The sequence below is a fragment of the Phaethon aethereus genome (genome assembly GCF_964289735.1).
Source record: "Phaethon aethereus genome assembly, chromosome: 8".
Lineage (NCBI taxonomy): Eukaryota > Metazoa > Chordata > Aves > Phaethontiformes > Phaethontidae > Phaethon > Phaethon aethereus.
Window position 1 is genome coordinate 3104189 of NC_138584.1, and position 144179 is coordinate 3248367.

The following is a 144179-nucleotide window of genomic DNA, read 5'->3' on the forward strand; positions in this document are numbered from 1 at the left end:
CCAAAGAATTTTATGGGGTGCCTGTGCCTACAAATGCTGGAAGTAATTAGAACTCAACTCTACAACTCCAAAAAGCTGTTACTTTGTTGGTGTTCAGCAAAGATGTAAAAATGAACATGCTAAAAAAGCAAAACAACATGGTCCTAAAAACAAATATCCAAAAAAATTGGGTTCCTCACAAGTACCGTTGTTTGCAGTTAGGTACATTGTCATTGTGCATCCACTTATGCTTTTGGAAAAGTCTTCCTGGCTACACTACCTGCACAGATTTCAGACTGGTATAAGAACTGGATCATGGAAGAACTTTGTGAAACTCACATAGACTCTTACAGTATTTTCCTTTTTTTAGTATGCATTTCAGAGAAGGTTGTCTTAAGATTTATGCATGTATTGCATTCATTGCAGCAAGACATCAAGTTAACATGTGCATAAGTCTTTGCATTATTACAGCCTAACAGAAAGTGATACTTACTGCCATATGTTTTCTGGTGTGTGTATCTGCCATAGAATTAGATGGGTTCGTTAAAGAGCCCATTTAAAAGCACATCACTTTCCATTAAACCCTTTAACTGCTTTGATTATCACAGAAGTTGCAACTGTTTCATCCTTACTAAATTCTTGAGAACTTGTTCATGAGAGCATTTTAATAGGAGTTGACAAACTGTGAAGATTTCAAAGGTATTCTAAGCATTAGATTATTTACATCGTTAAGAACACTGTGCTCAGACAGTGAAATTAATTTGAAATGGCTTGTCCTAAATTTTTTTTCCAGGTTGTAAAGAGATTTTGCTACTGGGTTTAACAATATCAAGCTGGTGAAGAACAAAATACCACAAGATTTGTAGAACAATCCGTAAACCACATATAGAATAAAAGTTCAGGGAATTAGATCAATATGAAATAAAGGAATTATAATGCAAAGAATAAAGTGAAAAAACCTGCCAAAAATAGTGATGTTGCTACCAGCCAGCAAGTCCAGATACGTCATTGTATTTTTCTGTATAAAGCATCTTTGTAAACTATTATTTGACTACTTTTGCCAGCTAGAGGTAGGGCTGGGAAGAATCTGAGAAGGTGCAGTCTCACACTCAAAACTGGATAAACTTCACCTAGCATTTGATATTGAAAGTCTGCAGAAGCACGCCATAATATCAAATACATTTTAAAATTGTCCCCCTCTCACTAAGAAGAGCATACCAGAGCTCTTTTACAGTGAGAGCGTCACCTCGAGCAGCAGTGGTCCTGGAGCTATCATTTCCACTGAGTTCCTTCAGGCACTACCTCTCCAAGCCACAAGAAACTCCTCACGATCAGCTCATCCCTTGCCTTTGACAGGAGCAAGGCACGACAGATCAATAGCGGCAAGGGACTCCTCTTCCCTTAAGCAGCAAGGACTGAGGGACTGTGCATGTTCCGGCTGACTGCAAGGATCAACAGGGTCTGTCTTGGCCTTATTTCTGGGAGAGGCAGGTATTCTTGGCTCTCAGGTGCTGCTGAGATTGTAACTACATTCCTCAACGCTTCAGCTGCTGACTGGCCTTGTAACAGGAATAACAGACCTTTGTTTCAAGACCTCAGTGGTCTTGACATGGCAGTTTCCCAGAAAATCAGCTGCAAACTCATTTTTTCCTGGTGTTACGTATTACAGATTTCATGGACGTGGAAAGGAGAGTAGTTCCTTTGCCTTTACAGCATCTTTTTAGTCCTTGAAAACTTGTGTTCTTCCTTTGGTCTCCTTTTCCTTAAGCAAAACAATCCTCCTGCTTTCAGAGTGCCTCATAAACCTTATTTTCCATATCCCTGATTGCTCTCATCACTCGCCTCTGGACTGTTTGCCTTGGTCTACCTCGTTCTTGAAATGCATATTTCAAGCACTGAAAACTGAACATCTCTTTTGACTTAAGGCCTTGCCAAAGGCAAAAGCTTCTTCCCTGAGACCACTAAGCAAGTTTTTGCTGGGGGAAAAAGAGACTCAGGCCTTGGGAGTTACAACGAAGGAAAAGGAAGTTATCATCATTCCTGCAAGTGACAGAATGACAAAAGAAGAAACACTAATACTGCTTTTCAGTTTCAGATTTCTATGATTAATCGTAAGTGTGTGAACATATTTTCAGTAACTTGAAGGCATCTCATTAATTATCCATCACAAAGCATGTGTAATTGCAGATAGCATAGCTCTGTTTCACATATTCTGTGTTACACAACTATTATTATGGTGACCCCAAACTGCTACAACAAGATATTTAGCACTAATTTCAGGCCAAATGTAAAAAAGATGTTAAGATTCCTAAAGATGCAGATTCAAATCACTCAAATTATTAAAGCTAATTAAATTCAGCGTGCATATACAAGTATGATCTTGTAAATAGCTGTAATGAAAAATATTATTCATTAGGTTTGGAATTATTACATCAATAACGTCAAAAAGAATAGCCAAGTCTCAGGAGTTATTACAAAAGCAATACAGCATGAAACAGAAAATAACATTATGCCATTACATACAGCCATGGTTCTTTCCCACCGAGTACTCCATGAAGCTTTGGTGAAACACAAAACATTAAAAGTGGAAAAGGTTCATAAGACATCAACGAGGATGATCAAATGTATGAAACAACTTCCACATGAGGAATGATTGAGTGGCAACTCTACAGCACAGAAAAGATTAGACTTAAAGAGGATATTTTACATGTTTATATACTCTTGAATAGCCTGGAGGAGGTGAGTAAGAATAACTATTCATCTCATGCACCAGTTCTTGCGCTGGAAGAGAAAGTGAAGCTGGCAGAAGTCAGGTTCAGAGCAAACCAAGGTTGTTGGTCCTTACCAAAGCACTTCAGTTCTCTTTCAAAAGAATGTAAATTTTGTGCATCCACAGCATCCTTTGGTGGAGTTGTACAGGTCAACCACAAGCTGTGTAAACAAACAGCTAAGGGTCCTTTTGTGTTTTGGCTGTGGAGTTCTACTCAATCACACCTCACATGGATGTTGTTCTATAACTTTGCTGCCCTTTCCATTTCTTGCCTTTTTCCACTTTTAATAAGCGAAAAACTCACATGAGATCACAAGACAACTGGACAAGTGCTTAGTAAAGAGCTGCAGTTGCGATAACAAAATTGAAAAATCCCATCAGGCTTGCCTGAAAATGGCTGGGGGATGGGAGAGCACATGGTGGTAGACAGGAGGAAGGGAGGGAGAGGGAAAGGTATGATATATACTTACCTTATTTTTACTTTTTTCTTGTCATTCATCCACTTCTGGCCAATATCGGCGTCAAAGTAGTGGGCCACGCAATATCTTGGTCCGAATCAGCATGTCCGTTCTCATGATGGCTAAAATCAGAGTGAAATTTTAAAAAATAAACAAACTTTATTGTACTTTTACCCTCAAAACTATATAGCATTTACTGTTCTGTCTTGAGCTGATATGCTTGGAGCATCATGCTTAGTGGTAGCTAGTAATTAATAACTAGTAATTGGTAAACAATTAGTGATAGCATTGGGAATCTTTCTGTACAGTTTATGATTTATCAAGATGTTTTGTGAAGATACATTCTCATGATTTAGTTTTCCAGGACAATCTTTTCCTTCAGGACTCCTGTAAGTTTGCTGTGATGACTCCTTCCTGTTATTTATTCTTCATGCTAAGGGCACAGCTGTTTTGTGAGAACAATTGACCAGACTGATGGATTATCATCAAAATCCAAACAAAAGGGGATGGATGGCTTCAACCTTTCACACAGTTTTAATGTTATTAGACAAACTGCCCATAAACTGATCTAAAAGACGCAAAGCAAGTCGCTCCAGGTTTCGGGGTATGTCCGATATTTTGACACACTGATGTTGTTAACAGACAACTTACTCCCTATCTTTCATAAGGCAAAGGCAGAAATGTGTGATTTTGTGTTGTGAAAAAGCTGATAAGCACACACAGATGCTTCCTGCTTGATATTGCCAAGGATCGAAAGATCAGTATCAACAGTAAGACCTGACATTGGCAAACAACCTCTTTTATCTTTGCTGATATTTTGATTCCTTTGATCCTCTTATTTCAAATCTGGATCCAAAAATTCCCAATTTATCTTTATTTTAGGCTCCACTGTGAAAAAACAATCTTTTGAGATCCATGAAACTTCCGAGCAGGGATGAAACAACGTATTCTGAAAATATTTGTTCAAACCCAGCAGCATTTAGAGGGCAAGAACAGAACTACTGTCCATGCCAGCATTTTTAAGGAAATTTTGGTTCCCTTTTGTAGCCATATAGGCTCAAAGCATGTTGAATTTTACTGCCTCTAGTAATAAACTGGTTCATTGCAAGTACCAGATCTTAGGACTCTCCTGTTTAGATTTACTCTGCCATTTTCATATCAAGAATTTCCACATTCAAAGGAGAAGTGTGAACCACTGCTTCAGTGTTTTTCTATCAGAAAATCAAACACTTTTGCTCAGTTCTTACATTTGCAAAGCCATTTACTGCATTAGCTTACATGCCAGTGTGCTGCATTTATAAATTCCTTTGCATGGCAATATTTGGGGAGCAGCAGGATGACAACTTTCCATAGACAAATCAGCTCTCTATAATCAGGAAGCTAGTAAAACCCGGCCGTGGAACAACAACATAAGCTGCGTAAGTACTTGATAAACAAATAAGAGAATTTCTAGATTTAAAAAGGAAACAACAGATCAAAGCGGCTGAAAAATGTATTTACTGAATGCCCATTGGAAACTTCCTTCCTGTGAGACTGCACGCGGAGTCACCACCAGCCATCTACAGTGAGCCAATTGCCATTATACACAAGTCAGTGGTGGCAGCATGCACCTCATAAAACAGAGGCTGTAAATTAAATTCTTACAAGGTCTCATCAGATTTCTTTATTTATAAGGAGACTGAAACAAGTGAGCCAAGCTTAAACCCATCAGAAGCAAGACCTTATTTCTAGTATAAACATCAGTGGGGTGACATCACAGCGGAAAGACTTCACCACAAATCCAATTTACGTTGTCTGATCTACTCCAGAGACAAACACTTCTAATTCCTGGAGAGGTAACCTCAAAGCAGTTTATGAGGCTGATCACCTTGTCTTTGTAGGCCAGCCCATCTTTACTAACCCCAAGAGCTGTGATACTAACCTTATCTGTAAATTTGGGTCACTTGTATTTTGTCTTTGTGATTACACACACTTCATTTATTCCGCTTCATGGAAAAACAAAGCGTGCACAGAGACCAACAGCACCCCTCTCAAAGGAGGGAAGTAGGAAAGGGTTGCTGAGAACAGCAGAGGAAAAGAGCGATTTACCTGTAAAGATCATTCAGTAATGAAGCAATGGAATAATGTTGTCTGGCAACAGAAGAGACATTAGCAGGAAAATAGATTGTATGGTATAGTATTTTTTCACAGAATGCACAATCTTTTACACAGTCTTTCTATGCAAGTGTTGCGCATTACTATAATAAATTTAAAAGTTTAACGTTGGATTTTTTTCTGAGCTGCAAACACAATATTTTGCCACACCGTTTATTTAAACTACTGTAATCAAAACTGTCACTTGCTGTGGCCAGACGCTTAGGAAACACAGCAGTTCCCAAAAGTCTGCAGACAGGTTTATTTTTCCTTTGACTACACCGACAGTATTTCCTTTTAGCCCTGTCATACTGCTCTTTCCAGCAGATGGTTTGCTGGTTCCTATTCTAGCTAAGAAGGATTTAACCAGCTTGAATTAATCCTTACAGTTGTCATCAACTAAGTGTTAATGCTCTGACATTGATCTAATCCTTCGGGATGTCTTTCCTCTCTGCCCCCGCCATGCCTTTTGGAAGGGGAGGTAGGAGAACACTTGTGACAGTGAACAATGCAACGCTGAGCCCCATTTCATCAACAAGGTTACGGGCATCCACCAGGCACTGCCTGGATAATCTAACCAGGTACATCCATAAGGTAGACACAAATGACTGGCAAAGAGCTTTTCTTTGCATAGGAAAATGCAGTAATTTAAGTGATTATACGTGAAGCAGAAGGCAATACATATGTAAAATTTTGGTTTGTCACTTCTTAGTTTACTTAGGCTATTTTGTGTCTTTCACATGGTCCATTTTTTTTTCCTCTTTTGGTATATTCCCTTTTCAACTTTCAAAACAAGAATCTCTTCTAAAATAGCTTTAGCTCTCTTTTCTTTTCTTCTAGAGTCCGTATTTCCTATTCTACTTCTGAGATTATGAACCCAATACACCTGAATGTTCTTAATCTCTCTGCATTTAGAACAACTCTTGGAATTTGGGTCATTAGCATATCACTAATCTCTGGGAACTAATTATAAAGTGCATGCTCAATTTACACTGACCTTTTCACCACGTGATTCAGAATCCAACGAAACGAATGACTTTTCGCTTCCCACTGTCCCTTGGGGAAGGCAGGACTACTAGGTGTTTCCAGTAAATACAGGTATCATCTGGCGGGCATTTAGCATTCTGTAAGAGATGGTAACGTTTGTCACTTGTTTATCAAGAGAAGCTAATATTCAGGGGAAAAAAGATTAGACTAGAAGAAGCATTTTTGCTGCTGGTGGAGCCCCTCTATGGTAAACCTTGCCTCCAGAAAACATTTTAGCTCCTTCTGCAGAGCGCAGCATTTTTGCTACAGATACCAATCTGGGAAGCATCTATATATAAGCAGGATGATTATTCAGGGGCAACGTTCCTGCTGTCCTTGCAGGAAAGCTACACATAACAGTGAAATTATTTGGACTACTATGTTTATATTGGAAACAGTTTTCTGGAGGAGTGATTTTAAACCACATAGCATCAGATCTGCTTAACTGCGACAAAATCTTTTCATCAAAAATGGATGGTCTGCCACCCCCAGATTTGAAAGCAGCTGTATTTGAAATTTTTTGCAAATGCTTTGACTGATAGGCTTATAATCTTCCATAGGTAAATTGTCTCAACAGCAACCAGACAACCTGCCAGCTTTAGTAAACTAAACATGAAGTAATTTAGCAGAATTTAGACTGTGATCTCACATCCACTGAATTTAATAACCATTCACAAGTATGAAATTAGTACTTGTAGATGTTTGCAGGATGAGGTTTTTAAATAAACATTTCCAGGTACTGAATGAACAATTTCAAAAGAAAATGTAAGCCTTCTCTGGTTATGGCTGGGATCCAGAAAGAATCATTCACATTTCCAATTTTAACTTTTCTGTCAGTTGGTTTTTTACTTTTTGCATTAGCATTTTAAGGAGCATAACAAAAGTATTTTTACAATAGGAGACATGTATATTTATTCTACTTTCCTGCAACGTTTTCAAGAAGCAAAGGAATTTTTGCTCAGGTTTTCTAACACTAATCTTCAAGTAGCAACAGGTCACGCAGGACTTCTGTCCAAAAGTGAAGCAGGTGAAAACGTGTTGGTATAATGAAAACTTTAGCAAGACTGCAGCTGTTATGACCAGCTTCCAGTATTCTAGGGTTTAGGTTATATTTGTATTTCTATACATAGATGATTTCCAAAGTCCTCTCCTATCCCTCCACATGTTTATACACGTTGTATATTCCTTCTTTGTTGTATGCCCTACTTTAGCTGGACCACTTTTCTTCCCTACTGCAATGCCTGGGCTCTGGCTTCTCATTCCTTCCAGAAAGGAGAAGACAAACAAATACAACTTTTCAATCCATTGCTGTGAATTATGGCTCCTGAACTTATACAGCATAGTTAATTTTAAGCATATTTTTGAACACGGATACTAGAAGATAAAAAAGTAATGCAATTACAAATTGGGGGAAGGTTTAGTGTGCTAGGATAGCTTTTATTATCCATTACACAGAAATCGGTTGTGTACTTTTAGCTCAGACTGACTTTTTTCTTCCTGCTGCTCTATTCCAAATAATACCTTATAGTGTAAAGATCCTCAATGAACGGAGGTTAGTCTGAGACCAATTTCAGTGGGCTTTGGATCGGGCTGGAACTGTTAAGACTGAACATTTTTAGTTCTGAAATCCCTTTTTTCTCCCTCACGTAATAGAAAGTTTGCTTAAAGTCAGGAATAGGCTTTCCTATCTCGGTTTTTGCTTTCAAGGGCCTTTTGTTAGTGAGCAGAAGCTCAGGCAGGCTTTGCAAGGGTCCTGGCTCAGCAAAGCATGGCTGCATGACTGATTTTCAGCGCCTAAGTAGGCCTAGTTTAAGTGAAATGATTATTCACACCGTTACGGCTACGTCTGTGGTGTCTGCGCGAGACATACAAATGTGTGAGTCGCAAACACCGCCTTTCCTCTCATGTTACTGTGCCTTTTTTCCTAAAAGTTGAAAATATAAATTGAAAAATTAAAAGGACAATTGGGGTTTTGCTCTGCCCTCCAATTTTCATCCCTCCTCCTGCTAATGGAGACACGAATGGCTGTTGCAGCTCTGCCTCTTCTCACACACCTGCAGCAAGAAACATGGTTTGGCTCGAGCTACATGAGCTCTCACAAAAGAAGCCAAACAACTATGATTACTTTACCCAAAATTAAACGACAAGCTGTTCTTGGGTGGGGGGTTGCCAGAAACCTCAGCTCTGGCATCACTCCCCAGCGCTGCAACCCCCATGCAGCAGTGAAACCCACCTCCCCATGGCCACCACGGTTTTGCATTTCCATCATCTGCACTGCAGATTTGCCCCAAATTTGCCTCGCCTTGGCTACCTGGGCATGCAGCTGTCCCTCCATTACATACCTGCTTTCCTCGGGCGTCCGTGTCTGCCACAACCGGTGAGCCATCAGACTTGGTCCCCTGAGCAGCCAAAATGGCTCCTGCCAGGCTGTGCCCTGAGGTGGGGATAGGCCGAGGCTCAGGACAACATGGATGCCACAGGGGCTGTGGGGAAACAGCCCTGGGCAAAAAGGAGGGATGGCACTGTGTTGCAGCCAGTGCTGGGGGAGGAAGAAGCTCTGCCATTGTGCAGACTCTGAAGGGTGCTAAAAATGAATGAGAAAAAAAATATCTGGTGTCCTGCGGGGAGCAACCAGAGGCTGCGGCCTGAAGGAAGATGAAGACAGCCTTTATGTTTTAAAATGGCACGTTTCAGGTGCCCTTTCTAACCCAAATCTCCTCGCAGGCTGAGGAGGAAAAACCCCTTTGGGAGGCCCCCCACCAGCGCCACGAGGGCGGCCGGCATTGCCGCCTCGCCGCAGCAGGGCTGGCCGCCTGCGCGGGGGCCCCAGTGCCGCAGGGGCTCTACCCCGGCGTCGCGTGATGGAGAACAAGCTCCTCCAGAGAAGGGAAACCGCGGCATCAAGGCAGCTGGGCGAAGGACTCGCACTCTGGATATGGTTAAAAACACCAGCATTTTGCTCAGAGGAAGAGGCAGGTCCTCGTGAGAAGCTGAGTTTTACAGCAAAGCAGACATGCTTCAGGCCACCCCGTCTGCCGAGTTTTAATTAACGATACCTTCCTTCCACGTTTGCATGAGAGCGATGTGCTGAGCGAGTGTCGCGTTAGCAGTTCCTGGGAGGGGAGCTGCCTGCACAGCCACCGTACAGACACAGCGAAGCGACTGACAGAGAAGGCTGCTCTGCTCCCCTCGGTCTCCGCGCCATGGGACTCCCTCAATGTCAACAGTAGGGACAGTTCTACCTAATCTATAATTAAAAGCATTTCCAGTTCTTAACAGTTGTTCAACAGATATGATTAGTTACCTACTACCTCTAGTTTAATCATCCATAATGTCAATCGCTGTCAACTTATTTTATTCATGTGAATATGCTTATGCAGCTACTCACTGTACCTTCTGCCACCGAGTTCGCCCTGCGTCCATTAAGTATTGTAAGCCTATAAATAAAAACTGAACAGTAGCAAATAATCACATTGCAAATAATCACAAGAATTGGTGCTCCATCAAAGTTATTTCCTCCAGCGCTGCAGAAAGCCTGGGCCAAACAGCTCGAGTCTTCGTGGCAATTGCTTTGTCTGACAAAATGGTGTTGACCTACTGATTGATGTATGGTGATCTAACATTTATGGTTTCTCCAAGGCGGTGATGGAAATAGCATTTCCCTTCAGGAGGATTACCCTTTGATGGTAATGCCCCATCTCCTTAGATTGAGTTCCTAACACTTGCTTCTCTCTGCTGTGCTCCAGAGGTTGAGTAGACTCACTTCGGTTGTGTACAGTACATGTACTTGCAAATGCTTTCAAGTTATGACCATGATTCTTATCCCCTAAAGACTGCTAATTAAAAAAATCTACTCATTAACGTTGCAGCATTATTTTGCATGATGTCAATGATTACCTCTGCTATTACTCGGGACATCATCTTGTGTAAACCTGTGTCCCACAATTAATAAGATAGTAACTCCTGGTCACGAAACAGAGCCAACAATTGTTTTACTCACATTCTTCACTGAATTTAAGCCCTGACATGTACACCTGCTCATGTTAAATACCACTATGGTTATGGTCTTTTATTCAAATTCAGTATAAATGTATATTATTTTAACCAAACACAGAGATCTGGCTAGAACACGTAGTAACTAAGATTCTTGGTCTTGTTGTAACCTGTAACGATCACCATACTTTTCAACAGTCTGGTTTAATGTTTGCTTTTATGAGTATTTTCCCTTCTGCTCACTAGTTAAAACAGAGAGTTCAGATATTCACTCTAAAATAGAGGGGGTGCACGTTGCTCTACATGCTGCCCCATCTTCTGTGGCGAGATGCAAGAAAGGGGACAAAAGAGCACACGTGCAGGATTGTACAGAGAGGAAAAAAGCACACGCATGGAAAAAGATATGCCCTTGTGCTGCAGCCTCCCCACTCAAGCAGCCTCGGACAGAAAGCAGAAGAAAAGACTTCACAGAGCTGTTTGCTTCCCTGCAGGGGGGACAAAGATAAAAGCAAAAAGGAGCAGTGGAGCTATTTCTGCACTGATGAGAGTCAAAGCCTGTTCCTCTCAAGTGTCCCTCATAGGAGGAAGATTTGCAGAAGATTAGAGATAGCAGATGTCTTCTCCGTTAAAACCACCGAGCTGATCTTTACATACTGATTTAATGGACACTAGCATAAAGGAAACAGAAATTCTACACCCTATATCGTAACCCCTCTGCCTGAGATATCCTTGTGCCTGGAGTAGCTGGCAGAGCTCCAGGGCAGCACAGCACACCCTACCCTTCTGTTCAAAATAAATCCAGTGGGCTCAAGGAATACTGTTTGATTTAGACACTGTCCCGGGCCTCTGTCCTTTCTCACCCCACTAAGGCTTCAAATAGCCTCACAACCTCCGTGTCTGGTCGAGTTGGTAAGTCCCACGTGGCTCTGGGCTAACCAGCTACCCACAGGACCAGAGCTACCAAAACCCCTTTTTAGAAGTCCTCAGACAAAAAAAATCACAGGTAAATTAAAATGTATGTTTATTCCACATCCCACTGCAGGTACTAACAGGAAATTGCAAATTTATTGTGGTGAAATGTCCTGTAACTTAGGCATGTCAGATACCTGGTTTTATCAAGTTCACAACAGGCTTTTACATCCATGGCTTTATTACAGGAATCTAGAGCTCTGCTTTCAAAGGAAATAGCTTTAGGCTGCATCACGTTATATCTCCATATGGTGATAGTTATAAAAACCTTTTCTTAGGCATATCCAGGAAAACTCAGAGTTGCTGTCAAGGCTGACAAAACAGTCTGCTTTATCTCCTTAGTGGATGAACAGACTAAAATAGCCTTTTTCTCACAGAATGCTAATACAGTTCTGTTTCTATATATAAGCCTGTGGATTTATTGCAAATCTACTGATAAAACTAGCACTACAATAACTTCTGCAGACTACTTAGTGATTTTTTTCCCCTTTAAAAAATTTGAATATACTCCTAGTACTTCTCATTTTAAATCTTTTTTAAAGTTGCTTTAGGAAAACAACTTTTTTTCAGTGCACTCTGACATTTCCTAATTTGACAAGCACCTCAGAACACAGACATGAACTGAACAATGCTAATTCATGTCTTTGGGCTAAATCTGTCAGCTAGAGAAGTGAAAGTAAAGTTCTATATATGCCTTAACATATGAGATGTCTATCTAATAATATCGTGCCCAAATCAATTGCTAGCTTTGTTGGCAGCAGCAATTTCTAACCCTGCCTGGCCACCATTTAAACTGGTGACCAGCTTTCAGAGAACTGCATACCACTGCCAGTCACATGAGTTATGCCGGCTCCCAAACACCTTCCCGTCCTTTATGGCTTTGCCTCAAGCATTAGTAAATCTTCCTTTAGACACATATTCTGCATCCTGTTAAATAGCTGATGGTATGCCAGCACCCTTCTCCTCACCTATTTCCAGTTCCCCAAACAAACCTTTATGCAAATCTTTTTTAGTAACCTTGACTTGATTTTAACGGTCCTTTCCGACCTAAATGATTCTATGAAGAAAAACAGAAAAGGGAGTTAGCTATGATAAGCTTTCAGCAGTTTTTCTTCGACTTTCTTCTTCCAAATTTCTTCTTTCTCTCTGCTGTAGCTACTGGCAGGTGGATGCAAGTTCAAGATCTGATGTAATTCTGACAATAGACCACACCTTTCCGTGGAAAGTTTCTAAGGTGTGGTAACAATTACTGTGTCTTGCGCTTAGAGGGATGGGTAAATAGGTAAAACGCAGCTGGATTGGTAAGTGCTATTATATAATGCACCCAGCTTGAGCTCCAATTATCTAGTAATGCAATATTGTTTTCTTAAAGTTCTTCTGAGTAAGCTTTTTTCTGGAGCACGTTAGATCAAGATAGGCTTTAAATGTGAGAATCTTGCTATTCACACTATTCAGCAACCTTTTTCCATTTCCTGGTAATTAGTAAATGCTGGCCTAGATACGCCAGAGCTAGAGCAGAACAAAGGCAAAAGAAGCCTTGGATAAAGCCAGAGTGGGGGTACTGTGCCGTGTTTTCTATCTCGACAACTTGTTTATATTGTTCCTTTCTTTTTGACTTTGTCATGTGGGTTTTAGCCATTGTGGTTTGGGTTGTTGTTTTTTTTTTTAATGACATAATTTGTCCTAAATACAGAAGATCATAAAATGATATCACATTCGCAGGCGGGTGTGCTGGCCATCACCTCTACATGCTTACACCAGATGTAAGTCTGCACAGAAAAACCTTGGCTAGCCAGACATCTGAAGCAGATCTTGAAACTCTGGAGGAGGTGGGGTCGATGTTTGCATGTCAGATCTGGTGTAGTGACACTTGCATTCTCCTTTGTTACTCATGCACTGACTACCTAGAAATCAATTTTAATGCAGCTAATTATACTGCTGTTCAGCTCTAATATTTTGCTTTTCATGCTCCTGTACCTTGCTCACCATCATTTACTAAGGTGATGTTGTTTTTTAGGAAGGGCAGTTTAAAAACTGTCACAGAAACTGAAGCTGAGCTATCCAGGAAAGTGCAAGATGTTCCCTTCCCTAAAAACATCAAGCAGAATAAAAATGAACAGATCTGGTGGCACAGTTTGCATTTCCCATTATTATTTGCACTGTCTGCATATTGGAGATGGCAAGGGAAAATAAGTCCGCTCTGAAATCTCTTTTCGTTGTTCTTGAATAGTCTAGTTTTTCCATATATCCAAACCTCTCATTATTCAGACAGACACTCCTACTATTTTCACCTCCTTCATTTATCCATGATAGCATGATTGAGTACATTTCTCCCTTACCATGCAAGTAGGTGTTATAATTTATGCTTTGTTTTCTTAAATAACCTCCTACGACAGACTCCTTGTCTTCAAAACACAATCTCCACTGCACTTTTTTTTTTTTTCACAGGCATCAGGTTAGGTACCATTCACGTTGTCATTTCTCTCACCCCAGAAGAGAGGCAGCCCCAGCAGAACTGAGCAGTACTTACTCAGGACTTACTAAGAGCCATCTGTCAGCCACAACCTTGATGTAAGAAGCTGATTGAGGGGCCACGGAGAGAAAGGAAGAGTTCAGTCTTCAAACCTCTTCAATCCTTGGCCTTTCGACTGAAACTTTCAGGAGCAGAAATACTTGTCTGTCTGGAATAGAACAGAAATCACATTTCTACCTGCCCAGCACACGCCAACCTGAATGGGAACTGATAAATTTACAGACGTGAGTAATAAAATCTCAGCCTTCAAACCAATGATTCTTTACCATCAAACATTACGTTTTCAACTACTGAATAGAATTACATCGTCGTGTTTTGCACTCATCTGCCCATAGCAATTTCAGGTTGTAAATACTAGTGCTGATCTATGACTTTGCTGTCCTACAAGCCAAAACAACAGAAATCTTCCATGATCCAGTACAAGAATTTCCAAACCAGCTAAAAAATAGGTACCTGTCTAGATGAAAAAAAGTATTACGTTACTTCAGAGAAAAATAATTACTTGACAGACACCACTGAAATAAAGCAGAGTAACTACAGGAGGACTAGTACACTGTACTTATTATTGGATACACACTTCTCGATTGGATCTGCTATTTTCCAAATACATGGATAGTATTTACATTACAGATTAATTATACTTGAAGTGAAAACATTCTGAAAACTTTGTCACTAGGTAAATATCTTATGCTAAATGTTTAAGTTAAATTTCAAACTTTTTTGTCCAGTTATATTTCATCACATCCTATTGGGCAATGTTTTTCTATTAAACGTCTTTCTGAATTGGTTTTGCTCTGCTTCATTATTCTTAATCTCTAGAGGAAGTTCACAGGATAGGGATTTATCAGGTTTCTCCAAATAAAAATGCCTCTTCTAAACTCTGCCGTCATAACAGTCACGAGGTCTCCCAGCCCAGTTAATGAACATATTGTAAGAAACAAATAAAACATTGTACTTAGAAGCTTATGAACTTCTAAACTTATGAGCACAGAGAGGCAAAGCTAATCACAGGCTATTTGAATTCAAATACCCCATACAGCTTGCCTAAAAAAGATCTGCTCTGCCACAGGCCAGTGCAGAGATCTGTGTGGGAAGCAGACATTCAGATAAAGTGCTTTTATTTCCCTGCTCTTCAACTTCGGGTGAAGCCACTTGACCTCCTTTGTAGGAGGCCACTTCATACTCTTGTGTATAAACTAGGGAAGCCTCAAGTTTACTCTGAGTTTGCCACATACAGAGGCTGTTTTGCAATTTAACCTCATCAAAGCCCTCTGCATTCGAGGAATGAAAAGAAAAGGTTGTGGTAATAAAGCAAAAAGGTTTTTCTGATAGACACACCAAGTTTATATTGCTTCACCGGTGTGAGATAAGTTCTGCTCAACTAAAATGTTGGCTAATGCTTCTGTAACCCAAGCTACGTTCATGATTTTTTTTGTCCTGCAATCTGGACCCTCCAGCCTATTGGAGATCTATTTTCCCAACATATAATGCCACTAATAGTTAGATACCTTTTTTCTCTGACCAAAATTATACGTAGCACATAATATGCTGCTTGCTTCAAAAATCTAACAGCTCTTCATCTCTCTGTTAGTTATATTTTCATCACTGTCATTATAAAAATGGATATGTAGTTGAAAATGGGTCATGTAAAAAAAAAAAAAAAAGACAACGTTCCAGAAATGATGCCCCAAGACATAATCAGAACCCTTAAATATCTATATTTCACTGGGGTCCGTGGAGCTATAGCGATTTAAGTAATTCTTTTTATGGTAGTCACTGATCAGAAAGCATTTCTGCATATTCAGTAATGCTTCATCACTCATTCTTTACACACTATAATAGTTTATTTTTCAATTTATACTTACGAATTTGGTCTCAGGAGCTTGGTGGTATTTTCACATCTTCATATAATCTCTTAGTTTCATAAACATAGTGTCATGAATAATTGTCATCACCCAGGAGGGATGTAAAGCCTACCAAGTTCTTTTTTAAAAAATTGAATAAACCTTATCTTACACCAGGGATTTCTTGGTTTTTAAGTGTCTCCAATTAATTACTGTTGCCTGGTAGATTCATAAGATATACAATATTTCCTGGAGAGATGTAGAGGCAGAATTCTTTCAGACAAGCACATCCAGAAAATAACACTTGCTTACTACAGATAATGCTTCCCACTGATTTTGTTAACAGCTAATGTTTCTTACATCTTCAACAATTACAGCCTTGAAAATATTTTCAACTATTTTTTATCTTCCTTCCCCCCCCCATGGTGTCATATGAGATCTGACTGTGTATCACTAACTTTCTGAAATGTCCTGGATATAATTTGGAGCCAGGCTGTTTTCACATGAAATTATTTTAATGGATTTTAAGTAAGAAGCTCTTACTCCATCTACTAAATATGGTTTATGTTAACTTCACCTTTCAAACAGCCTGAATGCATGAAGTCTCCTGAAAATTTACAATGTATACACTATGAGGTGATACCTAATTTAGTTTATGCTATAAAAGCTGATCCAGTTCCCACAGAAATAAATGAAAAACATCATGTTGATTTAATGACAATTGGATTTGACCCTAAAAGGGTAGGACTCTGCTTATGTGAACAGAAAGGAGAACATGCTATGTCTTTCAGTGTTCAAAGTGAGAATGAAAATTCAGGAATCTCTTATTAGAGAGAAAGGAGAGTGATAAAGACATAATACCAGTGAAGTCAGCAGAGATAAACTTATATAAATGCTTTCAGATGAATCGTGCCGTTCTGACAAATGATGCAAAACCACAGTAGCTGTTACAGCCTCAGGTTAAAATCAAGACACAAAATAAAAATGTTTTGCATGATAGAGACTCTACTGCATTTATGAACATTAGAACATATATTTAGCTCAGCATTTTCATCTTTTTCATTTTATACTTGCATTTATGTTCTCATCTAGGTTTCCTACCCTTGTTTTCTTAGCAGTCATAAACCTGCTATCCTCCTTGCTTAGGGACTTTGTGAGCTATTATGGATCCTGCCTGGAGAATATATGTTTCAATCCCTATGGAGCACTGCGTCAGTGCTATAAGCCGGCTTTTTGTTTAACTCAACTCATATGTTACAGCTTTCTTATTTTGCAAATAGTACTTCATGTAGGGAGAAAGAGTCCCCTGAAAAAAACCTTGGCCACCTCAGCAGAGATCCAGAGGCCTTCCTGTGCTCTGCATACAACCCGTTGGAGAAAAGTCTTCCTGAAGTTTCTGGCATGCTGCTCTTACTCCCTTGGATCTTCCAGAGGGAAGTATAGCAGCTGAAAAACTGGAAGAATTCTGTGCTGTTAAGACTGTGTGTGACTGGCCATTTTGGGCAACCTTGTAATGAGCTATGAAACCCTTCCTGCAAGCTTCCACACAGCATGGACCAGACTGAAGCTGTTGCCACTCTGTAAGCGTGACATGAGGTGGCACCTCTTTGTCTCCTCCTTATCTAAAACTCTCCGCAGCATTAATCTCTAAGAGGATAATTAGTGTATCTAGATCCACCCTGTAACAAAGCTGGTCCTTAGAATGTGAATAATCATCACCAATTAAATGCAGAAGCAGCATTTGAACCAAAGCTCTGAATACTTTCACAGTTACAAAAGACAGAGCAGTGCACTTATCCAGAATCTGGACTTTTGGAAAATTGTGCTTCAAGATAGCAACATTTGACTAGTAGTCACCACTAGAGAAAATAAAGTTGCTGAGCCTACAGTCAGCTTACACACTTTTTCTGGTTAATTGATCTGGTTTTGCAAGTGAAAAAGTGTATCAGACGGTAAGCCCGGCTGTTCTTTGGTGGGACAGTTCCCATAACTGGGAACTACAAAGAGAAATAAATCTCTTGTTCATTTCAGCGTTGAGGATCTTCATTAGAAGGCTACACATTAAGCACGGAATCTAAATATTAATTTTAGAGGAAAGGCAAAGACGACACTATTAGTAAAGACAGTGAATGACATCGCTGAGATGGATTTGATTAATACATTAGCAATAACAAAATAACCCAAGTAATGTTAAGTTTCCCAGCGCTAAGTAACCTCAATTACATTCTACTTCTCTAATACAAACATGTATGTTTACCACAGGGCAGCTATCCATTATGTTGGACAGAAAATTTATGCATTTATTTGCATAATTTGTGGTATCTGAAGTCTGTTTTAAAAAGCAAAAGTAAGGTAATGTCAAGTTTTGTATTTAGGCTCTGTTCCACAGCTCCCTGGAGTCAGATGCAGTCTCACTGAAACCCCAGCACCAAACTGAGCCTTATTAATGTGAGATGTTTCGTACCGAGGAGTGTAATTGCCCTCAGGTCTGCCTGCCATCTACCGCAGTAGTGTATTTCCCATTTTTCTGTAGGTGAGAAAGTGAGTACCAAAATTATGACTCAAGCTCCCTACCAGGTTTTACAGGTCTATATTGGTGGGAGGTTATGGAGAGCAGCAGTGCCCGGGAAGATCTGCCGCTGCCCAGCCCTCAGCAGCCCAGTCTCAGCAAAACCTGAAGAAAAGGCAAATTGCTTTGAATTCTCCCACTTGCGTAAAGCCGCTAATTAATTTTATGCCCATGGATGCTGCGTGTGGTGGAGCCAGGGAGCCCACTGATGCTTCCCAGCTGTGCTGTGTCTTTTCTGCCCTTCAAGGGGAGAACTTTGGTTGGCCTGATACTGCTGACTGTGCAGCTCCAAGCATCTGCCATCTCTCTTTAGCAACGGCATGCTGCCAGTTGACTGAAGACCCAAGCCCCAAATGAACTGTTAAAGGATAAAGAGGAACAAGGTAAGAGTTAACATGAAACATTTTGAAACCGTATTCTCCTATGCGCAAATTCTCCACATGTTTCAGTCAATGAAAATTATTTGTGAAGGGAAAGAGATAATAGCTGTTTATAGAAGTGGCAATATTTGTTATCACTGTGAAATAAAAGTAAACCCTGAAAAAAGTAAAATTATCTAAATGATGAGAGACACAGCTGAACCCCACAGTGGTGACATTTAAAATTGTAAATATTGCAGTGAAGCCAATAAGTGAATAATGCCTTTCCACAAAACACTGCTCATAATAACTGACATTTTCAGTCCCTATTTTCACGCCTTGTTGTATGTTAAATATTACTGCCACATTGAAATATCAATTTCAAATTTGATATGTTACGGAAGTAACTCCTCACTACCTTGAGGAGATGTCAATGTCAAACAAAATTAACTCACCAGCAAAAACCAGCTTGTCTTCTGTTGTGGATGGACTGCAAAGAAATAAGAAGACATTTGTACAGAGGTAAACAGATTTGGATTAGGGGGTGATAGTACCCTTCTGGAGGAATCTGCATGTATACACTTTACATACACATAAAATGTACAACATATACGTACACACCACATATTTTGTCTGTGTTGCACTGAGCTCATCAACTGCTGTGCATCCAGTTTTGGTCAGCGAACATCTGAGGTTTGTTAATAAGAAGTACTTTTAATATTTACTCTGCTACAACCAAAGCCAATTTCGCATTTCCAAGGGAGTCATTGCCTTTATTCCTTCATTAAACAACCTATTTTTCATCTGGGGACATGTTTCGTATTTTGAAGTGTTAACATTTAAAACTAGTATCTTCTTATGTTGAGTATGTCACCTACTGATTAAAACAAGGACCCAGCTCAACTGGTCAAGTTACTTCACATCTCTCCAAGATGTCATCATTCATGATAATGATAATACCTGCCTCCTTCATGCAAAGATGGGGCAAGTGTTATTAGCTCTTATAATGTTTAAATGAAGGATATTGATCCTGTGACGTGAGGAAGATTTTGTTCTGCCTTCCAATCAGTGTAAGATTTGTGTTTCACAGTCTGAAGCTGAGGTAGTTGGGCTTTAGCCTATTGATCCACTAGTTCGCTCAGACATTAAAGTAAAATAAGCAGCATGTAGCTGAGCATTTAAACATCAAAACCTCTATTATAAAGGGTAAGCTGATGCCAGATTAAGTAGCTCCCATGAATTTCAGATTTCACACTGAATAATACAATTGACATGTGAGGCAGCCCAGCTCTTTCTGAGTTTTGCTGTTACAGATGAATTCTCTCAGTCTGTCACCACCCTGAAGGTGAAAGTCCTGCTAGTGCGATGTTTTTAGGGCTTAATAGAATTTTTTATTTTTATATTCATTCTCAGGAAGTATTTGCATGAGCCTTTACAAGCATGTTGTTTTCAGCAAAGGAGGTGTGTTTGTTTATTCTCAGATTGCTATTGGACTTCTAGACTTTTCCAGCTTAACAGTTACATCTGAATTACATTCCTGATTCCAAGCTTAAGCAGAACAAGCTAATTGCTAAGAGACTTCATGTACACACAGCTATTAATTGCAGTTAGAGTATAATATACAAGAAGACTGACATTAAATGTTGTTATCTGGCCTCAATCGACTCACATGGACTGGGGTTGTAAACTTTATTTCCGATCACATGACTTCTCTGTATATTCCTTGGTAGTCAGCCTTGAAAGACACACTATAATCTGCAAGTCCTATTAAATTTTCATAAATATTCAACTTTGACGGTGATTTGCTGAGCGCCCCGTACTTGATGTTCTCTTTCACCCCAGAGTAATTTCCCGTGATAAACACTGATGAAAATGCAACCAAAGCTAATTGACACAATTTCCCCTTTTCATTCTGAGCGTAGCTGCTCTCGGTTTTACTCCGTTTGCACACACCAAGGATCAGCTGTCTTAGAGAAGGACTTATTCTGCCTGAGGGAGAAGGCTTCCTATAACCACAACATCTTTCCACAGGCTTTTCTGTGACAAGCTCCTCCAGTCAGCCAGAAGTCTTTTGCCAGCCATTTTCGTACTCAAGAATAGCCTTAGCCTTGTGGTGGAAAACCTTATAAAAATGAAAGCTGTTGTCACTGTTAGCAATCAAGAAGCCCTCCTTCCCTTTCACACAGCCTTGTAACTTCTCCCTGAAAAGATGCTTCCCAGAAAACAGGTATTTTTAACCCTGTTTTAACCAGAAATAGCTAGGAGTACTTGTTTTAAAGGTACTTTCTAGAGGTTTAGTTTATCTCTAAGAGCCGTGGTACCAGGAGCATCATTACAATGTTTGGCAGTGTTTCATCTCACCTAAACAGAATTGATAGCACTGGTCTGTCTAATCAAAGCCCACCCAATATTTAGTGCTGATACCAGCTCCACTTCCTTAAAAATAACAGCACCAACTGCTACATTCCTGAAGGTTTTTACAACATTTGATATTAAGACATCAAAATAGGAAGATAACGGAAAAATAAATGTATTTTTGTAACGTTTATGATGGCATTATGTACACAGAATGCTTTCTGCAGACAGGCCTCCAGCTTACATATTATTTCCTTGCTTAAAGCCCTCCAAAGATTAGTGAGTATGTCAACATCGGTTTATACAAAAGCAGCCTCCAGGGCCAAAACGTGACACTTGTAAGGTTGGAAATTCTACAGTAAAAACGCCTTAAGCATGAGTGTGTCACTTTACTCTTAGTGTAAGATAAAAAACATCATCATTATATTAAAAATTTCAAATGTTGTCTGTTCCCTTCTGTTTTACAGGAAACTTGTCACCATGTTCCTAGAGATTCCTGAGTTTCAGCAATGTTCAAGAGCTTCTCTGCAAAATTTCCAATTTTTTTCCCTTCCATTTTCCAGACAGTACTCCTGTTTTCCTTTTTTCTTTAGCTGCAGGAGCCAACCTGGTTGCCTTTAGTTCGCATGAGCAAGACCGTGCAGAGGTAATCAGACAAACCAACCTGCCAGCGAATGGACAGTGTCAAAGAGCATCAAGAAAATTTGAGCATTCAGTTCTCTCTGATCTCACCTTTCAGCCCACTGATCATTGCAAAGCCGACTCTGCTGAGCTCCTCCTGCTATGGGAATTAAGATGTCTGGGCACCTTGCAACACGGGGCTCATCGTTTGTAGGTTACCTGGGATCAAACCATAAGGGAAATCAGCACTGAGGCATTTTCGAGGGGGAAAAAAAACCAGTTTCCCTTTTGTTTGTTGTTACCGGAATTGTATAGCAAATGAATTCATTTGCTATTGATTGGATTTTCAAAGTAAGGCCACAATTTTAGCATCCAAAGTTGGTTTTTTTAACAGTAAATCCTTAATACCAGGTGTTTGGAATTATTTGAGCCTTGAAAGAAAGGAAAAGCTTCAGGTGCTTTTGAAAATATTAGCAGGCCTCTATATTTTCCACATGCTAAACAGCAGCCTTTTTTGTTGGAAAAGGTGCAGGGGTCAGTCTCTTTGCCCTGCCTGTCTCGTCCGTCATTTGGGGAGAATTTATGCTTCTTTAGACAGATATTCGCCCATGATTAGGTGTGCTGCAGTTAAAAAATAGAGAGAAGCATACAGAGATGCACACAGAGATCAGCCCACAAGGATTTGCTCTGCAGCCAGACGGGGAAGTGAGATGTGAGGGGAGCAGCTTTTTTTTTTCTGCAGCCTGTAAAACTTCCACATTACAAAGAAGACACAGAAAAGGAAGTAGAGACCGTGTCTTGGGCAGCAAATATCCACAGGTGAGCAGATCTGAACCAGGGAGTTTCTACATCTGGGGGACGCCACGGGAGCGGGGAGGTGAATGGAAGTGGGGAAATAAATAGCTGTTGGTGTAAGCGGGAGACGGCCTGTGCCAGACCGGGGCGTGCAGGCATCGCGCTCCGAAGGGCTCTGTTCCCTTCCAGCTCTCCATCCCATTGTCTCCAGATCACAAACCAAGAGGCTTGGTTGTAGTCACTCGTGCTCAAGGACTGTCATTTCTGTATCACACAAACTAACGCCGAGTAAGAAATGACCTGATTAGGTATCCTGCTGCGCTCTCCGCTCTGAGCTGGTACTCGAGGGTGGGCATCCTTCATCACAGCAGCTGGGGGTTACGATTTGCTGTACAGAGATACAAAACGGGTGTAATACAACAATACAACCAGTATGTAACAGCCTAACTCAGAACCACCCGAAGGGACTCCCACAGACTTCAAGGGGATTTTGCGCAACCTCAGAGGACCAGATTTTTCCAAAGATATTTAGATGCCTAGTGAGATTTTCAAAAGTACCTTAATAGATTAAGCATCTAGTTGCCCTGAGGTTTAGGCACCTAATTTTCCTTTCATTAGATTTTCTTTTAAAAACGCGAGGTCTGGGTGCCAGCTGCATTTCTAGGGATGCAAAGATCTCTTTGGACTCTGAGCAATTTGCCAGAGAGCACGTGCTATGTCAGTAAGCAAACTCAAGAGCAGCAGCTCTGTAGTCTCCTGGCTGTGGCTCTCTTTTTGAAGCTCACGCGCTCAGCCTTGGGCGTTAATGAAACTTCAGGGCATGAGTATGTCTGGTTGACATGATTTAAAATAACTGTAAATAAAGATAACAAAAGTAACACCTTGTCCTCTCCATTTCACATTAAGTTTTGCGGAAGAAATCACACATATTTGTAATTATTACTCATGGGGGGGAAAAAGGAAATTTTAAAATCCACTTTAAATTTTGGCTTTAAAAGTCTGAATTAATTTATTTTTCTCCCCTCTGGAGGTCTTTTTTTATTTTCCATAGTGGCTGAAAACTTCCTGTGCATCGTATTTATTTCCTATTTATTTAACTTTTATATCTCTCCTTTAAAGCTCGGTGTCCCATATTCCCTCTTCTTTTTCACAGAAATTTTTACCATGAAAAAAGAGGAGCAGAGTTAGGTTAAAGGTTACCACTTTATTTAACTTGGCCTCTGCACGGACCTACGTATTTGTTTATGATTTGCAAGGTTTCTGCTTTCATCCAGGCAGAAAATGGTTGCTAAGCAGCAGCATTGCTTTTTAAAAGCCAGAGCCAGGGCCTGATCCTGCACTCACTTGCGCATGTGGTTATTCACCGGGTTATGCCCAAGGAATGGGAAGATTACATTCTTCCCGAAATATAATATGTTATATATTACAGGAAGATTATATTCTTCCCATAATATAATATATTATACATACCTGCCACCTACACAGTAATACATGTCTAACTCACATAGGTGTGTACATGTGTGTGTACATATATATGTACATACAGAGATAAAAAGAAATGATGTTTGTGTTCTTGTATGTATTTCTGGCTGCATCGGTACAATTTGACTTAAAATCGAGTATCTGTCCTCTTAAATGAATTAATAATTGCCTAAACTGTGATGGTGGTGGGAAGCTGATCCACTTATTTTTGCCTTAGAAAAAAGCCAGGACAAAAACCTTGCATCAGGTTTGGGTTTTTTGAGTTTCTCACCAGACTTCAAACACAGAAGTGAAAAGCTTTGAAGCAAACCGGAGAGGTTTGTAATATATACAAGAGCTATCAAGTAATGTCTCAGCCTTTCTTGCCTTGTCATGCCCCTGCCATTATTTTTACTAAAAATTACCCACTTGCTGAACTTTATGCAAGTGTGCGAGATGCATGAAACTGTAAAAACATTTGGAGATTTCGCTCATTAATCCTTCGCTGAATTTTTACAGTTGATATTGAACACAGCAGTCAGGAGGATGTATGCTGTCTTCTCAGCTCATAAAAGAGACCAAAAGCCTAGAGGAGATAAGTGCAAACAGACAGATTTCACACAATTATCATCTGAATGTAATATAATATATGGATATTATCTAATTTTAGGTGTGCAGGTGATGTGACTTCAGCAAATCCCATCTAAACTGCTGGAAAGCCACTGTTCCCACATCGTACCTAGGACTGGTGTGCTTTTTATCTTCTGAGTGCTTTATACACTTTACCTACTTCTCAGTACTGCTCTTGAGAGACAAGTCACAGAATCACAGAGTCATTAATGTTGGAAAAGACCTTTAAGATCATCAAGTCCAACCATCAACCCAACACCACCATGCCCACTAAACCATGTCCTGAAGTGCCAAGTCCACATGTTTTTTGAACACCTCCAGTGATGGTGACCCCACCACCTCCTGGTACAGCACCCGGGAAGCCAGTCAAAGCACTGCAGTGGCTTTTTTAAACCCGTAGGAGGGAGTTAGACTGAGGAGAGGTGTCATCAATTCCTCGCTCCATGAGCCTTGCGGTAAATAGGCCGGACTGCAACCCATAAAACTAACATATAAAATCCCGCGGATGTGGCACAGATTGCCAGGTGACTTGGGAGGAACCACAGAGTTCATGCACGTCTTGTTTTCTTTGTGCGTGTAACACAGTGGTCTGGCTCGACTCTGTAGGCACCTGGAGACACTGCGATAACAAACAGGGTGACACACACGTGCCAGACTGTTCCGCCTTGGGATCACACTTGGGCTGCACACGGACACACCTCAGGAGACTCTCTTCTCCGATGACTGTGCTCTCTCTTTCCTCCACCATCCTCTGCATCTTTGTGGCAAATCACACAGTCGGTATTATTAAGTGTAGCCACAATGTCTGACAAGGAACAAGGTAACTTTAAAAATAGCTCTTGCCACACCGTCTTTCCCTGTTATTTTTATAAAAACGAGAGACTAAGTGAATGGTCGAGAGGACTGCAGCTTCTTTGTACCACTGGAGAAGTTCTGGGCATTGAACAAAGGCTGTGGCCACCGTCTTGTCCAAATGAGCCCGTCAATGCGATCCCAGGGGTCCAGAAGAGGAATCAGGTGACGTTACTTCAGTAGAGCATGAAGAGTTCCCTTTGGAGGTACACCCAGGTCAGGTTGGATCCCTGGCACAAAAGTTGGAGCAAAACAAAACAAGGTTCAAAAGCAAATACATGAAGACCAGGTTGTTTTAGCTCTGCTTGAAATACTACAGAAAGAGCACAAGGAAAAGCTGGTCTTAATCACCCATGGTTGTTTTGCTAATCCAGATGGGATTACACAGATACGTCAATGAGAATTCCAGTCTCACCCTGTACCTGTGTTTATAATTTTTCCAGTATACCCACTTTTGTAGGCTTCGATACTTAATTAGCTATATATGAACATATTCCCACCGCTGCTAACATTAATTTGCTACTATGAGGTGTTCTAGCAACCAATATTTTAACCACTCTGATGTCTAACTTGGTCAGAGAAGGTCTAGACTGCCTGGCTATGTAAAATAGCTCCAGCAGCCCCTCAGCAGCCATATTTCACTATTGCTTAAAGACGACAATTCTAGTGCCTCCAATGTGACTTTTAGATGTATGTAATCGTATATATTACTTCTCCTGTATTCTGCATTGTGCCCATGTCAGAGTTTCAAACAACTTTGCAACAGAACCTTCTTAGTGTATGAAAAAATGTTTTGCCCAAATCTCCCGTTCTTGGGAAAGCTTATTGCTTTTTCTCTTTGGTGCTGAAAAGCAAAACTGATTTAAAAGTATATTTTTAAAAAGCCAGTGGGAAGTTAAAAAGAGAAGTCATACACATGACTCATGGTGCTGGAAACAGCTGTACTGCTTTTGGTGACAAAAGGCTGGTTTTAAGCCTTATGTAACTTCAGGAAAATCGATATGCAGCGAATGTACTCAGCCAGAAAGGAATCTGACCCAAAATTTAAAAAAATAATACAAGCTGTCTCATCGTATATCTTTAAATAGGGGTTCTTTGTCCCTCAAAATATCTTACTTTCTGTCATGTCCTGAGAAAAGGAGGAGTGATGCGTTTCCAATAGACTGGGTCACTTGGGAACGGCGTAGATCAGCTAGGTTCAAAGTTAATCACTGCTATATTGTAAGTGTTTAACAGCATAAAAAGTATGATGGTCAACAAAAAGCCAAAACTCCAAGTTACACCCAGCCTAACTGCAGGTATCTTCATGAGAGATCAAAAGGACTACACGGTACAACTGCGTCTGCACAGCAGCGATGTTCCTCTGGACATTAATCTCCAGAGACCTCTGTAAGTGCTCTCAGACCCATTCATTTCCATACCTCCAAAGTACTAAGGAAACCAGAGCAGGAATGCTGGTTGTGTCTCGTAGGCATAAATTCTACTCGATACCGAAAGTGTTGGGCCATGAAAGAGGAACCTCTTCTTTAGTATGTATTTAAAATGGTTATTTTTGTGGCTGGCTGTAGTTTGTTTCCCAATACCCCTAACAATATTTTATCTTGTGTTTATTGCTACAGTATTCTGTTCACATACTATTGGGTATTGTACTACTCAAAACTAAAGCAAATCCAAATATCTGAGATCTATATTTAGCAAGCCCAAGCCTATTTATATAGTAATAAGAGCAAATGCTGTTTTGGGAGAGCCCGTGAACCTGACCACTTGCTGTGGTCCCTCCTACTGCCCAACACCCACAACTGTGTTAGGGCTATTAGAGGATACATCTCTGCCTATTCTATGCCTAATAGTAGCTACTTATGTACCTGACATCCATGAATTTGTCTAATTCCATTCTAAAATGGCCTCCATCACCTCCTGTGGATACAAATTTTAGAAGTTCATGATGCACCTTGTAAAGTACTTTCTTCAGTCAAAGTTGTAAACCTACCTCTTACTTGTTTCAACATATGCCCCCTGCTACTGAAGGATTTAGTGAAGAACAGTTTGGCATGCATCCACCGCCCCCATTACTGACAATACAAGAACTACAAATAACCACTTTATGATATGGCACTGCTTGTGCACTCTCCTCATCTTCTTAAATATCAAGCCAGTCATATCTAGGGATACAGCATACATAGTACTGCCATCCTGACACCGTAGCCCATTGTACGTTGGCTGTAGTAGCAAGAGTAGGTGTTAAGAATTACCAGCCAGCTGCCCATTCCCATGCAAACTCAATCTATTGAATGACTCAGGTTGAAAAAGAGAAAAACCTCCTCAGAAAAAACGTTGTTTCTTAGCTTAGGTAATTTCATTCTCCTGTGTTACAGCATGCCTCAGCAAATAATTGCATTGGTGTGACAGGGGTGATAGAAAACAATGATGAGGCCATAACCCAGAGTTGGGTTGCTCTTCCCAACTGTTTCTTCAGCCGTATTTGCAGAATTTGCAGCAACAGCGGTAACATATAATGAAGGGAAACATGCTTGCCATATTTCTATTTTCTTAGATCCAGATCATAATGAACCCCCCCCCCCCTTCTTTGTTATGAATGGAATTACAGACAACTGTAGAATACATCCCCTTTGCTCCTTTTTTTTAACCCTAATTCGCAGAACCCCCTAACTCCATGTCTAACACAGGTATGTGCTGAAGTCCTTATCCTATCAAACTTCCTGAAGTTACTGCAGTTTTTGGATTTGTTCCTGAAAAATAACAAGTCATTCCAAGTAATCCAACAGGCTGTGCAATAAACTATTGTAGGTTATCTCCGCTGTTGGGCAGGAGAGTCCTGTACAGCAGCAAGAAAGGGATCCCTTCTTGCGGCAGCTGATACTGCCATCCTCCCCCATTCTCCCGAAGGGAAAGTTGGAACAGCCGCAGCTTGTCTCTCTTCCTCTTTAGCTCATTTTCTGTATTTATTTCACCTATTTGAACCACCACTGAAACGATAATCCCCTGAGAGTGAAGCACATCACCGATCCAAAAGCAAACAGCAATGCCATGGTAGGCGCTGAAACCTGCAGTGCATCTGATTCTCATCCAGTGCTCCCAGTCCCACAGCACAAAGAGGAGGCAGAAGGTGAAGGATGCAGGATGATCCCGCAGAGCTGACTTTCTTCAACCACACAAACTCAGGACACGTGTTTTCCATATCTAGGAATAGTTTCCTCGCCGCCTGATCTCCTGTCTCTCTAGATAGGGCAGCAGCTGCATGCACAGCACAGGTGGTCTGAGATAGTAGAGCAAGTGTTTCTGCATCTGGCAGTGGGTTTGGGGAGGAACAACATCTAACTTCACCAGCTGCTTCTCTGACCTAAACTCTGAGTAAGGGAGGGAGGCAGCAAGGAGCTTGGGAGCATGCCGAGAGAGTTCAGAAAGGAGAGGTGTCGAGAGGTTTGGTAATAAATGAAGGGTTTCAGGCAGCGGAGCTAGAGGTGTGCCTGGGGATGTGAATGGAGACCAGGAACAATGGCTGTGGACCATACTGAGCTAAGCGAGTCCTAAGGTGAGGAGGAGTCAGGGATGGCAAAGTCCAATTTGTCGAGAGAGGCAGTTTGTGGATGAAGATGAATTGAGTCTGTACCTCGAAAGGGTAAAGGAAAATCAGGTAATGGCTGCAGCTGAAGGGAAAGATGTCACAAAGTGTCAAATAAGATTTCCTTCATTCTGGTTTTTCGTTGTTTGGGGTTTGGGGTTTTTTTCATTCTGAAGTGCAGAAGTCCTGGAAAGCTTGACAGTGTTTCCTTCTTTTATTTCCTCCACCAAACTTTTCAGCATGATCATACCATTACCTGCTCTTTCACCAAATATACAGTTTCCCAGTCCCAACATTTCATTTTTCAAAGAGGTAGCTAGGAAGTATAGGGAGATACTACAGCAACACCTGCAGCTGTACCTGCAGCTAGCCAGTTAGTTTGGCCATCAGCCTTTACTACTGACTTAAAAAATCACAAGTTTTTAATCTTATCCAAACAATAATACATCTTTCTGGATATTACCTCCTTAAGATCATGCTGAGTTATCCATATTTGTAAGGTGGTCCTCTTCTGAATGGTTATCTAAAAAAGAAGCATACATGCATGAGTCGCTTCTATTATTCTTTGCATCACAACAGAACAATAGCCTTGGGGTGACACTGTTGACATAGGACTTGGGTAATCCAAATTTAACTCACAATTTTGCTACATTCTTCCTTTGTATCCTGAACCAAAGACTTAGCTTTTTTGAGCCTTAGTTTTCTTAAACTGTGAAATGAGGTCTATAAATCTCACTGAGTTGTTGTGAGACTACAATCATTAATCTGGGTGGTGGGATCAGATACTACAGTGGGGAAAACTTCAGGAAAAGTAACGATAGTAGAATTCCAAATAATGACAGGGCATAATCCTGATTCGCTCATAAAAACGGAATGACTACAAACCTAAAAGGGATCTAGCTTTCACTTACAGATTTGAAACGTATTTTCCTTCTCAACATTGTGGCTGCGACTGTGGTAACGCCACTTCCCCTTTCCCATCAAACACACTCAGATCTCATTCATTTATAAGCGAAAGGAAAAGATAAGGCATCCCGTAAAAGTATCACAGGAGTAAAGCCACTGGTGATTGTTCTCTCTAATGAAGAGTCTGTAATTTTTCACCTTGGCTTTTGCCAAATGACATCAAAGCAGACAATGAAAATTACTGAAGAAAGGCCATTCAGAAGACAGGCCATAAATGAACAAGAGGCAAGAATTAAGGGATAAAGATAGATCATCCGTTAACTTCTCCTGGGGAAATGCAAAACATTCCCAGTTTCTTTTCAGCACTTCAGGCCTCAGCAATGCAAAGTGAAAATGTGTCTTTGGACCGATATAAAATGAGGATCTGCTTTATTTGGTCTAGTAATAGAGCTGAATACATGCTGTATATTTTGAAGCGGCTGCATGTTTTGGTTGGTCTGTGTGCATTATCTGAACACCGCTTGTAGAAAGCTGCTGATACCTTTCTCTCTTTTTCTTTCCTTTCCTAATGTTAGAAACTTGCATGATAATTAAAAATGTAAAACCTAAGTAAACCATGCTGCGATTACCCGAGTAATTGGGTTCAAAGCAACTCACGGGCTGATCAGATGAGTGAAGTAAATGTTACTAAAGTCTATTATTTCACACAATTACCTAAGGGGCCACTTCTTGTTCCCACAGAGTTCAAAGGTAAACATGCTTTTAACTACAATAGGAGTAGGAACTTGATGTTGACTAGTAGGGATGGCTGAAGAGCTTTGAAGCTGGAACAAAATACACACGGCTATCACACATCAGTAATTATCTTGGCACCATAAACATTTATGTACCAGCATGTTACAAACTCTTCATCTTAGCTATGACAATAAAATAATTGAGTCCTTAATGTGAGGGCCAAAATAGGGTATTTCATCTTAAAAAAAATTGAGCTTATTCTTTAACTTCCTCTCCTGAGTATCCTGGTATGTTACAGAATCACAGAATCATTAAGGTTGGAAAGGACCTTCAAGATCATCAAGTTAATATACAACGCATAAGAATGGCACTATGTAATGCACATATATCTATATATATTTAAAGAAATAAGCTGGTCATTTCACCAGTGTTTGGCCAGATAACGACACTATTAATATTCTAGTGTAACATGAGGCAGCCTGTAGCAGTTATCATTCTCTGTGCTAAAAGGATGGAGCCAAAAAGCGAGATGTATGACCTTACAATGGCATTTGCGGTCCTCGGGAGAGCAGATACACATGACACTGAGCGTACGTTACATGCTCTTGTTGCACTTAGTTCATTCCCGTCGGCAGCCATCACGCTGGAATTTTAAATCTCTGCAGCCTTTTTGTCTCCTCTCAAGGCTGTGTGGTAATTCAGATTCTTGAAGGGACACTGGTGCTGCAGGAAAAAGTAGTTTCTTGCTCCAAATGTGCTCCTTTACAATTTCCCCCTGTGCTGCTCTATCTTCCACAAAGCTTTCAGTGCTCGTCCTATTTACACTTGTGTGCGCGTCTTCAAAGTGCGTGGTATTTTGATTATGCAGATTTTGTATGACTGCATTACAAGGTGTTGGCAACCTGAGGTTGCTTCCGTGCATGATTCTTGTTTAAATCAATATGTGGGCTGACTAGCTATAAAATAAGACCGCTTTGTTCCTGATGACTTGCATTTAAACTTAATATTCCTGTTAAGGAGAAACTTGCAGTAACTTGTGTCCTTTTACTTTAATGGTGATAAATTCCTTAAGTATAAACAGGTCACAGTGCAGACGTTAAATATGAACATCTCCCATTTAAATTGTCAGAGATTTGCTCCTATTAGCATTGCAGTCAGAAGCTACCAGCCAAATACAAAAAAAAGTAAAAAGCTGGAAACAGTGACCAGCTCAGTTTTCAAAGGAAGCATGCAAGCAGAAGGGCCTCACTTATCCTTTTAGCCCTACCTTAAAGTGAACCCCACTGCAATAAGGAGTAGAACAAAGTCCTTACAGCCCCCAGCCATTGTAGTGTTCCTTACACAGCCCCTGTCACCCCATCCCTTCTGGTGAGCCCCAGCCTCTCTCAGGGCTCCAAGGAGGGGACAGAGCCGCTCAAGACACAGGTAGTCACCAGCCCTGCAGAACGGAGGAGATGTAGGCAGCGAAGGTCCAGCTCCTGCGCAGATCTCAGGAGGGAGCCCTGGGGTTGATATGCTGGAATTACCGATGCTGCAGTCAAGGCTGTGCTGGAAGCAGCTCAGCATGGCTCAGCACAGCTGGCTGCTAAAGTCACAGGCAGTTCTCCAACCTGCTCTTCAATTATCATTCCCAGTGTCTGCTTTCTGCTGTAGCTCCTTCTCATTATTCCCTCCCAGGTATTTCGGGTCACCCCTAGAACCGCGTGCCACGCATCGGACACGCACTTGCAGAAGTTCCACAAAAATTCTGATGAGTGCAGACTGCCCCAATTTTCATTTTATTGCATTCTCTCTAGATTCAACAGTTGGGAAACTTAGTTTCTGTCCACATTGCCAGTTCTTGTACTTTTGTGATCTCAGGCAAATCAGACAGTTCTCTTCATGCAGTCCACTCATCAGTGAAAACAAGCAAGCAACAACAAAAAGCATAAATATAAAAGTTATCTCCTCCTATGCATTTTTATGCTGCCGAATTAATTTACACAGAGTTCAAACAGAAAGCGTTACCGAATTGCAAACTATCATGACTCATGTGAAATAAACCATTTCAAGACAAACTCTGACAGCTAAACTCTACCTTCAGTTCAAAGAGATCTCATTTCCATTCCTCAGCCCTATCAAAACCTACAATCTATGGCAGGCCAGTTGTAGCACTCATCAACGTTTTTGGAAACCAATCATACCAGTAAGAGAGACCCATCCCAAACGTTAAACAAAAAAACCCCCATGTTGACTGAACTCATGACATTGATGAAATCAAAGAGAAATCTATGTATAAGAGGGTTATTTTTTCAGACACTGTCAAGCTGCAGCGTAATACAGAGTGAGGATACGGTTATAATAAATTTTTGTGTTCTTTGCAATGGATTATGAGGTTTTTGAGATTAATTTATTGCTCTTGATCAAGAAACAATATAGCTTGTCTTTGGCTCGTTCCTCTGCACAGCTCAAAAACAACCCTAAAGGAGGCTTTCTCATTAAGCTGCTGCCTTCCTGCTAGCATGGATATACAGTGGGAAAAGATTTCCTTTCACAGGACATAAAGGTTTTTCTACATTTTTCTTCTCTTTTTTTGAAATGAAGTTAGTCATAGTGTTATTTTGGCTAAAACATATAAGCAGAGTTAAAGTGACTTTAGAAGTAATGCTACTCTTCCGCTTGTGCAGAGATTACAAATGCATAGTCCAGCTCTTAAATCAATTTTGTTCTCATTAGCTTTAGATTTTATCATTAATTTAAAAAAAAAAAAAATTGAAGGGCGCTGGGTTCTTCTGCAAAAGCTGAAAAAAAGAGCTTTGATTGAAAAAAAAAGCACCGAAACATAAACTTTGGACCTCCTGGCACAAATCTTTGGTCGTTGCCTGGAACATTTTCTGAGCTCACGATAGAATAGGATGTTTAATTCTCTTTTATCTTCCCAGAAAAGCAGATAAATCACTACCTGGTCATTCCTGCACTCACAGCCTTTATGTTATTTTAAAAGCTAACCTGTCTCGGACACGGAGGTGACAGATAGTGTATTCCTCATGGCCACAGGAATGATAACGGTCTGTCCTGGAGCACAGACATGATCTCCCAATCTGCTAGGATGGCACTGTGCCTGCTGCCAATGTTGTATTCTAGTGTTTCTAATTACAGTCATCACTTAACGACCAGATTAGGGACGTAAAAGTCTGCAGAACCGTAAGTGACACGCCACTGGCAAGAAGCAGCCTTTTCCAATTGCGGTGGCATAAGAGGCGTCGATGATTCTTTGGCACAAGAGGCAGCTGCTGGGACTTACACATCTCCCCTTCGTTCACCTGCGTGACCCCACACTAATATAGCTCTTCTTTGGGTTAGAGGCAATTAGGTGTTTGTTTGTTGGTTGGTTGGTTTGTTTTCCAGAGACTTCCGAGTGCTATCATTCTTAATATACGAAGAAACATTCTCATAATTAAAAATTTCTGAATTATTTTTCTCTAAATATTAATTTTTCATTAGGCCCATGAGTGAAAGCAATGATATAATTTTAAGGGGGATGGCGGGGAGAAGTAAAAGCAAATTGGGAGCTACCAGACTACAGTACAGCCAACAAACACATTTTGGGAATGCAACACCAAGGACAACGGTACAAAGCTCTTACTTGCACGTACAGTCAGAAGCTGGCAGAAAGCTTATGGGTCACGAAAGCAAACAATTTAAGAGCATACTGTTTTACAGCCTTTTATTGTAACACTTTGAACAGGATGTTTCAGCCAAAGAAACCATTGTCCTTACGGAAATAGGGAAGACATAAAGGTGTATGGAACAAGTCAGCACTTTTATAATGAACAAGTAGAACATATTGGCAAATATCACCACCCAGCAACCATCAATTAATACAGCTGGAAAGCATGGGTGAGTTAATTTAATTTTAACTAGGTTTCCAGTCCTGAAGAACGAATAACAAAATTTCAAGTTCTACAGGAAAGCCATAAACTAGAGATTTTTTTAAAGGCTGATTCCTGATCCATCCCTTCAGAAGCTCTTGAGCATGCACGGTCCAAAGGACCAGACTTTAAGCAAGTCTCCTTAAAATGTCCCATCCCATTCGCTGGGTAATCAGATCTGAGTATCAACTTTTGATTTGTTTGCTCAGAGACAAGATACTGCTTTGTGAACACTATTATGCAGTTTATATACACACATCCATGCTCTCAAAGTGGTGTTACATCTGGGTTAAATACTGTTACAGCTGTCCCACGCCAAGTAAAAATAACTTGCAAGATAAATAAAGGTAGTACCTCCATGCACAGAATGGATCTGCTGACAGTTGCCTGGTGAGAATTGTCTTGAAAGAGTTATAAAAGCTATAGTTTTTCAAAAAAAAGTAGCTATTTTCTCTATGCAAGTTATATTTGCAGCTGGGAGCTCCCATGATACTTCATCCTAAAAGCTGTGTTTTTGAGATTGCAGGATTGATCCTTCAAGGACAGGTAGTCAGAAGAAGGGGTTTTTTTTTTAAGACATTAACAAGCGGCTCTGTCAGAATCCTCTGTACATTTCCTATGGACTTAATCCAATAGAATTAATTAAAAAGACAGCTGTTTGCTTAGTGGAAATGAGACAAGATCTAATTTATAACCTTGGTGTGGAAGGCAGTTTCTGGTTTTCCATCCAACACAGAATTATTTGAAATCAAGGAAGGTCACTGTGGTGGAAGAACGGCGTCTCCTGAAATGAAGAAGGCAAGTTGTTTACAGTGTTTAAGAAAGATGAACAGACACTTGACAGAGAACCTGCCTTTAAAATTTAAGGCCACAGCTATTAAAACTGGGTCTTTTAAATACTCTTTCATACTGCATCTAAATTTCCTATAGTCTTTGCTCCTAACTAAAGAATTCATCTAAGATGATCACTGCTTTGCCTAAGAATAGGGAAAGGAGAGGAACTGCCCTCCTTGGAGTAGCTGTTATCAGCCAGCCAGATGGCAAACGACGTGCCAGAATTTACAGGAAAGAGTCCAACACAGATCATTAATTCCAACACAGCCTCTACACCCCAAACACCATTAAAATGTCACTGCTAAGGGCTCTGAGAGCCAAGGCACCAACAAAACGTGTTTTACGCAAGGATTTCTGAAACCATAATGAATTATGAAAAATCCTTCCCCAATGCAGCGAAATAAAATTACAGAATGAGTAAATTTGTATATGTGATAATTATGGAGAATACAACCTTCAACTGCAATACATATCTATATATATATTACATATATACATAATAAATTGTTTTGCTAAATTGTATTCAGTTTCATAAAACATTTAGTTTGTTCATAAAAATTATTTTCTTTTGAAAAGAAAACCATGGACCAGCTCCTTGACTGGTAGCGTACCTCACCCAGGTGGTGTACATCACTGAGCTATACTAACCTGCGTCAAAAGAGGAACGCGACATCATGCTAGATTTAAAGTTATATTGTAGAGTGGCTTATGTGAAAATGGGTCTTGTTCTTACTTCTAGGACTAACATTTTTTTTCTACAGTGTCTCCATTTATAACGCAGCAATCCAAGGCACATATTTTGCTCTCACCAGATGGAATATTTTCTCCTCTCAGGTGGTCTTCATGACTAAGCTTCGTTGGAAGAAGAGTTCCACGTTATGACAATTAAGGCCTTGCAATATCCTGAGTTAACAAATTCAGCCTTTCCTTCAGACATCAGATCTTTAGATGAGACACCTGGAGGCCCTTATAACGAGACAGGGACCAGCAGAAGAGCCACATCACAATCAGGGACACCTACAAACTGCCTGATTTAGGAGTAACACGCCATTTGGAAGAAAAGCAAGAAGGCTTTCCAGGAAAGGGCTTTCCATTCATTAATTAGGAAGACTGTATCTTTCATGGTGGGAGACAACAGGTATACAGAACACCCAGAGCCTCTGCAAGCACAACTTTATTCCTTTTTTCTTAAATACAGTGTTGTTAGAGAAGTGGTTTTGTTAAAGAAGTGTTCTTGACATCTTTTGAATGCTGTCACAGGGAAGGACAGTTGTCAAACCAGGAGATCTAAGACCCTAATGAACATCACCATTGCTCTGGTGGTTGCACGTGTGCTAACGAGTTCTTCTCGCTCAGCTCAATCATCCAATATCTACTCGATCCCACTGGTCCCTTTTATAAAGTGTTCTTTATAAATCAATTAAGATTTAGCATACGTTTCATTGGGAAGGATTGCAAAGTATTAGCAAATTGAAATAAAAGTTATCTGCATGTTCTAAAAGTCTTTTCCATCATCATAGGAAACACAGTCACATCTCAGATGGAACAATGGTGTTTTCATGCTGTAAACTAATTTCATGCTGATTACAAAGCAAGAAGCAGAGGAAAAAAACATTGTTCTCGGTGGGAGATGAATTTGGGTGATCAGAATTCAACTGGCCCAAAGGAGATGCTGCCTGAGCTCCCAGCCTAGCCACGGTTCACAAAATCCCAAACGTGTTCCCCTGCCACAGGGATCTATGTGAAAAGAACTGGAACCACCCACCTGCCAACTTTGCCATCGGGAAGATGCTACACTTGCTCTTTGATGTCACTAGCAATGGCTGATAATGAAAATTAATGGTGACTCATAAAGACGTCTCCTTTCCTAAGAATACTGGAACAGCAGCTTGCGTAATCCTGAGATTTACTTAATTATGGAAGATCCCCAGCACTATTTTATTTGATCATGGTTCCCATCAGTTGTCTTCAGCTCCCTCTCCCTCCCAGCTTTACCAGAAGTGCCTTTGATTAGCACGGCCCTAATAAGAAGCTTCATTCAAAATGAAAGCAGAGTGGGGAGGCAGGCACTGAGGTGTGGCTGGCGATTTAAAAATTGAAAGGAGGAGAGCGTGGAAATGTATCAGAGAGAGGTGAGAAGTTGAGATGGTCCTGTTTGCTGCTGGCAAAGTGGGAAGCTGAGGAGAGGGCCCAGCTGCAGCACGGGCACTGTGCTATCGCAGATGTCTCCAGAGACGGAGGAGGAGGCTGAGGAACATACCTCTGGCTTAATGCCTCTGCTCGCTTCTGATGAGGCCAGACCATTACTTCCAGTATTTTGAAGCGCTTTCTGCTTGAAACCTCAGAATTGACCAACTTCAGTGTTTTGAAATATGCTGCTCTACCGAGAGTCTGGAAAAATGTTAGAGAAATGGGTAAATACTACCATGTATATCACACATTTAACAGCTGAGACACTGAAGCTGTATCTAACATAATCTCCTACAGGCTTCCTAGTTTGTGACCACGGCGGTCTCCTTTTTTTCAGAAAGCACAGAGGGAAATAGCATGGGGAAGCATCTTGCTGCCTTCCAGGTGATCTTGGCGTTTTAAATCAGGAAGCAAGCAAGGAACCTCGGACTTCATCCAGCTCCACGTGTTATTTATGATGACGTTGCAGCAGCACACAGGGCCCTCGCCACGAACCAGAAACCCATTACGCTATCTAGCATGCAAACCCGTAACACGCAGGTGAGACTTCAAACACCCCTCACTTAGCAGCAGCCATGTTTTACAACTACTTTGCCTAGCAAGACAGGATTTAGCGTGAAAAGTGGGGGGGGATATTCCTCATGCAGGCGGGAACACGTCTTTCCCAAAAGGGTTCAGGGGTGCTGGAGCCAGAGGCAGGCGGGGCGCACCCAGGCTGCCCGCGCACCCAGGACAGGCCGCCAGGGAGAGTTTCCAGCATTAAATATGGTATTTTTTGGCTCAGCAAATATGACCCCTTGAACTACAGATCCGAGCGATGAGAGGAAGTCATCGCTGCGGAGAAAAGGCAAAGCCTTTTTTTATTTCGGAAAATAAAATCACTGAGGCAAGGTGGGCATACGGCTGAGCGTTACGTGGTAGTACCCACTGGTCGACACGGGGGCCGGCCCCCGCGCCTCCCGGGCCTGCGCAGCCCGCACCGGCCCTGCCCGACCGGCCGCGCCCCCAGCCCCGCGGCCGCCGCCGAGTGCCGTTCCCTCAGGTGGGCGGGCGCCGGCCGCAGCGCCCCCTGCCGGCCCGCCACGTTCCCCCGCCCCACTTCAGCGAACGGCGGGAGGGGCGCGGCCGGACTTGTTTCTTGGCGGAGCGATGCCGGGTCTCTCAGCTCCGCCTCCCGCCCGCCCCGCCGGAGGCGGAGGGTTACGGGGCGCAGTGCCGCGCCCGCGCAGGCGGTGTGGGGCCACCCTCCTGCTCCCGCGGCGGGTCCGACGGCGCCGTGCCCCAGCACTGCTCCTGCCGTCCTCAGCAGCGTCTCGTCCCGCTCTCCTTGCCGCCCTCCGCTCCCTCTTCCCCGTGGGCTGGGGCTGGCGTCTCCGCGTCGGCTTCCCCCTCAGCCTGGAGGCTCCCAATATGAACAGCATCGTTTGCGCTAAGAGGCACCAGGTACGGCGGGGCGGCGGCGGCGGGACGGCCCGGGCGGCCGGCCCGGGCGCGGCCCAAGCCGGCTGTGCGGGGCAGGGCGGGCCGCGACCATGAGGCGCGGGGGGGGGGGGCGGCCGGGCCCTGCGCCGCCCTGGCCCCGCCGCTCTTTGTTCCCAGCTCGGGGAGCGGCGGCGGCCCGCGCCTGGGGGAGCTCCTCTGGCTCCACGGCTTTTTGTTGCTAATTTGGGGCCCGTTTCTGGAAGATTGACCAGATCTCGGAGTTGCCGCACCCATAGTGGCGAAGTTGTGTGAAATGGCCTGAATAGCGTGAGACCGATCCCCTCACGGCGGCCGGCCGGGGGGGACCGGCTGCCCTGCTTCCCCCTCCTCCGTGGGTAATAGCGGCCGGTGGGGATGGCGTGTTGCCCCCAGCCCAGAAAATGCTGCCCACGCGTGTTGTTCCAAGGTCAGGCGCCTCGCCCAGTGCCACGCTGCCATCGCGTAGTGGCACCTTCCCTAAACCCTTACACTAAGTGGGGGGAAAAGGCGAATCGCAGAAATCGCGCACTTTGAGTGAAAAAAAATAGACGTTTGGAGCTAAAGAACGTGTGCTGGCAGCTGGTTGCCAATGTCATGACCCTCCCTGTCGTCTTATACCAGTTCTAGGAAATGGGAGATAATACAGCAAAAACAGTGGCTGTCAGTCCACGTGAGTGCTTCTGGGGAAAGGTGATGAGTATGAATGACCAGAAGGGTTTGTGGTTGTGGGTTTTTTTTGGGGGGGGGGGGTATGGTGGGAGAAATACAGTATTTTCTGCCTGCATGCACACATTTCCAGCACCTTTTTAGAATTTTTCAGAGGTGCTACAAGGTCGAAAATATCTTTGCATTGGCAGCTTCACTGTTCCTTCATCCGGGATTCCCACAGACATAAAAACTGAATTGGTTATGATTTCATGCAGGGTAGAAAAACTGACAAAGTGAGAGGCGAGGTGTCAGAGTTATTTGCTAAGGAGAAGGATAGCAAGACCAGTGATAGACGAGTGGAAATTCAGTATTGTGTCTGTCTATTGTGGTTTGTGAAGGAGAGGATTTTTTTGTTTGCAGTGATGGGTGTATAGACACCACATTTATTCTCTTCTGTTAGGGATCTGCAAAATAAGAAACCAAGCAGGATGTGGTCCTTTGATGGTGAGATTGGTTTAATTTTAGAAAGTGGATTTTGTAGCCAGAAGCTTGACTCCTGGAGCACAGGATGCAATAGTTAGGGAATAATGTCCAGTTAGGAAACAGTACTTTAGCTTCTGTCAATAGATCTAATTTTGTTTTCTTCAGCTTGGGTTCTTAAGCAGCAGGAGACAGTAAGAAAGGCAAAAACTGCCCGGAATGAGGGGTGGGAGACGACGACACACAAAAAAACCACCAGTTTGCTGTTTGTGTGACAAATGTTTGAAGAACTGTTGGGAAGTGTGTGTTAGTGAAAAAAAGAAACCGGGGGGGGGGGGGATGAGGAAAGAGCTCAGATTTTAAGAGCATGCATGTGAGGCAGAAGGTAGAAAAAGACGTGTAGATAAGGACTATGACAACAACAAAAAAAGTCTAACGTGGAAAAGGAAAAGAGGAAACACAGAACCAGTATGGAAGGGAGTTGTAATCACCAGTAAGTGCTCAGACTCAGTGGGACAAGTATACCAAAAGCAGGGGGGATAGCCTTGGAAGTGAGTACTAAATGGGCAGCTGTGTGTTACAGCTGAGAGCTGTAGTTGAAAGAGCTGTAACATTCAAGCATAAAACCTGCTTCTCATAAATTTTTTAAGTCTACATACATAAACGAGTGTTTGAAAGAGCTCTCCCGGCTTGCTCTTTATAGAGGACAGTCCAAGTATTACATCTTCTTGGACTGCACATAAAAGATTTTGGAAAATGTCCATAGTACTTTTTCCTTCCCCTTCAATTCTTAAGCAGTGATAGCAAGTATTTTCTCCCCCTCTCCTTGCTGCTCAGGTGGGAGCACAACTGAGGTTGATTTATAGTGAAATAGAACATTTTTGTTTCCAAGTCATAGTTATCAATTAAGTCTTTAGTGGAAAACAACTGAAAAGTGAATTTCTAAACCAAAATTGATATAAATTGTATGAGTCTTATTTTAAATCACTGGTGCAAAAAAGTTGAGCCTGTTTAGTGGCTTAAAGTATGTTGATATATGTCTTGGTCCATGATGTTTTGCCCAAATGCAAACTCAGATGTGAAGAGATCGTGTGCTTTGTACCTTAAATAAATGCTAATGTATGAAAGAAGATTTTTGAGGACTCTGGTTTTATCTTCTGAAACAGGTAATGAACTACGAGTAGTCGTAGGTGTGACCTACATTTCTTCTGAACAAGGCTGTGAAAAGCCAGAAAGCCCACAGCAACTAAAAAGCACCAACTGTGGTGTTAAATTCCATTTTGGTATCGCTGGATCCACAAGTGTCGATCAAGTGTCCATCATTGTATCAACAAATATTGACTTTTAATCAACAGATTAAAAAGTATCTCCCCCAAGTTAGTGTTTTACTTGTGAGTTGAAGAGGTAATGTCTTAATCTGACCAAAAAAAGTGTGTGCAAAATTGCACAAAGCAAGGACTTTGCTTACTTTTTTAAAATTAAATACTGCATGTGGAAAGTACCAGTGGGCTGTACTAAAGATGAGAGCTCTCAGGTGGGAGGAAAAATAAATGCTACCTGTGTTGTTAGGTCATGGGCAATGTGACTTTCACCTCAGTTTGTGGCCCTGGGACCTGTTGTCTTTGTACCTCACCTGAGACCACAGCTCGTACGTCCCCTGAAAGTGGCTCTGTGGTGGTGGAGAGTGCTAGGGTTAGGGTTTTTAGATCTTGCAGAAATTCAAAGTAATCATCATCCGGCGGGTTTTTCAAATGTTGGAATGTTTTCTGCAGCGAACAACTGTTTAAAAAGAAAATTGGGAGGAACAGATCCTAAATTCTAAATGCTATTAACAATTTAAAGTGTATTAATTATGACATTTATTTGCTCTTGTAACTGGGCTAATCATATTTCAGTAGTATTTGCGTTTGCAAGATACACCTAAGAGGATAGTGTAGTGAAGGATGAGAAGACTTAGTATCATTGTTATCTAGGTGAGCCTTTTTAAATGCATCTTTAAGTGTATATACAGTGAAATGGAAAAATGAGTTTAAAATGGGCAAATTTCTCTTCTGCAAGTCAGTTATGTGCAGCGAGTGTATCTTAGAGTGTGTTATGAGCCATGACTCTTCATGGTCCAGTGGTACGTATATGTAGCAAATGAGAATCTCAGTCTGTGCATACCAGTAACTGTTTAGGAAACACAGTTTTTGGAACACAATTATGTTTAGATTGAATAACTGGGCAGACCTTTGAGTATGGGCATTCCTCTACTTGGGTACAGCTGTATCATTGAGGCACAGCACGTGAATAATGCTTCATGGCTTGTCTCAGTCCTCTGCAGTATTATACCTAACATGACTGACTCCTGATTGAAGGTGGTGCCTCCAGGCTCTGTACCAGTATCCATCTTTGATATTAAAACTAGAATGGAAAACCACATTTTATATATCACTTTTTTTTCCCCCCTTTGTTTTAAAAATAAGTGCAGGAAATAGGCCTGCTCTCAAGTAAGAATTTTCTCAGATGGAATGTGGTGTTCCCATTCTGCAATGCTAATTCTGTAGCTTTAACATAGTAAAATAATTGCATTTTGATGGTACTTGAAAAGTAATCATATCAGAGGCATCAGACTTCATGCTTTACCTAGTTGACAGTGATTTGTGAACATTTCACTTGGTTTAAAAAATTCAAAGTCCTGGAAAACTCTAAAAAAAGCTGCTGTCAGTTCTTGATGAGCTAGAAGGGAGTATAAGCAAGGTGGGGGGAAAAAGGTAATGGTAAAGTTATTTAGGTGCTTAAAGTAATTTAAGAAAGAATTTGTTCACTGTACCAGTTTATAACCTTTAATGCAGAAAACGCAGCATTCTTGGCTTTTCGTTGAATTTTGGCTGATTGTTTGGCTTTTGTTCTAGCAGTAGTATATCAAACCAAAAAGAATGCAGAAAGTAATGAATATGCTTGTGCTATTTAATGCCATTTTGAGTAGTAAAATTAACACAACACACAACAGTACTGAAACTTTGTGGCAATAATTAAGATGTTCAAATTCCTAGATCTTCAGATTGGACAATACTATTAGGTGCATAAATGCAAAATGCGTGGCTTTGACCTCCTGCCCAAAAGACGACCTTAAAAGACAGATCTTCCATTTCAATACAGAATTATTCTGGATGTCCTTTATAGGTCTTGAAGGTCGTAAGCAAGTATATCAGGCAAAGTTAAAACGCTCACTTGAAATAAAGCCTTTCCATTACAGCAGAACATGACAAAACATGCCCAGAGACATAAACTGAACAAGGATGATTCTGGAATTTTGTTAAAATTCTTTGAATAGTTGTCGTGTAACTTGAAATCGCCTCAAAGCCTCAGTACTGGTAATGAACAGCAATCACAATGAATGTTGCACGGGGGAATGCGTAACAGGATACGCGAGCAGACTGGTAGCCCGTTTGTCTGCACTGTGGTAGCAATATATAATTTGCTTTGGCAATTGTGGACCTCATTTAACAAGAGAACTTCTTTGAGGGATCTGGCAGTCGAGACGAAGCTGATTTAAAACCCATGTGAGCAAGGTGGATGATCTGGTGTGCGATGTGTCCCTTTCTGCTCGGAATCAAGCAAGTGGTGACTGGGTTGGTCCAAGCCTTTTCACCAAAATGGTCTGACGCTGTACCAACGACCCAGTGCAACTCCTGCCTGGAACTCAGAGCTTGTCTCCCTTGACTTTCCTTTTTAGGTGCCTGCTGTAGTTTGTGTTTGGCTAGGTAAGTCTGGCTGTCTCTGGATCATTCCTAGAGCAGAAATGGAAGGTTTGAAACCTGAAATGATAAAGTCAGAGGTCTCTTGGCGATAATTCCCTTGTACATTCGTGTATAGGCTTGGTGAAGTGTGACTTCAAATAGATTGTTATAACTTCTTTCTAAGCTAATTTGTTGCAACTCTTGTGTTGAAATAATAACCTCTGCATCTTTGAACAACAGAACGTTTCAGCTGAGGTGAATCTTTGGAGAAAGTGTGGACAGCAGACTGTTTGCTTCTGTTTTTGAGAAGTGAAATGTTTTCATTGCTCTAGAAACTGAGAAAGTTATACTAATTGTGCCAACAAGACAAGTGTTGACTTCCAAATGCTTAGTTAAATACTCTTTGGTAAATAGAGCTTGGTTTCAGTTTCATAACTTGCGTGTAGGATTATAAAAAGAAGATGCGTTTACTCTATGGAGATTTTGTCCTAGCAAAGTATGCTGACATTAAAGTACATTGTAGAAAGGTGTAGTCCCTGGGGTACTGTTCCCGTAGTGCACCCTGTGTTAGTGAGTACTGTATGACAGACACCACTGCTGCTCTGGAGCAGTTGTTTCCTTCTTTATATGTATGTGTTTGTGTCTGTTCTAGTAACCAAAGTTAATTAACATTCATTCTTTCTACCTGGTTATCTGCTGGCTGAAATACTCAGTCTTCAGGTTTGCAAGAAGCTTGCGGGATGGAAGCAGCTTTCCTGTGGAGCTGGTATGTTGTGGGGTAATGCCCCCTGCTGCTCTTGAGAATCAGCCTCGCTTGAGCTGCTCAGCTACTTAAGAGACCAAGGGAGGGACAGCTTCTGCCAAAATGACCCCGTGTGTAAGTGCTGGCCAGGCAGTAGGGTCGTGAGACTCTCTTGCCTACGACATAGGTGACTTTTAATTCTTGACGTGGAGAAACAAGCTGCAACTATTTTTAGGAAACCTGATTCCCGATGTGGCATTTAATCTGTAGATACAGATATAGTTTTGGAACTGCAGTGGGGAACTCAAGTGGATGAAGTGGTCAATGTTTTCCCAAGGTGGCATCAGGGTCATGGAAAGTTCCAGGGTGGGTGTTTGTTGCCTGTTCCCTCCCCACTGCTGCTCCTCCTCCTCTTCTCCTCCCCTCCCAGAAAAAGCCTGGCATAAACAGCCCACCAGCACGCAGAATCCCAACAAAGCTACCCCAGTCTGCACTGCCGGTGCAGAACTTGACTAGAACTTAACAGATTATGTTCACAGGGTAGCAAGGAGACTTTTTATCATATTGTCGAAATAGTGATTTCTGACTTTGTACATTTTTTTTGGAAGTACCGGAGATTGGAGACATGCCCAGTCATTTCAGACATGTCCTTAATCCATTTTCAGTCCATTTTAGGCATTCAGTAGAAGAAGGCTATAAGTAGATGAATACAGGAAAAGCAAAAGGTAGGAGGCATGTGGATTGGTTTCTTTCTTTAAAACGTAGTCATTTTTGTTGTGTTACTTACGAGTTATCTACTCATGGAAGCAGGCAATAATGATCCAGGTATAGGAAGTGCTGAAGGTTAGAGTTGGTAAGGTATTGTCTAAAAATGGGATTCAGTTCTTCTAACTTTTTTCCTAAGCACTAATTTAGTGGCTTTCTTGTTTCTGTGGGTATAAAAATTGATGTGCTTGACCTCTTGTTAGGCACAAGAATGTATTGGTGTCAATATGGAAGTTTTCATGCTGTTGTCTTTGTGAAGAAAAATTGTTCGTTTGGGCCAGGAACTTCGGCTCTAAGAGACTGTTAAAGTTGTGTCTGAAATACATGGTAGTACTGTCTATTGTCCTTACTTGATAACTTCTCCTTTATTGCAGATTATGATGCATGATTATCACAGAAGAAATTCATGTCTATAGCTCTTAAGGACTTGATTACATCATCTTCAAGCCTGATAGTTTTGGGATCCGTATCGCAGCTGCAAAGACAGGTCTGCTTTTGCATTTCAACAAACATCTTCCCTGTCAGAAGATACTGAAATCAAAAGTGCTCTGTTTTAACACAGTAATACCATTGGATTATTTTAAGACCTCCCAGTTAAAAATTTGCAGTAATATATTTGCTAGGTAAGTTGATACGTATACAACAGTTAGTACTTTTGCTGAAATTCTGCAACTTTAAAACCTTGCTGTCCTTTTTTAATAAAACACAACAAACAAAAGTGTATACAAATTGATAATAATTTTTGTAAGTAATATAGTTTTTGCCGGCTTAGGGTGAAATGCTTTCAGTAGCATTGAATTTTTAAAATAAATGGATTACCACTAGAATTATTTTGTGTGGGGCTTGCTATTTTTATCACTGATTTTTGCTATCCACTTTTTCTGTTCGTGATTTTTCTTGTTTAGTCTCATCTTCAGAATTTTCTTAAAGTTCAGATGGAAATATAAGTTGTTGCTGGTAACATTAGTAGCATCCCACATATTCTTTCGTCTAAAATGGTTGAGGAAAGTATGCTTTTATACTGCTAACGTACTCATGTTAGCAGCTCAAAAAAAAGATTATTTCAAATTCATTAGGTCACCTCAGGGTTGTATTTTACTATTCTTAATTAGCTTCCTATTTGTAGAGTGGACTTTTCCTAAAAGTGCTTAGCTAAAAAAAGAATTGCTTAAAATGACCTATAAAATAGCCTCCAAATTCAAAAGTTAGCTTCCTGGAGTTATTCTTCCAGTCTTGGCACAATTTAGCTGAGGTGGTATGTTTGTATATGGGTAAGATCTTCACGGGAAGTTGTTTTAACTTCATGATGACTTAAAATACACGGTCGTTGTTTAGAATGTATTTAATTCTGTCTGCTTTGTTGGTGCTAATGTTCTTTCATGTCTTCCAGCTACTCTAAAATATTTAATTAAGTAATTACTCATAAAATTAAATAAAAAATTGTTTCTGTAGCTATCCTACTTCACTAGTCACTTTAAATTCTCAGTTCTTATTTTTCAACGTAGCTGGTTTTTGGTCTGTGCAAAAAATGAAGCTGACCAGTATGATATATTTCATGCAGTGAGCAGAAAATAGTGATGAATCTTCCAATTCTCATCTTTATAGAATGGAATAAAGCTTCTTGTGTAATCCAGTGGTTTCCACCTTGCTCCCACGGAGCTAGCGCAGGTTCAGTGTGTAGTTTTGGAGTTGGTACTTACTGAAATGATGTGGATAAGTTAAAAGTTGTGGCCTCACTCTCTGAAAATCATTAATGCAGTCAATCCAAAGGATTGTTGGCAACATGTACTCAGCAGAAGCAGTACTCTTACAGGCTTTTTTTGAGATGGATTTTTTTGTTTAATTCCCCATGAATGTTTGTTTGCAGACAACATGCTAATAGTACTTCTGTACTGAAGGAAAATGCTGTCTCTCTGAACTGTATACATTCTGTTTTCAGCCAGACCAACACCAAAATGATTCCTAACGGATATTTGATGTTTGAAGATGAAAACTTCATCGAGTCATCTGTTGCCAAACTAAATGCCTTACGTAAAAGTGGTCAGTTCTGCGATGTCCGTCTCCAGGTAACTTCTTTCTGTCCAAGTATGATGGTTGAATGCAGCAGGGTTTTTGCTACGCTGTGTAGTGCTGTGTGCCTCATTGATTGTGAGGCATGATACTTTAGAATGATTTTTCTGGAAAATGCATACTTAAAAAAAAATAAAAATCAGATATACTTTGAGAGAAGTGATGCTAACATTTATTTCAGCTGACATAAATTGGAGACTGTATTGATTTGAAAAATTGATTTGAACTGTGACATTCACTTGGGTAGGCCTTTATACTATTATAATGTACTTGAAAAAAAATTCTTACTAGCATGTGGGTTTCTTACTTGTGTTTTAAATAAAGGTATGTGGACATGAGATGTTGGCGCATCGAGCCGTGCTAGCTTGCTGCAGTCCCTACCTGTTTGAAATCTTCAATAGTGATAGCGATTCTCATGGAATTTCCCATGTTAAATTTGATGATCTCAATCCAGAAGCTGTTGAAGTTCTGTTGAATTATGCCTATACTGCTCAGTAAGTAGTTTTCACAGAAACTAGAGAAAGTAGATTTTAATCTAAAAAATCAAAATAAGGAAGATAAATTTCTTTCTTTAATAGGTTAAAAGCTGATAAAGAACTAGTGAAAGATGTATACTCTGCAGCAAAGAAGTTGAAGATGGAGAGAGTTAAGCAGGTACAGTTGTCAGCTCTTCCAGAAGTCCATTCTGCTTTCTCAGGCTGACAGCGTTGTGCTTTTTGGTGTTAATGAGAAAAAGAATGATTATTCTGTGGAAAAAGCACTCAGCGGATTAAGCTTCTTCACGTGTTCCTTAGCATTGTAGTGATCTGAGTGACGTCAGTATGTATCTATTCCACTTGTCTTATCTTTGTGCTGAAGGGTTCTCTGAAGTTTTGTATTTGTGCACCCGTATAAGCAAAACGGCTTCTGAATCGTAGTTAGTGACATACCTTCAGGTTCTGGAAGCAGTGGTGTGTTTGGTTGTCTTGGGGGGCATAATTAAACCTGTACATCTGCAGCACTGGTACGTGAAAAAAGAATAATCCACACACTCTTGAACATAAGTTTGGTAGAGCTTGACTTTAGAAATACTTACTCTTGCTGCAAATGGGGATCTCTTGGACAAGGGAATTGGGATTCTTGTCCTCGCTTGACTGCAGATAAGGACTTTTGAATAGGCGTTCAATAGAAAAGCATGGGTTCAGTGTATATGTGAGTAGCAGTGGAATGTGTATGACTCTCTTAATATACGCATATTCCTATGGAAGCCAACATTTATGGTGGTTTTGGGTTGACAGTTGGACTTGATCTTAAAGGTCTTTTCCAACCTTAATGCTTCTATGATTTCATTTACAGCTCTAGCGGGGATGACAACAGACAGTTGCTATTCTGCAGTTAGAAAACAGCTCTTGCTGTATGGTGGGGTGGGTAATTTGAACATACAAAAATCTTGTCTACTTGTAAACTAAGATGCAGCTTTTTTCTCTACAAGGTTTGTGGTGACTACTTGCTCTCCAAGATGGATGTTCAGAGCTGCATCTCTTACCGAAACTTTGCAAGTTGTATGGGAGACTCGCGTTTGTTGAACAAGATTGATGGCTACATTCAGGAACATCTTTTACAGATTTCAGAACAGGAAGAATTTCTCAAACTTCCACGGTTAAAGGTTAGCTTAAGTTTGTAGACTTCTTGCTGGTACGTGATTTGCAAAAAGCAACCCAAGGAGCAACTATTATGGCTTCCTTTTTGGGAGTAGAACAGCTTGGTGTACTGACTTTTACCAATAACGTGAAAATTCTGGAAATGTATATAATATTCACACTACTGTGAACCGTAACTGTAGGGAATACCTACTATCATCCTTTCTAAGCATAAAAGATAAGTGCAATTGTACTTAGATGTGCTTCCTGGTTTCAGTGGCATAGGCTGAAAGCTCCTCACAGATGGCGTTTTCTAGCCCTGCGGTAAAGTGAGAGTAATGCTTACTACGTACAGTATGCTACAAATAGGAGAGCAATACCTATAGAGTAAATCGTCCTTTCCTCTTCTAATTCAAGCTTGAAGTAATGCTGGAAGACAATGTTGGCCTACCCAGCAATGGCAAATTGTACACAAAGGTAATCAACTGGGTACAACGCAGCATCTGGGAGAATGGAGACAGCCTGGAAGATCTAATGGAAGAGGTTAGTCTTTAAGAAAATGGGATTAAACACCTTTTTTTGGTTTTTTTTTTTTTTTTTTTTAAACAATAAACCCAACAAAGTCAATATGAAGGATAATCCCTTTTTCTTTTAATTTTTTTATTTTTCACTTTTTTTAACTATGACCCTAAAGAATTTAAATTTTACTGTAGGTACCCCTAAGCTGAGAAACTGGGGGGGTGTTCAGGTGAGCTGAATGAACTGTTCAGTCTGGTCTTCCGCTTTCCTTTTTTGCTCACTATGTGCTGTATAGTAACCTCAAAGTGGCGTGTATCTTGCTTTAGAATTGGGGAGGTGGTACTGAAACTTGCTGTAGATTCTTGATGTTTTCCTTTGCAGGTTTTGCTTGTAAATGCGAAGTAGGTAAAAGTTTCTAATGGTTGTTCCTCCCCGTTGATTTATCTCCCCATAGGTTTATTAACAAAACTAGGATACCAAGGCTGAAGAACCAAGAAGAAACCTCAAGTGTATTGACACGTACAGAAGCAGCAGTCCTGCCCCAGTTCTCCTAAGAAAATCCGCTGTGGGCAGAGAACGATGATGATGATTTAATGGTGTTTACTTACTCCTTTACAGGATACATTCTTTTAAGTTGTGTGTTATTAAATGGCTTTACTCATGAATACTAATACTAGATGTAGCCTGGGCAGTTTTTAATGGAAAAATGAACGGGGAATCTAAATTTTTAATTGGCTGGAGAAAATGGATTTTACAGAAACCCATGAAACATCAACATTTTCCCAATTATTACAAGCACGATAGATCTTCAGCAACACTCGTATAGGTGAAAGTACATGTTGATACTGTCATATATTCTCAAGTGTATATTTCCTCTTGGAAAAACTAATTTTAAAAGCTTTGATCGTGTTGCAATTCAGATGCATTTCACTGAAATGGTTGCATCTGATACTCAGTTGTGGACAACAGTTTCCTCCAGAACTTAAATTTGTGTTGTCTTCCCTCATCCCCATACGTTTCTCTTAGAGTCCACTGTTGGTTTCTCTTTAACTTTTTTTGATCGAGATAAATATGCGTATTTCTCAAAGCAGAAAACTTGTTTGCGGGGATAACGAAAATGCTTGCATGAGATTGTGAATTTGTGTAATTCTGCGAATTAATGTGCCTCTTGCTTGTCTAATGTTTCTGTGCTGGACAAACAGTAGAAGTCCTTGGAAAACGAAGATTTCTCTCAAGCTGGGAAAGTAAGGAACCTTCATCCAATGTTTGAAGATTGCCACCATGACATCTGCTTCCTTTTAGTTTTGTCATTCTGCTAGATTGAGATGAGCTGACGAGAAGTATGCTGGCGACTGCCTTTTGTAATCTGCCTGTAGCTAAGTAGCAATGGAGACAGTAGCCACATGGGTATTCTGTTGTTGTTTTTGCAGGTTCAAACGCTGTACTACTCAGCTGATCACAAGCTGCTTGATGGAAATCTGCTAGATGGACAGGCTGAGGTGTATGGCAGTGATGATGACCACATTCAGTTTGTGCAGGTACAAATTGCAGACAGCCTGAGGTAACCTCAGATAGACTGGAGCAGTTTACAGCACACCTGAAGTCTTGTGTACTGTAGCAGAGAAGGCAGGAGTGGCTTTAACAGATAAATATGTGACGAGAAAGTATCTTTCTCAAAACTGCTGGAGGCGATGGTGTAGTCTCTGCTTCTGTTTTTTAGGCAGACTCCAAGCCTTTCCAAAACGGAGTGCTTTAGGTTTGACTTCACAATAAATCTTGGGCTGTTAGAAGAAAGAAGAGGTAGAAGAGCAGTCAGCTGTAGCAAGTCAGCTGTGGCTTTGTAGGGGTATTCGAGAAACTGTAAAGAATCATGGACTGCTTGGCTTGCAGTGGAGAACGGCTTATGCATCTGTTAAGTTTTGGCACAGAAAAGGATTCCAGACATAAGTTCTAATCCTTCAGCTGCCGGCATCCACTTCTTTTGTTCAGCTGCACTGGTAGCGTGCAAGAGAGAGAGAAAAAAGCAGCAGTAGGTAACTTCTGATCTAGAGACAGATGATGCTCTGACTCTGTACAAATCAGTCTTGTGCTTTTTGAGATGATACTTCTTTTTTTTAGCTCTAGCCAGATACAGTAATTCTTAACTCCTGAAAAATGCACAGCTTAGCACAATGGAGGCTGTTTAAGAAACAAAGAATAAACAGAGGCTCATAGATGTAAGTTATCAATTGCTTTATACAAATTCAGGTTGTTTAAATTCACTGAGTTAGAAGCAAATCTATTGTAATATTTTAACTCGTAACAGTGGAATGTGCTGATAACGAAAGTATACTACTTGAAATTTTTAGCTAACGTTTATGTAAAGTACTCTCCATCCCAGAACATGGATTTTTAGAATGAAAAGAAAGGAAAATGAAAAGCCAGCTAATTTTTCAGTTTCTTAATTGTTTTTAGTAAGCCTTTACAGACTTCACCACCTTTGGATACTACTCCTTGTAATACTTAAAGGCTGAGTGGTGAACGTTCAAAAAGTTCATTTCTAGAAATCAGGCCAAGAGTTCCCAACTTTTTCTTTTTAAAAATTCTTTCTGATAATAAGGATTGCCAACTTAAGAAATTCTAAACAGCTGAGAGAATTAACACCAGAAAACCCGTAGATGACAATTCTGGAAAAACTGTAACTTTTTGAATTACAAAAGTTTGTAATTTCTGTGACTGTCGCGGCTATTTAAGGATGAGGGAATAAGCTGTTAACAAAAATGGTATCCACAACTGAATTGGTTTTCATGGTGAGCTGAGTAGAGCAGTCAAACTCTTCTGTGTAAGGTTATGTGCACATTAGATAATGTATTTCAGAAGCCTTATGACAGTTTCCATAGAGATCAGACTCCGGGGAACTGTGCAAGCGTTGTAAACTTGGTCCTGTGGTCATAAACTTTGCTGCTAAACAGAATAGAGAGAGCGTTAACTTTATGTGTTTGGTTCTTAGGATTCTGAAAAAGTCTGAACAACACAACCAACTGTGCAGTGTAATCTGAAATGTGAAATTTGGGGGGGGTTTCTTAATTGAGCAAAATAATGTAAGCTACAGTATAAATTTAATTGAAGAAGAAAAGAAAGCAGAAATCTCCTGTTAGTGGGAAGTACCGAGGGAGTAAAATCCAAGAAACAACTAATCTGAGCACAGAGAGGAAGTGAGGCGAAATTAATTTGTCTTCAGGGAATGAAGAGAATAGTTAATTCACTTCCAAATGGCATTATATAATTAACTCCAGTTCCAGAAGCAGAGCTTGTGAGTAAGGCTTCTGGTTTGTAGATCAGTTCTCTCCAAATAGATGTAGGTTTTTCCTTACATTTGAAAATCCTGCTTGTAACGCATACTCTCTCCTAGGCATTTGAACAGATTTCTAGTCAGACGCCAGCAGTATAAAGGTGCAGTCTTTAGTACCAAGATAGGATGTAGGGTGGTTTTTGGCCACTGCAGCTGAGTAGGCAAGATGTTCCATTGAAAATTGAGGTGTGCTATAAATGACGCTCTGCGGAGGTGGTAGACGAAGTGTTCTCTTGAGTAGTTCTGCATTAGCTCGGAGACACAAAGGTAAAAGGAGGTGTAGTCGCTGGCTAGGTTTCTGTAGCTGCCTTTTGATTTTGCAGAAGAAGCCACCACGTGAGAATGATCACAAGCAGATTAGTAGCAGCTCCTCTGGAAGTCTTTCTCCAAATGCTACTGTTCAGAGTCCTAAACACGAGTGGAAAATCATTGCTTCAGAGAGAACTTCGAGTGAGTAACTGGGGCAGGGTTTGCCTAAAAGATGCGTCTGGTGTTGTGTACCTCCCACTCCCTGGGGATTTCCTTCAACATCTGTAAGAAATGCAGAGCGGCTTTTTCTTACTGATGATACAAATCCAGTAATTTGCCCAGTAATTTGTGGGATGTTTCTAACGTAACTGGGATCGCTTACATCTTGATTCCTTATGGACAAAGTCATCCCAAATCCCTTGGTGTGTACAGTTTACCCAGAAAGTCCTAAGGGGGTAGGCGGTCTCTGAGCAGTTAACAGAGCTATTTGCTGTGTGTGTGCGATGCGACTGTCTCCTAGCACGCCTTCAGATTGCTGTCTTATGTCCTTTGAGCACTGTATTAACAATCTGGAACTCGTATATGTCAGTAACTAGGCTAACGCTTGGAACCAGTAACCAGGAAGAATCAAGTTTTCACACTTACAAGGGCAGAAGCCTAACCAGAAGACCCTACTTGGCATTTGCCTAAAATTTCATTATGTTGGTGGTCTCTCCTTTTCTCCTGACGACAGGTAACACCTACCTGTGTCTTGCTGTTCTGGATGGTGTGCTGTGCGTGATATTCCTGCATGGCCGTAACAGCCCTCAGAGCTCTCCCACGAGCACGCCACGCCTGCTGAAGAGTCTGAGTTTTGAGCTCCAACCAAATGATATCGTAGAGAAGCCCATGTCTCCGATGCAGTATGCTCGGTCTGGACTGGGCACAGCCGAACTTAACGGCAAGCTAATTGCTGCAGGTAAAAGAAACAGTAACCATTCTTTAAACAACTTGCTTAGTTGGGGCTGGGAGAACACAGTGGCTTCCTAACTCTATCCCCCCCGTGTTAGTGTCAGGGTTCTTCAACGTCAAAGCACTCGGTCTTTGGAAATGTGATACCCTCTAACCTTGTGCTTTTAGGTGGATATAACAGAGAGGAGTGTTTGCGCACAGTGGAATGCTACGATCCGCAAAAGGACACTTGGACTTTCATTGCGCCGATGAGAACGCCGAGAGCTCGGTTCCAGATGGCGGTTTTAATGGTGTGTGGTGGGGGGAGATCAGACGAAACGTGACGTTACGTAAATGTAGGTGGGACAAACAGAGCCACCTTTACAAAACGGTAACAGAAGTTGCTTAATTGTAGCTACAGGTTTACATAAAGTGCTAATGATTTGAATTGTTGTGTGCTTAGATGCGAAGCGGGTATTTTAATTTTTTTTTTTTTTTCTTCCATTTAGGGGCAGCTCTATGTTGTGGGTGGGTCAAACGGTCACTCAGATGACCTGAGCTGTGGAGAAATGTATGAGCCAGAAATAGATGACTGGGCTCCCGTTCCAGAACTGAGAACCAATCGCTGCAATGCAGGTAACACATCTGCGGTTGATGGAATGTTGTTTTTTTTAAAATTTATTCGCTTATTAGCTTACTTATTATTCTTTCCTATGTGACTAGGAGTGTGTGCCCTGAATGGAAAGCTGTACATTGTTGGTGGTTCGGATCCTTATGGCCAAAAGGGACTTAAGAACTGTGATGTGTTTGATCCTGTCACAAAATCGTGGACGAGCTGTGCTCCCCTTAATATCCGTAAGTTTGCCGTGTAGTTTGAGGGGATGGGAGGGAAAGGGCAATGGCAAAGCTGAAGCTTCAGACCAAGCAAAAAACACCCCGAACCTGTTCAGGTTTCAGCCCCTGTGGCACACTGTTGGTGCGTGACTTCTGCGCAGGGCTGTAACTCCTGGTGTTTGGTTGTAGGGAGACATCAGTCTGCTGTGTGCGAGCTGGGCGGGTATTTATACATCATTGGAGGAGCAGAGTCGTGGAACTGCCTGAACAGCGTGGAGCGTTACAATCCAGAGAACAACACTTGGACCCTGATTGCGCCCATGAACGTGGCTCGCCGAGGAGCTGGAGTGGCTGTTCGTGACGGTAGGCTTCCCAGGCTTAAGCCACCTCTTGTGCTTGATGAATTGTTCATATTAAGCTATGATGCCAATAGAATGCACAGCTGCGTTCCTTCTCGGGGAGGAGACAGTACAGTAAGAACCGGGCTGTGCCTCCAGTTTTAATTAAAAACTGTAACTAGAAAAACAAAAAACTCTTGGTTTTGTTTTGGGACATTCCCCAACCCCCCTTTCTTTCTCAAAACATCACCATGCAGCTTCAGCAACTGCATCTGTTTGAATCTGGACTTCGCACTTACTTGGAAATAACTTCCAGTCAGTTCTAATGACCCAGAGACCCCAAGCAGGTGACTACTGTCACTTCAGACCTTGAATAGGGCAAAGGTTTCTGATGGAAAACCTGAAGTTCCTTCGTTTTGGCTCGGTTTGTCTCCCCGGAAAGGAGGCTGTGTCTGGCCTGGTGCTTAGTGGTGAAAGGTTTGCTTTGTTTCCTTTTGCTAGGAAAGCTCTTTGTTGGTGGAGGCTTTGATGGCTCTCACGCGGTGAGCTGCGTGGAGATGTACGACCCCGCTAAGAACGAGTGGAAGATGATGGGAAGCATGACTACTCCGAGGAGCAACGCCGGCATTGCGACGGTGGCCAACACTATTTATGCAGTTGGGGGATTTGATGGCAACGAATTCTTGAACACGGTTGAAGTCTACAATCCGGAGTCAAATGAATGGAGCCCCTACACAAAAATTTACAAGTTTTAAGTGAATTAAATTCCCTTTTCAAACTAACAGGCTTAGTGATGTAATTGTGTTTTAGTAGAGGTACACATGTGAATAGGGTTGGGGAGGGCATAGATGTTGCCAACAGCAACACAGAGCTTTTGCATATTGCATATTAACGTGCTGTACATAATTATTTTGGAAAGAATACCAAGATGAAGGGTTTTTTTGTGTGTTTTAGAACTTGTTTTAGGGTTGTTGGTTTGTTCTTGTTTTTTTTAAGATTTTGAAGATAATGCAAGAGGCACTAGACTGGGCATATCACTTCAGGAGCTTCCCCCAGCGTTTGTTTTGTCCCTTTGCACATTAAATGACTTTTCCTGTAGGCTCTGTTCTTGGGGCAGGGAGTGTAAGGTTTATGGGGGATCGTTTTTTTCATTGGGCCTTGTTTTCCTTCAGTAACTGGAACAATATGTAACAAAAAGCCTTATTTAAATAGATATAATGGCTATTTTTTTTATTAAAAAAGCTGACATGCCTGCCAATACCTTATCTTTTATGATTGCCTTTTTATAATGGTTTTTATATACTCACCAGAGTATTTTATCTGTTGACATGAAAACGGCAGATAAATGGTGATTGACGTGAAGAGACAACCTTGGAGTCTGCAGAGCCGGAGTACCGCTGTACCCAGCCTCTCCGCTTTTCCCTCCGCTACACTGTGGTAACTTTGCCTGCAACAGGTTCCTCAGAGCTGAATGGCGTTTCTGAACGTGACATAGCTGTGACTTTCTAGGATGGGAAAACTATTTTGGCTCCAACTATTTTGACGAAGACGCAGAGGGCGCTTTCTGTACAGCAGTTTCGTTACGACGGGTGAGCTCACCTTTGTAAGACCAAAACTTCAGCGCGGAGGGTGGTTCTTGTGGTTTTTAAACTCTTGCCAGTTGGCAATGAAAATGTATTCATCTGATTAGTAACTGTCTTAAATTTATTTTTCTAATATTACAAGCTGAAAGTGTGATAGAACATGCATAACTTGGTTTCGTATGTGCCCATAGTACTACGTTTGAGTTAACTTCCTCTGTTCACGGGGGTGGGGAGGGCTTGGTGTCTCGTGTGTAGTGCTGCACATCTAATGCCTGGTGCCAGAACCAGCACTGGCCGCTTGCTGCCGATGCAAACTCATTAAAGGTACCTTGTGGGAAATCCTTGCACCACAGGCTTGCTGTGGCGTGTCTTTGTGTCGTTTTCTTTAACAAGCCTAAAATAGACATTTCAAAGGGACGCAGGTTTAAGACAGCAAGGCAGAAGTGCTGCTGATCCCCCAGGCCTGCAACGTTGCCCTCCAGAAGTGGGGGTGATGGTCTCTGAGCACAGAGCCAGCTGCCCTGGGGAGACTTAACCTATACAGTGCTACTCTCTGTTTACTAAAAGATCTCTGCACATTCCTCCAGAGCTGGGAGGAGAGAGCTGGGGGCATTTGAAATAGGAAGTAGTTGTCTTCACCTGTCAGCTGTCTTCCACTAAAGTACACCAAAAGTAGAGGCAAGCTAAGCTCTAGTTTCCTCGATTTACGGTATGAGTTGCTGATGTAAGCTTATTTGAGCATAAGATCCTTACTCTGCAACAGTGAGGTAACGACTTGGAGTGAATTTTTCTCTGCAACTCTACTGCATGGCTGGGCACAGGAACTGCCCTAATCTCGCAACCCCAGGCAGCATTTCTCCTGCTAACTGAGCTAGTCAAAGCAACACTGCCACATAGAATTAACTCTCATTTACTGTAACAATAAATTAGATTTTTACAATAAAGATTTTACAAATACATCCAAAAGTTAATACCAAAATAATCACTTGTAGAACTTTGCCAATCATCTTGCCTCTGTACAAATACATACATAGAAGAGGTAGCTTTGAAGGCCACAGCAGCATCGAAAATGGCTTTTAGAAAGTTTCATCAACTTTGAGCAGTTTTCGAAAGCAACAGTGGGTATGCTGGCACCTGGGAAACAGGGACCAGATGAGGGACGTACACCCCAGAGGGAAAACCGCTCATTTTACAAAAGAAGATGGCAAAAGAAGGTTGAGTTTCCCAAAAGGGGGTTTCTAGCAGGTTTCTGCTGTATGAAAATTAAGTAGATATTTTAACAGGAAAAACATCCTTTTCCTCTAAAAAGAGGTCCAGGACAAGCACAGCTGCATGAGGACAGTTTGTTTTGGTGTTTTGTTTTTTTTTTTAAAGAGCATCAATCCCTTTCCTTCCACATCCCATGTCCTCTAAGCCTTACATAGCATGCTGTTTCAGATGCATACGTTGCACCTGTGTTTCAGTCCTTCATGCCCCTAAGGGTCCCAGCCTGTATTCAGCTGCTTTCCTTTCAGCACCCAGGTATCACAGTATATTCTTTTTTCCCTCGCTTGTCCCTTCGCAAGTACCAGCGAAAGAAAGGCCTTCCCTGGGTTTTCCTATAGGCCCATTAACAGACCGGGGCCCTGAGACGAACGCTTGCACTCAGAACACCAGCTGTGTACCCAACCAGCTGCAGCAACCCAGAGCCCCTCGCTTCAGGCAATTACTGGCCTCCGCTCCTTAGCGGAAATTCCAACATTTAACGTACATACATAACTGGCTGTTTTTTTCCTTCAACGCGAGTATAAAATGGCACCATGGAGAAAAAAGGTGGCAGATGTTTGGCTCCTGGGGTATTTCCCTCCCGCAGTCCAGAGGAATTGTTAGAGGTGGCCTGGACAAGGAAAAGGCAGGGGCCGAGCAGCGCAGCGCCGAACCTCAGACGCATCTCAGAGCCAGCCTCTCTTCTCAGCTTCCCTGTGAATCGATGCGTGACACTGCTTGATGGCATGTTCCAGCTGGGCCAGCTGGCAGCATCCAACTTCCAACCTTGCTCTAGGGAAAAGAAGAGAGCAAAGTCATCCAGACACAGTGGACCCACTTTACAGAGGGGAACCTTTCACTATGTTCCTTTAAAACAAAATTAAAAGGGATTCTAACACAATGCTTCAGTTGTCAAAAGCGGAGAACACTCGGCACTGCTGGAACTCCAGACCTGTTTTTATAGCGAAAGGTCAAGTTTACTACCAAGCTGGCTAATTGTTACATGCTCCCAGCTGTAACGAAATCTTTCACAAGGAACAATCTGAGTGCCACACAGCAAATATTTAGCTGAGTCTTCTCCACCCAAAACTGAGCCTTCAACTGATTGATAGGGAAGGTTACTGGTTTTTACTGGACGTGTTTAAGTTAAGTTGCACGTCAACTATACACTTCCTATCGGTTTAGGTGTTGCAGATAGAAGTTCTGTCCGCAGTTACGATACGGTCAGAGACTGATGTCGGGCTTCTGGGATAATCTGACTTCAATCTGCAGTGAGTCCCATTCCTCTCCACTTGCCTGGCACCTGGAATTTTTCTGATAATCTGCGGAGTGTCACCCATCAGAGACAACGTTTTACAAGCTTAGGCTTCTGCAGGTTAAATATTAAGTTAGCTACTCCTAAAGGCACTTACGGTCACATATTCAATATGGGACACCTGCACTCAGAAAAAAATACTATAAGCAGCATTTGTTTTGAAACAAACAAAAAAACCCAACCCTAAGCATGCATTAACAGTAACCAGAGCAATTCTTGTTCTGGAACCTGGAACATGTGGCAGGCTGGCAAACGGTGTTGCATTTTTAAACAGCAGCCACTCTAGTTCAACAGATGAAAAACCTTCCCAATTTCCATGTTCTTCTGAAAGCAAGCGAAACAAAGCTTCCATCTTTCAGAGAGCTTTAATAAAAGCTGCCAAACCGACCAGAGCCAGGATGTCATTTCCCCATGTCCAGTTCCATAAAAATCACGTGCAGACACCAAACCACTGCAGTTCTGCTGCGTTTTTATTTGCTCACGCAGTTTGACCAGTTTTCCCTGTGCAGTTTGCCCCTTTTTTGCAGTGGTAAAATTGGCAAAACACCTGCTCCTGGTTTTTTATTTGAACTTGGAATTAGACGGTAAAATTGGTTAAAATGTAAACAGCAAGAAAAAAAAAAATTCCTCATTTCTAGACTTAAGCTAGAGTGTTTTGCAAACATATTTGCTGTTGCACTTGAGGAGGGGAAAAAAAATAAAATCAGCCACAGGTAAGGCAGCAGAATTCTAAGAGTTTAAAAAATGACCTCATGCGTATGTAAAAAGTGTGATTTTAAACAATTAGCACAGATTTTTATGTTCTCGCTTGTACGAGCACGATGTGCAAGAGATGCAAAAATTGCCCTTCACACCCCTGGGGAAAAGGAGGAAAAAAAAAAGGCGCTCTGCCCCGGGATTGTGTCTCCCTCCTGCCTACTCTCACCCTCGGCACACGAGCTCCTGCCGGAACAGCGACCGCTCCTACGCGTCAGCCGCCGGGTGGTTTCCGCAGGCTCTTCTCTGCTATTTGCAACCAAACGTAACTTCTGAGGAGGAGCCGCTACTAGGAATTATTTATTGTTTTCCTACTAGGAAAGTGGCTACAGAGCTTAAAACCAGTTGTCCTGAGCCAAAATACAATTTAATGCAACTAAAAAGGGCTATGGCAGAAGACGAACCATGCAGTTGTGATGTGTATAATTGAAAAGGCAATTTCCATAACACCCAACAAGTAGCAGCGACTTTTGTTCTAAAGCTGCTAAAATCAGGGATTTTATACAAACACCTTAAAACAGCCAAACCATGGCAAAAAGGCAGAGCTCCTTTCTATTTTTTGCTTTTCAGTGTGTTATGTAAAGGTACTATTAAAAAATAATCAGCACTGAAAGGTCACTTGTACCAGCTTTCCTGACAGAATGGGGATTTTGGAAGGTTCAATTCAAACCATCTCTCATATATGCACATACATACATACATTCTGTACTACACTACATGTATTATTAAGGCTTCTGTTTCAAAAGAAGAATCTAAACTTGATTACACAGAAAACATTCTGTAACTTTGGTTTTCCAAAAGATACTGTCTCAAAAGACCACTTAAAAGGTACTCCTCAAAAAAAAAAAAAAAAAAAAAAGAGAAAAACCACCAGGTTAGGTCACCCAAGTGCAGCCTGAGGGTTACCAGACCAGCCTCTGAAGTAATTTCTTTTACTATGCTGAGCACAAACCTACACACATTTTCTTTCTGCCTGTATCGACGCAGATCAACAGCTAGATTTGTTAGTTTGAGTTTTTTTTTCCACTTGATCGACTTCTTTTAATATATATATATTTTTAAAATACAATTCAAACTAAGGGATGCTTTTAAAAGGATACGCACCATACCCTCCCAGAATTTTTTGCTCTCGCAGGTAACGTGAGCTTGGCAAGATCAGCCCGACAGAGCAGGAGGTGAATCCTATCACACGGGGCAGCGTATAAACGCGCAGCATTTCTCCGGCAACAGCCTGTAGCACTGCCACAGCTGCGCCGGCGAAGGAACATCCACCCTGCTGGTGAACGAGCTCCATTCATCAGCCACAAACCGCGCCCGGGTTCAGTTTTGACGAGTTCGGCACGACCGGGCAGCCAGCAGTAAGCACACCGTGCGCTTACTCGGGCTGTCAGTCAAGTCTGCCTGCAGAACGAGAGCGATCGGCGGGACGCCTCGGCCGGCCGAGTTACAAACCCGCCGCAGCACCGAGTGCCTCGACAGTTTTCAAGAAGAGCTCTTGAAAACCAGCGCAAAAAAATATCTCAGCTGAGACATGAATATTTCATTACTCTTATCTCAACTAAAATTTCCCCTACGTTATTCTAGTGGCCACCTGAGTAACGGGTAAAACGGTAGCTAGTATGACACTACCTGCAGACTTTTAGACCTAAGAACAGCACGATGAGTTAATTCAAATGTAGATCCTAAACGAACTAGAAGTGATGTTCAACTGGTCAAGAGAGGTTGTTTCTGCGCCCTCAAAAGCACCGCGGCAGACGCGGGATCGGGGCTCGCTTCCACTGGAACGTGCGACGGCGGTGCGGGACACGCAGCTGCGCCAGGCTGGCAGAAGGGGACGCGCAGGGCACTGGAAAGGACCGTCAAGAAACAGGAAAAGGGCTACGGTTTGCAGGCGCCGCCGTTAGCGCTCCCCGGGGGTATCCGCCCGGCCGTCCTGCGCTTCATCACCACAGACTGTGGTATCAGGGCAGTAGAGCAAACCACTGCTCCGACCACACCACCCACGAAATCTGGCCCCGTGGGTGGCAGGATGGGGGCAGGCGCAGGGTGCTCGTCCCGGCTGGCAGGGGATCGATCTGAAACTTCTTGCAATCCAGCAACTCTGCTGCCCGCAGTGCCCAGCTGAGCGGGAAGGGAGGGGGAAGAAACGAGGGCTTTAACTACATCTCCCTTGATCTCCATAATTCTGCAGCTCAGGATTGTGGCACATTCCCACTATTCAGAAGGGAAAAACTTCATTTCAATTAAGAAAGATTCACCAGGATAGGATTTTCGTAAGGCCACTGCATCAGGTCTGAAGAATCCGTTACCGAGGAAGGACGCAGCAGCCGGGCCTGCCCTTTGCTACTGCGGTATAATCCCGTCCGCCCCTCGCGGGCTGCTGCCGCGGGCTCCGACAGTGGTGTTAGCGGCGACAGGTCTGACTCGGTACACGGACAGTTTTTGCCTTGTTACAGGGCTTTGCTCTCATCACGTCTCAGTCGCTGCCAATACAAGGACAGGGGACACGTAGAAGCGATGGGGCAGGGCGAGGGGAAAACCTCCCACCAGAAAAGGAGAGATCTTAGGTCAATGCTACTCAGGTTTATGAGGGGAAGACGGGCATTTGCCCAGCAACTAGCAGGCAAGTTCAGAAAAAATTAAAAAAAAAAAAGTGTCATGTAAGAGTTTCTGATGAAAAAAAACTTATTTTGTGAATTTGCTGAAGATGCAAAAAATTGTTCCAGCAGATCTCTGGGGCTGGGTCAGTCTTTTTGTTCCATTTATATCCTAAAGATCTGGATCCTAGTCCTTGGCTGGCATCTTCTCAGCGCCGCTGTGATACCAAAGCCCACAGTACCACTTGGGGATAGGAAAGCAGCGAGAACTGTGCATGTAGCTTTGGCTATTTCACTTCAAGTAGTCCTCGTCCTTCTCCAGATAAGGAGAAACGCTTTGGATCAAAAATTCAAAAGGAGAGCGTCTTTGGTGTATCCTGAAAAAGGATCGGTCAGAGTACGAACATTCCAGACAGGAACTTATCTCCCAAAGAACTCGGAGGCTAGGTTGAATGAAAAATGTTTGCTGGTAACCGAAGAAAGGGGAAATACTTTGTTCAGTGTGTTTCTGCTGAAGCACAAGTAATTCAGTCTGCCTTAAAGCAGTCTCCCTTCCTGGGCCTTTGCTCTTGGAACAACTCTTTTTAATTGAGTGCTTTTAAAACCCCATTTAGCATCTCTGCTTTATTGAGTGGAGTCCTATTTTATTTCACTTTTGTAATACCAAATAGTTGCACTGCTGTAATAACTGAGAACAACAATTAGACGTAAGTAGTACCTTGAAAAATCTTGAATCGAACGTACGGCAACAGATCTTAATCTTTGCTTCCTTGGCTTTATATGTTTTCAAAGGACATAATGGATCTGTAAGAAAAACGTCACCCTCACCCTGTGCTGCTCCTCCAGAAAATGAAAGTTCTGGTGAGAATGGCCATGAAATCTACTGTGGCACACAGAATTCACAACAGTGGTCCAAGTTTTCGGGCCTTCTGCTGAAGTATGGCCCTAGGGACACCTTTCAGACACCAGGAAACTGCAGTTCCCTTGCGACCCTTAGCACAATAGCAAAGGCTGTACGTACACTGTAGATTTTATACCGACAGTGGTGGAGATGTCCACATATGTTTGAAAATGTGAGAACTACAGAAGTGCTGGTCACCAGCTCAGGCCAGCTGAGCTTCTAAACTACTTTCCTCTATTGATACATAGGTTGCGTAACTCTCCTCCCCTGATCTAGCAATGTGCACAAGTTCACAGAAGATTTAGGAAACCAGTATCAGTCCAGGCAGAAGAAAAAGTTATTAGAATAATTTGCCTACTCAGATTAAAATAATCTGCAAACCTTTTACGCAGCTGATGGAACCACGCTTCATATCCTGGCACGTTACAGCTAATTCATATCCATGTAACAGGAACGTCACAGAAAATACTTACCTCTCTTTTATTAACCACTGAAGTTTTATTAAAAAAAAAATCTGCCAAAAAAACCTCACAGAACCTGGGTTTACAAGCCCTCAATTACACAAATTCAGGAAGAAACCTTCCATGAGCCAGAAGCTTTACAGTAAAGAACTGTGAGACTTGCACGACGCTGATTTTTAGATTAATGTTTTCAAGGCCTTTAACTCAGCTGTACAACAGAACGTTTGTTTTCCTGTGACTGGACTGTACAAAAGCCTCCTAAACTGGAGCGTTTGTTTCTCCTTTTTTTCCACCTCTGCTTACAAATGGCTTAGTAACACGCAACAGCTTCATTTATGACTTTAATAACGAGGGCCACAATTGTGGCACAGCAGCTGCCGGTATGCCCAGTTTTCACGGTAGAGTTCAATCGCTTGAATCGCCTTGAGAAACGCAGGGTTTTTTCCTCTGCTGATTTAAGCAAAGTTCTCACAATGCCAAGGTCAGTTCACAAGAAGTACTTCATCAAAACCAGAATTTCAGTTAAAACCAAATTCATTTAAACGCAGTCTCACGCTCTAACCTACCTTACAGTCAATGCTGACCTATTCTGGCTCCGACTGCCCCTAACCCATCCAGAATCCAGAACTGGGAGAGGAAAGAGGGACCAACATCTCACCTCAAAGTCAAACAACTGAAAACCGCTGTGTAGTTGCTAACAGCTCATCTCTAATTTAATTTCTGTCCTCTCCCACTCTGTTGTAATAGTCGGTCGTTTGAAAAAAAAAAAAAAAAAGGAAAGAAAAAAGAAGACAACCCCACTCATCTTCCCTCTGCCCCTCCTACAATGGTGATTTTTTTTTTTGTCCAAATGATTTCTCCTGTGGTATTCTGCTTAATACAGTACATGCTGAAATGCTGTCTCGAACCCCATCTGATGTGGTCAGTAATGCGCTTACCGATATATCTCTTGTGAAACACACTCATAAAGCTCCTCAGCAGTGAATTTTATACTGCTATTTATCTAAAACAAAGAACAAAGAATTAACATAGTAATTTACCAAGTTTAACGATTAAAATTAACCATCTCTCTTATACCAGCTGTGTAATGTATGACCTAACAGGCTCTCGAATTGAGACAGTACATAAATAAGTCATGTGTTATAAAATCAAATATCACAAATTACCAATCATGATTGTGTATAATGGGAGTGATAGATATCACTCCAACTCCCTTTTCTAACAACTTCTGCACAAATCTAGAAGACCTTAAATAATTCTTCCTCCCCTCTTTATTTACCCTATAGTTCTATAGCAAACAAAGTAAGTTTTGACTCCCATTAATTCCATAAATATAGTCACCCTATATGAACAGGCCCCAAACCCAAATATATTTTCCTGTATAGGAGAGGACTGGAAATCTGAAATACGCCATGTACTAAATGGGAAAATACCTCTGTTCTCCTGCAAACATTCATTTCAATTTCTCTTCTGAAAATCTTTCAGCACAAGTGAGTTAAAACTTCATGAACAACTGGTAATTCCAATGTATATTTTTTCCTCTGAACTGCGGCCGATATTCTCCACAGAAGTACCTCACGCAATGTAACTCTCTTCCTAAAATGACCACGTCAGGGATGTTTTGGTGACTTCAAGCTTCAAGACATTTTACTCTCTGCAGCGAGTCATTCACAACAAATGAGTGCTCAGAAAGGCAGGCAAGCAACTCAAGTACCGGTAGAGACTCGAGTAACTTTTCGTAGGTATCAACTAAAAAAATACATTTTTATGTCCAACACCTAATAAATGAGAGCAAGTCTTCAAAATTCTAGCTTAGTGGAAACACGATGATGAGACAGCTAACCTTGTAACTACTTTGAATTAAAAAAACTGTAACGGAAGTGTATCTGACAAAACATTAGAGAAAACTTCGTACCTCGTCGCTTATGAGGAAGTTATAGAGGGTCCAAATATCTTGGAAAGTACTGGTTGGGGTCAAAATTCTGAAAAAGAAAAGGTTTAGGAATTTTTTTTTAAGCAGCTATAGAAGGATTCTATGGAAGAGTTCAAAAAATAGTCAGAAGTGCTTCATGGGAAAAAAATATTAATTACTTTCTTTAAAGAAAAAGAAAATTCCGATCTTTGAAGAATTTTCCCTTCCACCCCTCCCTTTCCACTCCCCCAAAAGAATTAAATGAGCTTATTATTTCTGTAAAGTCTTTCTATGAAGGTTTTTCCCAATTAAAAATTCAACTGATGTTTTTATGAGCAATTTCTCTATATAGATGGGAAGAAAACCAGCAATAATTAAAAGCCTTTTGTTTCACATAAGCAAAGCCTGCTGTATTAATGTGGAGCCACAGAAAAGTGACACGCAATACAAAACTTTCCCACACTAGCTAAAGCTTTAACTCATTCCCTCCAATATTCTAACCTACAGCTCAAATGCTACAATTTACATACATTTTTGCTCCTGCTAATAATAACCAGTTCCAGCCCAATATTGAGAAGTGAAAATAGGGTTGCACAGCTGAAGAGAGGTGTTTTTATGAAGAGTGGTATTTTATTTAGCCAGGAACGCGCACGACAGCCAGCAACGTTTCAGGCTTTGCCAAAGCCCGGTCCGTGCTCACCACGTTACAAGCAGAGATACCACCCGCAGAGGAAAGCGTCAGCTTCCGTCTCTCCGGAGGGAGTTGTGGAGTTTTGGGAGATATACGCCCTTTTCCACTGGGCTCCAAAAATGATCTGATAAGGAAGTGATTCTCTCAAAAATTAATTATTCTAATCTATTTAAGCGGCTAGAATTCAGTTATACCTCAGTGGAACTTAATGTGCGTTCACTAGGAAAAATCAGAACCCTCTTAAGCATTATAAAATGTATATAAAAATCTACATTAAAAAACACAGAACACTTTACATATATTAAGAAATAATGATAAAATTCTGCCTTATGTTAAGTTTTGAGTATGTAAATAATGATTAAGAAAATGACTGTATTCGGAAAAAAAAAGTTTTAGAAATCTTCTTTTTGGGAAGCTCTACTTTTTTTCCCATGGGAAAGTGCCCAAATTCTTCCCTCCCTCCCCTAGCAAGCTGTAAGCCTTTATAAATTAATTAATCAGGAATTGAAAAAAACCCAGAAAACTAACAGAACAAGTTAAAAATCCCAGTTAAAAAAAGACATTGTAATTTAAACAGGCTGGAAGACCGTGACACACCACAGGATTTATCGTAACTAGTAAGTCCATTGCTCAATTTCATCATGATTTTATATAGGAATTACCACCGTTACAAAAATTAGTCGGGCATTCTTTCCCCCTTCGTAAGAAGATGCATGCAGAATTTTTTTCTTCAACTAAAACACTTAACCTGCCAACTAAAAGCCAAACAAGAGAACCAATTGGCTAGTTTTCCCCAAAATACCTCAAAGCCTTCAACTGCTACCTCAGTGAGAAAGCTATCAGCTTTGACAGCGTAAAACCCCGGCAGAGACAATTTGGCAAACATCCTTGGAAACGCTGGGAATCTTGGCAGCTTGGACCGCGTCGCAGCTGAGATTCCCACCGTCCGGCTCCGTGAGGCCGTTGGCCAGCAAGCCTGTCTGCGCGGGACAATGCACCAGCTTCGGCTGTTGCGTCAGTCATCTACAACATAAATAAACTGATAGACCCGAGCCTGGGAAAGCGCGAGTTCTATTGCCGCTGATTTCGGTATCGTTCCGTCTTCTATTTCGGGCAAAAAGGAGGGAAGCTTGCATGCGTGTTTTCATAAAACAGAATACAAAACCGTGCAAAACACCAAAGTTGTTAGTAATGTAACTTCACCTGAAGGCCGTTACATGTTGCTACACACTATATTGGGGCAAAATATGTTTATCACTGTATTTTTCCTGCTGTGCCAAGGACACACACGGAAGGGTGCCGGCCAAGGAAGACTGCTGCCAGAGTTGAGCTGCCGGTGGGAAACCCAGCCAGGTAAGCTTCCTATAGGAAGGATGGAGGGTAGGGGAAAGGGCGGCTGGCGAGAGAGAGGAGACCTGTGTTAGTTATGGGCTTCCGGATTTTGTGGAAGAAAAACGTATGTACGAGCTACAAAAGGTGAAGGAAGAGACCGAGAGCAGAGTGGAAGGCAGGACTAAACGGCGCTGCCTTTCCGTTTGCCGATACGGCATTTCCGCAGGGCTGCTTCTGTTCGTCCGACTTCGAACTTCCCCGTCCCCAGGGCAGAGAAGTCACTAGAAACTCTGTATTTCCCTCCACCATTCTTAGCAAGGCTACATTTAAAGAAAAGCAGTTTGAAAGTGATTTCTGAAGCAATATTAGACTGGAATTCTGCGGTCATTTTAGCCCTCTGGTTTTGCCCAGACCTTTAATTCTACTGTGAAGGCAGCCAACGTGCCACCCGCACTCCCTTCCCCTTCACAAGCCTAACGCCACGAAAGCGCCAGCACCACATACACTGTATTTGATCTTTTCTCACTGAAGGGAGCACTTTTCAACAACTACTAGAGAAAGCAAACAATTTTTTTATTAAAATTTCTGAATCTTGACACCGGTTAGAATGCTGCAGACTTAAAAATTATCCCATTGACGTTTCCTAGACCACGCAGCCTACACACTCAACAAGGTAACCCTCACCACTCTTTGTATTAATTTCTTGTGAGGGCATAAAATTGAAAAACATACTTCTTTTTGAACTGGTGACCAAAGCGTACTAGCAAACTGCTAACGGTATCAGGTTTGCTCACTATAAATTACCAGACTGGAGGTGGATGTACAAACCGGTTGTAGTTCTGCTTCTTTGGAAAAAAAACCAAAGTCAAATGTGTGAATAAGCATCAAAGTCCCTTAATGTTAAATCCTGTAGCTTATTTTACGGAGTTTGCTTGGATTATGACAGTAATTGCTTCTGGGTTTATAACATGAAGTGAGAAGCCTGACATTTGGCTCAAGCCTTTACAATGTCTTCAAATAAAAGACGTTTGTTATTTTCAAGGAAGAGCCATTGCTCCACACGGAGTACTGAAAAGAAGTTGGTGAGAGAAGAGCTTGCACCATAACTTCCCCCACAAATTCTTAATAGGTCAGCATTCATGAAACACGCTTATTGCTGTTTTCAACTAAATAGAAACTGGAAGACAAGCTCCAGTCTTGGAATATATTTCTTTGTAGGAAATTCTAACACATTCCGGTCTGCAGGGCAATGATTTCACACCACTGCTGCTGTCGACGGGTTTTAATCATTTGATGTTCTTTTCATCTCCTGTAACCACCATTCTGTGCTACAGAAAATAGAAATTTTAAGATGTACACTGGGAAATCTGGCCATGTCTGTAAGCACATCGACTCTGCATCTGCACTTCATTAAATCAGGTTGATCTCATTTTCATCAAAGTTTTTCAGTGGAAAGAAGTCTGCCTCAGCTACACAACTATGTCTAGAGAACACCCTCTCAATTACTAATAGATGAAGCAAATGGGCTCTTATGTGAAACTCTTGTAGTGCAATCTGAGCCTCAGTATTGTGAGCACTGCAATATTTAACCACTCCTTTTTCTTCTCTCTCAATATGACATCAAAGGTATTTTGGTGGAAAGCCACCAAATCACTTTGCCTTTCCTATCAGCACACCCACGCAAAACCAAACTACAGTCGACCCCACGGTACATACTTTAACTTTTAATTAATCGAAACATCATGTTCTGAGCAGGTGTTGGGAAGGATACTGGGTGACAGGAAAGCTGGATTGCCACTAAAATGCAATTTCTTGATCAAGCTAAAAACTATAGTAGGGTTCTGTGTAGTTTTCTGAAAATATTTAGTACGTGAGGTAGAGAAGAGCGTGTCGTAGAAAGACACAAAAAGTGACTACGGGTACCAGCTACAAAATGGAGGTTAAATATTGTTCTTGGGGCAAAAGGGAGAAAAGAGAGTCACACTTAATGATTTCTATCTCATAAGCAATAGGGCTTCCCAAACCACTCAGAATGTTCCTTTACCTACTGTCCTGTCGCTCATCTGATGCCAAATGCATGCACAGAGTATAAAACACGATAATAAAAAATGGAAATGGAGAGGAAATAGCTCACCATGTGGTTCCTCACTTGTGCATAGAGAAGACCTGGGAAACAAGCAAAGCCTAGCTGGAAAGGACCAGAAAATTAACTTATCAAATAGAAGTTAAAAAAAACCCCAAACAGCAAAACCAAGACACAAAGACAATCTGGCAGTGAAAGCAGGCCAGCCCGCCAGCTGCTCACAAACATGAAAATCCTGGGCAATGACAAGAAAAGCATATGGATAAAAGTCATATGAGACTACGTGGTAAAAGCTCTCAAATCCAGCCAAACCTCTGTACCGCAGTATTTGTCACACCGAGCCATTCCTCTTTAACAGTTCTATGTCATCGCCTGTGGCGTAAGACTGATACGACTGTCATAAAACATTAACCAATTCAATAAATCCGTACAGTTAATCAAAAAGGCATATGGCTTAATTATAGAAGAGTCAACTTAACCCCTTAAAAACCCCATTTAACCTCACCATCAGAATATCAGGGAAGCAAACAAGGATGAGAAATAGAAAAACAAAACTTCTATGTGGCTAATTAACAATTCTGCATTACGCTGCACTGCAATAAGGGACTCAAACTGGTGTTACAATGATCAATACATGCCAGAATTTTGTTCAACATCAACCTACTGGGAAACTGAGGGGATTTTTCCCAAAACAAAGTGACGCTCATGCTTTCTTCTACTGTGGAAGTACTTCACATGCCAGATCCTAGTGCCATGTTGTACTAGACGCCTGTTCTCCAGCTTTACAAGGTCAGAAAGGACCATGGCTTTTACACCACTACCTCATTTATTCAAACTTCTCTGCTTTTTAGACTGGTTCAAAGGCAAAAAGGCTTAAGCAGCTGCCACAGCATCACCTCTGCCCTGCACCTTGTTAAGTGAAGGCCAATTTCAGCTGTATTTGAGAGAGGCAGAGGTCTTGAAACATTTAAATATCTTACAGCTCTCATTAAAAGAGGTAGAAGGGTAAAGGGCAAATTCAGACCCTGGCAGCAGAGAAGGCTGTAGGCAAGTTCAAATTTCATAGGAGGTGGCAAAGAATCCACGTAGGAAAGGAAACGCTAAAACTAGGAGAAAACCTTTTCACAGAATCATTAAGGTTGGAAAAGACCTTCAAGATCATCAAATCCAACCGTTAACCCAACCCACCAGTATTTTGTCAGATACCACACATTTCCAACTATATCAGACAGGATAATTAAACCAAAGGATAGGCCACTACAGAAAGATGAGCTTCGGAAATGCTGTCACTGCTGTAAAGCGGCTGTTTTCATGGTAAGCAAGGGGATGTTTCCGCGTTAGAGCTGACCCCTGGGGAGGGACACTTCTATGTACAACGCCTTTCCGCAAGACGCCTTACGGCTCATCCAGCCGTAGTCCTGCCAGCCTGACTGCGTGCGGTCAGAACGTTCCGCGGAGGAGGTTGTAAGTCCTCCTCTGGCGCGTAATTTGTGAGTTACGCAAATTATGTTACGCATCTTGTTCAGAGATTCAGAAGATAGCTGATGGGTAGCACTGTCAACCAGATCTGCCACTAAGAAAAGGAAGAGGGAATTTAATGTTTAAATGCAGTATTTCCAACATCTATTTCTCGTTCATAGGAAATTCTGTTTACCCTAGAACACCAAAGGCCAGCACTCTGAGGTTGAAATTAGAAGTAATTTAACTGTTCTCCTTTAGTGGGTCAAGAACATTTCAGGTTTCACCTAAATAAATTAAAAAAATGAAAATCAAACAACTAGTGATAGGAAAGTCTGACACTTTTTGAACTGGGAGTTAATCTCCATTTTATTTCCAGAAGGAGACTGCATGCGGAGGAAGATTAAAAGCACAGCTCTTGATCTAGAGACTTTATGACAGATATTACTAAATGCCACAGCAGTCCTAGGGAAGGAAGACAACCTTCGAACTAGACAGCAAGAAGAAGAAATCTGAATTCCTCCACTGACCAGCTGAAGAAACAAAGAGGAAACAGTTTCTCTACATCGTAGAATTAGGTTTTTAAATTAGTAAAACTGTAGAACTGGTCTTCAATTACTTAAACCCAAAATACTCAAGTCAGTGATCCATTCTGATAGAGCCATGCTTTCCTGCACTGCTGAGATCTGAAAAAATTATACTTTTAATTTACAAATGTTTATGGAGTCCTCATTCAAATCAGTGCTTTCCAAACAAACAAAATCATTGGGAATTTGAGAGAAATTCCATTTAGACAAAATATTAGAAAAGCAGAATTCAGGTTCCTTACTGCAGCAAGTAACAGATATGTATTTTTACAGCTGACAGTAATTAGTATAAATATTTATGAATATCAGAACTAAGAGTATATGCTGTAAATTGTGAGTGATTTTAAAGCTGGCATGGGAACAAAACAATTCTTTCTTAGCAAACAGATGGGGAAAATAAAAAATCTAACTAGAAAGAACTCTATCAATTCACCAAAGACTGAACTTTTTTTCTGTTAACAAGGATTTCTTATCTAAAAGTAACTGGGGCAGAAAACATGAAGATGTGTAATTCCCCAGGGGTACATCAGAAGTTATACCCAGCCAAGGGAGAATGCTGGCTAACGTAAACCCCCACAGCTACATTGAAATGCTGCCGCTGAAGGCTTTGAACGGGTAGAAAAGCTCTCTGTACCCAAGATTCCCATCAGCACGTTAACGGGAAGATTGAACAGCAACAGGACACACAATAGGTTTCAGATGACCTGTCATAAAAACCTGCAAATACTTCCAGTCTTCTGCTGGTACTGGTGCACACATTAATTTCAGCAAGGTTAGAAGAGACACGCATCCTGCGTGCAGGAAGCGGAGGGAAGTTATGATGTAACTTACATATAGAGTCAAATGTTTCTCAAGTACATCGACCCCCCCAGCACGATACCTTGCAAGGCATCCTGCACTTCTAAGAACCAGATCTGTAAGAGTTAATAATCTGTGGTAAGTACTTAAACCTCTCTTCTCTCCAAAGATGAAGGGTCCAAACATCTTCCAGCAGAATCAGTGGAAGAATTTCTACAAGTGATGAAAGATTTGATGCAAACTTGAAAACCCTGAGTTGCAGAAATACTCCTGTTGCCTCAAAGAGCTACTTGAAAACCAAGAAGTTATTTTAAAGATTTTTTTAAAGATAATTATTGTAATTTATTTTAAAGATTTAATTTAAGAGACCGTAAATTAGGTCCCCTAATTAACTGGTTCCAAATAATACGCAACCCAAAAAATACACAACGTAAAGTATAAACTATCTCGGGAAACAGTCAGAAATATCATTCAATCCAAAATTATTCCAAAACATGTCACGGTTTTACAATTTTACTTGTAGTACAAATGTCAGAGGTTTAATAATCTTCGTTCATTGCTAGTCAATGTAATATGCATCAACATATAAAACACCCTTGGCTACCAAAAGTGGGAAATAGGTATTTCATGCTCACTTTTGAAGTGAGTAAATCTCAAGAATTTGACACACTGATATAACAACGGCTGCGAGGATCAGCTCTATTTGATGAGACAGCTAACACATACTTGTTTAAATACATTCCTGCTACCAAAAGAAGCAAGTTATCAACAGTTGCTAACCATACTACTTACTGTGTTAATTTTAGAGCTGAAGTACTGTAAAACATTTATGGCATGCAGTATTTTGCAGAATAAATACAATTCTGCTACCAATGCTGTTAGAGGAAGAAGCAAAGATAAAATTAAAAATATGTATGATATGAAAAAAGTTATAAAAATAGGGTAAGATGCAAAAAGCTGTTAACAAGATCTCTCTGAGAAACAGTTGCGGTTTTTTTTCCCCTCCAATATCTATATTTGTCATAAAGATGTTCTAGTCATCAAATCTAAACAGTTGTAGTAGTGCCACCAGTGTAGGGTTGGTTTTTTTGTGAGGAAGGGTATCATTACACACATTTATCCCAAGAAGTGTGATTGTGTTTTCCTAATTGTTTTTAACAATCTGAAAATTTGAACTTTTCATGCAGTTGAACTTTCAACATAATTTATTTGTAGTTATAAGTTGGAAGTAAGTAACTTTCACAAGACAGTTTCTCTCTTCTATTCCTTGCTGTCCTGAGCAAAGAAGCGAACACAGAAAATACTTGTATTTTATCACAAAAAGCTGTATTGCCTCCAAGTATTCATGCTAGAGCTTTTTCACTACTTTTTTTCCAGATGCCTCCTTTTCTGCAGTCATGCCATCAGATTAACTGTAATTTTTTCAAAAATCAAGAAAAATAAATATACCCTAAGCTCAGTTTTAGAAAGGCTGAGCAACCTAGGCAAAATGAGCCTCCCTCTTGCTTTTGAAAACTATTCTAGTCTATGAAAACTTCAGACTTTTTGTTTTAATACTTTATAATACACAAAAACCTACAATGATTCCTAATATGGCTTCTGCCTCTCTGGAAAACCTACTCAGAAGTCTCAAACTAACTTAAATACTACACTCAAGACTAAACAGAAGAGTACATGTTCCAGGCTCTCTGAATTTCTTGCTCCACGATGCCACCTACCGCAAATCTGCAGAACAAACTCAGAGCAGGTATTTCCAAATGCAACCGTGCAGGAAAATTACTCCACTCCGAGAATCATTCTGGATGCATAAATAGTGTATTTCAGTTTAGTGGAAGAAAAGAAAATTCTAAGAAGTACAAAAGGAACTTTTAAGGCCATTTCATCAATGTTATTGGGTGCCACATGGAACAGAAAATAGCCTCTCCATTTCAAATACAGTCAAATGGCAGAATCCTGTTTATCTTTGCTCCAGATATTGTAATGGCTCTAATCACTGAAGTACATCTTTTGTAAATGTGCTGATTTTGGCTGGGATAGAGTTCATTTTCTTCATACTAGCTGGTATGGGGCTGTGTTTTGGATTTGGGCTGAGAAAAGTGTTGATAATGCAGGGATGTTTTTGTTATTGCTGAGCAGTGCTCACACAAAGTCAAGGCTGTTTCTGCTCCTCACCCCACCAGTGAGCAGGCTGAGGGTGCACAAGAAGTCAGGAGGGGACACAGCCAGGACAGCTGACCCCAACTCCCCGAAAAGATATTCCATACCATACGACAACATGCTCAGCATATAAAGCTGGAGGAAGAAGGAGGAAGGGAGGGACGTTCGGAGTGATGGTGTTTGTGTTCTCAAGTCACCGTTAGGCGTGATGGAGCCCTGCTGTCCTGGGGATGGCTGAACCCCTGCCTGCCGATGGGAAGTGATGAATGGATTCCTTGTTTTGCTTTGCTTGCGTGCACGGCTTTTGCTTTCCCTATTAAACTGTCTTTACCTCAACCCATGAGTTTTCTCACTTTTACCCTTCCAAGTCTCTCCGCCATCCCACCATGGAGGGGGTGAGCGAGTGGCTGCATAGGGCTTAGCTGCCAGCTGGGGTTAAACCATGACAGCAAAATAGATTTCTCTGATATAATATTAGACCTTTTTAATTTTTACAGAGCTCTCCCGTAACAGGAAATACAGGAGGTAAGTAGCTTTCATTAAAAGAAATAAAATATGTCTTTTGTTATAGCCACACAGTTTTAATGACACACCTCTAAGACAAAAATAATGACCTTGAAGCACCGTATTCCCATTAAGTCTCATCCACCACATATATAAACTGATACCACAGGAGTTCTTGCAAGAACTTTAGGTCAAGAATGAAAAGAACACAATTTAGCAGTAACCTGCTTATTAAAACACTTCAGAGGAAAAAAAAAGACGACATTGCCACTACTAAAATCTAGTTTCAGTTGGGAGTACTAAACCAGACAATCTGCAATGAAAATTAATAAGTTACCACCAAGCTATTCTAGCTCACATTTCTACCCATATTTTTCTGTTTCTACTTCCATAATATTTAGACCATTTATCTTTGAAAGAAAGACAACAATTCCTGGAATGGATTTGTCCCACTATTAGTGTGCTGTGCAGAAAAAAATCAATCAGACCTGTAAATAACTTAGGCTGTAATACTACTGATGCAGGGGTGGTCTTTTATGCTCATGTGAACACACTACTTCACATGAGTGTACCTTGAAGCTTGTTTGGGGCTTACAGAATATATATTGCTGGAAGATTTTAATTAAAGAAATATTCTTTTGCCCATAATGAAAAAAAAAAAAAAGGCAATGAAAACTCATTTGGCAGTGGTGACAAGTGAAGCAAGCGTTTGCATGATTCTATCATAGTTTTTTTGGGGGGGGGGAAGAAATACTCCAGCAGTTACAGATGAAAACTAGCTCAAGTGCCAAGTGACAGAGCTCCAGATCCCTGCTTCAGATTTTTGAAGGGCCTTGACAGGTCAGACCTCACACTTTACAACTGAGATAACCATACATCCATACTTGGCAGGACTGTTGTGAAAACTACAGCATAAGGACTGTGATCCTTAGCAGAGACTGCAATGAACTTTGTGAAGTACTGATAATGCAAGTTTGAAAGCTTACTGCTATGGTACAATGACAGAAAAAACACTTCTTGAAAAAAATTATATCCTTACTAGATAACCTGTAACAAAGCTGGAACAGTCTACAATAGAAATGTAATATACCTCGACATTTACTTAGAAGGCAAGGCATTAAGGTACAGGGCAAGCCAAATCATTCGGATGCATCTCTTTCAGTTTTCTAACCTATTTGCACCATTACTACGCAAAAAAGGTGTGCAAAGTGGTGGTGTTTTCCCAAATCAAATAGCTCCAGCCACTCAGATTCACGGCCTGTAACACTTTAGGATGCTCACGGCAGGTACTGGAACTTTAACCACAGTTACAAACCAGTTCCTACAAAACACTCTTTAAAGTCAATGGGAAACTGAGGAACCCCACAATCGTGACAATGTAAAGCATTCTTCTGTAGCTGGTCCTGCTAGTGAATAAACTTCACTGCTATAAAAAAAGGACTAAGCTAAGACTACACAGTAGATACCTCATTCTTCCTGAAGCTTCATTTTTATTATTCTGCACTCTTTAAAAAAGAGGGAAGACAGAGGGAATATTACCCTGTCTAAACTGAGAGTCCAGCTGATTGACTGTCATTGTTACTGCAGCATTCTAGGTTTTGACTCATAAAGAATACTCTAGAATTTGTAACAGTGAAGTCCCAAAAGTTTGCGTCCTTCACTGTATTGGAAATTTGCCCCAATTCCAGTATGCCTCGCATTTGAAAGACAAATGTTCTGAATTATTAAACGTTCTTGCCATCAGAGCTAATGTATTAGTTAATCATGTCATAGCTCCAGTTACACTCTCAGCAGAGGAGAGTGGCTCGTCACCAAATACTGGAAAACAAGTCCCGAAGTCATACAAGAGAAAATTCACTACAAGAGATCTAAAAGTCTGCAACAGTTTCTTATTCTTTCGCTACCAAGAAATGGTTCTGGGTAGCACTGATATCAAGATTTTTACTGAAAATCGTGTAACTAAGCACACATAATAAATTACAGTTTGGCATCAAAAGATTTCATTGACTTTTATGACTTCAAGTGACTGTTCCTATCACCAGCTTTTATGATTAGCTTAAATGCTTACCTACTAATTCCTTCACGGATATCATTCACAGCTGCCAACAGTTTCTGCAGACCTAGAAAAGCTTCTTCAAACGAAGACTTTGCAGGCAAAGTTACTGCATTGGGGTCCAACTTTTGGAAAATTTCAACACTAATATTAAAAATAGAGACATTGAAAAGCAGTTAATAAAAATCCTCAAAAATCAGAGAAACACAGTATCTATTATATGCATTGTATTTTGACTATTAAGAAAACAACAAACCCAAGGTCAAATGTATATCGATACTAAAACATGTTATCTAAAGTAGTCTTAGAATAAATAGTAGAAAGACCATGCCCTACAATTGTACTTCTCCGTTTAAATTTTCCCTGGCGACTGTATTCTATAACAGTATTTCACCTTTGACTTAAATAGATTTATCACTAATCTTCACTTGAGAATGAAAGTCATCTTCATGCACGACCTGAGTACACCTGAGTAAGCTTCTCTCAGAAGAGAACTGTTAGGTTAAAGCAGCAAAGTGCTTTCCATCAATTTTCCAAGCAGCTTCATTCTCCAGATTTATTGGAATGGGCTTGACACCTTCCCTGCAATGGTTGCGTTGGGACGATGAGCTGCAGTGCACTCATGAAGAATTATCCCCACGGGTGCAAGGTAAGTAGTATCTTCTCGACATGAGCAAGAAGTGTGAATTGACCTTTGATTCTAAAATGTTATCCTCTTTTCACAGTAGGGTCCTTAACAGGTGGCAAGAGCCAACAGTTTAGTTGCATTTTCATTATGAAGTGGTACACTTGAAAGCATTTTTTCCTCGATGCTTGATGAAACCTTCAAATTCACGATTACTACCCCAGTAAGAGAACTGCTAAGTAAGAGAGCGTTCTCTGGTGCAGATCCTCAGCTGTCCTGAACACCACACCAAGCCATCTCCTAACCAGCTTCAATTCAGATTAATTTGCACTGGTGTAAGCTCAGTGTAAGACTTAGACCTGTGCAGCTCTACAGTACATTCAAATGCTAGCGTGGAAATGGCACTGGCACAGTTATTATCACTGGTTTTTAGGTGAGTCCTTAACAGACCACCAAAAATGGAGTTTCTTTGTGCTTGATGTAACTCAGTGTTCCTCCTCTGAAAAGATTTCAGATTAAGACCACAAAAAGAAAACACAGTATCTATTCAGATTTTGTGATAGGATCCAAAAGCATGGCATCTCAGTGATTTTCATGCAGATTTTTCAAAAATAACTAAAATACCAACAATGGTAAAACATCTATATGGAAGAGGGGGTTAATTGCATTCAATTTTCAGTTTAGATGAGAAAAGAAATTTGTCACTAGATTTTGCTTAATAAGAAAACTTATTACATTTCAAATTGATCGAAGTTTTTAAAAAAATAAACAATTTTGCATGGGCTATATATGTGTATACCTCCACAGGATTTGGAAAGAAAATAACCACGAGAAAACTTAGAGCTTGAATGCCTCTTTTTTTATGGATAAAGATGAGATTTCCATGGATGTCTCACATTTGTGGCTCTTACAGGGTTTTCAACACCACTCTCTAAGGCAACTTATTTCAGCCACTGCCCAGAAAAAGAGCAGCAGACTAGACAGATCACTGACTGCATCCACATAACAATTTGTATGGTCCTAACTTCTTTGTGTGACATGTTGTGTGATTTTTTTTTTTGTCAATTTTGATTAATTACTAATAGGTTCTTCTCTAAAATAGGGGAAAAAAGCAATTTCTAATGTTTGTGTGTTTGAAAATTATGTAAGACTATGTAGAAGTTCTGAATTTCTTTAGCATACTGTACCTGTACAAATTTATTGTATTCCAAACACCTTCAAGGACTGACCAGATTTCCTGGTGCCTGTTTTCTTGAGCTACATGAAAGCTGGGATGTAACTTTTTTTCTTCACAGTTTTGAAGATTTGGTGTCATTGCTTCCATTTTTTCACATACAGCATTTTCTGAAAGAACCGTGATGTCTTCTGATAAATCCTGCTCACTGTCTGACCTCACCTTATAAAACAGTTTAGCAAACAAATAATGAGTGTATTTGGTTCCTAACTTAGGAAAAATTGAACACTTCTACCTTTTTTTTTCTTAAAGCATTGCTCAAAAAAGCAAGGCAGATCTCTTCTAGTCATAACCATCTTATAGTCTCTGCATCTAAAGCATCTCTCGGTCTCTCACCAAGTCTTTCTTCTACATGTGTATATTGGTATTTCTACAGATAGGAAACGGAAGCAAGGGGAAACCCTATGCCAGAGCTTCCCAGGCATGGTAAAGCCGGTATAAACAAGAACAGCTTCTTACTCTCACTCCCTATCCCACAACTGATGGCACATTTTCCTCTGCAACAGCATAAAGTATTCATTTACTCATTTGGTAAACTGGTTCAGAAAATTTGTCCGGGTTAAACTGAAACCTGGCACAACTTCGTCTGTGTGAGGGCAGTTCTTTGTCAAGTCAAACACCCATCAGGACAAGGACAGCAGGAAACAAGTTTTCAGATGGAAAGCCAGGAGGACTCTCACAGAACTGCAGACCTAGTGGCTGACTGCAATGCACACAGAAGTTACAGCATGGCAGGCAATCAAGACTCCCCAGATCCTCCCTCTCCTTGACCACCACCTTCCCTTTTCCCTTCAGCTTTCTCCAAAACTGGAAAGAACTTTTTACAGATATTCTGACATATAGAAATATTTCATATCATCCACGCTCATTATTCCATTTTTTATGCCGTTACATATGGAACTAACAGAAACCACAAAGCAAGACACTGAAATTTCTTCCACAGTGACTCAGAGCTGAGCTGGAAGTAAGGACATAGTTCTCAGAACACAAAGGTGTCCAGACACCCCCCATTAACTATCACAAATCACAAAAATTCAAAGCGAGTCCTTTCTTCATGTGTAGCACCAGAGCTACAAAGACAAGGAAAGTTGAAATAACACGCCCAGGAATAGTAATATTGGAACAATGACAGAAGTAGAAATAACAATTTAAATTTTAATCTTTAAGGTCCTTTTCCTTCAGCAATAAATACAAGAGAAAACTAAGATATTTTTCCTGAAAGTAGATAAATAATGTTTTTCAGTCACCCTCCTGATACTAACACATTTATATTAAGACCAAAAAAAGAGTCTACCAAGCATATACGTAAAAGCAGATATTTGCTACATGAAAATAAAAGTTAAATTTGAGGTCTATTAATTTTGAAAGCACGCTAGCAACAACATTTCCCGCAATAATTTGTTGAAATCAGGGGAATAATTTCAAAATCTAAGCCAGGTTTGTAATATGAACATCAGGCAACTTCAAGAAGATGTTATGTGAACGAATACTAAAGCTCCCCTTACCTCCATAAGTGTTTGGTATAGTTTATTCACTTCAGCGTAAGCCTGGGGAAGCACACCATTATAGTCTGACCTTGAACTGAAAGCATGAAGCAATTTTTTGGATTCCTGGAGCAAGATACCCGCTGTTGAGGAGTCAACTGTTTTACCTGATATTTAGATAGCAATACGGGAAATAGAAAAGAAAAAAAAAGGTATTAGATGTTAGGAGTTATCAATCTTAGGAGGCAAATTTAATACTCAAATATCTGGATTAACTGAAAAGCCTTGAAAACGGTTCAGAAGCATTAGATAAAGCAGTGTCAAGAGAAACATGCGTGAGTTTAAGACTTCTCACTTCTTAATCAAGGCTTCCAAATTTATCCCAGGATCTGGCAAGAGGATCAACTGGCATAATAAATGTAATAATTCTAAATAATTATAAATAGTAATTCTATTATTTATATTATCTATAATTATAAATAAATATCTCTAATAATTCTAAATAATTCTAAAATAATTCTGCAAAACAGCAATATCACAAAAAAGGTATATCTGGTAAAATCAAATTCTTAATAAAAGGGTGGTTGTTTGCGGGTTTTTTTGGTTGGCTTTTTTTGAAAACAAACCTCCCTGCCCTCATCTATCACAGTAAGTAGTCTTTACTCCGCCATAATTTATTTGGCAAATGCAGATCATCTTGGCACACATAACATGATGGCAAAGGAGGGAGCAAGATTATTTGCTTTTAAAAAATAATTCAGAGACTTTGGTGACCATTAATAGATATATTTTCATTAAAATGCTTTTCCCCTGAGTTTTGCAGGTACATAGAGATGTCTAAAATAAATTCTTACATGCTTGACAGTGTCCATACATTTGCTGTTACTGTCTTTGTATAAAAAGTAGAAAAAAAGACATCTGAATAATGAATTACCTTGCCAAAAAGAAAAAAGAAACATTTCAGAAATATTTTTTGTGATTTGTGCAGGTGATATTTAGACCACCTGGGACCAAAGCCTGGACAGACTTGATCTTGGCTCAAGCTTTATTTTGACTTTCTTTTTTTTTTTTCTTAATGTAATTCACAGCTCATCAATTGCAGTTCAATTCTGGCTTTAAGGCTACAAAAACAGTGTTGGGATTTTGTCACCCATCCGAGGAATAAATTATGGATCAATACAAAAGTACGTAAGACTGTCCAAGGTACAGCTCCATTGGGTGATCTTAAATTAAAAAAAAGGCAGAAGAGGATGGAACACATCACTGTTTAAATATACAGAGTACGTGCCTTTTCCAAGTGACTACTTCTGTAACTACTAAAACCAGAACACTGAGGTTTTCTACAAGTTTACAATTAACAGTCTCAGAGATTCCTACCTGCACAAAGGTGTTTATAGAGACATTCAACAGTTGAAAGTAGACTTCTCGGCACAATGTGACCAAAAACAGCCATCCAGTGCTTTTTGTAACACTTCAGCAAGTTTGCTAATGTCCACGGTGGCTTCAGATACAGTATCTGAAAGACAGTATGTTATAAATTCAAAGGCTGATTTTCATATAGACATGCTCCTACACATTTCACAACAGCTCTGTTCTTCAATAACGTTATGGTTTGTGCTTGCTGAAGTAGAATTTCAATGATGCCTCAGAAATAAGGCTATATTCAGATTTAACAAGTTTATCTATTAAAAAAGGTTTGATTCAACAGCATCATGGGTTAAACTGAGATGCTCACATTCAGTGTACAATAACAATCTTTCAACATTTTTGTGATTTTTGGTTCCCCTTTTCTCAAATGTTCCAAATACCCCCAAAGTTACCTCCTAAATCGATTTAATGTGTTACTTGTATACAAAAGCCAGAACAACAGTAAATGTGCCTTTGGTCTTCTAGTATTGTTAAAAAAGTAAAAATAAACACACTTCTCCTAGCTGTGACTATATACAAATGAAGTAATATATGCATATTGCAATAAAATTGAAATTTATTACTACCAAGTGAAACCACAGTTTGAAGGTGCTAACAGAAATCAACTAAGTTAATCAGACGTGCCTACAAGCTTAACAGCTAATCAAAGCTCTATCTTGTGGAACAACAGTCATCCTATACAAATGACTTTTTTTCTTTTTTTTATAAGGCCACAGAGGCTTATCTGCAAGAAATTTAAACTTCTAACTAATCCCTACCAGCTATAAAATGGAATCTAAACCAAAGCATGGATAATTTCTAAGTCCCTTGTACATGAGTATTAATTTTCTGTTAACAATACTTTTGAAAGGGTGGTGCTTCTCTTTAACACCCTTGTAATTCTGTATCTGCATTGTAACCAATTTAGCTGTGAACAATTTTATCCACATGGTATCTAAAAACATCTGTTCTGATGGGCAAGAAGTGCCTGCAACAACAGTGTCTCAATATTATACAAAACGTGATGGAATAATTTCTTGAAGAACATGTTTACAATGCAGTGATTTAACCATATCAGAACAGCCAAAATAGAAATTTCAATGCAACTAATACAAAGAGTTCTGAAAATTCACACTGAACAGCCAGCATCTCTGTTACTGTGTTATTGAAAGACTATTAAAGTACCGCACAGTCATTACTGGTCAAATAGAAGAATCTTGTTATAAAATGAAATAGTAAAACTGAACACTGGACTGTTCACTGTTAGTGAACTGTTACGTGAGAGAACCAGATGACTTAGCTGTTTGGCTTAGCACAGCGACTAATGCCATGAAAATATGATGGACATTTAGACCTCTTAATACTTGAAATATCCAGCAAGATGACATAAGAAACCACCTCCATCCACAGGTTTCCAAATGCAATTTTCATTTCAGTCTCCAAAATACAAGACAAAGCTTCTCCCAAGTTCTTCTCAAGGTCTGGAAGTATATTTGGGAATCGCGCAGTAAGACTAGCATCACCTCCTTCTGTTTTCTCAAATTCGGTATCTGTCAAACCAATGATAATAAAAGTACTTATTGCAACTGTTTCTAGATCTAATTCATGTTGATAGTACACATATAGCTGGTTCCCATAAATACAGACCGCACTTCATGTTATAAAGCAGATGGGCTATGTCTAATTAGGTTTCAAGTATTTCTAGTTATACCCACTTGTACTGTGGGTATTTTTAATTATGAGCTACTAACCAAGATTAATTTCCCCAGAGCATTATTCATTTGCGATCTTACTCCACAATTCTTTTTTCCTTAAACAGCTTAGATTATATACAGCCAGTGGGGTTATCAGCAAATATAAGAAGATCACTTCTTCATACTGTAAGCTATATTTGTATCTTTGAAAAATGAACAGGCAACCCAAGAAACGAGTTCTGCTGTTTGGGATGCAAGTAAAAGTATTAGCATAAAATGTAAGGGAGTGATCTTATCACTCACAGCATATTAAATTTTACAACCGCTAAGAACAGGACCCAAACTAACTCAACTGGAAAAACCTATCTGCAGTCCTGAAAAGTTCAGAACACCTTTTAAAGGACTATAAACACAATACAGTCATACTGTGGTTTGTTTTTTTTTTTTTCTATAAAAGTAAAATATATCATATTTGAATTTCCTAGAACTCTAAGAGACAGATATTTTAATAAAGGTCTTAAACTGTCAGAAAACCATTTGCCTTTGAAGATAAAAAAATCTGCCCCCCCCCAAACCATTCCTAAGGATTCAAAGTATATGAAAACTGAAGTTATAGTAGAAACTATGTAGAAGCCATTCTCCCTCTCCTACACTGTTATTATTTGTCTCAAAAGCCAGCATATGTGCACATTAAACAAACTTACCACATTTTGACTGTTGCAGCTCAGGACAGTTCTGATGCCTGTTTACATTCAGATTCTGTAGAGCAGTAACCAAATCAGCTTTGCAGAACGCCTTGACCTCACTCACAATGGCTTTATTACATAAATTTTTATCATCCCTAGGAGAAGAGAATTAATTGTTGACAAACTTGACATTATTACATAGTAAGTAATAAAAGCAACACACTGGAAAAACTGTCTTCGGTAGGCTTATTTTGTGAGCTTCATTATATACGCAGTTTTTGTTCTTAAGCAATTAGAAACAGTTCAAAAAATGAAACCAGAAAATTAACTAAAGCACCTATTTTGAAAAAAAATAGAAACATAGTGAAAAATGTTTCAGGCTCCAGGTTTGCTTTAAGAAAAAAAGGGCTATAAATACTGCAGCAATGATGCCTAGTTGCTATGATCTTAGAAGGCAAACAAGGCAGTGATTCTAAGACAGTAATATCTTATTCAATTGCTACAATAAATCTTCATTTTTGACACCCTTTTTTACTGTTCTACTGGCTAGACCACTGTCCCAAATGCCACCCTGAGGTATACACCGCTCCAGCAGAACTACTATAAATTTGCAGCACAAGGTTGGATCCTGCTACTTTCTCCAAAATTTCCATTGCTTATAATGATAAAGGATAAAGTGATTTTCAGATGAAAAGCACTTCTGAAGTCACCTCCTGTTCTTTACCCAGAGAAACCTAAAATCATTATCAACAGCCCTACCAATACTGCAATTGAAAGTGCACACATCAGAGGCAAATTTATCTCCATCTTCCCTCTTTCTAAGATTAACCCCTGACAGTGCTCATCACTGAGATCTGAGAAAGCTATGCTTTAAAAAGTTTTAAAATTGAATATTGAGTAAACTTAATTCTACTTCAGGCCTCAAGCACATGACGGTGATTACAATCTTTGTGTTTTATTATATCCTTCAACTCTAGCTTTTAAGAAGGTGATTGCTCTTCAAAAAGCTTCCTTCAGAAACAGCTCTTAATTTTAAGACACGATTTCAATGGAATGTATGTGGCATGAGACTAACTTACACCTCATAAGAGACCTAAAACCACACAGGAACTCACGTGCAAAGTATGACAACAGCTTGAGGAAAGAGGTTCTGATACTGCAGACAACATTGCAAAACACGATCGTCATTGTTCTCGTCACTCAGGCCATCTGCAAATTTAGTTAAGACACTGCTGACGTTCAGAAGTAACTCGGCATAAGAAACACTTCAGTGTGTGTAGTCATGGTACTGTTTTTAAATTTAATACTCCCCAAACAAGGATAGAGAAGTGTAATCTAAGCACAAATATGAGCTTTGAATTCTTAGGTACTACTCCACTCAAAAAAGCTATGGTTTTGCCAGAAAACATCACGTGAGCCACACGTAAATTTGAATGTGTTAGATTTTGTAATGATCAAGTCAAAAGCGAAAGCACACAACATATCCTTGGCTCATATGTAAAAGTGGTAACTAGATGAATTTTCATTAAGTAATCCCCAATTACCAACAGATGCAGCTAAAAAGCAAGAAACAATTGATAAAACAATAGTGAACAAAGCACTAATCTGAGTAAGGTAATCGCATACTGAAGCCTTGGATATGCTCTGAAGGCTGCTGTAGGATATTAGCTAATTTTAATTACCGAACTGCAGAGTGAAGACTCTGTTAAACTCCAAAGTTAGTGCTAAGGTTCAGACTAGGTGAACTGCAAGGATTAAGTACCCCAACCAAATTGATTGCACATATATTACACATTTTTTGAGAAGCAAGCTGCATGGATTGCCCCCACAGTTTTGAATCTTGGTTTTTGAGACACGTGTAAATGAACTGGACTGCAGGGATAGCTTTGTCCCGAACATGCTGCAACATTTTCCCCTTCTTCAAGTTGTCCAACTCTTGTAGAACGACCCAGGGAATTATTAATGCAAGTCTGCCAACCCCTGGAAGGAAAAAAAAAAAAACAACCAACGAAAAAACAAAAGACATTTTGAAAAGTCATGCAAACTGCATTTAACTTCTAATTCAAACATCATATTTATGTAAGCTCGCACTTAACTTTTTTGCCAGTAGTTTTCCTATTCCATGCTCAAGAGTACCCAGCATGAAAAAATGAACAACTGAAAAAGGCCAAGTTCCCTCTTTCTAATCTAACCTCCAACTGGCACTACATACGGTTTGAACTTTAAAACTATTATATATGAAATACACAGTAAATCAGAAATTTAATGACCATTCTGTACAGTCAATTTTGAAAAAAAAAACATTAATGTCCACCTGCTTTGTAATAAACAGGTCCGGAATCAGCAACCATCTGAACCTTTTGCATAATGGGTCTGGTGCAGGACCAGAAATTGGGAGCTGCAATATTCTAAAAAAGGCATCTGAGACCGCAGCTCCCAGTGTACACAATGCAACACCATTCCTAATAGGGGAAAGAGAAATACAGGCTGACACACTCTTGAAAATTACTCAGGCTCTTACTAAAGTTATTTTCCAGGTGGTCGGAATATGTGTATTCACCAGCTGAAAGCATCAAAGCACTTTAAGTATTCTGATAGATTCCAAATATGTCTACCAACAACTGACAGGCACGATCCTAATCCTGCTAACATTAAATCACTAGAAGCTTCACAACATAGCAAAGCCAAACATTAAATCCAGGGTCTGCAGTCTGAATTCCTGAGAAACTGCTCACACATCCCGTGAATTCTGTGGCCTTTAACAAGACAGAACTAAAGCGCTGACCGACTGCTTATCAGATTTTAAATGTTTTTAGATTTCTAGTAAAAAAAATGCTAAAAAGAAAGTAGAAAACATCATTATCACTGGTAATGGACTAAATGCTTGAAAGTATGTTCTTACAATAGGTAAGACTTATTTACCTCTAAGAATTCATGCACATTCCTGGAAATGTTGACCATGATGCTCTGTAGGTACATAGGTATAAGCACAGCAGGTTCTACTTTCATAGCTGGACTGTCCTTAAGAGGCAGCCTTTTTGGGCTCACAGAACCAGCCCCCCAAGGGTGAGCCTTCTGTCTCTATAGGAAATCTGCTGCCTTTATAAGGAGCCCACGTTTGTTTTTCTTCACGTAGCCTGAAGTTCTTACAACATCTCTTTTTTCCTAAAATGTCTTATCGATCACCATACAGGTTCACATACCTGCTATATGCTCAGATTTCAGGGATCTGACAAACTCAAGGTGACTAATCATTATATTTGTGTCAATCACCACTAAAATGTTCAGACCAGAAGTAAAAGCATCTGGGGGAAAAAAAGAGAGGAAAAAAACCCAACAGTTGTGAAAAAAAAACGGTTGTGTACTCTCTACTGAGGCCGCTAACCAACAGAATCACAGAATCATTAAGGTTGGAAAAGACCTTTAAGATCATCAAGCCCAACCATCAACCCAACACCACCAAGCCCGCTAAACCATGTCCTGCAACTGTAGTAACTACTCGCAAGTAGACACTAAAGGACATCAAATCATGACATACCAGCAGAAATATTTAAATCCTGTTCTGGAAGATCTATTTCCATACTTGTAAGTTCTCCACAAGTCTGTACTACAGAGAGCGCCATCCTCTTCTGAACGCGAGCAACGTGCAAATCTTCAACTATCTGCATCTACAATGAAAAAAATTTGCACATACGAAATCAATTGCAAGTCATCACTTATGAATTGTTCATGAAAAAGATACTTTCGCATTAATGATGCTGTGTTAAAACTGACTAAAAATGAGGCATGAGAAATTTTAAGTTGGTACAGCAAATGCAAAGCCACGAGAACCTTCTGCACATCCTCCACTGTAAAGAGTCCACAAAAGACGTCCTAGAAGGAAGATCAGTTTATGACCTTTCTACCTAATATCCAGAAACTTTGTCCTATTTTTTGCTACATAGATTGCAAGTTTCCTGACAGGCGTTTCTTAAAAAAAAAAAGGTCTCTTTTCCAACTTGAAAGTTAGAGGATGGAAAATGAGATAGCTGGAATATGTCAGCAAGTCTGAAGAAGGCCCTCTATGTTGCAGAGAATAACAGAAAGGCAATCTTTCTTTCTCAGAAAGTTCCTGATTAGCAGTACTTTAGCAAGTTTGTTTAGTATTTGAAAAAAACACTTCACATTTTTTGAAATGTAGCTCATAAGCAAACAATGCAAAATACTAGGAAAGGTCATGGAATTGCCCAGCTACACAACCTCAGTGCCATGGATTTTTAATACAACTTATAAGTGTTAAATTAAAGCATTACTAACCTCTTCATCTGTTTCTGGGTTCTGACTGTCTTGAAGGGGTGGAAAGACTTCAAAGCTCTGTAGGAATAATTAAAAAAAAAAACCATACCAACAACACAAAATACTAAGTAAGACTAAAGAACAAGCAATCACTGTGCCAAGAGTTTCAGAACTCTTTAGTGTTGAGCATTACTAACCTTTTGGACAGACTTTATGTCCTCACCTTCTTGGTACGAGTCAGACGTGCAGGGGACCTCAAAATTCTAGAAAGAAGTACGAATGGAAGTAGAACATGTATCAGTCTTCTAGAGTGCTTTTTAGAGAACACTGAATATTTGCAAGTGAATTGAATAGGTAACATAAACCATATTTTTGATATCTGTGATGAAGCACCTACAGTATCATTTCAAAATGGCTTAGAACGATGGCTTTCTTTTAAAATAAATATAGTGGTTTACACAAGTAAGCCTATTTTTCCAATCTCTTGTGGGTCTGTGACTATGTTATTCTTGCTCTGGGGTTTCCAGTACAAGACAGACACGAATTTAACAAAGAATCACTATGATGATCATCATGTCATACAAGAGGCTGAAAGAGCTAGGACTGTTTGGCCTGGAGAAGAGAACGGGGAGTCTTACCAATGTTTATAAGTATCTGATGGGAGGGTGTAAAGAAGACAGAACCAGACTCCTAGCAGTGCCCAGTGCTAGGATGAGAGGTAATGGGCACAAACTGAAACACAGCAAATTCCATGTGAACATTAAAAAAAACCCCTTTTTCATAGTGACGGTGCTTGAACAGCCTACCCAGAGAGGTTGTGGAGTCTCCATCCTTAGAGGTACTCAAAACCTGACTGGACAGAGTCCTGGGCAACCTGCTCTAGCTGACCATGCTTGAGGAAGGGGGTTGGACTAGACAATCTCCAGAGGTGCCTTCCAACCACAACAATTCTGTGATTCTGCATGTATTACTATCTTTGTGTACACATAAAATGATCACACTACCTTAACGTGAACTGAAATCTCCAGAAATGCTATGCATGTTAAATGAGAACAACAACAAAAAAGTAACCATGGTCAAGATGAGGTTGAGGTGCAGAGCCAAACACAAGCTAGAACTCGGGAACAAGCCGATCACAGCCAAACGTGAAGTTCTGCAGCAAACATAAAAATTTAGTAGTAGATCTACAACAAGTTCTCTTGGCATCACTTTGCCAGCAATGAGCACCTGTTTGGCAGGCAAGTTTTCATTGACTCAGTTTATTCATTCAAGAAATGATACAACTGTGTCACCTCAAAAAAAATTCTGTTGACTTACACCTAAGTTGAAGTATTCCACACCCCCAGCAGCAAAGTAAAGCTATAAAAGCGTATGTGCAGACACAGTCCTATTACGCAAGACATTTATTCTTCTAGTTTGTTTAACCATTTAGCAGAGCAGAGAAACATTTTAACATGGTCAGGTTGGACAGGGCTCTGAGCAACCTGATCTAGTTGATGATGTTCCTGCTCATTGCAGGGGGGTTGGACTAGATGACCTTAGAAGGCCCCTTGCAACCCAAAGACTCTATGGTTTACATTTGGATCAGAAAAATCTAGCTAGTTAGCTATGAAGTCCTGTTTGAAATCTGTAAGACAGCCTGCTTATACAAAACCTGCCTGCCATTCAGAAACTAGCCCGAAAACATCTACGTGCACAATACAAAGAATTGGGTTCTCCTTACCTGCTTAAAATATAATGCTGTGGCTTCAAAGTCCCTTTCTTCAGTCCCTGAATTACCAGCAGTGTTATCAGAATCAGCATCCTGTTTTTCCCGTTTACAAAAGTTCCACCGTTGTGGTGTTTCAGTTGAATAGCATGACGGTGAACTTTTATTCACATGCCGTTTTTTCTTCGAAAACTCCTTATACTCTTCTTCGTACTCTTCTTCCCATGTCCTAGACAACTTATTTGACTTCTTCGTGAAAGGCCTATCATCATCCACAGTCCTTGTAGAGGTGTCAGATGGCTTTTTTGGAATTCTGACATCTTCACTCCATTTTTTTGATCCATCTGCCTTTTTACGTGGTACATGTGAATCGTACGCAGGTGACTTAAATTTTTCCAACATAGTTTGTTCCGCTTTTAACTTTAGTTTGCAGAGCTCAACTTTCTCTGTCTTTTTCTTCAGTGCCTTGTCCCTCTGAACTGCAAAGCTATGCCAGAGTCTTTTTCCTTCTGTTCCATCAAAAAGACTTTTGTTATGACTTTCTCTGATAGTAGTCACTACATCAGGAGTGCGTGTACTTTTTCCATGTTTAATTTCTTTGGCTTTAAATTGGATAACTATTCTCTTTTGCTTTTCAGTTTGGATTAAAGAATTGGCTGTGGTTTTGCTTCTATTTGGAGATTTTCCTTGGGATCTTCCATCAGCACCATGAGAAATATTAGAACTTTGGCCTTGCTTCTTCTCTTGCCCGTCTTTCTCTATTTTGAAGCTATAGAAACATTACAAAAAAGTCATGTAATCTAGCTCAGTTAATGCAGAAAACCAAAACAAGAAAAAAAATGACAAAAAAGCCTGCATTTGATTTAGGCAGTTACACCTAAGTATTTATGAGTACCCATTTGGTATGTTCTTAAATATGAACTTGCAGCAACATCTGTCCTTTAAAATAGTTTGATACAGCATTTTTAATATTTACATTTTTACTAGCTGCACAGCTATTTTAGCTTACAAAATTGAGAAAAAACTTTTTCTGCATTCACTATCTATTGGTTTGAGAGATGCCCTACTACAGTCTAGTTTCATCTTATCAGAGAGTTAAAATTTTTTTCTGAACGCTATCTTCTCAACTACCTCAAACTGCCTAGCTTAGACAGGATCCGCTCATTAATGCAAGTCAAGACTTCATCAGTTAAAATACCATATTTTCTTTGTGAACAAGTCAAACAAAATTCCTAAATTCAGGATTTAAAACAATCACAGACTTTTTTTCTTTCGTAGTTCCATTTAATAACAGAGCAAGAATTTACCTCTGAAATTCTGTCTCTCCTTTCATAGTACAGTTACAAGATCTTGTGTCTTCAGAGTTCTGAAAAGAAAAAAAACCCAAGGGTTAATAGAGGAAACGGCAGTTTAAAAAAAAATCTTAATAAGATGGAACAAGCTATTATTTCACACTATGATTTTGAATAAAATAACCTTGAAAAAGGTAGCCACATACCTTGCTGTAATTTTATTTAGATTTTGTTATACTTAAGAACAACACAAGGGGAAAAATCGAATATGGCACAGTCCTGGGTTATAAAATAGAGAAAGCTCAACTAATTAAACACAGTTAGGATGCATGTGTTTCATACAGTCTACAAGTAAACCAGTATGTAAAATACAGATTTTTGTATATTTATAAAAATTCTTAGGGAAAAGAAAGTTACCTGAAGACTGCTTCCAATTACTCCCTCAAGAGATGTGTTGTTAATTCTCATCGGATTTACTAATGAGTGTGAAACTGCAGTTTAGGGCCTGGTTAAGAGTAAAGATAGTCCCCATACAAAGAACCTGAACAGTCCTTGTTTAGAAAGCAGTTATATAGCTGCTTGGCATATCTATATTGCAAGCTGTGTCGCATTCATGTTGTGGAATAACTGGAAGGCGACTTTGATCAGGTCAGAACAGAAAGCAGTTTATTATTGCAGCTATAGGAGAGAATAGAGAGCAGCAAAATGACAGACTCTGCTGGTATGAAGTCTGCCCAACAAGGCAGTTAATCTTCATACACCTTTGGGTTATATGACTCTCTTTTCCCAAAACTACAGCAGGGTGTAGGAACCTACAACAGAGAATGGTAACATATGGATTACTTCAGATAAGGAAGCTCCAGACAGTACAACCTTTCACAACTAATTAACTCCTTCAATAATTGGGTCTTGCTGACTCAGCGAGGCCATTAGGTCACTGCTGCAGAGATTCACCTAACTAGAGAGGCCTTAGCTATACTTCCACATTAGAAGGCACGTCATTAAAAAATAAAAGGGTTGCAGAAACCAGCGGAGTCCTAACGAATTAAGGAAATCTTGAGAACTTAATTGATTGTGGTTGGTTCTGGAGTTGTAACAGCAGCAAAAACAATGACACCGTAACTTAGGAGAGGCTGCTAACAGCTGCTGCCATTGAGAATCATATTGATGCAACCTGCCACAGGAAGACCTGTTCAACTCCCATGACTATAATCAAATAGGAATCAAAGCGTTTTATTGGTTTATTAACGACTCAATGAACCGGCAACCAGTGAACTACACACTCAGGATCAATACTAGCAATACAACAGAAAAACTATAATAATAAGACAACCATGAAATTATACCAATCAGTTGACTTGGTACCAGAAAGTTTTGAGCTCACACACCTGCACGATACACTTTGGAACACACGCTGACGCTGCTAAGAGGTGGGCGCTCCCCGTACCACCTCCTCCAACCTGCTAACGCACACCCTGGTGAGAAAGGCCCCCCGTGGGGTCACGTACACACCCCTAAGGTGTGGGACCCTGCGGGGTGCCCCCCTGCACTGCCACTCCACCAGCTGGAATGCAGGCTACCTACAGTGCCCGGAAGGGAGGGTGCTCCATCGGGGTGGGTGGAGGTTGTGATGCTGGTGGGACCACTTCTGGCAGCATCAAGCCAGTTCTGCTTTGGCCTATTCCCCTAGAACCATGAGTTTTCACGATGTTTTTAGCATTTCTTTTCAACCTAGCTCCTTCTGTTCTCAAAAGTCTCTTGACAATTCCCTGACTTTTACTAAGTTTGGTCATCTTAAGTAAACTTTCTTACCGTTACTTTCCTGTTAGCATTATCAGTTTGGGGTAAATGTCCTCTTTGGAGGAGACTGGTGTAGGTGTTTACAATCCCATGGCTATCATATCACCTGGTGTTACCCAGGACACGTTACCACGAGGCAGCTGTGCTGACTCCTTCAGAGAGCTCTGTGCAAAGCTGTTCAAATTTATACTGTGACAAATGTCCTTTCACTCATACGTACAGAATTATATGCCAAACTGCTACAAGCCAACAGGCATAAAGTTTTCTGTAATCCATGGTCATGCTTACAAACGAGAAACCCCAAAGCCCCTGCACAACTGCACCTAAATAGAACTCTACTTAAATGGCTTACTCTCACCTGTAAGAGCCAAAGATACCTCTTATTCATACTGTGATCACCCTGAAGAAACACCTGCTATTATTGAGCGGAAGGAATTGATATTTTTTGCTATTATTAGTTTGAGTTCTCACTTGTTGCTTGCACTGGTCAATGGCTGCATATAGCAATATTTAATGCTGTCCCAAATACATTGAAGTCATGCAACAGTTAAAATTCTGTATTCTTCAAATTGGTATAGGCATTAGCAATGGCAATACAGCTATAGTATGAGGTTTTAATACAAAGGGTAAAAAATTGGTTTACAGAAGTTAAAAAACAACAACAAATAAGCCACCTTAGGATACGTTAAGGTTAAAAGACAAATTGAGTAACAATAAGGAATTCAGGAGGAAAAAAAAAAAAGGTTACAATTATTTGGCTTTGAACTACATTTTCTACATGAGCAAAAGGCTTCTAATATGTATAACTCCATTTATAAGGCCATATCACGCTTATTTATAAATACTTCCAAACATTTGACACATTTATGATAAGACAGTTAAAAGCTCTCTTATTTCATATATATACCTTACAAAATCCAAGGGGAAAAAAATCTAGCAAACTTAAGTGTGGATTTATTAAACTTCTGATTTATTGGATATGTATAACACTACTGGCAGGAAATAACTTCCCAGAAGGTTGTACAAACAAGAAAAAGGAATGGGAAGCTACATACAAGCGTGACCAGAAAGATTAAGACCCCTGTAGCACCTGCATTTTACAAGCAATTCAGTGAAAGCTTACTCACTAGATACAAACATGTACCACAGTATACTTAGAATTTTGGTCATTGATTCATGTCTCAGTGCTTAAAAGGCAATATTTGAGAGTTATTTGCTAAAATTCTGCAAAGTACAACTTGTGATTAATCGGAAAATTAAGATATATGATCCAAGATAAAGAACAATCCAGGAAAACAGTAGTGGTAACAGTTTTAAGCTCAACTTTCCTCAACCAAGAAGATATGCTAAAATAAAAAACCCTCTTTTTTTCTGACACCCACACTACTCATAGCCTCTGGAGAAAAACAGTCTAGTCTAGTTATCTGGCTAGAACTTGCAGTTATCTGACCAAGTCAACTCTCCTGCTCTTCTTAATAACCCCACCTTTAAATCTGATTCACCCTTCCATCACAAGACTGCTAAACAATTCATGCTCTTCTCTTGAATGCGGGGGTTTGAATTAAAATAATGATAATAGTAGTAATAAAGCTGTTCCTACTTTGTCATCCTGGCCATCCAAACAGTCTTCCTTTTCAGTTACTTTCTTCAGTTTCTTTTTAGACATCTTCAAATCCTAAGAAAAACAGTGTTGCAGTTATTATTTATTTCAAGTTCATATTTCCATCTGGTATAAAAAATAAATTTTAACTGCATAGAGGAAAAAAATACTCGTTTTCTCACTACAGAGCCGCAGCAGATTTCAACAGGATTATTCGCGTCTCACGTCTACGAGAAGTTTGCAGAAAAAAAAGGGTGGCCATTACCTTACCATCAACTCCAGAGACACGGATTTTGTACCAGCAGACATATCAGACTAAGAGAGACAAACATCCTTCAACATTTAGTCATACAAGCGTCAAGTATTAAAGCAGTTACAGCTATGTAACTCTGGCCTTAGATCGCTCCCCGCCCCCCCCCTTCCCCTGGGGTAATATCGTGACATCTCGCAACAGCTGTGCCAACCTCTACATCAAGTAGCCCTGCGCGTCTGCCGCTAAGAGGAGGAGGTTCAAGAGGGCTGCGAGGAGCTTCTCAGAAGCTCTGGAGGCGAGTTCCCAGAGAGCAGGTCAGCCACCCGGGCAGGACAGCAGCGGGGCGGACCTAGTGAGCAGACGGCCCTGCCAGCCAGCCTTCAACATGGGCGGCCTGAAGGGACGGCAGGGAGAGCTGCTGCTCCGCCACGGAGCTGCTCCCCAAGCCCACGCGTGAAGAAAGGGCAAGGACACAGAGTGAGCCTCCGGGGCCCCACAGAGCACAGGCCTCCTCCCCGCACCCGGCAGCTCCCTCCCTTCCCTCCCCCTCTCCTCCCCGGCAGCAGGGCCGAGGCGGACCCGCCTCACAGCCGGGCGGCTCGGACGCACCCTCCCGCCGCAGCCGAGCAGTAGCTCCGCACTCCACAGCCCGTCGCGCCGGGCGGCCTCGGCAGGACGGTCCTGGCGGACAGGCCTCAGGGGGCACCCCGAGCCGCGGCCCCGCTCCCGGTCCGGGGAACTTCCCTGTCAGGCGCTGCCCGCCGCGCTGCTCGGGAACGGCCCGGCTCGGCCCAGCCTCTCCCCGCCGCGGGGCGCTCTGGGCAAGGCCCGGCCCTGGGAAGTGTAGGCGGCGCGGGCCCGCCTCCGCGCCCGCCGTACGTGCCGGACCGCCACCGCCGTGCGTCCCCGCCCGCCGGGAGGCGTGTGGCTACAGCGGCGCGTCCCCTGCCTCAGCTCGCTTGCCTTCGCCCGTCTCCGTAGAAGATGGCTGCGGAAGCCTCACTGGCGCGGCTCTCCCCTGAGCGGAGGCAGCTGGGGCGGGAGGACGAGGATGAGGAGAAGCCCGAAGGCCAGACCGCAGCGCTCAGTGAGGGCCGGGCGTGGGGGGAGGTCGGCCGTGAGCGGGCGGTGTGTGGGGAGCGGGGCCCTCCGGCCCGCGCTGAGGGGAGCGGCGCCCGGCTGCTGCCGCCCTTCCCGGGCGTGCGCGGCCCCGCCGTGCCCGGGCGCTGCCGCGGGCGCCATGCGGCGGAGCAGCGCCTTGAGACAAACCCGCGTGGGGCTTGAATTTACAGCCGGGCGGCCGCAGCCGCCTTCGTGCCGTCTCCTTTTCCCCCTCCTCCTGCGCCGTGCAACCCCTGCGAGGGAAGGCAGCTCGGTTGTCCCCGTTTGACCGACTTTGTGTGGGATGGGGCCGGTGCGGGGCCACACGTGCTCTCGCGGCGGCCCGGCCCGGGGGCTGAGCCTCGGCCGTGGCCGCGGCCTCACCGTCCCTGCTCGGGGAGCGCTGAAACGGCCAAACCGGGGCTCGAGTCGCCCTTTCCTGCCTGAAACCTAGTGAGATGCTGCTGTGGTTAATGACCTTTTATTGTCTCAAGCCGAGGCCCAGCAGGCCCCGTTCCGCGGCCGGGCCTGCCGGGGGGCTGGGGGTGCGGTGTGTGCTGTCGCAGCCTCTTCTCAGGGTTTTCAGCCAAATGCGTTTAAACTGGTTGTGCCAGTTTTCCAGCCGCGCCAAAGGTGGTATTGATGCCAGTCAGTTGCTGCTGCACTCTTACAGTTGAAGTGAACTGACTCTTCTAATTAAAAAAAAAAAAAAAAGTATAATTTAGGCTCTTTGAAGCATTATTAGGTTTGTGCATAATCAGTGATTCCTGATGGGCATTTTTAAAATCCTGAAGCCTTGCCTCGGTAGCAGCCTGCTTTTCTTAATCACTTAGTGTGAAACTTCACCTCGCTTGATGTAGGTGCGTATACAAACATAGACGCATGCTCTCTTTTTCAACCATTTTAACCTACACGCTTGCTGTGAAGATGCAGGCAGCCCGACTCTGCTGGACTTCGGTTACTGCTATGCTCTCACTATGAATTTTTGTAACTGTTATCAGTTCTTCCCACAGCACACGTGGTCATAATCATTGTCCTTCTTACAGATTTCTTACCACATATCCTTTTAATTCTTCATTTTCTTTCTGTATTTCTATTGATAAAGCGTGTAGAAACTACCAGCAGGCATCTTGCAACTTTTTGATTGAGAAGTAGGCAGGAAATCCAAGTCTGTCTCAGGTGAGTTGTCAGCTTAAAAATAGACCTGTGAGAAATACAGCAACGCTGTCTGAGTAGCAATGCTGGACTTGATAGATTTTGAGGTAGGTAGAATAATTTCATTCTGTGCTTCTGTCTTTAGAAAGAATTTCTGTAACCCATATCTTGAGGTATTCCTTCCATTTCCTCATTCTGTTTCGTTTCTTTTTTTTTTAAGTAACAAAGATTTGTACCCAGCTGCAATGCTTAAAAGCAAACAAACAAAAAACCCCCCAGGGAATTGTAAGAACTGCTGGAAGATCCTTCCAGCCCTTTATTCTTTCTTTGGGAGTGGCCAGGAGTAGATGGCTAGGGAAGACTGGCAGAACAGAGCAACCATACATTAATGCATCCTCCAGAAACATCTTCAAGCACAAAACTGTTTATTACTCCCTATTGAGCCAAAGGTGGTGTTTTCGTATTGAAAATGCTACAGTGGATTTCTCTTCCATAAAGTTCTCGCTTTGGCACTGGTAGACTTGCAGCATCCGCAGCAGCCTGTGGCAGGGCGGTCACAGGTTAAGAGCAGGTCGTGTAGAGAGCTGTCTTCTGCTCTGGATTTCCAGCCAGTAGCTCCACGTGGTGCATGCCAGTTTTTGTGTTGGAATAGGCAGTGAGTCGTTGACTTCTGTGCTCTCTCTGCATCTCATGATCTTACAGACATCTGTCGTATCCAGTTGAAAAAGTCATAGCCTGCTCTGTTGCTTCTCAATAGCTAAGAAGTGATGCTGTAACTTTGTTATTTCTTGTTACTCTTTTTTGGAACTTTCCTAGTTCTGCCTGTCCCTTTGAAGCTTGGGGGGGTCAGGGGCAATACCTTTCAATATGGCTGAGCCGGACTTCCTGCGTCCTTTCCTGGTGTCACTGTCAGTTGGTGCGGAGAGGGACCCACTGCTTCTGAGGACTCATACCTCTTTCTTCAAAACTGTATTTTAAAATCCCAAGGTGGTAGTCCTGACTGCTGATGCTCAGCTCAGAGTCCATACATTCATATGTAAAATCAAGATTAGTGGGGTTTTTTTTTCCCAAGTCCACCACTTGCCTCTTTTTTGTCATTTTATTACCCAATCGCTCAGCACTTAAGTCCTTTTGAAATTTTTCAGTAGGCCCCTCTCTGTACTACCTGGAGAAGTCAATCATTTGCAAATGCTGATGGCACTAGCACTTAACCCTCATCACATCCCCGGAGGATAGCAAGTTTCTGCCTTACTCCCCTCCTTTCTTCAGATTGTTCAACCAGTCAGAAACGGTTCTAAACTTCTGTTTTCAAATTTTCTTAGCTGTGCTAGGCTATTGTTACGAATAGTTGGACCTCCTCCTTGCCTGCTTTGTCTTGCTAGCACTGCATTTTGCTAGAAAATAACATGTAAATATTATTTAGTTATCTTTAAACATCTGATGGTACAGATGGGCTAATAGTTTTGTCTATCTGGGATGGTGTTATTTTACAGTGGTTTCCAAGGATGAGCGATAATTAATCTCATATTATTCTCCAACCTGCTGTTTATGTATTTTTTTTCTCCTTCACACTTGTAGTCATTTTTGCCTGCTAGAAGCACCAAATTATTGGAAACAAATGAACATATTTGTGTAAATCAGTTATATCAACAACATTTTTACCTTTTTTTTTTGTTTGCTTGATTTTGTGAAGATGGTGTGGTTGTCTCTGGGAAAGTGAAAAGCAACAACCTGGATGTGAAAGTTACCGAGTCAGAATTGGAAGCTGAAGAAAAAGGAATAGAGGAGGAATCCACAAAGGAATCCGATAGCAACATTTTGGATGTATCATCTGACTATCCAAGAGGTTTGCTAATAAACTCTGAGAATATTTGTGTTGTGCGCCAAGGGAGGGGAGGAGAAAAGGTGGAAATAGTGGGGAAGAAAGGTAGAGGGAATGTGTGAAATCTCATTTTCCATACATCCAGTAGGTATGGATACTTTTTCCCATGCATCTGAATAAAATATTTTCCTAAGGAACTGGAAATCTCTTTCAAATGAGATGCCCTTTTCCCCTTACTAACATTTCTAGAAATCACTGGAGAAATTTGCACATACACAGCGATAGAAGAGAAGTCAAGGTTAGATGAGGTATGATCTACCTCAGACTGATGCTAGAAGCACCACAGAGAGCAGAGAAAATCTGTTGTATCTCAGGGCAGAAATTAAAAGCTAGGAATTGCTTTTAACCCTAGCGTTGATCTTTGTTTCACATAAGAAAACCTGAAGACTAATCTTGTAAAAACATTGTAAAGGTTTAAAATCGCTACAGAATCAGTATTGCTGTAAACTGGGATGTTCTGTGTGCTTAAACCAATAAAGCTGATTTATTGGATAAGCTAATCCTCTGTTTTTAGCAAATTCTCCACTGTTCCCATTGACTGATAAGTTGAAACATTGGGAGGTAATTTTAATGGTTACAGAGTCTCCTCTAAGGGAAGAAGAAAAAAAGTGGTAGAATTTAATGTATCCTGGCTATACAGTGAATAATTGTTACCAATTATTACAATTGGTCCACTTCTAGCTGAGATTTTAGTTTTGCCAGACGGTTCATAGGATGTTTTTATACTGCTTTGTGCATGGTTTGCATTCACTAACAATGCCGAGCAGTAAAATCAGGAGTAAATGGGAATGTGGCTTGATCTTTTCAGCTTGTTCTTTCAAATGAACTTCTTTCCAATTTGAGAAATTTGATGTGTGTCAGCATTAAAAAGCAAGTAGAAATACATGGATCTTATTAAAGAACCATTCTTGGGATTAATTTTGCAGTCATTCCTTCTACCGTGGAAGTTAGCTTAAAGGGTACAAACAAGTATTTCAGTTGGTACTGCAGTCATTCTCTACTAGTGTTAGATTTGAAACGATGTATAAGAAAAATAGCAGTAAACTAAAAATAATTTTTTAACTAAGAATGTTTAACTTCTAAATATATCTGCTTTTTAGAGAAACATATTTCTATTCAAAGACATCTTGTGGATCTAGAGAAACTAGCTGACCTGAAAGAAGGTGAGTTTACCATGGCAGTATCCCAGAACACAGATCTTCATGTTACAGGTATTTACATTTTTTCTTAGTTTTTATTTTTAACACACTACATGTATTTATAGTGCTTGAAGACTAGGAGTTTAACAAAAAATAGCTTTATGATTTGTTGCCTTGCTGTCGTGGTTTAGCCCCAGCCGGCAACTAAGCACCACGCAGTTGCTCACTCACTCCCCTCTCCCCCAGTGGGATGGGGGAGAGAATTGGGAAAAAAATTGTGGGCTGAGATATAAAACAGTTTAATAGGACAGCAAGAGAGAAGGAAACAACAACGGTAACAATAATAATAATACCGACAAAGGAATGTACAAGAAGAAGTGATGCCCAATACAGCAATGGCTCACCACCTGGTGATCGACAGCCCGTCCCTGAGCAGCGATTTCCGCCCCCCGGCCAACTCCAGTTTATGTACTGGGCATGACGTCGTATGGTAGGGAATATTCCTTTGGCCAGCCTGGGTCAGCTGTCCTGGCTGTGTCCCCTCCCAGCTTCCCGTGCACCCCCAGCCTTCTTGCCAGCAGGCCAGCATAAGAAGCTGGACTGTCCTTGACTACTTAGCAACAACTCAAAACATCAGCATGTTATCAACATTTTCTCATCCCCAGTCCAAAACATAGCTTCACACTAGCTTCTGTGAAGAAAACCAGCTTATTCTGGCTGAAACCAGGACACTTGATTATCAAATGTTGTACTTCCTTCAGTAAATTTAAGGCCTGAATGATTTCTTTCCATCTTTTTCCTCTGCATTGTAGCATTCTAACATTTGCAGTGTTCACGGATCAGCAAAATGTTAATTCTAGCTATACATCAGCAGCTTAGTCTCATTTTGATTTTAATTCAAGCACCACGATAACAGGGAAGCTAATTGTTGTCTTTGCAGCGTTTAGATATCAGTTTAAATAAATATGCATTCTATTTTGGATGTTTTCTTTTTTTTCCCAATCTATTAATTTCTGATCCAGGTGTACATTGAAGGATTGCTTTAAGACTGCAAAATGGTTTTATTACAGCTTTTAGTTTTTCTCTGGTTACCTATATGTATTCAGTGCTGACAGTGGCAGTCCTTGCAACTGAAACTAGCTTTTATTCACAGATCAAGAAAAACATCAGGGTCCATGTAGGTGCTGCATCATACAGCTCTTGCACCTTAATCATCTTTTAGACTGGCCGCTGATGGAAATAATGGCCTACCTTCATGTCTGCTTAATTTTACTAACACATATGCCAAAAACTTCCATAGAGAGTATGTTCCCTTTTTAATGAGGAGATAAATCATCAGTCTCTCATGAGTCTGGTACTTGTAGCTGTTGCTGAGCTGAGTGATATTTAAATCCATGGTAGTGATAAGAAACTCATTATTCTCAATATTAATTTTTTTTTTTTTTTAATGTCATGGATGTAGCATTCTTCTGCCAGGCGTGTTAATGGACTGACTTGTATTTATTACCATTGCCTTGTGTATTTGATACTCAGTAAATCACAAGTCAGTAAAAGAGGCTGGTCAACATTAGAGAACACCGGTGACTTATTTGGTGAGCTGTAGGCTGCTTCAGTGGCTTGGGGCTCTGTGTGGACATAGTAATCCACTCATAAAGTCATGAAAAAATAATTTTACTATTGTGCAAGCCTAAGATAAGTAATTATTATTATAGACCCCCATGTTGTGTGGGGTATCCATCACAGTATCCATCCTGCATTATTCAAACACATACAAGCTTTTGTGCTAAATTCTGCATGAGAGGTTTTTTGACGTTCAGCAGTCTTAGGACCCAGCAGCAGATGTATGCGTGCTTGGATATGTAATTCCTATGTACAGCTCTACAGCATACATCCCCCAGTAGCTAGTTTTTATTTAGGTTAGTACTTCACGTGCTTCAACACCTGTGATGTCAGATAGGCTTGCCTTTGCTTTTTTTTCCTTTATGCAAGATTTCCAAGGAGAAAAGTTACTTTAACATAGACCACGTTATCTTTTTTGCAGCTTAAAAATATACCAGGTGCTTCTAAAAGATTGAAGAGGGGGAAAGACCAATTCTTGTTCTAACCTCTTCAGTTGTGTTTTTTTTGAAACATTGCAAGTCTCTAGAGTTCATCTGTAAAATTCTCTTATTCTGCAATACTTTTCAGAAGTTGCATTAGTCTCATGTTGCTGGAGTAGAAAATACTAGAAAACAAAAACTAAAGGTTGTAGAAATTAATGATCTTTAAAGTAATAGTGGTTCTTGTCTGTATTCTGTTTGGTGACAAGCAGTGTCCCTCAGGGGTCTGTGTTGGGACCAGTACTCTTTAATACCTTCATCAACGACACAGACAGTGGGATTGAGGGCACCCTCAGCAAGTTTGCAGATAACACCAAGCTGAGTGGTGGGGTTGACACGCCTGTGGGATGGGATGCAATCCAGAGGGAAGTGGACAAGCTCGAGGGATGGGCCTGTGTGAACCTCATGAAGTTCAACAGGCCAAGTGCAGGGTCCTGCCCCTGGGTCAGGGCAACCCCTGATATCAGTATGGGCTGGGGGATGAAGGGATGGAGAGCAGCCTTGCCAAGAAGCACTTCACAGAATCACAGAATCATTAAGGTTGGAAAAGACCTTTAAGATCATCAAGTCCAACCGTCAACCCCATGCCCACTAAACCATGTACTGAAGGGCCATGTCTACAAGTTTTTTTGAACACCTCCAGTGATGGTGAGTCCACCACCTCCCTGGGCAGCCTGTTCCTATGCCTGGCCACTCTCTCCATAAAGAAATTTTTCCTAATATCCAATCTAAAACCTCCCCTGGCACAACTTGAGGCCGTTTCCTCTTGTCCTATCACTAGTTAATTGGGAGAAGAGACCAACACTCACCTCACCGCAGCCCCCTTTCAGGTAGTTGTACAGAGCGATAAGATCTCCCCTCAGCCTCCTCTTCTTCAGACTAGACAACCCCAGTTCCCTCAGCTGCTCCTCACAAGGCTTGTTCTCCAGACCCCTCACCAGCTTCATTGCCCTTCTCTGGACATGCTCCAGCACCTCAACGTCCTTCTTGTAGTGAGGGGCCCTACGCTGAACACAGGATTCGAGGTGTGGCCTCACCAGTGCCGAGTACAGGGGCACATCACTGCCCTACTCCTGCTGGTCACACTATTGCTGATACAGGCCAGGATGATGTTGGCCACCTGCGCACACTGCTGGCTTATGTTCAGACTTGGTGGTACTTGGTGGATGAAGAGCTGGACATCAGCCAGCAATGTGCGCTCACAGCCCAGGCGGCCAGCCGTGTCCTGGGCTTTCCCCAAAGCCGTGTGGCCAGCAGGGCGAGAGAGGGGATTCTGCCCCTCTGCCCTGCTCTGGGGAGACCCCCCTGCAGGGCTGCATCCAGCTCTGGAGCCCTCGGCACAGGAGAGACACGGACCTGCTGGAGCGGGGCCGGAGGAGGCCCCAGCAATGCTCCGAGGGCTGGAACAGCTCTGCTGGGAGGACAGGCTGGGAGAGCTGGGGGGGCTCAGCCTGGAGCAGAGAAGGCTCTGGGGAGACCTTAGTGCAGCCAGCCAGGACTGAAAGGGGGCTTAGAAGAAAGATGGGGACAGACTTTTTAACAGGGCCTGTAGCAATAGGACAAGGGGTGATGGTTTTAAACTAAAAGAGGGCAGATGTAGGCTAGATAGAAGAAATTTTTGACAGTGAGGGTGGTGAAACCCTGGCCCAGGTTGCCCAGAGTGGTGGTAAGGTCCAAGTCAGGCTGGACGGGGCTCTGAGCAACCTGCTCTAGTTGAAGATGTCCCTGCTCATTGCAAGGGGGTTGGACTAGATGGCCTTGAAAGGTCCCTTCCAACCCAAATCATTCTGCGATTCTATGAGTAGAAAGAGGCAATCCATGTATTTGACATTTGTGTGTGCCTGAAATAGAATATACCCTGGGGAATTAATCTCCAACTCCCGTTGGCAGTACCTTCGTTCTTTTTTCTCTTGACATGCATCTCTGTTACCATCAGTGGTAACTGCATTTCTCATGTTTCTTGTACGTTATTCATATTTTCAGATGAAAAGAAGCCATGTCCGTTGTGTCCTGAGGAGAAATTCAAAGCTTGCTACAGTCATAAACTCCATCGTCACCTTCAGAATTTGCACTGGAAAGTTTCTGTTGAATTTGAAGGTAATGGCAATCATATTTGAATAGTAAATATTGGAAGAAATTGTGGACATCTAGGAGATTGTTCTCTGTTTCATCTTTTTAAATTCCTCTTAGTTATCTTGTTACCAGCTCTGAACTAGAACCATATTTTGACATAATGAATTTTGACCTGAGGTGTGAAATTTCTCTGTAGAATAGCTCTCTAGTTTATGTCCCAAAATACTTACAGTTGTGCATTTTCTCATGTAAAAAAACCCAAACCAACAATTGCTTGGCATGTCATGAAAATTGCTAGAAAATTTAAAATTTGCCTATAATGAAAATTATTTTAATAGAGGTTTTGGTTATACTGTTAATAATCCGATAGACATGCACACGCAGTCATTTTTGGCTCATCGTAAAAATTCCATGGTTTCTGAGAAATACTTTAAAGTATTTCTTTAGTATCAGTATTTAGTAGCTTTTTCTGTTTTTTAACAAACTCTGTGGTCTGCTTCTAAGATGCATTAAAATCCCTACAGGAAGTTTAAGAAGAAAAAGGAAGTGAGCAGTGTGTGTTTTTAAAGAACTAGGTGTATGAGTTTGCCAGAATTAAAATGATTAATCAGAAGATGGACGAGATTAAAGTTAAAATAAAAATGATGTGACTGGAGTTCTGTTTTTGTGTGCACTGGCAGATGTCTTCGTTGTGTGGGTTTTTTTCTTTAAACCGTGGAACGTACATTTTATAGGAGTATTCACACAAGTCTTTTAACCAGGTAACAATACTTTTGTGAAATACTCAGAAGTTATTTTGAAAGTTATATAGCATATAGCCTGAAGACTCATCATACCTTTGTAGGATGCTAACAGACATACTAAAATGAATTGCCTTTATGTAAGTTTTTCAGATTCTAAAAAACTATAATGTATAATTAGCTGATAAATTTCTCTGTGCGGAAGGCGAGTTTATCATATAATTGGTAATGTTCTTTTCTTGGTGTCTTCTGGCAACATTTGGGAATCTTACATGAGACTATTCCCTAAAAATAAAGAACATTTTGAATTGAGTTTGTGGTATAGGACATACACGTTCTGTTTACTTACTGCGCTGTGACGTGACAAGAATTTGTTTTCCAGGGTACAGAATGTGCATCTGCCATTTACCTTGTCGTCCAGTAAAACCAAACCTTGTTGGAGACCAGGTAAAAATGCTGAATCACAGAAATATTTGTTGGCCTACAAACTGGGGGAAATGGGTGATGTAGGGGAACTTTTGTGATCTACTCAGTCTCAAAATACGTCTTGCTATCCAGTGTGGGATACCAAAAGCTTATTGGTCGAGAATATAAGTATCTGATACAGCCCTTGGGTAGTTGAATGTCGTCGTATCTCTCTCTTATTTTGGTGGGCAGCTGCCTAGATCACGTAGAACACTGTCACGCTTTGGGGTAAACAGCAGCTTTGTGTGGAAGAGATGAAGGGTTCATGAGGCCAGACGAGGGATGCTTCTCGGTTCCTTCCCTGGGTGCTGAGCAGGTGGAGTGTTGGCAGCGTTTGGCTGGCTGTGGTGCTGTGGCAGGAGAGATGTGCTGTGCTGTGCTGGCTCTGCGGGTACGATTATTTACAGGCTCTGATGGCTGTAGATTCCAAATACTTTGTGTGCGCTAGAGGTAACAGACATATGACCTCTTCATGGTTATGTATTCTGAAACCGCACATACTGTATTTCACAGACATGTTCAAAGATGGGAGCCCATTACCATTGTATCATCTGTTCAGCAACTATCACGCGAAGAACTGACATGATAGGTCATATTAATCGTCACGTGAACAAAGGAGAAACTGAATCAAGGTTTATTACAGGTAGGTTCTTCTATAAAACTTTCTCTCTTTTTTTACTATCTAGCATGTGGAATAACTATGATAGGTGGGGGAGAGACATGAGAAAAATTCCAAAACAGAGAAACGAGAAATCTGCCCTTAACGTTTCAGAACTTTTGTTTTCTTAAAGGTGTGGCAGTGTTGCGATTTAGTCTCCACACGGACCAGCTACTCTGTTCTTACTGATAAACAATACTCTATTCACAATTAGTTTACTGTTGTAAATGTAGGTTCCTGTCTCTCCAAAAGAACGGAGGACATGGAATCCATGGAATGAAATCTGTATAGAGAATTTAATGCCTATGTATTTGGCTGGGTGTGTGTGTAAATCAGTCTTGAGTAAATCCTTGCCATATAAAAATCCTTTGTTTTTTATGCAGACTGCATCAGCATGGGTTCACAAAACAAGATGACTCTTTTTTTTTTTTTTTTTCAGTTCTGGAGGGTCATGACAGAGCTGTCTGTAGTTCTTTGGTAAATGACAATCCTGTCTGACTTTCTCCAAAATTACCCTTTTGTTTCTAAACTTATATAAACTAAATTGGAAATCATTTGAAATAATCAGAATGCCAGATCTTTATTTTTGTGAGTTGTCTGTTCTCTACAGCTGTCAAGTAAAAGGCATGTTATTGATTAGCTGGCGTGTAAAAATTGAGGATTTTTTGCTACAGCCCAGACTGTTACTGTTGAAAATTGGTCTGATTTTTTTTCTCTCTGTGTAGACGTATGGATTTTATCTAAATATAATATAATAAAGATGAGAATGGGTGCTGTGAGGGTCACACCGCTATCTGTTGCCAACATGCAGTTTAGGAGTAGTAGTTTAGTGACTGGGGATCAGTCTGCAGGTCAAAGAAGTGATAGTAGTACATATTCCATACTTTTAACTTAAATACCATTTATGTGGTGAAATATATTCATCGCTGTATCGTTCGTTCCCTTCAGAGCTGTCAGTAAAGAATGACCCATTTGTCATTTTTTTTTAACAAAATGCATGCGGTTATTTTTTCTCACGGGGAGAGGTGAAATTCAGAGGTCAGATATGTCACGCTTTGGAGGCACTTCAGCAACACTTGCGGGCTGTGAACGTGGAGCACGTGGGAGGGCAGTTCACAGATACGTGACCTGTCTGTTTGAAAGCACTGAGAGATGGGCAGGCTGAGCACAGAAAGGTAGCTAGTTGATAGCTAACAAATTTTTCCTGGTTGTCCCTGAGTAATTTTTGCTAGTTAGACTGGGGACAAATTGCTCAGAGGAATGACAGCACGTGTTTACAGCTGTCAGACCAAGAAAGCTTGTTTTGCCTGTATAAAACAGACTGTTTTATACGAAGCTTAAGTGCTGAAATTGTCCCTAAGCTTGTGCTGTCTCTACACATTTCACAAAGCTGTTCTATAACTTACAGAGATTAGATCAAGGATTTTGACGGATTTTTGCAGTTCCTTGATATACATTCAGAACTATGTTAATAGGGTTTTAATTAATTAGCAATATATTATGTTTGAACGTGCAAAACAAATGTGCTAAGCCTCAGGCTTGCTTTCTTAAATTTGAGTGGATATGTAGGAGCCCAGCTGAGAAACAGTTCTTTCATGGGAAGAAAATTGTGGTAGAGCTTGATTCTTATCTGCCACTCTTGGGACTAGAAGGTAACTTGTTGCCTGCTTTTTCCCTCCCACATACTCATTAACTGATCCGTGTGTAGTGGTTGGATTACTGCATAATCCAGAATTCTTGCTATAAAGGGAGCAAATTTTCAATTAAATTTGTCAAATGTGCTAATGTTAATTTCAATTCTCAGCAACTCTTTCCTTCCCCCACATTTACTTTCTCTTAGTTCCTGCTCCCAAGTCTTCTCACGAAGTGCTGAAAGAGTCAGCCACGGATGTGCAGGTTCTTCCCAACTACTCCACACCTCAGAAAACGGACTCCTATTTTAATCCTAAAATGAAACTCAACAGGTGAGAGAACAGGGAGTGGGAGGATGCACCAGAGCGGTGCTGAGTTTGTAGTGGGAAACACTCCTGCGTTTTGAAAAGATGATCCTGCAAAACTTCTGTTCAGAGGGCAGGAGAAGTAGTTTTCCATCAGAAAACTGTTCTGGATGAATAATACTTAAAGCCAAGAACACTGTATGGGAAATATTGTAATTTCTGAAGCAATTAAGTATTTTTCTGTAATGAGTGGTTTATGGAGAACAGGATTTGAAAGGAGCACACTTGACAACTAACTTCATTGTATACACTCCAGATGTTTTTCTGTCAATCTCCACAAGATACTTTGGGTGATCACGGCTCCTGGTCTCCTCTAACTGAACAGCAGCATACCTATAATTAACAGTTTTCAGATTCTAGGCCTTTTTCTCTTGGGACTCAGATTCTCTCACGTGTCGTCTTATTATTTGCATTAAAAAAAGATGAAGGGAGAAACATTGTCCTTTTTTTAAGGAGAGTCATAAATGGTGTCTGTACCATGACTGAAAGGTGCCAGCATTGACACCAACGCATGGGACTGTGCTGCAGCCTGTGCTGACCCCTCATGTTCTCAGTGCTGTTAATATTTGAGCTTCTGGGTTTAAAGTTGGCTCCAGTATCTCTGTGAAAGCTAAGGCATGCTGCTGAAGAAGGCCACTACAGCTAAGGTTATGGCCATGTCTGAAAGAACACGGCCTGTTCCTCAACAGAGTGGAATTTCATTGCTCTGCAGTCATTTCTGACGTCTTTTTAAACACAGAACCATGTGCTAGGAAAGGGAGAAAACCACTACTTACTTTTGAATGCTAGCCACTTTTTCCAGTGTAACTAGTAACTTGATTCGGGATCTTGCTTTACGGATATCCTGCTATAGAATTAAACTTTCAAGGGTAGTTGACATTTTTGATTGACAATTCTTCCATGTAAAAGGTGGAGTTTAGCTTAAATGTTCTAGTATTATGTTCAAGGGAAAAAAATAAGGAAAAGGAAGGAAAAACATTTTCTCAACTGACTTACTATGACTGTTCTTTTTTTATTTTCAAGGCAATTGATATTCTGCGCACTAGCCGTTCTAGCTGAGGAACGTAAGCCGATAGAATGCTTGGATGCTTTCGGTGCCACTGGTAAAGTCAGTCTCTTTAATCTTTTGGCTAATGTCCAGTAGTATGAAGCTGCAGAAATCGGTAGCCACTGAAATTGTGCATTCAAAAATGATGTGAGGTACACAATAATTTTCTTCCTTAGGCAGGCAGTCATTAGCTTCCATACAAAAAACCCAGCTGTCAAGAGCCTAGTATTAGGCCTTTTAAAAAGACTGTAAATATCAAATCAAGGTTTAGTGGTCTCCTTAAAATCAGTTCCTGAATGTTCATGAAATGGCATCTTCCTAAACATGTGTCACAGGTCTCTTGGACTCTGTGGCTGTGGAATTTGGCTGTAAAATCAACCTGTGGTTTAAAAATGGTGATGAATCCAAACTTCTTTATCAGAATCATCTCTTAATTGAGTATAAAAATTCTGAACACGAATTAAATGTAAAGTAATTATATCAGTGTCTGTTAACCATCTGGAACAAAAATCTGAAGAGATCAGGATTGCTGCCTGGTTATCAGCCAGCTACTGTAAACTTCAGGCCATAGTTGAGAACAGCAGTAGCTGCTTAGCATTTTGCATAAAAATTCTTGATAATGAATTTATCACCATTCTGAATTAAGCCAGACTTCACAAGTGCATCCTGTCCTGCACTTCTGCAAGGCAACCATAGACTTGGCTACGAAAGTCAGCAATAAACATGTGGAGGCAGCCTGAAAATCTTCACCGTACCTATCCTCCTGTTTGTGCTTGTGGTGGTCTGTCACAGGAGTCTGTCTGTCTGCGGCACTGCAGTGCTAAACAAGCCAAGGGGCTTTCCAGCAGAGAATGGGTCTGGCTTGCTGCAAAACTGTATCAGCAGTAGTGTGGCCAGCAGGAGCAGGGCAGAGATCGTGCCCCTGTACTGGGCACTGGTGAGGCTGCACCTTGAATCCTGTGTTCAGTGTTGGGCCCCTCACTACAAGAAGGACGTTGAGGTGCTGGAGTGTGTCCAGAGAAGGGCAGCGGAGCTGGGAGGGGTCTGGAGCACAAGTCTGATGAGGAGCAGCTGAGGGAACTGGGGTTGTTCAGTCTGGAGAAGAGGAGGCTGAGGGGAGACCTTACTGCTCTGTACAACTACCTGGAAGGGGGTTGTGGTGAGGTGGGTGTTGGTCTCTTCTCCCAAGTAACTAGCGATAGAACAAAGTTGCACCAGGGGAGGTTTAGATTGGATATTAAGAAAAATTTCTTCACAGAGAGAGTAGTCAAGCATTGGAACAGGCTGCCCAGGGAGGTGGTGGAGTCACCATCACTGGAAGTGTTCAAAAAACATGTAGACGTGGCACTTCAGGACATGGTTTAGTGGGCATGGTGGTGTTGGGCTGATGGTTGGACTTGATGATCTTAAAGGTCTTTTCCAACCTGAATGATTCTGTGAAAAATCGCACGTCTTTCGGTCTGTAGCACCAGTTGTCATAGAAGAAGGTGACAAATAGACTGTCCCTCTACATATCCCATTGTTGCTCTGTGCTGAGGCAGAAGGTCACCACCACATTTTTGCAGGAACATGACAAAATTTGCATCACACACACTTCTGTATTACAAGCGTTTAAAAGGATGATCTTTTTTTTTCTTGGTGAGTTCAGCCACCCAGAAACCACTTCCTTATTCTGTCACGGAGTTATAATTCTGTCTTTCCTTAGGTATAATGGGATTACAATGGGCAAAGCATCTCAGAAGTTCTGTGAAAGTTACAATTAATGATTATAATGAAAATTCTGTGACAATGATTCAGGAAAACTGCCATTTAAACAAAATGAAGGTGAAACTGAACACTAAGGAGGAAGACAATGATGAAGCTGTGGGAGATGGAGAAGAAAATACTGACACCATTGAGGTGACAAAAATGGATGCCAATGTTATAATGCATTTGAGATCATTTGATTTTATGTAAGTGTTGAATGTTTCTGTTAATAATTTTCTGGTTTGATAATGACACACCTCACTCCATCTACCAGTATATGATTATTTGGGGAAGTTGGAATGAAAGAATCAACCAACAGTCACTTGGTATTTTAAAAGTAATTCTGTTGTCCCAGAAATGGTGTGGGAACAGAACTTCAATCTTGATTTTTTTCTAGACATTTCTAAAACATTTAAGCCCTTCTGACACCCAGAATGGACTAGAAATATAGATGAAAATTTTAAGCCAAACTATTTTTAATATAACTTCATTGTCTGTTTGATAAAGAGAAATGTCAAGTAAATCTTTTTTTTTTAACTTTTAATGCGTTTAAAATTCATACCTTTGCTTGTTGTTGTGTAGGACTTTATTGCATCTCCTGTTTTAATCCATTTTGCAGCATTTTCAATTAAAGTAGGCTAATTCTTCCAAGTTGGGTTTATAGATGCATACATTCAAAACCTATACAGACATCAAAATAAGTGATTGCATTTTTTTTTTTGGTACTGATTAAGATCCAGATCTAAGCAGCAGGTGTTCAGGCTGAAAATTAGGCCAGTTATTTAGTACACAAACTGGAATGCATACATTTGAAGATATTTTTGTTTTTAGAAGTTTCCCTTTGTTTTAAGGATCAAGGTAAGCATCAGAGAAATATTCTTGTAACTTGAATTAGTCAGTGGGTCAGGATGAAAAAAAAAAAAAGTACTTGCTGGCTTTGTGGTGATGTGTATTTTCAAGTACAGTGCTTCCCTGGCTCTTGAAATTTGAGACGTAAGTATTCCAGTGTAATTGATGCGAGGCGTGCTATAAATTTTAGTCCTGTTTCTTCCTTTTGTTTCAAATATGACCATAGGTGAAAATTATAAGTGTTTTCCTCATTTTAAAAGCTAAACTTTTCAGCATTTTTAGATACTCAGTGGTACTTCCTACTTTTCAGCCATTTGGACCCCTTCGGGACTTCTGTGAATTATCTGGATTCTGCCTTTAGAAATGTGAGAAATCTTGGAATTGTGTCACTGACGTCCACAGACATCAGTTCTCTGTATGCAAAGGCTCAACACGTTGCCCTGCGTCATTATGGATGCAATATTGTCAGAACAGAGTACTACAAGGAATTGGCAGCCAGAATAGTACTTGCTGCTGTGACAAGGTACTGCTGAAGTGGCTCAAATTATGGTAAAATTAGAAAATTATTAGCGATAAAAAAACCTTCAGATTGCTGCTGTGGGTTGTACGTGTTCAGTTTCCTGAATTCCCTAATTCTAATAGCCAGACATCTTGATGCAAAATTAATGTTTCATATTTTCTGTGTGCTGGTATGTGATAATGTAAATTTTAAACTAAAAGACTGGGCAAGGTGAAAATGTATAAATAGGGTTGGGGTTTGGGATGGTGGGGAGGTTTTTTTTTGGTGGTGGGGAGAGTTTGGTAATAGAAGAAGTAATACCCAGGCTTGCTTATCTGCAAACTCTTTTATTCCTCTGTCAATCCTGTCATTTTGGTGCTGCATAGGACTTTGTAAATATTAATTAAGCTGCTTGAATGGCTTCTAGCTAAGCATTACAGTCAGACTTGCTTCAGTGGAAACCAACTTTCACTTCAGATCCTCGTGCTTGAGAGGTTAAGAAGATATGTGTAATTAGTAACTTGTGAAATTAGTCGTTTAAATATAGATATCCTCAGTAAATTCAGTCTGTTAAACAAATGAAGACATAGAACCTGGTCCCTGGAGAAAAAGATGCAGGCAAGAGGATGGGACAACTGCTCAGGAAAGATGGGGAGGAAATGAAGCGAACAGAGGTTTTCAGAATGCCAGAGCACAAAAGCTGATCTGAGTTTGTTCAGATTTTTCCTCTCTATCTCCCTGCATATGTGAAGTTGCTCCCTGCAGCATACTCTTAGATACAGGCATGCTGCTCAAGCAAAGTTTTAATTGTGTTCTGGGTTACATGCTCCAACTCTCCAGAGATGACTTCTTCCTTCTCAATCCTCACCTATTCAGGAACTGCTCATTTGCCTTCCCACAGTCCTTACTCATTTAACACTCGATGATTTACCCTCATGCGTGTCCCTCTACGTTTCTACTTTCTCAGATTTTCATTTAGTTTGTTTCTGTTTTGTTACAATATCCTGGCACTAGGTAGGTATTTGGAGAGAAAGACAATGCAGATGGCAGACCAGTATTTCTAGATGTGGTAAAAAGAAGCAAACCAAGATTTGCTTAGCCTGACAGGAAGGAGACAAAACCAGGCACTTAAGAAATGACACTTTCTCCCGATTGCTTTCTTGGATCTTTAGTATCTCTTTCGGGAAAGCGGATGAGCTGAAGAATCTGTCAGCAGGTTCAGGGGTCTGTGGGAATGTCAGTCTGCTGAATTCAGTATAATTTGTATTTGTGTTTGTTTTTCCTTCACAGAGCTGCAGCTCGCTGTAACAAAGGCATCGAAGTTTTACTTGCAGTAGCTCTAGAACATTTTGTTCTAGTAGTGGTCAGAGTTTTAAGGGGGCCATCCCCTGCGGATGATTCAGCAAAGAAAATAAAATACCTCATCCATTGCCAGTGGTGTGAAGAGAGAATTTTTCAGAAAGAGGGTAATATGGTAGAAGGTAAATGGCTTTTCTCTTGCACTTTCTAGAAGGTCCGATTCCTGTATCTCCATCTTGTGCTTGTTTAGGCCTTGTTTACGTTTACATCCCTTCAGTAAAGTAATAATTTACTTTAATGTAACAATGAGTGTCTTGTATGAGATGGAGAAGGTACCATGCTTTGTGGTGGTGGGTTAGATTAGTTGTCTTCATGGATTTTGCTGTAAATGTACTGGATTTGTTTCTAGACAGGACGTGGTGGAAATACCTCGGCAGGTGTGGTAGGAAAGGTATGCACCGGTCTTGTAATTCATCTAATGCTCGGTGGTAAATGAAGGCAGCCTCTACGTTAAAAACCAACTGTTTGTGGGCTGTCTCTATACACGAGTTCGCAGAGGTAGGAGACAAAAATTAAGCTAGGAGGTAGCTACTAGCCAGATGGTAGTTTGAAGGAATATAAAAGGAAAAACCTTGTTTCAAAGTTACAGGTTCTTGGGTATCTACCTACTAGCTGGTGGCGTCTTTGAGTGCCCTGCTCAACGTCAGGTGCATCAGCGTGCAATGGGCTTGTTAGTAAAAAGATTTTTAAAAAAAATACTTTTAAGATAGGAATGAGTGAACTGGAATGAGTAACTGATAAGTACAGTGTTATGACAGAGATCTTAGTAAATGAATTGTTTACTTAATGCCTTAATTGCAAATGAGCTGACTTACTGCTTAGAAAATTTGTAGGTGGGCTGTACTTTGTAGATGTAATTGGCTGATGTCTGAAATTTTTTGTTGTTGATATTTACTGTTAGCCTGCACAGCTACTTATAGAAGTATAGGAAGGATAATAATTTCCTCGTTACTTGAAATCTGCCAAGAAACCTAGGAAGTTATGTGGCTTTTTTCCCTTCAGTGTTTTAACAATGATTAAAGATCAGGTCATCAATCACTAAATTCTTGTAAGCAGTGCTTGGCAGAAGTGAGAACGGTGTCACGCTTCTGCCATTGCTTGCCCTTCCAAATACCTACTGAAGTAAGCTACTACTTCCTATCTGTGTCTTCTCTCTCCAGTAAATCAGGCATTGCTGATGATTTCAAAACAACTTAAATCCTGTTTTTCTGTTGTAGAAAACCCTTATCAGCAGCTGCCTTGTGATTGTCACGGCAGTATGCCTGGGAAGACAGCAGTAGTTCTTGGTCCTCTCTGGTAAGTTCCGAACATGATACAGAATCGGAGAGTAATTTTGGTTAGAAGGACCTCTGGAGGTCAGCTGTTCAGTCATCTAATAAAAATGCGAATCTGCTGGATATTTTAGCACTACAAAAGGAAGTACAGCAATCAGGAGGAATTCAGGAAACAGTTGATTTGAATTTAGTAGGGTATTCAGTTTTCGCTTTTATTGATGGAGTTCAAACCAGTTAATAAATAATAACAAACTTGCTTTAAATGTCACATTCAGTGCATCTTACGTAATATGTCCTGCACAGGAGAACCTGGCTGCGCGTTCCTCTAGTTGCCAAATGTTAAGCAGCTCTTCATTGCTCTACACTTGTGGAGAATTTATTTAGTAAATCCTTATATATGCTGACAATAATAAATAATACACTGCTTGATAATTAATACTTAGAATTTTCTTTTGTGGGAAACAAGAATAAATCTTTTCTGTTAAGTCCTTTAACCATTTCAAAGCAGTATTAAAAACGGTTGACGATTGACAGTACCTTTCTTTTGGGGTTTAAATGACTTTCTCAGCATATTAGGGCAGAAATAAAATTACCATTCTTGAGATCTTGATTTTTTTAACACAGGACCATTACTGTCACTGCAAACAAAGCAATTCAGTATCGCTAAGTTAAGAACTCAGCCTGATGCAGCATTTTGGTGTAACGCAATTGCTGATCAATTTGGGCAAGAGATTTTTAAAGTATCTTTGCTTTTGTTAAGAAGTCTTAACTTTTCACTTGTCTTGCACTTCTTAGGTCAGGCGCCCTCTTTAACACTGGATTCCTCAGAAGAATGCTGTTTGAGGCTGTCCAGTATGGTTTGGATGAAGCTCAGCCACTTTTGAAGACATTAGTTTGCGAAGCAGAGTGCACAACTTTAAAACATTTTTCTACCCATAGTCCTTACGATGAGAACAAACAAGGTAAGAAAAATGGCAGTCTGGTCACAAAAAGGACTAGCTTTGTGGTGTTTTAGAGATGCTGCTCTTTGATAACTTACTACTAAGAGCAGTGTATCCATAAAATTGAATGCAGTGTGGGACCTGCCAGCTCTCGTCAGATCATCTTTGGTGCTGTAAAAAGAGCAGGGTCTGTCAGAGGCAGAGCGCTGGATTTAGACATCTTGAATCAGTATGACAGATCCTAAACCAAATAAACATAACACAGACAGGTTGACTGCCATGAAATCCAGCGTGTCCCCTGAAGGAGGTGGAAATAGTAAGTGTCTGATGGTTCTTTGGTGTACCCCGATCCCGACCTGAGAGCGTGTGCTGTCAGGAGGAGAGGACTTCAGCTGTGATGCTCTGCATGCTCCGCAGGGATTGCAAATCAGGGTGCCAGGAGAAATGGCTTTCTGTACGGGAGTGTTCTTCTTATTGAATGAAATCCTGTTTTGAATATCCCCTCTAAATTCAAGTTACTGAGTTAGTATGTAAAAGTTACCCATATGTATGCTTCTTACTACGCTTCCTTCTTTAGGCCAGAATGTGGCATTCTTTCTTTCCGTTTAACCAAGGCATTTTGCCATTTTACTGTCTTACAGTAGAATTAATTTTCACCTTTCATTGTATTCTAGAAGAGTGTGGCGTATATATTAAAACACCAAGCACTTCTGCAGAATCCTACTTGGTACATGGTGAGTAGATCATTTTGGTTTAGCTCTAGCAGTTTCAAATTAAACTATAGTTTAAGCGATGGCTAAGCCAGCCTAGTGTTCATGGTTTGGGTTTTTTTTTATATTTAACGGTACTGGTACTCAGGATTTATTTTCCCACTGAATACTGAGTTCTTTACTTTATCTTCATCCAGAATCATCTTCAGTGGTAAAAGCAGAATGCTAAATACTCCATGAAGCCTTCTTCACTTGACTTTCTATTACTGAAAATGGCATATTAATTAAATTCAGGCTAGATTTTTACTCTGCAGAATACTAGCCTATAAAGGCAGACACAAGGGTGTAGCTGCTATGTGGCTTTTTTTTTTTGTATGTACTGTCTGGCTTCACGGGCATTTTTGGTGTGCTCACTGAGTATTCCCTGGTTTCACTGGCATTCTTGGTGGTCCAGGAAAAAGAAGAAGAGATGAAGTGATGCGAAATGCAGCCAAGCGGCAGAAGTTGGAGAACAGTGCTGAGCACCCTGCGTTTTACTACAATATCCACAGACACAGTATTAAAGGAATGAACATGCCAAAGTAAGGTTTTTGTTTAAGTTCCAGTCTTACGTTACTATGACAACTGATGTATTACTGGTATTGAACCAGCCTTATTAGCACTAGCTCCTTTTAAAACGGCTTTGTTGTTGTTTCAGGTTAAATAAGTTCTTAAGCTATCTCTCTGAAGCTGGATACAGAGTAAGTAGAACCCACTTTGATCCTATGGGAGTTCGCACGAATGCGCCCTTGGCGCAATTTAAGACTATTCTTATGAAGTACAGCACACCCACGTACGCGGGGGGGCAGGCGGAAGGCCCCGTCCATCTAACTGAGGATGTCCAGGCAGGAGAACAGGTTCAAGCTGCCGCAGATGGCAAGGCAGAAGATGCCAAGTTTCTGGAAGATGATAAATCTGCGGTCGCTGCCACTGTATTCACAAAAGACTACCCTACTCACTGTGCAGCTGATTAATTTTGTTCGAAGATCAGGATATGAGAGACTTGCAAACACACCCTCTTCAAGTAAGCCAGAACTTCTTACCAAACTGGATTTTGAAAACTTGAGTTGCCCGCTATTTTAATTTGAAAAGACGTTTTAGAATTACGTAGCAGAACTTAGCCCTGATCGCAGCGTGTGTGTGGTCAAGGTACTGACCCTATGAGAAGGTCTCTGAGACAGTGACTTGCTTTTATGCTCACGCCCACTTTCACGCCAAGGCACTGTCGCTGCGCCCAGGTTTTTCTTAAAGCCGTACTGCTAGTGCAGGATCCAGAAGGGTGGATGGGGCCAAAAGTCTTAAGCATTTCTGAGCATGAGGTTAATGTGAAACAGAATATTCCTAAAATGAATCATTCCTAAAACCTGACTGGTTACGATTCTGAGGAAGGTCATGCTAAGATGATAAAATATCACAGGATAAAATGTGATCTGAGTTTAAGCAAGCCGGAAAGCCCCGACTCAGTGCACTTCTAATTCCAGGCTGCACATGTAATTTGGCATTCAGTTCCATTTTCATAGTTCTGCCTACAAGCAAGGACCCAACACAAGCAAGACCAGAAAGGAATGGTTCCTAGACTGTTACTGAAACTTCAGTTTATAACCAAACTTTTAGTGAATTGTGCTAGTCACCCTAGGTAGTTGTTCAGAGATTAAATTTGGGTGTGTACTGCAAAGGACACATCCTTAGGAAATTGTGTACAGGACAAGGCACCACAAGTTGAAGTTCTAGAGGTGAAGTTTTGCTATGACTGTGTCAATAATACAATCTTAGCTGTTAAAAAGATCTCTTCTGTGAACGAGCAAAGATGCTGCGTGTTGGTAGTCTGTTCTGGTTTCCTTAAATATATGGCAGCATTCCAGCCAAAGAAGCCTTGACTTTGTCCTTTCTTTCCCCCAGGCTTTGTTCAGGTACCTCCTCCGTGCGTTCCCCTTGAATTGGGAACAACTATCGCAATTGAACTAGTCCTTCCAGTTTTTCACAGGTTTGGTGTTCAGCCTGGCCTCCAATGCCAGCTTTATCTAAGAGCAGAATATGAGGGGTTATAATACTTATTTATCCATCTCCGCTTCTCTCTTTGAGCGCCAACCAAGAGTAACGGCACTGAAACACTCCTGACTATAGAAAACTTGCTAAGCCCCTATCAGGGCAGAATTAAGTTATTGCCTCTTACACCATCTTAAATTCAGGACTGCTTTGGTAATGAGTTATTTTCATTCTGTCCTAATTAAAAAAAGGAGACCACTGAAGGGATCATAGATGGCACTTCAGCAGCGATACAGCAACAAATGATAAGTTTTCTTCAAAAATTTAGTGCTTATAATTCTTTTCAAAGATAACTTGGGATAAAATTGGAAAGATAAGTGCAAGGAGCAAGAAAAGTTAGTTCAGAACAACTAGGGAACACTAAGTATTTACCTTTAACTGGTGAGACTGTTGGAAGGCTTTGCTTGCGGAGAACACGCTGCCCACTTGAGTATTAATGTTAATTGGGATAGAATCAGTCATAAAGTCGGTTAAGTGGAGCAAAAGAGAGTGTTCCAGTTACAATAAAGTAGGCCAAAAAGAAAGTTTAACTGAAGCCTGTTGTGGGAAATATTTTTGATTACTTTCACAGCTCCTCCTAAGTAGCAAGGCCTTGTCCATACAACTTGGGCTTTTTTCCTGTGTCAGATGAGCAGAAGCTGTTGCACCTTGGGACAAGGAGTTTGGCCTGTTCCGAGTCACCGGGCTTTGCAACTCGGGCCTATGAGAATTCCCATCCTGTGCAAGAGTTGTCTCAGCTGTTCATCAGGTAGGGTCAGTCCCGCACTCAGTAGTTAACAGAACACTAGTGTTGGCTCAGGGCTGTTGTTGGGGGGCTTCTCCTTGTCATTTCTTGGTTGTGTTGGAAGGTGTGACTGCCACATTGTCCTCATGCTGCACACTCTGTGCACAACAGCATCACCCAAAGCTGTTTTCATCAACTTGGGTAATTCCTACTGCCACCATTGGCTACTACAGTAGTAAATACAGTAGTAAACAAATTAGGAAAATGCAGGTGTTGGTGGCAAGGTTACTGCTGATTCTCTTTAAATTGTTAGAGCTGGCCGATGTTGTACCACCAGGCCTAAGCTGATACTTGGCGTAGTACTCTGCCAGGCACCCTGTGCCGCTATCACTAATGACAGACCTTCAAGAAACGCGACAAACCTTGCCTTGGATCAAAGTGTTGCTGCAAGTGGCTTGTGCTGAACAGAAGATCAGAACCGATTAACTGCTGGAACCATTAGGGTACGGGGTATCAGCTGATCCACACGCTGGAGGACAACCACCAGAGGATGATGGAAAACTCACTTGTAGGGTATGATCTAGCTACCAGTGTGGGTAGCACAGCGGCACCTCTCATGCTTTTTAGCTGAGGGGCACAGAGCAGAGAGTAGCTGCCCATGAGCTCTCCGGGTGTTTTCTGCTTAGCAGTGACCAAGGGAAGCTTGAAGGGAGTTAAAGCTGTTCAGGAAGGCTGTGAAAAACAGTGTCGGCACAGCGAGCAGCAGGAGTACAGGCAGGAAGGGACCTCCTTCTGCAGTCGGAGAGCTTAAGTTCAGTACATCTCAAGAAACCCTACTCTTAGTGTACACAAGCATTCCCTCTTAACTCAAGGTGCATCCTTCCAGTTAAAAGTTGTAATAATTGTAGAGTTAAGTTCTGTTCCTTTCCTTGTTTTCACTTTTTAAATAATGTACTTCAGCCCAAGTGATCCGTTACAGTTACCCTACGCTGTTTTCTGTTGAAGCTGTGTCCTGGTTTCAGCCAGGATAGAGCTGGTTTTCTTCACAGAAGCCAGTGTGAGACTGTGTTTTGGATCTGGGATGAGGAACTGTTGATAATGTGCTGATGTTTTGGGTTGTTGCTGAGCAGTCAAGGACAGTCCAGCTTCTTGTGCTGGCCTGCCAGCGAGCAGGCTGGGGGTGCACGGGGAGCTGGGAGGGGACACAGCCGGGACAGCTGTCCCAGACTGGCCAAAGAGATACTCCCTACCATCCGACGTCATGCCCATACATAAACTGGAGTTGGCCGGGGGGCGGAAACCATTGCTCGGGGATGGGCTGTCGATCACGGGGTGGTGAGCAATTTCTGTATTGGGCATCACTTGTTCTTGTACATTCCTTTGTTGGTATTATCATTGTTGTTCCTTCTTTCTTTCTGTCCTATTAAACCGTGTTTATCTCAACCCACGAGGTTTTTCCTAATTCTCTCCCCCGTCCCACTGCGGGAGGGGGAGTGAGTGAGTGAGCAGCTGCGTGATGCTTAGTTGCCGGCTGGGGCTAAACCACGACAAGCTGCTTAGTAGACAATTAAATGCAACCTGCGTCACTGGGTTTCCCCTGAGTCCTGTGAAAATCCTTCATCCTGCTTCACAGGCTACAGGATCTGATTATTACAGCAGCACCTATGGCAGGTCACAGGGAGAGCCGCGACCTTTATGTGCCTCTCATTCGAGGCACGTAGCCCGCGCAGGGGCTCGCTTGGTTTCAACAGACTGTAGCAGTGCTCAGGGCCAGACTCGATTCAGATCAACACCAGTGGAGCTACTCACCCTTCCCTCCGGCCACCCGCAAGACATCAGCACTAAAACACACACGAACTGGCCAGAGGGTTTCATTTCTGAATTAGAAAACTGGAATTTCCAATAGGTTGTTGATAATCTTTTTGCTTTTATTGTCAATTTGAGAATTTCAGCGTGACTTTAGTTGGATACTAGAGCTTTTAGGCTTACCCGTACCTAACACACATTATGTACTTAAAAAATAACATGGCTTTAAAAGGTGGAAGAGTAAAGTTGTTTTGAAAATAAAATAGTTTATAGCACTAAAGAGTCACAGTGCAATCAATGGTTTAATCAAACAACTACATTATATATATATATAATATTTAAAGAACATAAATATTCAGTAAATTCACTACAACATGAAAATAAAAGCTTCACGTTCTCCCACGCTTTTTAAAGAACTGGGGACAAAGTGACAGACAGCTCCTAGACAGGCTGCTCAGCTTCACAAACACCTCTCTTGCTGAAGGGACCAGACATTACCTTAGCTATCACAAGGGGAAGGTATGCTGCAGCTAATCTAGAAGTCTCCCCATAAATTTTAAAGCATTTATAATCACCGCTCCACCCCCCTGCCCCGGATTATATTTAGTGGACATGCACTACTAGCCTCTACAATGCAACATTTCACCAGAAAGTCATGAATAACATATTTCCTTAAAAACTGGCCCCTCGGTGTTCTGGGGCATGAAAACTTCCATTTCATGTCACAAAACCCCAAGTCTTTCCAGTAAGATAAAATAATGAAGTTACTCAAAGAAGCCTGTGCAGTTTTCACATCGGGATAAAGCTGAGCTGAAAGAGCAGTCGGAACGGATGTGTATTTACAAGTGCTAGGCTTGAAAGACGGAAGCGATGGAAGGGTAGTTCCTTCCCGAGAGGATCCCCGAGCATCTGAATACTTACGTACCACATGCCAAAGACTGTCTAACTACAGGCAAGGCAACGAAGGAGCAATACCATATGGTTTAAAGTATATTACTTCTTGCCTATCGGCAACATTTTTTGTTTCTAGCTGCAGGTGCAAATGGGTGAAGGCATCATCAGCAAGTCTTACAGCAAAGGGAATAAGGGAAGCTCACGGTAACATCATTTCCCTTAAGACAGAACGCCAACAGGTAAAGCAATCCTGCCGTTAAGTGCTGGCAAGGCCCAGTGTGAGGAAAGAGGAGTTGAACATGTACATGAACAGTAGGTACTGGACTTTACACAACGGCCTACTGCCAAGCTTTAAAACTCGAACCTCAATTTAAGACACTAAATGGTAAACTTTGTCAAATACGAAAATTGTCTTCCAAAGTGCTAAGCCACATTTGTTAAAGGTATGGCAAGAAAAAAGAAAAAAAAAATACACTCTTCAAGCAGCTTACGGTTGAAGTCCTCCCTACTCAAACTGAAGCCTGGATAAGCTCGCAGCTGGGGTGGCACAAATTCCATCAAGCGGAGCGTTTCAATGATGCATTACGTCCATGCGCCAGAATTTCAGGGCTTTGCATTAAAAAAAAGTTTTCAGGACAGTTTTTTACAGATCATTCCAATACATTCACAGCAAAAAGCTGTTACTATAGGGAAGGGAGCAGGGCTGTAAAACTTCCAGAAGATTTTCTTCAATTAAGTTCGTCAGGACGGGATAACGCTGCAACAAGGGCCAGATGGGAAGCTGTGGTGTGCACCAAGATTGGCATGTTCTACACGGGGAAGAGTGACGGGTTTGAGTTTTTCGGAGGTTTTTTTGACTGAAATATAAATTAAAAAGCAAACCAATTTCATGAATCACCTTGCACTGAAGCATTAAGCCCAGTAAACAGCAAGGTTTTAAAGTGTCGGTTTTCTCACTAAGAAATCTTTTCCAGGGAATGGGATGGCCTCTAGCTGCAAGACTATCAGAAATCTATTCTCTACCAATTTTTTATATGGATAACCAGTAGCAAATTACAACATTTAACACATTCCTTGGCATATGTTACTATTGAATAGACTTACTTAGCCATCCAATGCTCAATACTTCACAGAGGCTACTATAACTGTGTCAAATGTATTAGAAATCCAGATTTACCTGGACAAAATTAAGACATTCCAAACCGGAACACTCGTTCAGTTATCATGCATTAGGAACAAAAAAGCATGTCAAACACTGGAATGCACTGGAGAAGGTCGCTTAGTCTCCTAGGGAAAAACCAAAACCCCAAAACAAAGACTAAATTAAATACAACCCAGAATACTGTCTAATCATATTAATAAGTATACTGAGAGCCTGAAGGCATCACGTGTATTGTCCATGAAGATAATGGTGGTGCCTGCTTTTAATATTAAAGTCATAGCTATAAAAAGTTAGTCCCATCTCAGTTTTCCAGCACAGCTTATTTATGTTCCTTTGTTGGCGCATAGTACAGTTCCATGGGTTTGTTCACTTTCCAGTACTTCTCACTGACCAGTTCCAAGGAAAATGACCCATTTAATACCTAGAAGAGAACACCAAAACAAGTGAAATCTGACGGCTTGCACGGGCAGTGCTGCAGCAACAGACAGCTACTTAAATCAGAGGACAGTCCGACGTCAAGAAGTCGCTGATAATGTGGAACTAGCTATTAGCTGGCTGCTCGGCGTCAAAAAGCAACAACGCAAGCCATTCTGAACTCCTGCTGATCTCACCGAATCAGCACCAAAAAACTCTTTTTGCAAAGTGAATGAAGTTGTAAATAAAGCGAACTTGCGTTTTCCTCTTCCCTCTCTCTGCAGAGGGAGTAGTGGACGTGTATTTACACCAGAAGAATCTCTGCTTTTGTCTAAGGGACAATCTGTAGTCGTGTTTGAAACAGACACTGCAAAGCATCTGCCTAGCTCTTAACAGGAAGACTTACGTTATTCAGATAAATGTCCACCTATGAGACCAGGTTCAATCTAATTGCCATACTGCCTTGTTGTTGTATCCGTATAGTCTGAAGTCAGCAACTGAGAGGAGGGACTCTTCCCTAAGTGTACTCACAGCTGTTTCATGGTGGAATATTAGAAGCCTACACAGAAGTGGAGAAATGCCACTTTACGACAGACACTTCCTGGTGCTAGAGCTATCTGCTCTTGGAACAAGATTCTCAGATGAAGTAATAGTTTTCCTCTTCAATTTTAACTGCAAAATAATGGCATAAGTCAGCTAGTCGCTGCTGGCGTCACTGGATTTTTCCCCAACTAATTTCTATGCCTGCTTTTCTGCTAACCAAGCTTTTGCTGTAGACACTTTCCCACAAAGGAATTGATCTGCTTCTAAATAAACAACCTGGTGCTACGAATTTTATCCCTAAGCCAACTCAGGGAAAGTCCAGCTGAGTGGATTTTAATCAACTCTGTATCAAAGTACTGGTGCTCAGTTTTACTTTTAGACAGAAGTTCTACTTACGGTGAACTGCCCGTTGGCAGTAGCAATGTAAATGGTATACTGCTTCTCACTGGCCGTGTCAAGGTTCATCTGGTTTGACTCTCCTTTGCTACGAAGCTCCTCCAAAGCCAATCTCACAGCTAGGTACTTGGACAAGTGATCAACGGTGGCATTGCCTGAGGTCTTGATGTATCTGTGACAACCACCACAAAAGACAATCAAAGACATATGAGTTGCAGGTATAGGGAAAAAGACATCCGGAACGCCCTCAAATATTAAGTGTGAAAAGGCCTGTAAGAAGATAGTTCCCAAGAATATTAATTGCTTTCACCCACAACATGCAAGCAGCTTACCAAATTACATCGTTCCAAAGTGTCCTTACTTCTTTTTGACACTTCTCCCACAGGCCCTCCTGCTCTTTGCAGAGAGATGACAGCATTGCCCTGTCATCTGCTGGAAATGAAAAACCTAATAACAAGCTGTCAGAGGGTTTTGAGAACGACTCACGACTACTGAAATCTCCTGCGCATAGATACAGTCTGAGGTGCCTGGACAGAAAGAAGCAAGGTGCGAGAGCTATACATGCGACACCCTCTGCATCTCATTAAATTTACTCTTCCTTATCGTCTCACTATCTGTTCCCATTTTAATTCTTCACACAAGAACGAAAGGCTGACACAAATGCTGCAGAAGCCTCTCCCAGAAGCTCAGCTTTCTCTTCGCCTTTCAGAACAACCCCCAGAACTCCCTCGCAACTCCAAACCAAAAAGGAAAACCTGGCTGAAACTTGTATTTATAGGCACTACAGAGGGATGTCTCATTAGGAGAGAAAGCCAGGAGGAGATCTGAGGAAACTCCTCGAGACTGCTCGTTGCTGTGATCCAACATTTGCAGCCTGTGCTTGGACTGCATCATGAAAAAAATGCCAGGAAAAGCCTCCAGCCTACAAATCCTGCTGACACAAAGCTGCTCCGAACACTGCTGATGCTTACACAAGGTTTGTTTCTAGTAAGTAGAAGGGGGCTGATATTGTACCGTCCTCCTAGTACCTACTGTGAACTGTAATGCGAGAAACCCTTAAAACCATCTTTACTTGTGATCAAAGGCTTAAAACAGATTGTTAGCGTGTTCCCGGTAACGGCCGAGCAGTACCATCTCCCTGGCTTGCCATGGAGAGAGGGAAAGAGTGCAAGTGGTTAAACAAGATGTGGTGTGACGAACGTAAATTGGTTTTAAAAAGCCTCAAGAAGTGATAGAAAAAAAGCATAGAAAAAAGATTTAAAGAGCAACAGAAAACAGCAGCAGAACACACGAAGAGGAATAGAAGACGTTTACCTCGTCTGCGCACTGTCATCGTTCTCCATGAGGGTCGGATGAGGCCTGAAGACTAATTCGATTTCACTAGCACCATCCATTACGGGGTCTATTGCCACAGTTGTGTTGTTATTGTCCAGTTCTAGCCCAGAATCATCCGACGTTTTGGTCCTCTTATTACTAGGCCCAGCTTCCTGATTGCTGTGTGTTGAGGCATTGCTACAGTGTGAACTGTCGCCGTTATCTTCTGCTCCACTGCCATTCTCAATCTGTTGTTTTTTGCCCCTCTGTAGCCTAGGCAGAAATAGGTAGAAATAAATGCTAATCCGCATTCCGAATTCACCCAACGTACAGACCTGCAGTGCTTGTGCAACTCCACCCTCTCCCGGTCTCCGTCATGCCAGAAGTTAGACACATGCGCACACAAGCACTAAACGTTTCAGAGATATTCAAAGTTTAAAAAAAAAAAAGTAAAAAATAATTCTTTCTTATAAAAAGGTACTCATAGACAAGACCACAGATTTTTTTCCTATCCCTCAAACACTTCTTAGACATGTCTTAAGATAATTTTAAACTTCATACAGTTATTTTTATTTTTCAGGCAATTTCAGACCATTATTTTCAACAATATAAAATTTGGGGCCTCTTTCCCAGCTGGCTCTCTTTGGTTTAAATGCACACCCAGAATTTCAATAGCGTGTAAACATCATATATTCCAGCCTTGTGAATTAACTTGCAACTAAAACCTAAGTTATGGCATTATGTGCATTTATTTGCATGTAATGATAGTATGTTGGTACAGGACTCATCACAAAGACATGACAGCCATAATTTGGTAAAGCTAAGCTGAAATCTGCTGTCTACATCAGGCTGCCACAAAAGTTGCCACAGGGAGTGGTACAAAGGTTTCCACTAGTAGACAAAAGGTTAAAAATTATTTTGGCAAAGGTTAAAAATTATTTTGGCAGCCTTCAGAGGAGAGCAGAGGACTCTCAAGCTACACGGGGAGTGAGGACAGACGCTGTATTTTTAGTGTTAAAGCAAACAAGGTTACGTGTGGATAAATGACGTGGATTACGTACCTGTTCATAGCCTGAATCTTTAATCCTTCCTCAATGCTGTGACTTAAAGCTTGCTGGTTATTGTGTTTGCTGATTCTTGCTAGCACTCTCTCTTGATGAGCTTCATATTCATCTCGGCTTGGATAAATTTTACTGATGAGAGCATCAAAATTGGGATCTGGTCTCAGTGATCTTTTTGAAACTAGCTTTTTACGACACGTGGGACATTCTTTGTTGCTGGACACGAACAAGAAGGAAGAAAACAATCCTAACTCCCGAGCAATAACAAAAGCCTGCCCGCATGCTGCAATCCTTAGTCAAAGTGCTCAATATTAAATCTGGGATGAGGCTTCTATCTTTTGACAGATCGGGTACTTCCAGATATTGAAACCAAAACCCCTGCTTTTTTTTTTTTTTTTTAAAGTATGTTTAAGCAAACTGTATTTACACTGAAGAGTTCAAAAGTTCTGCTCTGCAAACCCGTTCTTCCCTTAACCCTCTGGCTGGACTTTCACCTAGAAAAAACAGCACGTCTGTTGGAAATTATATTCAGGCATGGTCTTTCTAGCACTCACAGGACAAAACAAAGATGAAGGGACCTATTCTATAGTTCAAGCACTAATTACTGGGAAAACTAAAACAGTCTTGTCCTTCCTACCATTTTGTTCTCATTTAACTAAAATGTCAGGTTCACACATTTCTTTCCTGTAGGAGGAAGAGGCTCACCAGCTGAAACACAGGCGTCTTTACTCCTGATGGTCATCTTGTTTCCCTCTAATGTACTTTTGCTAATTACTCATCAGAATTTGCACAGGCACAGCAAAGTAAGTGTGACCTCTGAACACAGGTAATTGCCATCGTCAGAAATAGATATGTCATTGACTTAACTGCTGTTGGTTACCACAGAATTTTATTGCTTTTAGGAAAATACGAACTTGTAACTGAAGAATACAAGAAAAATTATTTGTACTTTAGCACAGGTTGTTTCAGTAGTGAAGCCTGGAAGCAGGGCTACTGCAGAAAGGCCACACAATTTGCAATTTATTATTAGGGAAAGAAAGAATACGGGAAATGAGACTCATTTTTATAAGGACTGTAGTGTATTTTTTGTTTTGCTATCACTGGATTGAAAAAAAAAAAAAAAAAAAAAGGAAAAAAGAAGAGAAAAGAGGTTTTCAACTTGCCAGAAACAAAGTTACGGGATGATTTTTCAGATGAGAGAAAAAACAGACCTGGTCTGCCACAGATGGCTGAACACAGGAATGAAATGTGAAAGATGGGCTATGCATTCAGAAACTTGCGGCACCCAGGCACGTGAGTGTTCCACATCGACACCCAGCACTTAAAGCATTTCCTTGATCACATTTTCATGTCAAGTGAAATCCCTTTTCCCTCTAATAATATTTACATACCCACTCCTGAGGGCTGTAATGATACAGTCAGCACAGAAGCGATGCAAACATTCTTTTGTCGTCATGGTGTTTTTTAACATATCCAAACAGATGGGACACATCAGTTCACTGTGCAGGCTCCTGGGTGACACCACTATTTCCAAGCCATCAGTGATTGCTTCCTAGCGTAAAATAAAGTAAAAGTTCTTTAATGGAATTTAGGCACTTCCTCGCAGAGATTGCATGTTTTCCTATTCTTTTAAAGAGAAACACAGTAAAAAAGACAAAACAAGCCATGTACACAACCACATCAAACCACATACACATGCTGCTCAAGGAAAGAAAAAAGAAATAAAGATCAAACATCAGTTTATTTTTCTAATATTGTAAGACGAGGTTTTTTGGGAGGATTTTAACATATACTACCGTTTAAAATAGGCAGTTAACAGACCTAAAGGAAAAAGAGAATATTAAACCACGTTCTAAGAAGTATTAAAAAAAGCCTTGCCATAAAGGCCAGCTCTTTAACGCGTTACCTGAGGCGTTCTTTGCAATTCGTACAAACTGAGCTCCCATGTTTTACTTAAAGGTTGCGTCCCATTTGTCTGCACGGCTTGAGACATGGCTGGGGGGAAGGAAAAAAAGAGGAATGAGTTGCAGCCTCGTATTCTTCTGGCTACAGGGGCCAGCTCCCTCGCCCGAGCAGGCTTCTCCGGCGAGCGCGGCGTCCCCGGATCCATACAGACACGGCGGTCTCTGCGCCAACAAAGGATAAGTACAGGGGGAACGCTTGTTCATCCAAGTACCGGGCTCCATTGCGTTACGCATGGATAATCCCACGCTCTGCACCAGTCCAGAATAATCGAGGGAGTCAGTCAGCCATCACCACTTTGCAAAAATCAATTAACAAATCAAATCAAAAATCAAAACATTCCTAAAACATCCACTTATAAACGTGCATACGGGGCAAGTAGGGTCTACTTCCTAACCGAGCGGAAGGTCAAAATTGTACCCGCACCCAGAAAACTAGCTAGAGGTGTTCGCTGGAAGCACGCTATAATGCCGTTCTTTTTCCTCCTGAAATTACATCCCCAGGGGTTTCCAATCGGAAGTTAGAGAACACTGAAAGATCAAGTCAAACCTAGTCACCGGGTCACTTCATTCCAGAGGTCCAGCCTCCCTGTGCAGTCCTGCTGGGCGTCAGTGGATGGGCACCTCGTCGGCAAGGCCACCAGCGGGACGGGAAGTGTTTAAGTTTCAGAAACACAAATCATACCCACATTCTCAGGGTTTCGCTCATTTTTGTTGTATCAGTAGTGGTAGACAGGCATGCCTGGAGATGGACAGGGCGAAGAGTAACTGCACTCAACGGACGACTGGTGCGCTCCACAACCACTGCTGCAGAATGTGCTTACAGGCAAAGGCACACATCACCTTGTCATTAAAAACATAAATAAAACAAACACCAAAAAAAAGAGACCACGCAGAGAAACTAATGCTTTCCCGTCAAAATTTTGGGATTATTGTTTGAGATACGGCAAAACTACTACACATGGTCACTGCAGACAAGAAAGTCAGGTCAATATGACAGAAGACCATGATGTTTTCTTGAATGGAAAATATTTTCACACTGGGGGAGAGGCGGCAATCCTTGAAGCAGGAAAACTTATCCCAGACTGTGTGGTATGTTTAAAACAATAAATATAACCTACAAGAGGCAAGACTGTAGTTGCAGACATTTCTACTAGGTGGAAAAAGCAGAAGTGCTTTCTTCCTTTCTAACTTTTTTTTTTTTTACATCTTTTTTACGTTTGTATTTCCAGACTCTTCAAATCAGCAGCCAAATGCAGATTCTGTTGGTATCTACCAGGTCCATTATAATCCAGTTTGCAATTCAGCAAGCTCTATATGAAAAGGGTCAACCTCTCTGGAGAACAAGGTTACTTTATAAGCTTTAATTAATTGTTGAGGGAAAAGCGAGAGAAGCGCTACAGCAAAGATTATTGTATCTACTTCTATCCAGGCACAGAAATTAGTTTTCCCACCTTATGAAAAAAAAGCGGGGGGGGGAAGGCTGACATGAAGTGGCCATGTCCACTATTATGTCCGATAAGCAACACGGGTCTGAAAAGGCATCACAAGAAATAATTAGAAGATGATAGACTGCCAACTCCAATTTTTACTATATAAATATTGTGCCCTAAAAATACAGTTTACTTGTCACAAGAAACATGTTCCTCTGTGTGTATCAGAAAAGTCAGGATTCTGGGAATTTTATTTTATATTCATACCTTTGAATAATTTATGATAGTATTAAGTGACACATCTCAGCTAACAAGCAATGATGGAAGAAAACAGTATTTCTCTGTGTTCTAATTTCCACTCTTATTTAAGGTAATTCCAGGCGTACAGGAAGCCAAGTCCTCTGGGGTAAGGATTTTTGTTATGTGTTGTGGCCACTCGGTTGTTCTAACAGAGGCCCAACATCATTATTCTGTGTTTGCACTGGATACTACTCTTGAATGCTTTTAAATGACATGCTTAATTAACTATCGTTTCAACTACTGAGAGAAATATGTGAAGCTGCTCATCATTCCCACCCTTCCCAAAATCTGAAGCATACAGTCAGACTGCAGCAGATTAAAGACACCTAAATCCCAGTAAATCCAGCCTCTCTTAACAGAAAAGCCTGCTCCCAACACAACACAGCTCCATTGCGGTGAAGAGCTCATGTAAGCAGCCCCATAGTAAGGAGATCATCGCATGCACGAGTAGTATCTTACCTAAACTTGCACGCTTACACTTGCTAACACAGAAGAACAGCTTTCCGGGTGCCAGACTGTCAGCAAACCTATCAGTCCGGAGAACAAGTGTATTAACACTATAATTTATATTGCAGCCTTGCCTACAAGCCCGAGGCTACACCGCAGAAGACGTGGTACAAGTGTCACGAGAAATAATTGATCAGCTTTATTCTAAAAGCTTCTAATCTGAGCCGCTGAGTGCTTCATTCTCACCTTAAGGTCTGCAATGACAATGCTTTCAAATTTTAAGGGGAAAAACACTGGCCTAAAAGCTAGTTGAAAGCTGGAGAGATCCACGTAGTCCACGTTATCACTAGCAAACACTTCCTCTGCCACGTACAAAGTCAAAATCTGAGGAACCCTGGAAACAGGGTCAATTCAAATATGCTGAAAGCAAAAACCAAACCAAAACAAAAAAACCCAAACAGCACTACCAAGAATCACATTACACTGCATGGAGTTTTTCATCCACTTGATGATCAATGAATAAGATTTGGACCGGAGCCTGCAACATGTGCTCGCAGCCCAGAAGCCAACCGTGTCCTGGGCTGCCCCCAAAGCCGCGTGGCCAGCAGGGCGAGGGAGGGGATTCTGCCCCTCTGCCCCGCTCTGGGGAGACCCCCCTGCAGGGCTGCGTCCAGCTCTGGAGCCCTCGGCACAGGAGAGACACGGACCTGCTGGAGCGGGGCCAGAGGAGGCCCCAGCAACGCTCCGAGGGCTGGAACAGCTCTGCTGGGAGGACAGGCTGGGGGAGCTGGGGGGGCTCAGCCTGGAGCAGAGAAGGCTCCGGGGAGACCTTAGTGCAGCTGCCAGGGCTGAGAGGGGCTTAGAAGAAAGATGGGGACAGACTTTTTAGCAGGACCTGTGGCAATAGGACACGAGGTAATGGCTTTAAAACTAAAAGAGGGCAGATTTAGACTAGATAGAAGAAAGAAATTTTTCACCATGAGGATGGTGAGACACTGGCCCAGGCTGCCCAGAGAGGTGGTTGATGCCCCATCCCAGGGGCAGGCTGGACGGGGCTCTGAGCAACCTGCTCTAGTTGAAGATGTCCCTGCTCATTGCAGGGGGGTTGGACTAGATGGCCTTGAAAGGACCCTTCCGACCCAAAGGTTCTATGATTCTATGAATAAACCTCCTTAGCTTTTTTTCATATTCCCCCCCAGTTTCCAGATCTGATGCATGTGAATGAGGTTTGACTTCTCTTTCTTATGACATTGTTGGACATCATTTTGGATCACGCTTCTTCACACTGCTGAAATCTAATACAGCAACATCAACAACTGGCACCAATATCAAAGATCAAATTCCACAATTAGGAGAGGCATCTTGACCTAAAAATGGTGCATGTCATGGCCACTAAGTATCAACTAGTAATCTCAAAATCATAACCAGTAAACCTTCTCTTTAGATGTTCTCATCAATGCCCAATCTTCTCCATTCGCTTGGGGAATGGAGGTAGGAGAAACCTCTACCATTAGCTGACTCTCAACTCAAGCACTACAACCAAGCAGGAGGAGACTGCACCAGCCCCTTGCTCTCAGGTTTAACAGCAAATAGTTAGACAGCGATACTGACATCCGCTTTCAGTAAGCAAGGACTCTTTACAGGCAGCCGTTTTCAAAGCACATCCCAAACAGCGCTGCTTAGTTCATTTTCAGGTGTCATTTAATCTGTTGGTCTCCAGTAGAAAAAAACCCTAACAAGCAAAACCCATCTGGACTGGACTCCGCCATTGCCTCTGTTCTTGCACTGGCTGTGGAGCTGAATTGCTGTGGACAGACCATCTCCAGCTCTCTTTGCCCGGCATGAAGATGAATCCTATTAGAAGGGCTTTTTCTAGCTGTTCTGACAGCGCTGAGGGGTTCACAGCCTGCATATAAAGATTATTCCTTAGTTTGGTTTTCCTCTAGGACAGTCCACTGCTACTAGATTTGAAGCAGGCATCTGCTAAAAGAAATCCTGAATTGTGCAGACCAGACCAGCTGATGCTTTCCAAAGCTAGAAAATTAGGAAAAGTCTTTCATGAGCCAAATTTTTTTCTTTACCGTTATTGACACTTTGTTCGGAGAGAAAAATATAAAGTGGAGAGTTTCCAGGCAGAAGGAACAAGACTATTAACTACTACTGGCACGAGGAAAGAAGATACAGAATAAATGTAAAACCTCACATTTGTTCTTCAGTCTGGAAATTTATTCCACTGAAATCTCACATTCTTAAGATCAGTTGGATCTTCACTGACATAGTTTGCTACTATGCTCTGCATCCCTTTCGGCTTTTTTATTGTTTGTTTTTTTAAAGTCTTACATAACAATTTTCTCATGCTCATTTTTCCAACTCAAAATATGAGGCAGATTTCATCACAACAATATCTTAAGCTTTCAGCTATTCAACATTTCCTATCTTTTCCACTTTATAAACTATGAAGACAGGATCTCTTCTCCACAGGTCACACGTGCTAGCATTTGGAACATCTGAAGCTGGATATTCCCTATAAGCCTTTTTTCATCATTAAGTTTTTGAAAAAACTTCTAACACACCATGTCTTTATACTCGTCATCACTTTTTACCTTTATGACTTGTCTATACCCTCTGGATGTAAGAGGGAAGCAATCAGTTACATGACAACAGGGATAAGCCACATTCCTGCAGGCAGATCAAACACCTTTCTCCTGAAGCCACTAACAAGTACTAGTTGTTGAGATTTATGCTATAGCCAGAGGGCCACTCTTGTCAGTCATTAAAAAAATAAAACCTTAACTAATACTATAAGGACACCTGCAATCCTTCAGACTGACTCAGTTTTCAAGCACAGTAAAACTCTTCAGCACAAACTTCGTCATTCCGGAGCGCGCGCATCTGTCACTATCCAAGCAAGAGCTGACTGATGAACCCAAAAGAATGCGTGACAAATCTGAGAGCCAGAAATGTTATAAATCTCTTCACGTTTGATCCCTTGTCACTCCCCAGTTCCAAACGGCATCTGAAAAAAGGGAAACAAGCTTAACATTTAGTATTTAGTCATAAAACTTGCCTAGTTGCTTTATGTCTTTTATAGAAGAAAACTGGAAGATGAAAAGGGGAGATTGGTAAAGATTATCAGAATGTGTAAACTTTCATTTCTTTGTACCCAGGATGTTTCTCAGTTCTCCACGTTGCCACAACATTAAAAACAAAAGAAAACAAAACGCACCTGTGCTGTTCTTGAGGAGTTTCAGAGAGTTTTCATTGATTTTTATATAACCAAACTTTACCCAGAAGTTGAATAGCTCCCTAACTAGAGCTGGGAGATGAGCCTGCCAGCTTCAGTAAAAAGCACCGCATCGCTTCATTTGAAAGACTTGCTATTTAAGCCTGATTTCCTTGGAAAATAGGGCTTATGCAATCTTGCTCTTTGTGCTCATCCATCTGTAGACTATTTTCCCCAAAAAATTTGGAGACAAATGGCTGGGGTTTAAAAACATAACAGGAAAATAAGTCTTGTTCCTAAAGCACTGGAAAACAGGCAGACAGCCACAGGAAAAAATAACAGCATGAAAGACCCCATCAGAACAGCCCCTCTGATCTCCTGCCTGCTTACTGACCGGGGGATTTCTGCTGGAGAGTCCTCCCAACGTGCTTAGAAAAAACTCCAGCAGAGCAACATCCGCACTTGTCACACACGCCACATCCACTTTATAAGCTTTTATACTGAAATACGCTTAATTATTTGCTCAAATATAGTCGTGAGTATAGACAGTAGGTCAGGCATGCGGATATCCCATTCCTGAACCTGTCCAGTAAAAATAAAACCCAGCTGGCAACAAGTACGCTTCAGACCCCTCGGAGCTGCGGGCAGACAGGCTGTTCTGGCTGCAAGGCAGCCACAGGAAGGGCTCGGCAGCCGCACGTCACTGCTCCTGCTCTTCCCTGCTTCACCTTTGCAGAGGTTTACCTTCAGCAACGTGTGACTGCTCCTCGGTCTTCTGTCTCAAAATTTGTCAGTTGTGAAAATTTAAGTTTTCCTTAGCTCTAGCTTGGAACTAACCTTGATGGTGGTCCTGCTTTAATCAGGGAGCAGGGGACGTTCCACCAGATGACATCTGAAGATCCCCCCACAACCTGAATTATTCTCCAAAACACTTCGCAGTGCCTATTCTAGCCCAGGCAAAGGCTAAACAGCATCTGCACACCTTGAGATGAAAGGGTGGGGTGGTACCAAGCAGCTGGAAGAGATAACCCACAAACCCAGCTCAGGTGTGGCTGTAACCGTACCAGCTGCTATTCAACTCCAAACAGTGTACTGATCTCTGATACTTTTGGGGGGGGGGGGGAAGCATCAGGCTCTTTAAAAAATATACACATTTTTACACAGTATTAAATCCTTAGAAATCAACAACTGATTTTTGCTCCAAGTTTTAAAAGGTAAATATTTAGACTTAAAACAGTAAGAGAGTTAGACCTCTATCTGGTATGCCAAGTTCAACAGCACTTTCCACCATGCTGATTTTTTTTTTCCAAAGGATTAGTTCTTTTAAAAACAGGTATCATAGTGCAGTTACTTTGTAAGCTTAACAGGATTAGAGTTTTACATTTTGCTCTCTCTGACACCGTAACTAGTATTAAGGACAAGTATTCTATTCAATCATTCATTTCAATTTATTCAATTAAAGCATTCTGAAATTTAAGGGTTTTCTGCTTTTACTTTCTGGCTAAGAGCTTGACTTGAAAAAAAACCCCAAAATTCTGGAAAGACATTATTTGAAGGAATTAATCTTCACTGCAGTTCCGGGGCAGCTCAGATTGCCTTACATTCGGCTGTAATCTAGGACAACGAGTACTAGATTACAATCTAGGACTTTTAGTATTCACTCTTTTCTGAAGTTTTTTTCATCTCTGGATCTCAAAATCCCTGGGAGACAGCCGAATCAGGTTCTGGCCTGGAGCACACTTTGTTCCCTGCTCTGAAATCAGCTGCTCGATGATCCTGAGCAAGGATGGCATTGCATTTGCTGTGCCCCCCTTCCTCGTCTGCTTGTTTACTCATATTGTCACCACTCTTCAAATTGGCTCTCGCTACATTTATATTGCACTCACTATAATTACATACTGATCTCAAAAGGGGATAAGCTCAAGAGAGGGATGTCTTACTAAAGTGGTTTTATTTCATTCAGCTATCAGTCCTTGTCCTCACAATATCAACTTCAATGTCACAATGTCTCTTACTAGGAAGATTTTCTCTTCTTTGTATTTGCAAATTGAATTCAACATTGTATACAGTCATCTGCTCTTGACACACTCAGTCCTGATCTATGCGAACAACAAATTCAAGCTCATCAGTTCATGTTCAGAGTTGCAATCAAAAGACAGCGCCTCTGTAGTGCAGCTCACCTCCAGCGTGCAAGGTTCACGTTGTCAGTCTTGCAGGCATCTAAGAGATAAGATGATTTGGTATCCATCATCTCTTACAGTCACTAAAACCCCATTTAAAATCTTTAGGAGCTCAACAACAAGCCCATGCAATGCTACAGGCTTGAGGAAGAGTGGCTGGAGAGCTGCGCGGCAGAAAAGGTGTCTTGGTTGACAGAGCCAGCAGTGAGCCCAGGTGGCCAAGGTAGCCAAGAATACCTGGCCTGTATCAGCACTAGTGTGGCCAGCAGGAGTAGGGAAGTGATCGTGCCCCTGTACTCGGCACTGGTGAGGTCGCACCTCAAATCCTGTGTTCAGTTTTGGGCCCCTCACTACAAGAAGGACATTGAGGTGCTGGAGCGTGTCCAGAGAAGAGCAACGAAACTGGTGAGGGGTCTGGAGCACAAGTCTGATGAGGAGCGGCTGAGGGAACTGGGGTTGTTCAGTCTGGAGAAGAGGAGGCTGAGGGGAGACCTCATCGCTCTCTACAACTACCTGAAAGAGGGTTGTTGGTCTCTTCTCCCAAGTAACCAGCGATAGGACAAGAGGAAATGGCCTCAAGTTGCACCAGGGGAGGTTTAGACTGGATATTAGGAAAAATTTCATTACTTAAAGAGTGGTCAAACGTTGGAACAGGCAGCCCAGGGAGGTGGTGGAGTCACCATCACTGGAAGTGTTCAAAAACTGTGTGGACGTGGCACTTCAGGACATGGTTTAGTGGGCATGGTGGTGTTGGGTTGATGGTTGGACTTGATGATCTTAAAGGTCTTTTCCAACCTTAATGATTCTATGATTCTAGTGCTTTGGACTCATACCATGAGCCAAACATAAGGCAACAATTGCGTAAGCTACCAAAAAACAAAATGAGAAAGTATCTGCTATGACAAAAGGCATATGGACACAGAGAATAAACTGTTAAGTGTCAAGCAGTAAAATTCATAGAGGAAACTAATGTAATACTGAAAGCATAAAGCCACAGCAAAAGGCTCACTAATAAGAGGTCACTTCTGAGAGGTTGTAGGATCTCCACTCTTGGAGACAGTCAAACTCAACTGGACATGGTCATGAACAACCTGATCTAACTGACCCAGCTTTTACCAAGAGGTTGTATTAGATGATCTCTGGAGGGCTCTTCCAACCCAAATTATTCTAATTATGGGGTTATCTCACTATCGGAGACATTTAAACTTAATTTTGCTGTATAGAAAGTGACACAGCCAAGAAAAGGCAACAGCAACTAACACTAATCAGCCAATAAAGCATTGCCCTAATAAAAAGCTGAAGAAACCTGAACAAGATCTTCTCCTACTTTACACTTGCTCCACTCCTACTCACACACCTTTTACAATCTATGTGGCTGAATATGATTATATGTACATCCCCCTTACCCACAAAAGAAACATCAGAAGTGACTACTAGCTTTATACAAAATAGGATCCATTTGTTTGAACTGTGTGAAAAGAGCAGCAAAGGAATTGGGCCTTCAGTTGCCTAGTATGTTATAAAAAATACCCAGCAAGTCTGCTTAAGTCAGGAGTTTTCTCCATAAACACATGATATAACCACCTATTTAGGAAAAAGAATACTTTCCTTAAATATCTTCTAAGAACTTGTGGAATCAGCAGTAAAATTCGCAACTAGGTGTTTTTGTCGAAACTGGAAAATTAACAAAGAAGCCCCAAAACAGCATACTAATGTTTTCTGAGAATATAGTTTCTCTCTCCTGTACGTATATTTAAATTGGCCAATAGCAAGCAAAAACGCCTTGGGTTTTGACCACCTACTGAAAAGCAGGCCTATTGAGAGCTGAAGGCATCCGCCCAGATTTAACATTTGTAGCTGTTAGAATAGAGCTGTAAGTGGTGGCGGGTTAGTAGTCAATCTGCAAATTCATGAGGCTCCGATATAGATTACAAAACAAATGTTATTGGGTGAGTAGTTTCACCTACCATCACAGAATGCCTAAAAGTGCATTCATGGTCTAATTTCAAAAATATTCCCAAACACTTTATCAGTTAATACTCTACAGTAACGTAAGTGAGCGCTTTTGTAAATGCCTACTATGTTTAAAAGTAAGTGGTTAGCAGTGCTTACACAAAGCCAGTGTTTAAAATACTTTTGTACACATTAACTAGGAGTCTATCATCTGCAAAGCACAACCAAAGCCAATTAAAAGACTATTAAAGATGCCAAACTATAAACCTGAAACTTCAAATAGCAATTACATGCTCCAGAAGTCAAATCTGATAACGAATAATGAGTATTTACACTGTGCTTTCCACCCTTACGATATATCAGCTTGCAAACAAACACATCCTTGGATTATATTTGTGGGATAGAAACACTGAATTAGAAAAAAATGAGGGAGACATAGCTACAGCTTCTTGTCATATGCTCCCCGAAGGAGATGAAACCAGCACACCAGCAAGTCGAAGGGCAACCGTGCCACTGGGAAATAAGAAAGGACTCATTCTTCTCAGGGCATCATCCTTGGATCCTGAACTGGGCTTTGGTAGTGCATCATTACAACCCTAACCACCACCTTCACTCCTCCCAGAAGTCCTCCCAGATGCCAGCACAGCCCTCGCCCAATTCCTTCCCAACACCCCACGGAAAGGCCCTGTTACCCCTGCGTCCCGCTGCAACCACCCGGAGCACGGCAGCACGCCTCCGCTCTTCACCTCTCTCCAAACCTACCGCAAGAGCAAAGCTCATCTCAGCCCAGGGAGAACCCCCCCTCCACCTCCACCGCAGATTCCACCGCTGCCCTTACGCGCTTCCCTGGACGACTGAGTAACGGTACAAAGACCACATTTATGACTGCTCGAAGGCGGACATTATAACCCGCACCTCAGGAAAGCTATTAGCCATGAGGCACTCACGTAGCCAAGCATTCGCTCTCCTTTTTTCCCAGGTCCATCTTTAAGGGGTTCTGTATTTCATTCTGAAAGAGCAAACCTGGAAGCCTGTTTCTGAGCTAACCAAAATAAACAGAAACTACGTCTGAATAAAAACGTGTGAAAAGAAAGAATGGCTGGGATCTTCCTGAGGCCACACATTACCGTAGATTATAATAATGTGCATTAATGCAAGCAATCTGGCTGTGACGCAGGTTACGGTCGATGTTTAATGTGACGAAACAACAGGTCTACCCTCTCACTACTTCAAGTCATTCCAATTTCAGTTACACTTAAGGACAGCGGGATGCACACTGAGAAGCAGACACAACGGGATAACCGTCCTGACAACCCATTTTAACAATGTTTGCATCTGGTTCCTTGCCATCCTATTTTCCTACATTATTTACAGAAGTAAATAAAGAGATTACCATTCGAATGTTTTGATCAGTTATATCAATATTGCCCCACCATGGCTGAGAAAACAATTTAACTAAAATAAAAACAGAAAACTAATATTAAAATGAAAGACAAATTTTACTTTCAGATGGGTGCATCCAACTCCCACTGAATGTTAGATAACTGATTGGCACAATGAAGAAGTTACTAATACGATAAAATTATTTGTACACACGAGTGCCAGATGTTCCCCACACTCAGGGTTGTGGCAAGTTCTATATTTAAAATATAAATCCAGCCTGTTCTGTATGAAAAAGTAACATATTCTCCTTTCCTTTATAGTATTGTGTCACCAGAATGCACATCAAGAGAAGTTATAAAGATGCGTTTCTACAGGCTGCTTGAAAGCACATCATCTTTAAAAAGGTTTGTCAGATTTTCTCATTTGCCACTTAAAATCGAGTCCAGATTTCTCACAATGTGAAGCTCATTGAAATTCATTGCAAAGGTCACCCTAGAAAGACTCATACTTTTCCCTCTTATCCCATTACTTCCAATAACAAAGCTTTTCATCTAGAAGAGACTCGACTACATGGGAAGTTATTTTATGGCACTCAACAATGGAAGTACATAAAAATTAGGGAAGCTGCGTTTATTCCTAAAGCAAGTATTATAAAGCTCTGCATCTTCAGGTGGTCAAACTGTGAAATCCAAAGTTTGTCAGTCTATAAAGAGCAGTTAGCAAAGACAGACAACCTCATTTCTGCCCGAGAGCACTACCAGCCAGGAGAAAAAAAACAAAAACCAACAAAAAAAGTTGTATAATTAACTCAAGACCACAGACTCAAAAATGTTCCAAAGTAGCCAATAAAACTGAGGAATGCAGAGAAATCCGAGGCACTGGTGCAGTTTAACAGCCTTTACACTCAGTAACACTACAGACATTTTTCCCAACATGATTGTCTCTCTCAATCCCACCAGTTCTGAGTTTTTAGTTTTCCTGATAACCAGTCCCGAACTCCCATTTTCCCACAACCTGCCCCATAAACTTAATTTCTCTTCAACATTAAAAAAATCCTTCCCTGAAAACCAAGTAACAACACCTAATGCTGTGATTATAAGATGTCCAGTAGGCTATGGGACAGATGACATCAGAAATAATACTGGCATTTCTGAAACGTGGTTGCTACGTCTTCTACAGTTTCTTCATGGTATTTATTCTTCTAAGGAAGAAAGCATTTTGCCCGGTGCCTTAAGACGTGGGATCTTCCAGTTAATTGCCATTCACAATTTACTGGACCTGAAATGAATTAATTCATCCATGGAGTATGGCAGCATTTCCAACCTGGCCGTCAAGCTGCCCATCCTGGCCTTCAGAAATATTCATGCCATGACCTCATACAAAGCATCTGCTACACACATGTACGCCTGTGGAAGAATTCAATTAATCTAACGCTAACAGAAGTGACCAAAGAGAGAGATAATCCTCCTGGTTTAGATGTCAAAAGCATCAAGGAAAAAAAAAGTACCAAATTGAACTTTTGATCATACTCACGGCTGTTTTACCACAGTGTTAAGAACAGTCATGTACTTTTGCACATGACAGAAGTATGTGATTTTAAGTTGGTCCTTCTCTGCGCATTTATAGCGGTAAAGTATAACAGCATACAAGTGCTGTACGTCCCTGTATGTTGCTCTTACATAGCTGATGCTCAAATTCCAGTTTATTCTAATGGGTTCTATATTCCCTGCTAGGGGCATCAGTGGCCTTTTCACACTACCTCCTGGGTCACTCCACTGCTGTCCATAACCTCAGTCCTTCGTGTTCAACTGCTTATTTACAGTTCTGTGTCGTACCCTCCTGGACATCTCCCCAGATACAAAAACTGGAATACACAAAATTATCACACCGTTTCCAGAGAACTCTCTCTAGATCATGTGTCTATATCTCTATATGTTAGTTGCCACCAGGTAGTCAAGAATTTACCCATCTTCCTCTAGCTGTCATACCCACCGTCGTGGTGTAGCCCCAGCCGGCAACTAAGCACCTCGCAGCCGCTCGCTCGCCTCCCCGCCCAGCAGGTGGGATGGGGGAGAGAATTGGAAAAAACCTCGTGGCTTCAGATAAAAAGTTTAATAGGACAGCAAAGGAAGAGGACAATAATAACAATAACAATGATGATGATAATAATAATAATACAAAAACAAGCAATGCACAACACAGCAATTGCTCACCACCCAGTGATCGATAGCCCATCCCCAAGCAGCAATTTCTAACCCACAGACAACTCCCGTTCATATACTGAGCGTGATGTCATATGGGATGGAATATCCTCTGGCCAGGCTGGGTCAGCTGTCCCAGCCGTGCCCCCTCCCAGCTCCCCGTGCACCCCCCCCGCCGGCAGAGCACGGAAGCTGAAAAGTCCTTGACTGAGTATAAGCACTACAACTACTTGGCAACAGCTAAAACCATCGGTGTGTTATCATTATTCCCATACTAAATCCAAAACACAGCCCTATACCAGCTATTAGGAAGAAAATTAACTCTATCCCAGCCAAAACCAGGATACCTACAAATGCTCAGACTCATCAAATTTCAAAACCAGGCTACTCCTACATTAAAAAGCTTAGATTTTTTTTATCTTGGAGGGATTAAGTAGAAAGCTTTTCAGTTTTTGGTACAAAAAAAAAAGCAAACATTGCCCACTGTTCTAATGTAACAAGTAGTAAGATTATTTTAATCATTAAAGCTAAAAAATCCTGGTACTTACCCTTTCACACCATCTGTATCTTGTCTAAAGTGAGTACTAAAATACAATACAACTTTAATGCCTTCTGCCAGGAGTGAAAAAAACCTGAAACAGGAAAGTACCTTTTCATTGTTGATGTGGGTCAGGCAAGCACCTGACCTCAAATGTGCCAAAGACCTTTGCCAACAATTCATAATAAAAAGGAAAACAGCCATTACCAAGCCATAATTTAGCCCTGTGAAGTAACAGTATTAAGCAGAACTCTGTGAGGGAGTGAGCAGAATTGCAATTTTCACTGTTAGTTGTTAAATTATATGCGAAGTTTCTCATATTATGAAGCATGCTACTGTATATTGTGTCATGACTACGCAGGCGAGCTTCAAAACCAAAGTTTTTAAAGCTCTTACGAGTTAAATCAACCTTAGACTTCAGAAAGAATAACCAACCGTGAAGGAGAAAAGCAAAAATGCCTTTCTAAAATCCCAACTAAAATTCATTTCAGTGCTGTATTAGATAAGAGCAGGAGGGATAAAGGATTGAAAACTTTCAGGAGCAAACAAAAGTAAACCTTCAAACTCCAGAAAAACTGAATCTGTCACAGCAACGACATACAAACAGGCCAGGAATGATACACGTTACCTTAGGATGTCTTTAATCAGCCTTACTTTTTTTTCCTTTTTTAAAATTCATTGTCTAGTAGCATGTTTATGGTGCACTGGACCTCACAGTCTG

At 41.2% G+C, this 144179-nt stretch overlaps 4 protein-coding genes across 4 annotated transcripts; 2 read left to right on the plus strand and 2 right to left on the minus strand.

Moving 5' to 3' along the window:
- Positions 1–47267: 47267 nt before the first annotated feature.
- On the plus strand, positions 47268–55969 carry IVNS1ABP (influenza virus NS1A binding protein; the record flags this gene model as incomplete). The annotated part of the gene is made up of 13 exons (XM_082003238.1): positions 47268–47390; positions 47719–47888; positions 47973–48048; positions 48866–49039; positions 49431–49556; positions 50963–51070; positions 53187–53313; positions 53846–54070; positions 54232–54353; positions 54552–54678; positions 54766–54897; positions 55066–55239; positions 55716–55969. Exons 1-13 carry the CDS (start codon positions 47280–47282, stop codon positions 55967–55969), a joined length of 1926 nt encoding a protein of 641 aa, XP_081859364.1. The 5' UTR covers positions 47268–47279.
- Positions 55970–58728: 2759 nt separating this feature from the next.
- Positions 58729–95518, minus strand: SWT1 (SWT1 RNA endoribonuclease homolog; the record flags this gene model as incomplete). Its single annotated transcript, XM_082002763.1, has 18 exons — positions 58729–58834; positions 65011–65075; positions 65988–66054; positions 77663–77791; positions 79460–79668; positions 81012–81157; positions 82368–82506; positions 83796–83947; positions 84796–84932; positions 85893–85986; positions 86569–86757; positions 87981–88082; positions 88316–88445; positions 89074–89130; positions 89250–89315; positions 90776–91529; positions 92068–92126; positions 95453–95518. 18 exons carry the CDS (start codon positions 95516–95518, stop codon positions 58729–58731), a joined length of 2667 nt encoding a protein of 888 aa, XP_081858889.1.
- Positions 95519–96698: 1180 nt separating this feature from the next.
- On the plus strand, positions 96699–118453 carry TRMT1L (tRNA methyltransferase 1L; the record flags this gene model as incomplete). Its single annotated transcript, XM_082003242.1, has 16 exons — positions 96699–96792; positions 99655–99807; positions 100944–101006; positions 105065–105178; positions 106277–106341; positions 106873–107002; positions 108858–108981; positions 110038–110117; positions 111768–112014; positions 112968–113180; positions 114447–114637; positions 115733–115811; positions 116585–116751; positions 117405–117464; positions 117895–118021; positions 118138–118453. Exons 5-16 carry the CDS (start codon positions 106285–106287, stop codon positions 118451–118453), a joined length of 1791 nt encoding a protein of 596 aa, XP_081859368.1. The 5' UTR covers positions 96699–96792; positions 99655–99807; positions 100944–101006; positions 105065–105178; positions 106277–106284.
- A 5977-nt stretch (positions 118454–124430) lies between these two features.
- On the minus strand, positions 124431–129832 carry RNF2 (ring finger protein 2; the record flags this gene model as incomplete). Its single annotated transcript, XM_082002649.1, has 6 exons — positions 124431–124532; positions 125465–125636; positions 126779–127051; positions 127840–128055; positions 129231–129391; positions 129746–129832. The coding sequence occupies 6 exons, from the start codon at positions 129830–129832 to the stop codon at positions 124431–124433; spliced, it is 1011 nt and encodes a 336-aa protein (XP_081858775.1).
- Positions 129833–144179: the final 14347 nt, after the last annotated feature.